General features: G+C 41.2%; 1 protein-coding gene across 1 annotated transcript; it reads right to left on the reverse strand.

Annotated features, from left to right (window-relative positions):
* Positions 1–510: 510 nt before the first annotated feature.
* On the reverse strand, positions 511–60,349 carry IPO5 (importin 5). Its single transcript, XM_086709247.1, has 28 exons — positions 60,270–60,349; positions 51,058–51,168; positions 45,450–45,543; positions 39,250–39,330; positions 36,162–36,354; positions 33,936–34,038; positions 32,722–32,818; positions 32,400–32,504; positions 30,081–30,203; positions 29,875–29,995; positions 27,998–28,085; positions 26,102–26,208; positions 20,954–21,078; positions 20,772–20,861; positions 20,506–20,679; positions 17,939–18,157; positions 16,349–16,432; positions 14,862–14,994; positions 14,653–14,774; positions 12,132–12,228; positions 10,311–10,483; positions 9,263–9,374; positions 9,120–9,175; positions 7,842–7,964; positions 6,753–6,972; positions 5,910–6,138; positions 3,620–3,761; positions 511–3,021 (listed from the first exon to the last, which is right to left on the reverse strand). The coding sequence occupies exons 3-28, from the start codon at positions 45,537–45,539 to the stop codon at positions 2,935–2,937; spliced, it is 3,294 nt and encodes a 1,097-aa protein (XP_086565373.1). The 5' UTR covers positions 45,540–45,543; positions 51,058–51,168; positions 60,270–60,349; the 3' UTR covers positions 511–2,934.
* Positions 60,350–144,179: the final 83,830 nt, after the last annotated feature.

Here is a 144,179-nt window from a genome sequence, read left to right on the forward strand (position 1 = left end):
CTTCTAAGTGTTAGTATTTATCCATTCATATAAACAATATAATCTGTATAGTCTAGGCAATGACTGTCTGGACTAAAGGTCTGTGTAAGAAAAAAAAAGGGAGGGGGTAAGGAGGGGGGTAAGCAAGTCTAGTCCAGAATGGTTTGTTACCCCTGCCCCTCTGCTTCAGAAGTTCAAGTGTTGGAAATGAAAATCCCAGCCTCCTTGTTGCAGTTGGTTCACACTCTTCTGAAACAGTGGTACTCCCACGTTTGGAGCTAAGGAAATCAAAGACGGCAGCTTCTGGCCATCACTCCTTTGAGGCAAAGAGGAATAGGAGCAGTGATTTCTATGCAACAAGATGAAAGCCAAAAAACTGTTTTATCCAATACCTGTAGGCAGAATGAAGCCATACTAAATAAAACATTACCTTGCTGTGAGGGGCTTCCAAATTGCTTAAAATGCCTTAATAAAAATATAATGCTCACACCACTATTAATATGCACCCCCCTTATTTACTAGGAGACCAGGTGCATCAAGAATGTTTATTTGCGTATTATTTAGTGATGGTTCGGTTAGTCAAACTACAACTCCAGAGTTATGATAAAGTTGCCTCCCATTACAGAAGTGTCAAATTAGCTTTAAGACAATTTTACTTTTCTTTAAATTTACAGCATTAAAAAAATACTCCAAATAAGTTTTGCTACAAATTTCTAATACTTGTGCAGGTAACTTAATCCTTTGTTACAAAATACCCAGAAAACGTAAGAGCCACACACATGATTTTCCTCCAGAAATAGCTTGGATTCATAAATATACCATTGTTGGCTGACACGCAAGGCCACCAGGCAACTAAATTTGGTACAAAAGGAAAAAACATGAATTTTCATCTTGTGTAGATAAAATGAGGTATTAAAAATGTGTCCCCAGATAATTCCAAAGAACCGTTAGTTCATGAACATATTACAATTAGTTACAAGCCCTGGATTTCCGGATCATGGCACAGTAACAGCCTTTAATACCAACCTTTCCCTGATGAATGCGATTCAGTTTCAGTTGTTTCTCTATTTCTAGCCCGAGGATGGATCTGCACCCATTTACTTCTTTCAGGGATCTTACTGACTCTTCACTGGTCCATCTTCTGACTTTCCCATTAGTGTTTAAACCAGAAGCTACGAATCTTACCCGTAAGTACTTAGTACAGAGCTTTGCAGACACTAGATTCTCCAAAAACATGCAGCCATCTTCTGATCACACTTCCATTTCAACTTAGGCAGGCGCGCCACATTTTTAACATGTTTTAAGTGTTGTAATAATTTAAATTAAAAACAACAGCGAAACTGCTATTGCAATCAGTACACGATTCGGCCTTCCAAACTCTATTCTACATAAGAAAGCACAAAGGAGTTGTCTTGACACATTTTACTCCAACAGGAATACAGGGTATAAAGTAGTTCCGAGTGTTACCCACACACGTTACAAAACAGTCGAGTAGGTGCCCACTGAAAGCAATGATTGTGCTGGTGAAGTCATTCAATGCTGTTCTGCAGGATACTGAAGCTTCTGGGCTAACAATGTGCTGAAAACTGAAAATATATTTGAAGGATATTTGCTACCAAGTGAACCATCTTAATTTTAGCTCATTCTTTCTATTCCATTTCAGATTTAACTTTAATAAAGTAATGCAAATCACTTAAAGAAAAAATCTTTAATTTTAAATTCTGATCTATTCATAAAATTCATTTTTGTATCACGGTTAAATTTAGTACAAACTATAAAAGTGTTAACACTGAAGTTTCAACAGAAATCTATTAAGATCCCTTAGAAAAATCATGTAAAGAAACAACAGCAAGTCATTCACTGCTATGAGGTTAACACACAAGGAAAAAAATTTCATACATTTTACTGAATTTATCAGCAAATAATTTTAGGCATAATACTTATCATAAAATTAAAAGTCTGAAAGTTGTACGTGGCTCCCTATCAATTACAATTTGCAGTGAAAATACTAAGCCAGATCTTTTTTATCTACCAGAACAACACTAGTTTAAAAAAACTATTGGTTGAAATTTGCAAACTTTAAAGGGATACCAGTTGTGAAGGAATAGGTATATAACTTAGCTTAAATTAAAGTGGAAGATGGTAAAAACTAAATGCACAAGGAAAATATTAGGGGAAAAAGAAAACCTTCGAAGACATAGTTGCTACTCTAAAAAAATATTAGCTTATTCTTATATTAAAAACATTAAATGAATCAAAGCCAGACAGTACTGAATTTCTACACAGATCTCTTTGTACTTCAATGTTGTTTATTGAGTGAATGAGACACTACTGCCAGACATGCCAACGACACTTCACATTCAAGGGCTGGAAGCTGGAGAGCTTTCCAGATTGAGTCACTGCATAAGCCTTTTGGGAAAAAACTGAAAGTGACATCAAATATGACATCTTCATGCTTGTTTTTGTCTTCAGCTTTTTTTTTTTCTTCCAATTTTTAGATCTACTGGTTTGTTGGGTAGAAGGCTTCTTTCTACCCTACAAAAAGACTCACATCCAATTAATAGAACACTAGGTGTATAGCAAATTGTTTTAGTACACATCTACACCGAATAACTGATCTTAAAGCTGTTTTTTCTTAAATTTCCTTAAGTCTAATGAGAAAAATTAGTTTTCCTTCCCTTTCACCTTCACGTGGGTGGCTTATACCAATAGAAAAATACTCTTCAGTGCTGCTGTAGGGCTTACAGGGAACCTCTTCAGTGGTACCATAGAAATCCTTTCACACCCCACTCTGAAACCCAGTGCTTCTCTTCCTGCTGTTGTGGCTTTGCAGAAGAATGGCCTACACAACACAACTCTACCGTTCTCTTTTGCTCAAAAACAAAACAAAGAAACCTAAACAAAAGGGTAAACGTTTATTTGGAGTTAGTTTTCTGGTGGTGATATTAAGGCCCTTCAAGCAGAGTTCAGGAGCTCCTGTATGGCTGCCTGCTGCTCGGGACTGAGCTGTGCTATGCACTCAGTCCACAATCCTCCAGAAGTCTAGGAAAAAACAATTTCATACATTTAGATTCAGTGAAATGGTCATTTAGAAGTATTTTACTAATCATCATTAGGTAGACTATAATAATGCCAAATACTTTCTGTCGATGTAGTTTGAGGAGTGCCATCATAAAAGCAAGAAATCTATGCATTTCTTTAAAGTTCATTTCACTCACACTGTTTTCTTCATCCAATCTAACCTGAAAAAGCTATATTAGGTAGAGGACACAGTCAAGTAAACAACACAAAGGAATAAGGAGCATAAATCACTTAAAAAACTTTGGTAGCTGACAGCTCATTTACTATTAAAATCTCATCTTTTTTTCTTCACAGACAATGCAAAAAAAACCTTCTACAGGAATATGCACTAAGCACCAAGTGGAAGGTTCGAAGAATCTCAAGTTTAAGACAAACATTTTAGTACTGATAAAAGATGAGAACATATAGACGCAGTATACATTAAGTAATCTGAAGGTTGGAGACAAGAGAATATAAAAATGAAACTTCCTTTGCTCATTGGGTACCTATTTTTTTCCTTGCAGAACAGAAAACAAAACACCTCCCCAAGAAACTGTTTTATTTCCGCAAAACATCTTACCTGTACTTGGCGGACTACATTAGCCAGACGTTTGGCACAAGGATCTTCATGTTTAATTGCCTCATGCATTTCTCCTTCTGCAATTATACTGAATATTTTGGGCAGATTGGTATTGTTGGGGCCAAGAACGATTGGGTGATTACTGGCCAAAGAGAAGAAAGCCATTATAAATGAAAATTAAGGAAAAATTACGCAAGCACTCATATTTTCCTATATCCTTCCCCCAATATGGAATTCTGCTATAGGATCTTTATAAAATGATTACGCATTCATTAATATCAAATTCAGTGGCAGGAAAACCAGCTAATTTTATTTATTAGCTCTTCAGTGTTTTCCCATGTAAATTAAGAAAAATACTCGGCTCATCTCAGGTTAGTTTCAAGGGCCAAACAATAAATAGGACGTTCTAAGTGCCTTATAAATAACTTGTGACTTATTTAAAAAAAAAACAAAACAACAGAGCTATTACTAAGAATAGCAGTTTCTTATATGGCAAAATGATTTCCAAATAAATGTGAAGTTCAAAAGGATTTATGGGCATTTTAAGAGTAAGCCAGGGGGCGTCTGGGTGGCTCAGTCGGTTGAGTGTCCAACTTTGGCTCAGGTCATGATCTCGTGGTTTGTGAGTTCGAGCCCCATATTGGGCTCTGTGCTGACAGCTGGGAGCCTGGAGCCTGCTTCCGATTCTGTGTCTCCCTCTCTCTCTGCCCCTCCCCGACTCATTCTCTCTTTCTCCCTCTCTAATAAAAAAAGAAAACAAAACAAAACAAAGAGTAAGCCAGGAAGTAAACATCAGGCAAGTTTAATGGAAAGAAACATAACAGTGTATTTAACTGGGATTCCAGTCTTTGTCATTAAGAGAATTTCACAACAGTCCTTTCCAAGGGAGATGATCAAACAGCATGATGGAGAAGTGGTCACTTCAAAGGCAGTAGTAGATAATGAGTGTGCAGTCTCCACCAGGGTTAGCACATCCCTTAATGACAGTTCTCAGTGGGAACACACAAATACACTTGTGTGAACCTGAACTTAAACAGATATGAAGGAATATGCTCACTGGCCTATTTCTACGAATTCCAGATGAGTGGTTGTAGCCCTTGGAGTTATTCATGAATAAAAGCAGTAATTAGTAGTGACAGAGCCTCGATCTGATTAACATTTAGGAGTACTTGGACTTAGAAAAACACACCACAGAACATGCCTTTGATTTGATAGCTTCTGTAGCCTCCAGGTTGTTGCAATTCCTAGGTATACTCATGGACACAAAAGAGCATTAATAATGCCAGAGCCCAGGGCCAGATCTTGATTACCCAACTGGAATACTTTCCTTATACCACTGATTCTTGAATCCAAAAACCATGGTGCTAATGACATACTTTGATCTCATTATACTAACACATGATACATGTCAATTCTACTTCTGTAAAGCGGAGATTAAAAAAAAAAACTAAAGCCAAATAAATAAACAATAGATAAATGGGGTGACATTTTGGTGACATAAACGGGCAACAACATTAAAAGGGAAACTTTTTTTTTTTTTTTAAGTAGACTCCAATGCCAAGTGTGGAGCCCAGTGTGGAGCTCAAACTCATGACCCTGAGAGGGGACCCAAGCTGAGAGCAAGAGTCAGATGCCTGGGGCACCTGGCCAGCTCAGTCAGTTGAGCATCTGACTTGGCTCGGGTCATAACCTCATGGTTCGTGAATTCGAGCTCCATATCGGGCTTTGTGCCGACAGCACGGAGCCTGCTTTGGATTCTCTCTTTGCCCCTCCCCTGCTTGCATGTGCACGCACTCTCTCTCACAAACAAACAAACATTAAAATTTTGAGAAAGAGTGACAGAGCGTGAATGGGGGAGGGAAGACAGAAGGAGACACAGCATCCAAAGCAGGCTCCAGGCTCTGAGCTGTCAGCACAGAACTGACATGGGGCTCGAGCTCCCGAACTTTGAGATCATGACCTAAGTGGAAGTTGAACACTTAATCAACTGAGCCATCCAGGCACCGCTATGAATGGTTAAAAAAAAAAAAAAAAAAAGAAGAGTTGGATGTTTAACCCGAGCCACGCAGACACCCTTGAAAGAGAATCTTCTTAAAACATTATGTTCTATAATGCCTCATCTGTTGAATTCCATAAAGAACAAGTCAAACTAGATCTAACTGTAAGGCAGCGTTAACTGTGATACGGTTTTAAAGACAACATTATTAGAAACCTATACATCTGAGGGGCTGTGCACAGGAAACACTGTTTAGAGAGGAAGAAAGTGAGGTCTATTTGTCCTTTTTCTTACCTTTCGATCAAGTCACACAGATAATTGAAAGTCTGAACAGCTTCTTCTTTATCCTCATGTAGTGGAAGCCAAGACAACCAGTGAGGCAGGACTTCTTCCACGTTCACACAGTCAGGCTTGAACTTCATAATCTTCCCCACTGCTGAGATGCAGTTCTCTGTGGCATTGACGTTTTCTTTGGTCTTAGAATCAGCAGACTGAATAACTCTTACCAGCATTGGAAGTGCTTCTAAAATAAGCAATTGCAAAAAGGTCAGTTTTTAAAAACCTCACATTTTCATGCAAAGCCAGTATTTTTTATATAAATATTTCTTTTTATCTTCGGTCCAGTTATCGATGGTAGTGAAGAATTATTGAAGTGTCCAGCCCGTTTTGTTTTCTTGGCTGCAGAGCCAGACCTAAGAAGGAAAGGAGGATTGCCCCGGCATGGGCCGGAGCACCAATGCTCCACTAACTGGGAGCCCAAGAGGTCGGCAGACTCAACATTCAATTCCCGATCATCTCAGGGTACTTCAAGCTTTTAAAAGCCTCCAGCTGTATTCCTGCGCTGGCTTTACAGGGACCCCCATATGTTTTAAAAGTCCTATGCCGCAGCTGGGGTGTACCTCCCAAGCCCAAAATGAACTCTACTCTGGGGGATGGGGGTGGGGAGGCTCTGATTCCACTCAGATTTCATTTCCATATCTCCAAGAATAAAGACGGTCAATTTGTATATGTTATAGGTGAGACGTTTGAAAAAGGGAAGAAGAACACAGCAGAAATAGCTATATAATGTTTGGGGATGTGGAAAAGAGAACGAGAGAGCGATAAAAGGGATGCCTGGGACTGAGCAAAAGAAAGTACCTGTACAGAAAGGCCGGTAGTTCTCTCCACCGTACTGTGCCATGACACCCAGGCCATACGCAGCTGCTTGCCTCACTTCGGGGCTGCTGTCGCACACATATTGGAGCATCGGCCTTAAAAAATATTCTGCGTATTTAAAAGAGGCTGGACTACAGTGTTCTATGACATCATCAAAGATGCACAATCCCCATTGTCTGTCTGGCCATGGTCTATGTGGACACTATAAAAGAGATAATCTTTTAAGCTCTGAATACTGGAGTACACGAAGAACGTTAAAAAAAAATTCACTATAGGCTATCATGTAAGTGATAAGCTTACATGGATATTCCAGATACAGGCAACGAAAAACACAGTAATAATCACTTCTTGTGAATCCTCAAATTACAACACAGACTTAAGGAAGTACAGGTTTAAAAGACTTTGTATGATTTTTTTATAAAATCCCACAATTTGATATCAGCATATACCGGAAGAACCAACAGCAGCAACAACGTAGGTACATTTAATTCACAAAAAAGACAATGATAATGCTGTATTTAAAGAACAACAAAAGTTATGAAGATGTTAACTTTATATATCCACTCAACAGGCTAAGTCCTATGTGCCTAAGTTTTTAAAAAAACGTGCTGCACTACTAAATACAAGATTAAAAGCCAAAGTGAGACAAATTTCTATTGATTGCTTTTCATGTGTATTTTAAAGACTGAATACATAAGGCCATCATCCAGAATCTATGATTGCTGGCTGTATGTAACAAGGATTTTAAGGGAGTCCTCTAGGGTCCACTGTAAAAAACTAATTATGTTGATAACTGAGCAGGGCACGGATAACCTGAAATAATGAAAAGTCATTTGTATGTCTTTGGAATGCATTCTGATTTAACTGAACTATGGAAAACCTAATTAGCAAACTTCTAGCATGTATCAAATGAGAAAATATCAAGGGCAATGCAATAAACCTGATAAAATCATGGAAACTCTTTAGGATTTCTAAGGTCCATTTTAACCTAAAAGTGTGTTTTCAAGTGCTGCACTGAAACAATCCCAGGTCAACTATCTAAAATAACGGTCAAAGAGAGGTAACACTTACAATTAGGTTGACAATTAACGGGAGCAGCTGTTCAAACCATGGTAACACCTTTTCCTTGTAGCTACTGAATATTGAGTGTAAAATGTCTGACACTTTGGTCAGAATATAAACATCGTTATCATCCTAAAAACAAAAACACACACAACACCCATATGTATCAAAAGGCATCTCCACTACTACTGCTAACAGTAACATTCATTTACAAAAATCTAGGAAATGCAGAAATTAAACTACTCATCACTGTAAGGGCACCTCTACGGCTGGGTGTCACGCCTCCCACCTGCCGACAGAAAGAGAAGTGCGGCCAGTACTGCACTTCCTCCAAAGACTTTCCTTGGAACACACTTACATTTCAAATTCTGAAACAGAAGTGTTTTTACTTCAGTAGTATTTTTTGCTTTCTGCAAGAATGTTTCTAATTTTGGAGATGGGTGGAGAGATGTGGGGTCAGTTAACTGACAACACCTCATCCCTGGGAGCAATTTGTGTGTGTCAGCATGGGAGCACCCTGCACAGAAAGGGATGGACCACCCCACACAGAAAGGGGATGAGCCGTGTGCGGGAGCACCCCGCACAGAAAAGGGACGAGCCACGCGTGGGAGCACCCTGCACAGAAAGGGGATGAGCTGCGCACAGGAGCACCTGCACAGAAAGGGGATGAGCCGAGCACGGGAGCACTGGTCCACCAGGATGGCTACGTGCCACATCCTGGAACCTAAATATGCAGCTGAAATACATCTGATGGCATCAAATGGTTTGATGAGGAGAGAACTGAACAAAGCAACATAGAAGACTTATTTCAACCACTGCATGTGTATTATTTATAAGGAAATTCTCACTATCCTGTGATCTGGTAGAAAGACAGCTGTTGTTACAAAAAGATCTGGCCTTAAGCCCTAGACTTGCGGCAGTGTGTGGCTTTAGACAGTCATTTAACACCTGACTTTGAGTCCACTAATCTTTAAAACAGTGAATACGCCAGCCAATAAAAATTTGCTGAGAGGCATATATAAAAGAAACACTAGGTGAACTTAGAAGTGCTGTCATGTGGGAGGTATTGCAGCAAAAACACTCACACAGCATCCAAAACACAAATCAGCTAACTGCAATTACTTATTCTCTAGATTAGTAAATGAAATACATGTCAGATTCTTCTGCTAAAAATTACCGATAATTACATCAGAATGACAAGTCAGAAATGAATTAGAAACTTAAGCATTTAAAAATGTTCCAGATGCAAATGATCATATAAATTAAGTTCTGAAGGGAATAATTTACCTCATCTTGTAGTGACTCTTCCACCTGTTCATCATAGTCTTCATCTTGTCTTTTAACTAAAACACACCCAAATAAATGTCTTTTTAAACGGTCGCCAAAACGGTCAAGGATTACATTCAGAAATAAAAGTGTGGAGAACTTACCTTGCCGCAATTCTTGATTTTTAAAATGTTCTTCAAGTTTAGCTTTCAATATGCCTCCCAATTCTTCAAAATGTTCATTATTAAGGCATCCATCTCCCATTACTTCAATGCACTAATGATGAAATTGAGGAAAGAAAGCAACCCATGAGATTTAAGTGTTTTAAGAGTCAAAAGTTAAGAATAACACGGAAGCATGAGAAAAATTAACATAACTCAGTACAGTCGAAGACTAACGATTAAATGAGTAGATTACACTTGCTTGGTGTATGTTCATATGACAGTACTTCAAAGAAAATAATTTAAAAAATATTTTTATTTTGAACATGTCCTGAGCAGATCTTCAAAGCCAGGCATTACTGCTAGGAGCTGACATCTCAAAGATGGAGCAGACTATCCAGCTTCTTAGGAGCTCAATTACCACACACACGGTCTACACAAACACAGTGGGGAGAAAGGACAAGGGGGTGCTGGGAGGGCACTACAGGCCGAGGAAATCACATGCACAAAGGCCCAGGGGGGCCTCCTTTGTTAAAATAGAAGAAATGTGAACTGTAAGAGTGTAAATGGGGACAAATGAAAGGTAATGAAGAACTTTTAAACCAAACTGTGGAGCAGACCATGGAGCCATGAACAATGAGGGTGACCAGGAATATTGGGAAGAGGAGTGCAAGTATTGAGCAAGTTCATGCCTGAGAAAAGGAGAATGAACTGGGAGGGAAAGAAAGGAGAGAGACATCGGGAGCAGACCAAAGGAGGCGATCTCAGCACAGAGAAGACATAAGGGAAAATGAAGAGCAGAGGCATCTAGGAGAGAATAGGACAGAAAGTAGGTGTGAGCTGGAGATGAGCCAAGATTCTGCAGTTGGATTATTAGGTAAATGACGGTGGCAACTTATCAAGACTGGACTAAAACGTTAAAATAAGAAAGAAACATTTTCAGTAAATAAAAAAAAAATCACTTGTTATAGGATCGAATTTTATTTATTTTTAGCAAGACTAATATATGAACATACAACCTTATACATACTTTTAAGAGAAGAATATTTACCTTTGCAAAAGAATGCATTATTTCTGAGAGGACATCTGAGTCTGGTTCTGTGCCAATGGCCTTGATTAGAGCATCACACATAAAATGCCACATCTGTGTGAGATACTCAGGACCACGAACTCTCGCACATTCCAGGAGAAGAGGCATGGATTCTGCTGCTGCCACTCGAACACGTTTTATTGTTAAGGAAACGTAATCAATACTTTCAGACACACTTAGTGTAATTCCTCTCCTTGAAAGATTGTTCTCTCATTCTGCTTACGTAAATGTTAAAGTGTTCACCGAGTGCCAGTCATATGGCCAGATTATCTGAGACTGCTATCCAGGAGCTTGTGTTAAATATATCGTGTGTATAAAAACAGACATCTCCCTGGCCATATGACTTATCCCTGTCTTTTCTGTCACCTACAATACAGCAGTGAGTCTCAAATGTGACCTGCAAACACAGAAATGATTATAAAAGGTTCTGGGACCCTTAGAGCATATCTTAGTATGTTCTCATCCCCAAACTTATGCAATATATATTTCTAATGGGAAGCCTGGTGGGGGGGTGGCACTCAGTTGGTAAGTGTCTGACTCTTGGTTTTGGCTCAGGTCATGATCTCACAGTTTTGAGTGTGAGCCCCATGTCAGGCTCCACACTGACAGCGTGGAGCCTGCTTGGCATTTTCTCTCTCCCTCTTCCTACACCCGCCCCCCCCTTCTGCCCCCACCGCTCATTCTCTTAAAACAAACAAACTTTAAAAAAGAAAATTTAAAAAAATGTTACTAATAAATGCAACCAAAGCTATATTTCTCCTGGGAACACTAATTAAGTTCTCCTGTCAGAGCCTTTTCAGTTTCAATGAAGACCAAGCTGCCCCTCCCTATCTAGTGTCAGTTGTGACATCAGGTCGTGAGACTTCCCTTTGTCCTCTCTCATCATGGTAAGTTTCTCTTGGGCAAAAGCCATCTTCTGTAAAGGATACCACTACAGGATACTGCATGAGGAACTAAAACAAAGGGGCTCTGGAGTCAGGAAGATCTGAGTTTGGGTCTGGCCTCAACCACTCTGTTGGGCTGTCCCCTTTTTTTAAACCCATCTACGAAATTGTGTGTGTGTGTTAAGGCCTAAAAATGTTTCCATGTATTAATTACGACAATCATGTTAGGAAGGAAAACATTTAACATGCAGATTTATCAAGAAAGGTTTCTCCAAGGTGATACCCACATTTGAAATGTAGGACTAGGCCACAGAAAGTTATCAGCGGGTCTCTTAACCTATTAAGAAAACTCTTAGTTTCGGGGCACCCGGGCTGCTCAGTCGGTTAAGTGTCCGACTTCGTCTCAGGTCATGATCTCACTGTTCGTGAGTTCGAGCCCTGTGTTGGGCCTGTGCTGACAGCTCAGAGCCTAGAGCCTGCTTCAGATTCTGTGCTTCCCTCTCTCTCTGCCCCTCCCCCTCTCGTGCTCTGTCTCTCAAAAAAGGAACGTTGAAAAAAAAATTATAAAAAAGTCTTAGCTTAACACCACCAACAGATATTTGAGAAAAGTTCTTATATACAACTACAAACATTTGCTAAAAATATCAATCCTTAAAATCTTTCCAGTGGTTCACAGAAAAAGCTGTCAACTAGAAAATAGGTAACATTTTCTTCTTGTTTTTGGCACAAACAAAAACCATGACACTAAAGCACCTGCAAAAAATGTAGTTTACAATCTTAAATTACAGTTAGTGCAAACAATCATAGTGAACCACACATCAGTTAACACAAAGTCAAACACTCAAGCTACAATTTAACTAATTCTAGAAATGTTTTGCATTCAAAAATTATAGGATATCATCATGGAAATAAAATTTCAGTAGAGGGACCATCAGTTTGACAACTTGTTCAGTGTATTCCACAAAGCCTTCCTTTAACTCTTTAGCATAGCAAACCTGAAACCAAAGTATCAGAAATCAAGATCCATGTTAGTTTTTAGGTACTAACATTTATTAAATAGCAGAATCCTAAGGACCACAGAATGCTGTACCCTGACTGGAAGTACACTTAGAGCTGCATGCAGGACTGTGAAAAGTATCTGGGAAATACAAATATAAATGTAGAAAAAGCTGTACAAAGGGAAAGGGCCTTGGCGTGACTGCAGTATATGCTGTCATTCAAAGACCGGAACACCCCACGTTTTTAGTGTTGTGTGTGGGAGAATGGTGCAAAAGTTTCAGCACTCTGAGGTACTTCAAACAAAATAGATCATTGAAGAAAAATACTTTAAAAAGATATAAAAACCCAAACACTTAATTGTAGCGTATCACTCTGTAAATCTGCAAATAGGCTTATGTTATTTTGTAATAAAAAAATCATTTCATCAGTGAAACAGAAAAATAATGCTGCTTTAAAAATAATTGTTTCTCAGAGTGGCCAAAATGAACAAATCAGGAGACTATAGATGCTGGAGAGGATGTGGAGAAACGGGAACCCTCTTGCACTGTTGGTGGGAATGCAAATTGGTGCAGCCGCTCTGGAAAGCAGTGTGGAGGTTCCTCAGAAAATTAAAAATAGACCTACCCTATGACCCAGCAATAGCACTGCTAGGAATTTATCCAAGGGACACAGGAGTACTGATGCATAGGGGCACTTGTACCCCAATGTTCATAGCAGCACTCTCAACAATAGCCAAATTATGGAAAGAGCCTAAATGTCCATCAACTGATGAATGGATAAAGAAATTGTGGTTTATATACACAATGGAGTACTACGTGGCAATGAGAAAAAATGAAATATGGCCTTTTGTAGCAACGTGGATGGAACTGGAGAGTGTGATGCTAAGTGAAATAAGCCATACAGAGAAAGACAGATACCATATGGTTTCACTCTTATGTGGATCCTGAGAAACTTAAGAGAAACCCATGGGGGAGGGGAACAAAAAAAAAAAAAAAGAGGTTAGAGTGGGAGAGAGCCAAAGCATAAGAGACTGTTGAGAACTGAGAACAAACTAAGGGTTGATGGGGGGTGGGAGGGAGGAGAGGGTGGGTGATGGGTACTGAGGAGGGCACCTTTTGGGATGAGCACTGGGTGTTGTATGGAAACCAATTTGACAATAAATTTCATATATAAAAAAAAAAAATAAATAAATAAATAAAATCATTCACTTTAAAAATATTTATGTATTAAGATATATGTACATAAGAATAATAAATCTTTTGTTATATATCCAAAAACAAAAAAAAAAAAAAAAATAATAATTGTTTCTCGGGGTGCTTGAGTGGCTCAGTCAGTTAAGTAGCTGACTCTTGGTTTTGGCTCAGGTCACCATCTCATGGTTCATGGGACTAAGGGAGCCCTGTGTCATGCTGTCAGCATGGAGCCTGCTTGGGATTCTCTCTCTCTGTTCTTCCCCTGCTCGCGTGCTCTCTCTCAAACTAAACAAACTTAAAAAAAAAAAAAAAAGTTTCTTTACTTTCTTCCACATTAAAAGATTTGATAATTTTGTTTAGAGATGTTACATTTACATTTACTCTCTAGTTGAAAGATACCACAAAAATCCAAAATGTCTATGAATTATATTATAGGCATAAATGTTTACAATATATAGTAAGTACTGATGATAAAAATAAGTTCAAGAAATATAAGTTTAAATGAACTGGTAAGTACAACAATGCTTTATTAATGCAAGATAAAATTTAAGTTATTAACTTTTATTTGGGCTTACTCATCTGCTAAGTTTGTAATATACCATAATTTCTTAATTCTACCTTTAAGAAAAATATAGATTATTGTCCCTGTCTGTAACACATGCTCATAAAGGGGAAGGGGAGGGAAAAAACCAAACAAAACAACAACCTCAAAGAGAACTTGCACACAAGACCTCCTAACACTGCAAGAGGTAATTACTGTCAACATTTTGATGTCCCTACCATGTTTATATTTTTTATATGACTGACATCATACCAGTTATATTTTCAGTAGCATGAGCACATTTCTGTTCATTCATTCATTCAAAAAATATTCCTTGGTCATCTTATCTACTATACACTAAGCACAGAACAGACAAAAATCCTTGCCCCAACATAGCTTTGTATCAGCTGGGTATTATTATCTTCCTGATAACAGGCATTCAGGCTTTTCATTTTTGTTGTTGTTATTAGAAACAGCAGTGATCATGAAGTTTACCTACGTGATTTCTTTATCCAGAAGTGGAAATGTTGGGTCAAAATGTCTCTACATTTTATTTTTTAAAGAATATATTCCTGCTCTTCAAATAATTTCTTTAACATCTATGGGAGGCACTCCTCTGAAATGTGTGTATGAATGTGTTCTAAGAACTCGTTAACTGAAGTCTGATAAACACTATACGCACTCACCAGCATCTGACAAGCAGTGGACTTTTCTTCCAGTCCTGCAGTTTTAATACCAAAACTTTGCTGATCTCCAAGGTTCACAAACTCCCAACCATCATCATCACTCATGTTTTCCATGTCTTGGGCTATTAACAAGGAAGAAAACAAATTCACGTTAAAAATAATCACAGGGAGGAATTTTACAACTGTTATGTCTTCATGAAGACACCTACTATCTAAAAGGGCTACTTCAGGCTTAATTGAAGCGGTCTTCATTAAAGGCCCCATAACCACTGGAAGGTACTGCTGAAATTCTTTTCCAAGAATTTTGCACATTCTGGCCCATGCTGAGATCATGTAAGAGATCTGGGGAAAAAAATTAAAATTGATTTCAAAACAATGGTAAATAGACAATCACAAAGAAGCCATTTCCCTATTTCATACAAACAATGTTTTATTTCACATTCATAGCCCTTCAAGCAGAAAGTACATTTCCTAGGGTCATATACTTAAAACATTCAGAAATAAAATCACTGTGAACCTTTACCCTGGGATAGAGAGAGCAGGTGAGGGAAAAGAGGAAGACCAGGACTGTGTCTTATTTTTTTCTTACTTTCAAGAAGCAATATATAATTTTCTCTAATAGCATCTGAGTCACATATATAAAATCTACTTAACCATTTTAACTCCTAGGCCCTGTTTTTTGAAGACAAGAACATATTTTATCTGACTGTATCTTTACTGCCTAGCATTCCATTCATTAAACATGTATTAACACCCGAGAAAACATCCCTTTCTCCTAGCTGTTTCAATTTTCTGTGTAAGTGGCTGGGTGTTTTTAAGACACCTCTTCTACTACTGTGTTTACATAGTCTGAATCACCTGCAAACCACCAACAGAGGATCTAGTTCTAATTCATCATCCCTGTAACCCAGAAAGTGAGTTGATTTTTACTAATATATCTCACGTGCGTATACACACATATTCTCCACACCTACTCTAAAACAAACAAAAAAACCACACACACACACACAAAAGAAAAAACAATCTAAGTTCATAGGAAATAATGATAGCATGGCCGTGTAAAGTCCAAATGTAACCCAGCAATTATTTATGGAGTCGCTGTTATTCATTAGGCATTGTGAATACTATTAGGACCATGACACACACTTACAATTTACAACACTGTGTCATAAGGATCCACTATCAAGACTTATACTGGCCTTGAAATATGAGCTGGGATTTGTCAGGCTGCATGGGGCTGGGGTGACATGAATGTGTGCTCATGGGCAGAAAGAAAAAAGCGGAGCAGGTTTGTGGGAAGTCATGTGGCAATGACAGGGCTGAGAGACGTCCAAATGGAGATGTCTAGTAAGCGGGGGGATCAGTGAACCCTGAATTGAGAGAAAGATCTGGCAGTTACAGCACATGGAGGAAAACTGAAGCCATGGTGTGGAGGGAAGGAGGGAAGAGGGCCTAAGACAGAACCCTAAGAGCATAAAAATACCCAAAAAACCAAAAGCCAAAAGCCAGAGTCAGGGGAGAGGGCAGCCAGAGCAGACTGAGAAAAAGATGGCATGAGAAGTAGAAGGAAAGCCAGTGAAGAACGTCTCTGCAGCCAGGGATTATCTCAAGAAAACTATCACTCAATTTCTTTTTTTGAGTACATTTAACTTTATACTAGATGTACATCTAGGCGAACATGTGAAAGCTGCTTTACCTGGGGATCATCATCTTCCATATCGCTAAAGTCCGTCTGGGTCTTCAACAAGAGCTGCATCACATCTGATGCATCTTGCATGAACTGGAAGAAAATATTTGGGAGAATCAACACCGGTGTTTCTCGTGGCTATCAGAACAGAGAGGTGCTCACCGCTACCCAATTTTGGTTCTTGTATAATAACACAACTTTCCAAAAGAAAATCCATTACATTTCCCACATGGGTCATAACCCCTTAGACAAAAGTATCACACTGAAAAATTTTCATCTATGTTGCACACACCTAGTGCTCTTTCTAGAAAAATAGATTCTCCAGTGAAGGTCAGAGTGAACTGCAGTATAAAGGAATTTCTTTTTTTTTTTTTTCCCAATATATGAAATTTATTGTCAAATTGGTTTCCATACAACACCCAGTGCTCATCCCAAAAGGTGCCCTCCTCAATATACCCATCACCCACCCTCCCCTCCCTCCCACCCCCCATCAACCCTCAGTTTGTTCTCAGTTTTTAAGAGTCTCTTATGCTTTGGCTCTCTCCCACTCTAACCTCTTTTTTTTTTTTCCCTTCCCCTCCTCCATGGGTTTCTGTTAAGTTTCTCAGGATCCACATTAAGAGTGAAAACATATGGTATCTGTCTTTCTCTGTATGGCTTATTTCACTTAGCATCACACTCTCCAGTTCCATCCATGTTGCTACAAAGGGCCATATTTCGTTCTTTTTCATTGCCATGTAGTACTCCATTGTGTATATAAACCACAATTTAAGGAATTTCTAAACCACAAGTTTTGGTCTATAGTTTATGTATTTCCAGCAGTAAAAAGATAATCCAAATCCAGAAAGAAAACTTTGGATTGCTCCCTAGAAGTATAGGATTTTCAGGTAACTCTGTGTAGTTCTGCCAATCCCCACTGTATAAACAGGCAGTGTTTCAGAGACAGTTTGAAAATCAGACAGAGTAGGAACATGAAAATGTTGTATTGATTAGGTTCTCAGTATCTCACAGAAAATAATTTCTAAGGTAAAGTTAACACTGGTGCTGGTTTTGGAGGAGACCAACTGGAGAGGTTCTACTGTTGATAGTTCTGAGAATTAGAGTGCGAGAGGTCAATGACAGGGGGGACTTCATTTGGATCAGCTTTGACACTCTGATATGCTGGCTGGAAGACAAATACATCTGCCAATGGTCCTTGCTAATTATTTTCTGCAGAGCTATATGTATAGAGATTTCTCTTAGGACACCTGATGGTTTTTGGATTAACAAGAAAGCAAACGGAATGTTACCAAGTACGTGTTTAAATGAGTGAAGCTAAACATATGGATCTTGAACTCCACACGCCTCCCAGTAGACTGTACGTGTGGTAGGAAGAGGAGGAGATTTCAAGAGCATAAATGAATTAAGAAAAAAACCTTAATATTAATGCTGAAAAAATGAATTTCTATATAAAGCTAGAATTACAGGAGAGTAAGATAATGGAAAAAAACAAGCATCTGGAAAACGATTTAGCAGAAGGAAAAGGCCTCTAAGTACCTCCCTCAATGCCTCCACAGCCAAACTACAGACAGTAAACTCAGCCTTCTACAAATCACTTACTTTTTCCTTCCCAACGGCTAGACCAATGAGGCTGATGCACTCAATAGTTTTTCCTCTGAGAAGTCGGAGTTCCTTCTGAACTGCGTTCTCGACGATGTGCTTTAGTGATGGCATAAATAAGTCATAGTAGGGGACAAATTTTTCCTCTGCGGTATCTGCAACTGATGCGATAGATGTCACAACTTGTTCCAGAACTAACTTGGTGCCTTTCTGAATCAACTAGGAGAAGGAAGACACACAAAATAAATCATGCAAACGAGAAACTGGAAGAAATACCTGCTCCGAGTTCTCACAGGCTTCTCTGAGACAGCCAGCGGAGACCACCCTCCAGCAGCCCGAGTGGAGACCGTAGGTTCCGGAGCAAATTAAAGAATCCCTGCGGAACTACTGATGTGGGATCTCCTCTCTCTTCTGTTAATGGAATGCTCCTTACTCAGGTCTGCCTTAACTCCAAGCAACCAATTCTCAAGCACAAATCTGATTCCTTTTCCAATTTTTGTATCCTAGCTTGACACCCGTATTTCTCGGTCCTTTTACCTCACTGACTCCCACTACTTACCGTACACTCTGCGCCATCCTACCATGCATGAGAGAATCCCCTTCATGGTCCATTCCTTTATCTTCTCATGTGACTCTCCCCAGAAGGTAGCACTAATGACCCCATCAGAGCCAGAGCTTTTTAGCCAACTATTTCACTGTCTTGGTGAAACACATGAGCTCCCCTTTCTCCTGCATTCAAGACCTACAGGTTCTCTGACCTGGCTAGTAACAAATACTGGGTACTTGCAGCGGGGCTCATGCTGTCACCTGGTAACATTTTCTAACCCTTGAGGATTCACAGGAGTACCTGACCCAGGGACTATTCCAGATTTCATTTCCCCCCAATCAACTCCAGCCACTCTGAGCAGAGTTCTTCCCCCTGCATGACCACTTCCACTGCCCTGTAAGAGGGTAACTTACTCCCTTCTTCTGCATCTGCTCCACGTTTCAGGTCTTGACTGCTTCTGATCTCCGAGGAACGTTGTTCCTCATCAGCTACCTTCTCTTTGCACAACTTTTGCTCACATACTTTAACTTCTTCCCCAGGCCGTCTTAACAATTCCTTCTTTTAGTCTTTAAAAAATCTGACCTGTTGCCTCTTTGGAGTAAGGGGATGCAATTGAAACTCTATTTACACTTCAGCCCTCTACCCAAACACACTTGTAAAGTCACGTTTGATCCTTCCGTTCCTGATTTAACCAACAAACTCATCTGCCTTCAACTGGGGTCTACCCGTCTTCAGATTCACTCCTGTTCCTTCCTGGTCTGCCGTCACCGGACACTGAACACCTGTCATATTTCAAAAGCCGCTTTCTTCGCCTTCGGAGACACTGTATCTCGTCTCCACCCCGTTCTCCTTTAGAAAATGACTACGTGAAGTGTGGTTTACTAATTCTTCCTGGTTCATAACGAATTGATATATGAGAATTGAGTTAGTAACGTTAGAAACTTTACTTTTATAGCAATTTGACAGTAACTTTGTGTCTGGTAAACACAGGAGTTTTCTTAAGAGGCTTTTATTTGTCCTTTTTATTCATTTCATGACAAACTGAGCCTGAATCTTTGCCTTTCTCGCTTGCATCCTCTCCTCACACACTGCTGTACTAACACCACTGAGTCTCTTAGGTTCTATTTCTTATTTAAGCTATCACTGCAAACCTTCTTCTATTTGGACAGCCAGGCCTGATTTTAAAATTCAACTTATTTAACGTAAAAATGATATTCTTTCTCATCTGTCTACTTCTGTCATCCAGGTGAGAAGAACGGTCAACTTTTTTTACTTATCTTTCGTCTTTTTTTTTTTTTTAAGTTTATTTATTTTTGACGGGGGGTGGGGGGGTGGTTGGGGAGGGGAGAGAACAAGCAGGGGAGGGGCAGAAGGAGATCGAGAATCCTAAGCAGGCTCAGCACTGTCAGCACAGAGCCCAAAGTGGGACTCAAACCCACAAACCATGAGATCATGACCTGAGCCAATACGAAGAATCAGACACTTAACCGACTGAGCCACCCAGGCACCCCCTCTCTATCATCTTTTAAAATTCAAACTGGTAGAAACTGTTACTGCTTCCCGAAAAATGACTTTTAGAATCATCTTTCCCCACTAATTTCCACTATTACCACCCAAGCTCTGTGAACAATAATCTTGACAGTCTTAAATTTTTTCCCGTTTTGTTTACGCCTCACAATGCCTACACAGCTAATTTCTTACAATCACATTATCAGGATTTCCTGCAGCAGTTAAGAACAAAATCGTTCTTCCAAATTTACACAAATCAGAATTCAAAATAACTGCCTTGTTTTCAAGGCAATTCACATACTGATTTTACCTAACGTTTAGGCTATAACTTCTTTCCCAATTCCAATGTTGGCCTATTCTCTGGTCAAGACTGAATTATTCTACTTCAAACAGCCTAACCTGACTTTCTATTCTTTATGGCCAGGCTGAACCTGGTCTTTCTCCAGGTCTTACCCACTAAAATAACCTACATTAATCTCTAAATAGGAGCTTAAAGACCTTGAAAACCTACCTCTTGAAGTTTAAGTACCATGATGGAATGTAGATGTTTCACCAAATTGTCTAAATATGGAATAAGCAGTGACTTGGGACAGTCCTCAGTGAAGTTGATCAGAGCGGCAGCAGCATGGGCCTGCACTCGCTGATTGCCCTGGTCCTCCATGGTCTGCAGCAGGGCCGCAATCACCTGGAAAACGGAATCAGATAAACACACATTTTGAAACACCACATTTCCAAGCACACCTCCTCTGTTTGAGTGTTTGAGGCATTGTTACTTACCTTCTCATGAAATTTCTTTTGGAAGCCAGGTGCAAAATCTGTAGCCATCTGTCCCACGGCATTACAGGCTGCGTACCTTACTCTTGGATGCTGCAATAGGGGACTTTGTGTAAGTAAAGGTAAGGGGTTCCCACATGGGAACTATGGTAATAAGTATGAATCAGGTATTTACTGGTACTTACAGGATCCTGAAGAAAAAGCAAAACAAAATTTACTATCTCATTTAAAATTCCTTCCATTTGCTGGTGGCATCCTTCACCAATGGCAGATAAGGCCATTAATCCTGCATGACGGTATTTCCAGTCAGCTACAAAAAAGAATTACAGGTGAAAGAACAGTTAGCGAGTACAAACATGTCATTCTGGTAGTCAGAAGCATAAAAAAAGCTCTCCTTATTTAGAAAAGACCACCAAAATATTTTTATACATTAATTAGAAAAATGGACAGAAAAAAGTGCCCGACTGGACTATTTCACTATGGTAATGGTTATGTCAGACGAGCATTTCTATTCCAAAAGTAGTGCAAAGGCAATATGAGAGAAAAGAGTTTATTAGTATTTATAACAACTACTGAAAATAAGCCTTTTCCCCCTAAGATTTACCATTAGCAACAAATACCTGGATTTTGTGCCACACACTGCTATTTATTGAACACAGAGATTCACTATTGTCCAACCACGGAAATTTATATTTCTTTAAAAAGAACAAAAGCCACGGAGAAGATACTGCTTTTAAAGAATTTTTATGTAACAACATGGTAAATGAATATACATGAACATTACATATATTCTAATATTGCTAATGGCTACTTGGTTTTATACTAGAATATTAGCTAAGCAGTATTTATTATACTGATCTTCATATCATATTCTAATATATAATTTCCCTCTCATTTCGAAATGTTTATGCTCATTACATTATCGTTCCCTTTAAGCGGTTTCACACAACTTGTGGAACAAAGCAAGACATACGTAAACACAGAAAGCTAATATCTGTGTAAAGCAGTGGCTCTCAAGGTGAGGCCCAAGAACCCTGGGATTACTGTCCTGATAATACTCTTTCACTCTCACTCTGAGGGTCCAGTGGAGTATTCCAGGGATTACAACACATTATGATCCACTGACACTGAATGAAGAAGCAGAAACAAGAACTCAGCTAAGACACTTAAAGATATTTACAAAACTGCATAAGACGACATTCTTCTCGCTAACATATTTTTGTTTTGAAGTCATTCTTCACGAAAAATGTTATTTCTGTTCATGTGTAATGGGTTTATTATTGCTATCTTTAAGTGAACATTTTAAATGTTTTTCATCTTTAATAATACAAACACTGATATAACCCATAAACAAAAGCATTCTAGGATCTTCAGTTGATTTTTAAGAGTGTAGGGGCGCCTGGGTGGCTCAGTCGGATAAGCATCCGACTTCGGCTGGGGTCATGATCTCACAGTCCATGAGTTCGAGCCCTGTGTCAGGCTCTGTGCTGACAGCTCAGAGCCTGGAGCCAGCTTCAGATTCTGTGTCTTCCTCTCTCTCTCTGCCCCTCTCATGCTGGCTCTCTGTCTCTAACATTAAAAAAAAAATTTTTTTTTTTAATTTTTTAAGAGTGTAAAGGGATCTTAAAAACAAAGTTTGTGAACCACTGGCATAAGAGTTAACAAAGGTTGTAGAGAAGCATAAAATTATATCAGAATTAATAATTTTTCACTTTGGGGAGCCCAAGATGAACTCCGTTGTAACATACTACTATAAAGAATTTTTTTGAGAGGGTACCTGCACTCCTGGCACACCCTGCATGAGCAGGAGACAGAGAGAGAGGGAGAGAGAATCTTAAACAGCTGCATGCTCAGTGCAAAGCCCAACATGGGGCTCAATCTAATGACCACAACCTTGAGATCATGACCTGAGCTGAAACCAAGAGTTGATGCTTAACAGACTGACCCACCCAGGCACCCCTCTAACATAAAGAATTTCTGAAAGTTTCCTAATTCTGCTGTTAAGTATTAAAACTTTATTATTAACATTAAATATTTTTAATGCATTTCAATTACTTAATATACCAATAAGCCAACATTTTTCAACTAAGGAATAATCATCCTAGGAAATCAGTAAATCAGATGCTAACCTTTGCATATTGGATTTACTAAGTTTTTTTTTTTTTAATGTTTATTTTGGGGGGAGAGAGAGACACACACACACGCACACGAGAGAGAGGGAGGGAGGGAGGGAGGGAGGGAGGGAGGGAGGGAGAGGGAGAGGGAGAGGGAGAGGGAGAGAGAGAGAGAGAGAGAGAGAGAGAGAGAGAGAGGGAGAGGGAGAGAGGAAGGGAGACACTGAATCTGAAATGGGTTCCAGGCTCTGAGCTGTCAGAATAGAGCCTGTCGTGGGGCTCGAACCCACGAACCACGAAGACTGTGACCCGAGCTAAACTCGGACGCTTAACCAACTGAGCCACCCAGACGCCCTGGATTTACTAATTTAAAGAAGAGATGCAATAAATACTTACTGATACAGAAAGGTGTCCTTATTTGGATCAGAGAAATAAAAATAAAAAGATATGTCTGTATATCTCTAATAGGCAGAGTTCCTGAAAGTATGTTCGGCAGAATGTGACGGTATGCTATGGGGATTTAGAAGTGGTTTTTCTCCTTTAAATTTTGCTGTTTATTATTTAAAGCAAAACCAGTAAAACTATCTTTAAAAATAAAGTGTTAAGTTACTAGGAGATACATATCGTTGGCCACTGTTTAAAGCACTTTTCACACACATTAGATACATCTTTGGATCTAATCTCAAGCCTGGGCATAAAGCAAGCATAATTTTTGCCTCTTTTACAAACAAGGAGATTAAGGTGCAGAAAATTTGCTCAAAGCCATACAATTAACAATAACAGATCTTTACTAAGAGTTCATTGCCATATATAATAAAGCCTCTTGCATCCAGCTGGTAGGTGTAGCAAGAAAAACTGAAAAGCCAAATTCTTTAATTACAAATCACAACCACATCCACAACTGATCTATCTGAAGATCACCATCAACCAATAGTGAAACAGTGACTACAATCTTTTATGTCTGTAGGCTACCTTCTTCATCTTAAAAATGGAAAAGCTAGATTCTTTCTCTTAAGCAATCTGTGAAGCTGTCTCTATTCCTTTGGGGAAAAAAAAAACCCTCAAAAAATTGAGGAGCTAAAAAAAGGAAAACTGGGGCGCCTGCCTGGGTGGCTGACTCGGTTAAGCGTCTGACTCTGGACTTTGGCTCAGGTCCATGATCTCATCGTTTGTGGGATCAAGTCCCCCAATGGGCTGCGTACTGTCAGAGCAGAGCCTCCTTGGGATTCTCTCTCCCCCTCTCCGCCCCTCCCCTGCTCATGTTCTCTCAAAATAAACAGTTAAAAAAGAGGGGGGAAACAACTATTCAAGACCTATGTATACAATCACATCATCAAAAAGAGTTAATTGTTTTGGGCCATGCCTTTTCAGAAGAATTTTATAAGAATTAAGTAAATTGTATAAAGGGCTACAGTTCTCAACAGTTCCTTTCATTTGAAGCTGGTATTATGTTATTACCCTGCTTTACTACTTTAAGACCTTGAATCAACTGTCTGACCCTCAAGTGTGTCTCTTGCCATGTACCCTATAGATAGGACTATCCATACAAGTAAGTCAGGATATCTGTGGAAGAGTATATGCATTAGCATTATTTGTATTAACAAAAACTATTAACATTTAATGGGGTATTACAGAATGCTATGAGGGGGCTATTCTGTGGTGATATGATATACCCTGGGGTAAAAGCTTAAGTATGGTGTATCTATATGGTATGTTCACATTGTTTTAAAAACTGCATATATGCATGATGGAGGCCAAAGAAAAGTCTCAGAAAACAATTAACAGTGGCCACCTCAAAATCTAATAAGTTAAGAGACTTTTAGTCTATATATCTCTGTTTCTGAATTTTTAAAAAAAGTCAAGCATAGGGTGCCTGGCTCGCTCAGTTGGTGGAATGTGCAACTTTTGATCTCAGGGTTGTTGAGTTTAAGCCCCACACTGGGTATAGAGATTACTTAAAAATAAAATCTTAAAAAAACATAAAAATATAACATGTATACAACAATTTATTATTATTTTTTTTTTTTTAAATTTTTTTTTTTTTTCAACGTTTATTTATTTTTGGGACAGAGAGAGACAGAGCATGAACGGGGGAGGGGCAGAGAGAGAGGGAGACACAGAATCGGAAACAGGCTCCAGGCTCCGAGCCATCAGCCCAGAGCCTGACGCGGGGCTCGAACTCACGGACCGTGAGATCGTGACCTGGCTGAAGTCGGACGCTTAACCGACTGTGCCACCCAGGCGCCCCAACAATTTTTGATATAGATATAAATTACAGGTACAGAGGCTGACTGACAAATGACCAGATATTTGTTATGAAAACAATAAAAGAAATAGAAGTGGCTTCTCTTTTTTTATTCAAAGTTTATTTATTTTTGGGAGAGACAGAGGTAGCATGAGTGGGGGAGGAGCAGAGAGAGGGGGAAAGAGAGAATCCCAAGTAGGCTCCACACCACCAGCACAGAGCCTGATGCAGGGCTTGAACCCACGAAACCATGAGATCATGGAGCCAAAACGGAGTCGGATGCCCAACCGAATGAGCCACCCAGGGGCCCCAGAAGTGGCTTCTCTTCTGATTATATATATATTATACATGTATTTTTTAATGTTTCTTTATTTTTTGAGACAAAGAGAGACAGAGTGCAAGCAGGGGAGGGGCAGAGAGAGAGGGAGAGACAGAATCGGAAGCAGGCTCCAGGCTCTGAGCTGTCAGCACAGAGGCGAATGTGGGGCTTGAGCTCACAGACCGTGAGATAATAACCTGAGCCAAAGTTGGGGCACTTAACCAACTGGGCCACCTACGCGCCCCCTGATTATATATTTTTAAAAATAAAAGACAGTGGCTAAGGAAGATCATATGAATCAAATGTGCTAATATTTGTAAACATCAAATGACGATGTCTTATTTAAATTAAAACCTAGATACTTCTGGCTAGGGAGAAAATCTATAGGTTTTCCTTGGTATTGTAATTATTTCCTGTGCATTGAAGCCAGTTCTACAGACGAAATGGAGTATCTGCAGTCGCGAGAAAAAACATTCTTTAGCATAAGATTGGATGGTTCCAAAGAGGACTAAATAGAATTTTATCAGTATAACGCAAAAATAAGGCTAAACATTGGATATAAAAAGGCAAAGAAAGATGAAGTCTAAGCATTTGTCAGTTTGAGACTTAGAAAGCCACATGCACTATGCTAGCATCCGAGGGAGACACAGCTTACGATTTTGGAGCATCTGCATAATGTGTTCCTTGATCATCGGCAGCACCAGCTTCCCACCAAGTCCACAGGCCATTCGGTCCAGAGCGCTCTCACCAGCAACCGCATTGCTGCACACAAACCAGAACGTAGCCAACATGTTCAACACACAGAAGAACAGTGCACTGTGCACATGTATTTCTAAATATGCTATGAAACTAAGGCTGAGAAAGACCAATTTAAGCAGTCTTTCAAATGCATGAAGTTGTGGGTTCAAAATCCTCAAGAAAAGTAGAACACATAACATTTTCATGATTCATTCGCCATGATGTAAAAAGTCCTGTCTCAATCTTAACTTTCAAGACTTTGCTCTTTCTGCACACACCCCTCACTGGCTAACACTCAGCTTTGGTGCTTTCAAGACTCAAAGGTATGAGCAGCGTGTTCAAGAGAGCCTGTTACCTCATTTCCCAGACATACATCCTTCAAACTCCATCAACAGAACACAGAACACTGAAAGCGGTGCTCAGACTCAGGGATGCCTTCTCTGCAGTGAACTTACCTACTTTTAAAGGAGTACTAGCTGCATAGCTAACATTTATGCACCGGTGAGACTCAATTCCAGTGTTTTCACTGAAAATGGAAGAAACTTGGGTATAAGAGCCTTTTGCACTGGCTTTGAACTCTAAGATTGGTAGTGAGTTTGTCATGGGATCATCTCCAACTGTCCAGTGAAGAGGAGACTATAAAGATGAAACTATAAATGATTTTTAGAATATATCTAAACTCACCTTGAATATATTCCTGGCCTATTTACCCACAGATAAGAAAATCTTACTCATCTAGCCCAGAAAAAGTAGCTTCATAAGCCATATAATTGTAAGCGCCTTTTACAGGGCAAACTAAAGGCCAGGGAGCAGCAGCACATTACAGTAACTGAACCAGGGAAAGGAAACCCAATCTGAGCCTGGTCTTCTCTTTAGTCCTATGAGGTAATTTCCAGTGAAGGATTATTTTCACATACTTCAAAACGGCATTTAAGCCAGAGTAGTCATTTTTAATCATGGGACTAAGCCGCGAGATGCACTGTACATTCTGTAAGTCAAATGTCTTTCATTTTACCTAATTCCTGTTATAGTAGCTTATACCAACTACCAGTCTTTCAGGGCAATACTTTCAGCTCTTTGAGAAAGAGAATATGACACACTGGCATTAAACCTTCGTCTACAGATGGGCTATACAAACCCTGGACAAATCACTCAAATGCCCTCTCCATTTCTGACTCTACCTGAGAATGTATCTGTAGGAACACTGAAAGAATCAGTTAAAATAACAGAGTTCTAAAGTGCTACTTCTCACATGCGTGTAAGAAGAGGCCATCATCACCACTGGACAGTGAATAAATAGATTCTGGTGGACTTTTCCAGGAATTCCAGAGGAATCTCTGAAGTCTAAACAAAACAGTAGCTCCAGTGTCACAGTAATCTAGTGTGCAAATCTTGCCACTATCTCGTCTCTAGCCTATGGTTAAATTGAATGAAATTGGGAAAACGTCATTTTGCAGGGAACAGTGTGGAAACAACTATTCTAAGTGAGGTCTATGCATATAAAGGCATTTTTCACAATAAAGCTTCTTTATACAGACTTTAAGATACTCTTACACTAAAAAAAAATCTTGAAGAAAATTCAGAGTAAAATGGGGAGGAAAGATGGCTACTTAATTAAAAGTAAATAAAATATAATTTATAAAATTTGACACAGAAAGCCTCAGTGTCCCATGTTCCAAACTGACAAGTTTAACTTTAGATTACAGAATACAGTGGGAAGACATGGACCCTGGAACCCCAAACTCTTGTCACTACCGGAGCTCTCTCTGTTCTGTCGAGGAGCCTCCACACAGTCTCTGGCGCATGTGATTACCTGTCAAAGTCATCATCTTCTAGCTCATCTGCATTCGCCCAGTCCTCGTCCTCTTCAAGATCAACCATCATTGCTAACATCTGAGGAACTAAAGTAAATCATCACTTCACACCTGAAGACTAGCTTTTTTATTTTATCAGTATCACCATTTATGAACAAGAATTTTAAGAAGTAAAAAATGAAGGATTTACTTTGCCTCTAAGAGACAGAACAATTATTTGCCTGTGACCCCCAAAATTTGCTATATTTTAACCTTTTTGCCACATTTGCTTTAGACCTTGTTCTTTTTAAGAAGTGCCACTAAGGATAAAAGTCAAACTTCCTAGTTCCTATCACACTCTCTTTTACTCACCAGAGGTGAGCAATGAATAAAACCGACGCTTCTCATTCCCAAACTGTTTTTACACTTGAACTACAGATTTCCCTATATACAAAAAACAGCACCATTTCAAGATTTTAGTTTTTACACAATAAATGGTACCATACTACATGTAACCTTTGGCAATTTGCTTTCTTTTCAACACATATGGATTTTATTTTAATTACTTCACAGTATTCCACTACGTAAACACACTATTCCATCTATGGACATTCTGGTTGTTTCCAATTTTCTTCCTATTAAAAAATTTCCTTTGATGAGTTTTCTATACACATATCCTTGAAATGTGTGAGTTCAGGGCATGAAACTGTTACAGGTTATCTTCAATATTATAAGAAAGACTAACTGCTCTGCATAGTGGTTGCATAAATTTGCATTCCTAGAGGAAGTTTAAAAGGATAACTGTCTTATTTCACAACAACGTGTGAAGTGCCCTGAAGCTGTATGAGTCCTGCCTGCTCAACACCTTTCATCAACACTCAGTATTGTCAAACTTTCTGACAACTTGGGACTCCACAACTACTCTGGTATTTGAGACTGACCAGCACTCATTAGCTAGTTCAGATTCCTCCTCTGTGAATTTCCAGTTCCCTACCTTTCATCTATTTTCTAGGTACTTAAACTTTGTTGACTCTGTCCACTGCAGCTACTTTTCCCCAGCCTGCAGCTTATCTTTTAATTTTACTTACGGAGTATTTGGTCAAAAAATTATTTTAGTATTTGCAAATTTAGCAATATTTGCATCTGTGGTTTGTGATTCAGTCTTAAAAAAATCTTTTTCAATCATCAAGATTTACTTGTAAAAATGAACTATTATTTAGGTGTCTAATCCACCCCAAATTAGTGTTTATAGGATATCTGAGGTTGGGATATATTTTTGCCACAGAAATGACCTTTGATCAATTATCTTTTTTTTTTTTCCCCCCAATTATCTATCTTTTCAAGTCAGCTTTGTTTCCATGTGAGTGGATCTGCTTATAGGTCTTTTTGTTTCAGATGATTCACTTGTCTACACCTGTGCCACGAACAAATTCTAAATCTTCATAGTTGAGAGGGCAAGATCTCCACTATGCTCATCAAAATGGTCTTGGCTACTTCAGGCCCTGTGTTATTCTACATGAATTTTAGGATCAATCTTATCATGTCCAACTCTATTGGGATTCTGACTGAAATTGTATTAATTTATAGATTAATTTCAGAAGAACTGGTATTTAGCTCCTCTATTAGTCTAGTCTTTCAACATGTTATCTAATTTCCCCATAAAGGTCTTCTGTGTCTTTGGATTTGTTTCCAGGTATCACATGTCTTGCCTATTATGGGATTTCAAGATGTGTGCAGCATAGCCACATAAATATGTATAGGGATGTATGTCTCCAGATTCATCTGTTTTGAAAGGACATCATATTCTCAACAAATCTATGAGCTTACACAATTCTCAGCAAATTCACTGAAGAGTTTTTCCACATGAACACAAATTATTTAAAGATCTTTGACTTACTAGTCTGTGCAACAATATTGGTATGTTTTCTTAACATAGCAGCTGCAGTCTCAGATAGGGTCACGATTACTTCAAGGGCGAGCTGGCGTTGCATATTATTGAGGCTGGTGTCTCCACACAACTACAAAGAAGATGTATTTGTACACATTTCGTAGTTTATTCATTGAAAATAATAAACAGAACATTTACTGAAGTATTTAATTTACCTTTAGACTTAGCTGTAAAGTAGCTTCTAAATGAGGACGCAAATACTTTGGAACGGTATCTGCAATCTCAACAAGGGACTTTAAGACAGAATCGTCATTCTGGTAGCATGAGTCATTCACAGCCTGGAAAAAATAAAATAGAAAAGGAAAAAAGGTCTGGGTTCAAGAGTCACTTTATAGATGCCTCACTGCCAAAACAGTAAAAGGCAGACAACAAAGTGGCATTATCAGAGAGTATTTTTCACTAAATAATAACTTAGCAATCTATATGATGAAATTTTACCTACAGTCACATGTACACCTTCCTTTTGACTGTCAACTAGAAACATACAAAGATTTAAATCTAGTTCAGAATTATAGCATCCAGCACAACAAACTTGAGGCTGTCAAAGAATTCTTTTCATAACTAGAAGGAATCCCTTTCCTCTGTCCTTCCAACATCCACATCCTAGTCTTTTTCAGACATACAATAAATACTAGGCCCTAGGATACATTTCAAGTGTCCAATATTACTCAACTTATTTCTCTATGACATCGAGTTAGCTCACTGTGGTATTTAAATATACATTCTGTATCAACCACTGACTATTTAAGAGTGACAACTCCTAGAAGTTTTGGCTAACATTTTAACTTACTCTAAATTCAAGGGAAGAAAAATCTGAGATTAGACTTCAACAATGAGTAACTCAAAATTTTTAGGTAATAAACGACTGAAACGATAGAATGGAAAAGTTAATGTTTTTTGTCATTGACCTATCTTTTCAATTTGATAGCACTGAGAGAAAAGTTTCTACTAAATCCTACAAAATTACTCTGAATCATGTACAATTCACCCAGGATTTTTCAATTTTAGCTCTTCTGAATCCTCTCTAACCTGGTGGTTTTCAACAGTACACTATTTCTCCCAGGAGTTTTCTTGGTTGTCACAATGACTCAGGAAGGGCCAAAACCAGGGTTGCTAGACGTCTGCATCTGTGACACAAATACTTACGAGGAACTCACAGGACCTTCTTACCATGCATCTCACATGATAATGTCAGATACTTCTAAAAATGAAAAACTCATTTATAATGATCTGAACCTAAAACCTAAGTCACAATTAGATTTTGTCCGGTTTTAATGTACCATGATTCCCCCCACCCCCAAAAGTAAACATTGTATAAATCTAGAATAAATACATAGTTTTGTCCAGAACTTTACCATTTCTGGAAATCAAATCATCAATAATAACAGCATTTGTGGTGTTGGCCTTGCCAATGATATCTATCAGTCCACATGTTTAGCTACTGAGTTTGTATAGATCACTTAAGAATCACCTAGTCTGGGGATGCCTGGGAGACTCAGTCGGTTCAGCATCCAACTCTTGATTTAGGCTCAGGTCATTATCCCAGGGTGGTGGGATCAAGCCCTGCACTGGGTTCTATGCTGAGTGTGGAACCTGCTTGAGATTCTCACCCTGCTCCCCTGCTGCCCCTCTTCCCCAAGCGCACATGCTCTAAACAAATAAATAAATAAAATAAAAAACACCTAGTTTACTATGTCTTTCATTGTAGTCATGCCCTACCATTTATATATCGAAAAGCATGCCATTTTATTGCATATTACTTTCTTCTTATTTCTTCTTTGTATTTTAACTTAGGGCAATATAATTTTATTTTTAAACTTTGTGCATATACATATGTACATTACCTGTGCATTTCAATATTTCAAAGTGGAATATGCAAAGTTAGAAAATCTGGGTCTAACAAGGTTGACAATAATTATTCTAACTTACCCAATCATATTTTATGCTCTGATTGAGGCAGATGGTATCCCTAAAATAATAACACCCTTAGGACAATTAACCACAAACTATTTATAGTACAAACTATCTTAAGCCCTGGGGTTAAGAGTAAGGACTTCGGTCTGATTTGGGTTTAAATCATGGTTCCATCACTTACTGACACTGTGACCTTGGGCAAGTTTCTTATCCTCCCCTCTTTAGTTTCTCCTTATGTAAAATAGGCATTAAATTTCATAGGTTTTTTTGGTTGATTCAGTGGCAATAACCTATGTGATTACTTAACAAATTACTTGTATCATGCATCATAGAAAACTTTAGAAACCCTAACCTAGGTATTTTAAGAGATTAAGAGTCTACGAAAGGCAAGAGATCTAGTTCAATGGGGACAGAGATCCCCTCTAGTGCCTAGTGCTAGCACACAGTAGCCAATGACTTGATTGAATAAATGAAAGCATTTGAGAATTCTGGTAAGAATTTGAAACCACAGAAAACCAAAAAAGGACATAATTTTCACTTATTTCATATCGTTTTCTTACCTGTAAGAATCCGGGTAACAAGTCTGCAAAATGTTTGAATAGAGCAACATTATGCTCATTTGCAAGTATAAATGCAGCTGTAGCTCTAGCAGATAATGTCCTGATCTAATACGAAAACAGTAAAAAACGTCAAGCATGAGAAATGACTGATGGATGCAAGGTCAAGATTTCTTACTCAAGATGAAATTTTTCATCAGTAAAACCAGTACTTCTATTTTGCAGTATTAAAACTAAAGATAATCTCCAAATACATAAATCCCGTTCACAAGTTAAATGTTATATTAAATTAGGTGTTAATACTAGTGGAATTGAAATTATTTACCGATGGATGTTCCTGATCTTGCATACACTGAACTAACATCCGTTTGATAACGTCTAAATAGTGCTGCTGTTGGTTCCCAAAAATTCCAGGAAAGTTCCTAAAAAAGATCCAAAGTACTCTTTCAAAATGACATATTTCAGTAAGGTGTCAGCTAGAACATCTCATGTTCTAATCTAACCTTAAACATCAGCCTGACTTAAGTGTGCATTAACCCTGATGGCTGAACACCATCCATCCATCTTCCAAGTAATCCTCTTTGGGGGTTGGGCAAATGGCAACAAACATTAGCAGAGAGGATTATGCTGGATGCAGAGGTGACCCAGGTGCGCACACACTACTCAGCAGCCCATCCAGCCCTGTACTTGATCCTTATCTATCACTCTTGTCCCTGTAGGAAGCTGACCTGGAGTGCAGGACAAAAGCAAACACGAGGCTGCAGACGGTAGCTGCAGTCACAGAGCTACCTGACAATCTGTGCCTGGGCTCAGTCAGTGACCCAGGGAGTCCCGATTCTGCTCTACTTTAAATGTAGCTAACAAGTATATTCAATACTTGCAATTAATTCTCTACTCCGGGTTACCGATACAAATGAGATCCATTTGACAAATTAAGTAGAAGATGGTATAATGTCTACCCTTATCCGCTTCTGATATTCAAGGTGTATCTCATTTCTTAACAAGTATATAATCTTGAAACGTTATAAATCCAACTATATTTTTAATGTAGAACTGTATAATAACACCAAAGTTTTCTTAGTGCAAATCATCTTTTAATTCTAAACTGAGACCATTTGCTTGTAAATATATAGGACTTTATTAAAATAATGTATTTTTATGAAGTTTGGTCATAGAAGACCCAGAAAACAATGGGGGTTCACCAGCCTTTTCTTTCTTCTTCAAGATTTCATCATTAAAGTAGCTTTCTAAAAGATATATTTAATACTGTGTCGATCTCCAAAAAAGGGAAAAGAAACCATCTTGTTTGGAATCATAAAAGCCAAAGAATAGAAAATAAATTGCAGACAACCGCTGTGCACAAAAAGGAATATAATATGAAATTAAAAGCTTTGTGTTTTTTCAATTTATTTCCAACACAAATAGCTCATCTAAAGGCATTATTTAAGTCTAAAAAGTCAGACTAAAACATCCATTAAAATGTGCTTTGTACATTCATGACACTTAAGTTTTTCAGGAAAATAAGATCAATGTATATACCAGAAAATGTGAAGGGCAGCTTCCCGCAGACCCATATTTTGAGAGCTGACTGAATCAAAAAGGAACTTCAAACCTTCGGGCCACTGGTTGTTGCCGTCCTCATCTAAAAGTAAAGAAATCCAGGCATAAAGTATGTAAGTCAAAACTTCAAAGAATGAAGGGTGAATCCTTTCATTTCACAAGCCTCAAAGTATGTTAGTAGTAGAAAATGTCACATTTTTAAAACGTCCTAATAAAATTAGGTCCTTTAACCATAAACATGGCATTCTAATCTTGTAAACAGCAACTGTGCATCTGGGTTGCATAAGCACAGATGCTGGCAGTGGTTATTTTCTAAAGAGCTGGCATTAAAAGAAACACCCTTAAATCAGTCCTTTTAACATAAAGATCATGCTTATGGGTGGAAGGGAATGAAATCATGGTTTAAAAAAAATCATTGTGGACAGCACTTTGAAACATTTCCATTATTAAGTGATTTTGAATTAGAAATGATGTCATTTATAAAGTTTGGTCACAGAAGACCCAGAAAACAATGGGGTTTCACCAGCCTTTTCTTTTTTTTCAAAATTAAGGGGCACCTGGTGGCTCAGTGGGTTAAGTGTCCCAACTCTTGATTTCAGCTCAGGTCATGATCTCACAGTTGGTGAGATCAAGCCCAATGTTGGGCTCTGCCTGACAATGTGGAGCCTGCTTGGGATTTTCTCTCTCCTTCTTTCTCTCTCTCTCTGCCTCTCCCCAGGTCATGTTCTTTCTCTCTCAAAATAAATAAATATTTAAAAAAAATTCAAAATTAAGAGTTTCAGTGGGGTTTGAACTTATTTAAAATAAAAAATTTAGCACATTTCCTACTTTTTAAAAATATTTACTTTTTTGACAGAGAGAGAGGGAGAGCAAGCAGGGGAGGGGCAGAGAGAGGGAGATAGAGGATCCAAATCAGGCTCTGTATTGACAGCAGACAGCCTGATGCAGGGCTTGAACTCATGAACTGTGAGATTATGACCTGAACCGAAGTCAGACGCTTAACCGACTGAGCTGCCCAGGCGCCCCAACACATTTCCTGTTTTAAGGAATCAGTTGATATCTGTAAGCTGACTTGAACAAGAATTTCTACATTCCTGGTAGGGGAGATTAAAAAATCTTATCTTAGTGAGGTATCCTTTTCAACCTTTAAAAATGCTGCCTAAATGAAGTTTACAATCACATCTATGAACCTCCCAAAAAAAACAAAGCATATTCAATTACATTATTGTTTTTAGTGTGACCAAAAAAGGTTTGACTGTTGGCAAAGTGCATTTTTAGAGATTTTCTTTTTATTTCATCGTTTAAAAATATTTTGGGGTATTTTAGAAGGTATACAGTATAGTGGTATAATAGCCTATTGCAAAATTTATTATCATACAGATGTAACACCCAATCTCCTGGAGTCCACTGATTTTTACTTCTGTTGGCAAGTTTAATCTACAAAACGGGTTATAAGTTAGACTGTGCTTTCAAAAATTAACAGATTAGGGGGGAATAAAACTGATTAATTTTCAAGCAAACTACAAAATTATTTCTTCACACAGATGCTCTGAAAACCAACAGGTAAGTATTATGACTGCACTTCAAAACATCGGTAAATGCAGAATCCATAATCACTCTCATTTTGAACAGAATAAATGGTACTCAGGTACTTATAAATCTTCCTTTAAAAAGACTCCACCAGGGGCGCCTAGGTGGCTCAGTCAGTTAAGTGTCTGATTCTTGATTTCAGCTTAGGTCATAATCTCACAGTTTGTGGTGTGTTCAGGCCCTACGCTGGCAGAGTGGAACCTGCTTGGGATTCTGTCTCCTTCTCTCTCTGCTCCTCCCCAACTCTCTCAAAAATAAATACATAAACATTTTTTATTTTAAAAATTTTTTTTTTCAACGTTTTTTATTTATTTTTGGGACAGAGAGAGACAGAGCATGAACGGGGGAGGGGCAGAGAGAGAGGGAGACACAGAATCGGAAAAAGGCTCCAGGCTCCGAGCCATCAGCCCAGAGCCTGACGCAGGGCTCGAACTCACGGACCGCGAGATAGTGACCCGGCTGAAGTCGGACGCTTAACCGACTGCGCCACCCAGGCGCCCCCATAAACATTTTTTAAAAAATTTTAAAAAGACTCCACTTTAGAAAAAAAAAAAAAAAGGAAGAATATACTCATTTTCTTCCAAAACGTAATAATGAATGTATTTGCATACACACCTATTAAATTCCTGGCCAGTTCTGCAGCAATATCACAGATTTTTTTCCTCATGCTAGACTGGGTTTCCATTTGAATAATCATCAGTAGCTCACTCTTGATGGCAGTCTGAACATCAGAAGGAAGAGTTGGATAGACTTCATCAAATGCAGAGGACAAAAGACGTCTTAGGAGAACGGCAGCCATTTGTCTAGCCTATAAATGAAGAGCATGGTTAAGAACTTGGTATCTTTCAAGAGAAACAATTTTTAACAAACTACATTCACTCCACCATGGGTGTATTTTACAATTCATTTCTAAAGCACTTTGCTAGATTCTTTTTAAAAAAGATAAAATACATAAAACTCTCTCTAATCACATTAGTCTACTGTACTGACATGCTACCCAAAAGCTCTTTTTGTTAATAAGTAAGGAAAAGCCCTGAACACATCAGATCACAAATAAAAAATATACCTTAGCAATGGTAAACTTATCTTTAATTGCTATTTTTAATAGATTTTTTGAAGAAAAATAAGTATTAATATAAACTGCAAACTCTAGAATGCTCTTGTCCTACTTCTCATTCCAGTATACCTAATCTTACTCCTAGCCTGGCCTTATCTCACTGTATCACAGCCCTTTCATTAACCTTTGATAACATGCTATCAAATCCATTTATCTTTATGCTTCATTCAAGCAGACAAACATTACAAGTTCCTAATGCCTACAAGTGCTAATCAATATCAATGTGTACATTCTTATCCCAATTAAAAATCTGTAGACTATATTTAAGTTTGGCGTTTTTTGTATGATATTCCTTTAGATTATAATGAGTCAAGAAAAAAATCATTCTAAAATTTTATCATACTAAATAAATAAGCCATTAAAACTATTAAACCCAATTTTTCATGGGCTACTCATTATCATAATTACTTTGGGACTATGACCAACAAAAAAAAGTTAAGCTTTACAAATAAAATGTGCCAATTTTTTCCCGAAGTTATTTTTCACTGAATCTTTTTTTACTTAAAAAAATTTTTTTTAATGTTTGTTTATTTTTGAGAGAGAGAGAGACAGAGACAGAGAGTGAGCAAGGGAGGGGCAGAGACAGAGAGGAAGACACAGAATCTGAAGCAGGCTCTTGAACCCACAAACTGTGAGATTATGACCTGAGCCCAAGTTGGATGCTTAAAGGACTGAGCCACCCAGGTGGCCCTGAATCTTATTTCAATTTTGGCAAACAGCAAACTTTTAAAGAAATTTCAATGCTCTAGAAAGGGTTCAAAATGGTTAAAATCCCTGTAAAAGTGCCTAAAATTTGTGCAGTTCTCACACACTGAAAACAATGAAGCCATAATGAAGACACTGAGGCTAGTTCATAATCATCATCTAATTCAAGATTTAACACAGGTTCAATGTAGGTTTTTAAAAGTAAAATTCGACAGTTTTAGTATTATTTACTCTTGGCTTTAAAATGTGTTTCATAATTAACTTGATTCAATTTTCAAGAATTAAAATAGCCAATTGTTTCTAGAGATTTGTTACTTTATGTTTATTCTTCATATTTTAACATTCATTTGGAATAAAAGGATATATTACAAAGGTGAAGAAGCACCTTTTGTCATCTATTTTAATTAATTAATTATTTATTTATTTATTTTAACGTATATTTACTTTTGAGACAGAGAGAGACAGAGCATGAACGGGGGAGGGTCAGAGAGACAGAGGGAGACACAGAATCCGAAACAGGCTCCAGGCTCTGAGCTGTCAGCACAGAGCCTGACGCAGGGCTCAAACTCACGAACTGTGAGATCATGACCCGAGCCCAAGTCAGACGCTCAACCGACTGAGCCACCCAGGCGCCCCAGTCATCTATTTTTAAAAACTGGGGCACTTTCGGGGCACCCAGGTGGCTCAGTTGATTAAGCGACCGACTTCAGCTCAGGTCACAATCTCACAGTTTGTGAGTTCGAGCCCCATGTCGGGCTCTGCGCTGACAGTTCAGAGCCTGGAGCCCGTTTCAGATTCTGTGTCTCCCTCTCTCTGCCCCTCCCCCACTCACACTCTGTCTCTTTCCTTCAAAAATAAATAAACATTGAAAAGAAAAATTAAAAAAAAAAACAAACTGGGGTACTTTCATACTGTTTTTAAGTAATACCACAGAACATTAAATTGCCAATTTAAACCGACTGACTACAAGAAGTCACGTGTAACAGTATGTAGAAATTTAGTGTGGCTTTGTTTCCATCATGTTTTAATATTAGCAAAAGTCTCACTTTACAAATTCTGTCACTTTTTTATTTTTTGAAAGTAACCTCTATTCCCAATGTGGGGTTCAAACTCATGATCCTGAGATCAGGAGTCGCATGCTCTATCAACAAGCCAGCTAGAACACCCTCACTTTACACATTCTAAATTCCATGTTTCATAGGTGGGATTAGTTTTCTAGACTTGGATATTTTCACACCTTTTCTGAAATAAATAAAATATTCACTTAACGTTCAATATATGTAAGGATATTACTTTGGGCAAGAAAAAAAAATCAGCTGCTTATGCATATAAAACCAGTAAGAAAAACACATTTGAATTTGGTACAGTCATCAGGTCATTTGCTAAAAACCAGTTTATAAAGGATTCAACAAAGTGTCTCTTTGTTCCTAAACATCTTTAACACATCTTATTCACCACCTAGGGATGATTATAATAAGCATAAGAATTTTAAAGACAGACAAAACATATTTTTTCAGAAACATCTGGCAACATATTAAAACAACGAATGAATTAAATTTCCTCCTTTAGGATGGTTTCAAGGAAGAAATATTTTTTATAACCACAGAAATCACTTAAATTTAATAAATTTTTATGTAAAATAAAAAGTATTAACTCAAATATCCTGAACACATCATCTGACATGGAAAAGAGAAATTATTTAATAGAATACTTAAAAAAAAATGTAACTGCAAAGTAGCTTTTCGCAAATATAAGTTCAAAGTTCTGGTATCATCTATGCAGTAATCACCAGTTCTCATTACCCACATGGACCACCATCTAATACCCAACTTTGTATTTTGTTTTGTAAGAATGTCATATCCTCAAATATTAAAATAGTACCTCCTCAGCAGCTGTTGTATTTCTGATGGCTTGTAAGAGGAATGTGATCTTTGACTGGCCTGGGATATTCTCGTAGGTTTCCTTCAGGGAAAAGAAAAACATTAAAGGTTAGAAGATGTTCAAAAACTTCACGAGCACACCAGTGGAAAAAAATGAAATAAGACTGGGAAAGGTCTGTGCATACGAAGTCATGTAATCTAGGTCTGGTGTTAAAATTTTCTCCTGGTAAGGAAAGAGAGGATGTCCAGGGAGTGACTTTCAAGCTCCTTTCTACATTTAGCTCTTAGATTTTTCTAATGTAAGTGCATATTTTCCCAACTTTTGCTTCTGTAAATAATAAAACTCAAGGCCTATGAGGGCCAAAAAATTCTTAAATGTGACCTGAGCCACCATGCTGTAAAGCAAGTGCTTACCCAGTATCCCTTTACATCATGGAAAACTACTTATCTTGTCAACATTTTCTAGATCAGATGACGTAGAAATGGTTTATGTTACCACTACTTACAAACTACCAGAAACATACCTTAGATGAAGTAAATCCAAGAAAGGGAAGAAAGCATTCAAATTCTTCTTTCGAGAGGGATTATACTAAAACCTTATTATATACACAAATAAATGAATATGGCCAGGAGAAATTTGGCCAGGAGATTTTAACATAATTTCTTTAATACTGTTTTAATATTCTAGAAATCTAGTTTTGTGACTCGGGGCACTGCTTCCCTTCTCCATGAATAATGTAAAATGAGCAAACTGGTTAACAATAAAAAGTTGACACCAATTAAAAGACAGATTGTCAGAGTAGATCAAAATATAAGATCTAAGTATACATTGTCTACAAAAGCTAAAGAGAAGTATAGATTCATGTGCATGTATTCTAAGAATTCTATAACAGGGGCGTCTGGGTGGCTCTGTCGGTTAAGTGTCCGACTGTGGCTCAGGTCATAATCTCGCGGTCCATGAGTTCGAGCCCCACATCAGGCTGTGTGCTGACAGCTCAGAGCCTGGATCCTGCTTTGGATTCTGTGTCTCCCTCTCTCAAAAATAAACATTAAAACACGCTCTGTCTCTCTCTCTCTCAAAAACAAACATTAAAAAAATAAAATAAAATAAAATAAAATAAAGAATTCTGTAATAGTAGTCTATTACTGTGGAAAAAAATCATTATTTGAAGTATAGAATTGTTCTCCCAAAGACAACTCTTCACTTGTCTACTCTCTAATAGCCACTACCCCTATAACCTACCTAGTTCCTCTGGACAGAAGTGACAAGGAAAAGGGTGGGAAAACAGGGTCTCCCCAAATGCACATCTACCTCATAACTTCTATTAAGCGCTCTGTGGCATCCCTGAGATATTGACAGATACTGAAATAAAGGCTCAGAAGTTAAATGACCTGCCCAAGGTCAAATACAATAAATGCTGGAGAGAACTCTGGTTTCCTGAGGCCAACCGTATTCACAATCTCCCCAGCACCGAATGTTCTTTCTGGGTTTTGCTCCTGGGGCCTGACTCCACCAACCAGTCAGTTCTGTTTATGCAGTGCTGCACAGTTTTCAAACTTCTCAAACATATCTCAATGAAAGAACACATCTGGGGGGAAGAGGAGAATTCAAAATCCTCTGATAAACTCAAGTTCCTCTCAAGCGCGTAAGCACAGAGGAATACAACAATGCCGAAAACTGTGACAAGCATTCACAGCTGAGGAGAGAAGATGGTCTGAATTTATGTATACAGAAATGAGATAATTTATGTAGAGATATTCATAAGATGATTGCAAAAATGGAAATGTACCTTGAGGTTTCTCACTTAATCTTTATGAATGCAACTGAACGACCGGTGTAGCCTTTCCATTTAAACACAGTCTCTCAGTATATAATAAAAATGCCTTTTTATTTTTGTATCTAGCCTAGCTCCTGATGCACTGTATCTGCCATAAATGTTAAACAGTTAAATTTCCAGTGGTCTAAATCAAGTTTCAGAAAAAAATTCTTTATTAGGATATCACTCTCGGAAAACCATGCCCAGCTGGGACTATTAGTGTGACAGTTATACTGTGCTAATTCTAGTAGAGACTTAGAAATATTAAGTCCAATACTGAACTCTATTCCATAAGGAATTAGAATTAGAAGTCAATGGAGAGAGAGTTTGGTATGAGTGACATCTGACTCCTGAGAGAGGGTTCTCCCATTTGTTATGTTCCACTGTAGCAATCCAGATATAGTATTACATTTACACCATAATACTGGTCAAGGATAATAGTTTGGCAAAAAGAGCACAACCTTAAAACCCTGAACAGACAGAGTGCCACCAAGACAGGGCTGGTATCTCCTTGTATTCCAGCACTTAGCACATCAGAGTGCAGCAAATGTAAAGAATACCTATATAAAGAATATATAAGCAATCTTTCGAAGAATATTCCTAGCCCTAGGCCAGGCAGGTTCAATGAATGTTGCCAGTTTCCTGGCAAACAGAATTTCAACTCCATTTGATTTCACCATGCACATTCACACAATGCAAAGTATTTCACCTCCCCCTTTTCTGTCCATACAAAGGAGAAATGCTAAGAAATACTCATTTCACTCATTCCATAAATATTTATGGTGAGCCAACCTTGCATATGAAAAGAGGGGGCAAGTTTTACCTGGTACAATTTTTACCTAGTAAATAAACAACCTGGTTCCTCAAAAATCAGGTATATTTTTCAATACATTACCCTCCTCCAATTCAAATCTCATTGATGTAGTTCTATACTACAATCAATGAAGAACAAAGTCAATGGAAAAACTAAGAATATAAAATCCAAGCATATGTTTCATAAAATACTTAAGCTTGTGTCACATAAAAATGTCCAGTCATGAATGCCATGGACATTCAACTTTGTACTACCTGTCGACTATTTATTCAAATTGCTTATTCATGTTAATCATTGTATTTTTAGACTTAGAAGCATTTAAATCATTTCTTCAAGCATCAGAAACATTTTTTGTAAAGTTAAAGAGAAAAATTCTTGAAGATTTAACAGAAATATAACATAAAGCCTACCAGATAGTTTATATAATGGAAATTTTAAAAACTTTTAAAACTTTTCAAGACTTTCAATGATTTCAACAATATATTACAATGAGTCCTTTACTGTACTTCATTTCATGTTTGAATGCAAGTTACCTTAGTCAACAGTTCAGTATTTGTGTCAACTAAGTATTTTTATTTTGACTGAGTAAATTACAAAAATACTTACTGGGCTTTTGCCAATTTTTAGTTAAAAAAATTTCTTTATTTGCCATATCAGACTGTAATACTCAATTTAATTTGGCTTCATTACTTATAAACAGCTCATTTCATAAGGCAAAAAAAAGGGGCATTAAAGTATTATTATGCACAGCTATTTACTTTTCCAACTAATATTTTGCTTTCTTAAGCTCTATTTACAGTCAAACTTTGTGTTATGTGACATCAGGAAACTTCCCCTCTAACATTTACGTTTTTTGGTGTCAAATTAAGAATATTCTGTTTTATAAGACTTACTTCACACATTAATATATTCCTGGGATATACAAAGAAAGTAAAAATGTACTACCTGAATGTTTTCACTAGGAATAAAAAGACTGACAGTACAGCTGAACCTTGAACATGGGTTTGAACTGTGCAGGTCTACTTATATGTGGATTTCTTTCTGAGGGGGATAAATACAGTACAGTACTGGAATGTATCTTTTCACCTTATGATTTCCTTAATAACGTTTTTTTCCTCTTTCTTTGTTGTAAAAATACTGTATATAACACACATACAAAATATGTATAAACTGGCTCTTTATGTTATTGGTAAGGCTTCCAGTCAACAGGAGGCTATCAGTAGTTAAATTTTGGGAGTGTTAGGGGGGTGGGAGCTGGTGTCCCTAACCTCTGTGTTGTTCAAGGGTCAACTATACTTTCCAATTGTTCTTTATGAGAAAATGTGCTGAATGCTGCTAATTATCCCCAAAGTGATGCAAGTGATAAAAGATTTACAACAGGCACCAATCGGAATTCAAGCTGAACCAGACACTGGTATTTAGTTCAATAGAAGAGAGATTCCCCACTAGGCTTGACAATAGAGACTTAAGCAACTGGAGGGAAGAGGGAGAATTAAACTAGCTTACTAATTACAATGCTGTTCTGCTTTGTAACACATGGCAATTTCTATTATGGTTTGGGATTAGGAACTTATTTTGGTGAAAAATTACCCCCAGAGTTAGCAGAATGCATTAAAATGTTTTCATAGGCATCATCACATCCCACTAATACAGGAGTGCAAATTGATGCAACTAATAAATGCACTTTACTTCCAAGGACAAATACTACTTTTAAGTATTTCAAGTAAACCTGGCAAAGTCTGAAAAGATAAGTATGCATGTACTCTTATTTTTAGCATGTACTCTTATTTTTAAAAGGACACTAGAAACCTTAATGTCCTTTCATAGGTGGGTTGGTTGAATAAATAATACATCCATATTATGGACTACTACATAGCTGCTTTAACAAAATCTTGTATGTGGCAACGTGAAATATATGGAGTGAAAAATCCAGGTTCACAGCATATGAATTATATGTGTATGTGTATTAAGGTCCATTCACATAAAAATGAATGTATACATTTACACTTGTGAAGGTATTTTCAGGGATAACTCACAAGACACTTAAAAGTGGTTACCTTTGGGGAAAGGGATAAAAAACTATTTGCACTGTTTAAAATTTTACCCTGAACACATATCACATGTATAATACATGAAGCAAAAATCATTAAATAGTTGTTTAAAGCGCGTTCTCATACAGAACTGAACTTCCAGTGTATTTACTTCAAATATTATAAAACCACTAAGTATAACCAGCATATCCTAATCTATTCAAAGTAAGTACTAACAACATTGTGATTCTAAAGTTTATCTATAAAACCCAGGAGTACAGAAGAGGACTCGTCCCCCAATTTTGTTAGCTACACGTAAAATGAATTTTGCTCCCTAAAAACATCTGGTTGAACATCTTTTGCTGAATCTTCTAAAAATCTTCGATCACATGGTGGCAGAGAACTCCACATATAACCAAGTTTGAAGACAGGTTCTTATAATGCACTTAAAAGAAACTGGAAAGTTTCTGCCCTTCCCTTACACTGTCTCACGTATGTACTGTGGTCTCAACACTGACAGCCTTAACATCAGTCTTCTACTAAACCAAGTGTTTCTCACTGCTACTTGGTAAAAGAACTTGAAGATACATCTGAAATACTGTCTCTTGAAAATATCCACAGCTCCACATTTTGGAGGCCAGCAGTCAGAGGAGGTAAAAAAAAAAGAGAGAGAGAGAGAGAGAGAGAGATTGATTGACTGATTGATTCATGTTGGATTTCATGAAATTAATGACTTAAACATATGGTGGCACTGGCCCACTTAAACAACGGAAGTCCCAGGACATCGCACTAATGAGACCACAAATCTCTACAGATCAAAGAAAATGTGTCTAAAGGAAGAATAAAGTAAGGTGCAAGCGGCTTAGAAAGAAACCCTAAAGGCAACTTTACAGAATTGTGGCGAGGGCCGGGGGCGGGGGGCGGGGGGAGGAGGGAAATCCAGCTTCCGATGGATTGTCAGGAAACTAGACAAGAGAAAGAGGACTAAATGGAGTGAATGGAAAGGCAAGAGAGCAAGACACACATTTCGAAAGGAGGGGATGGGGGAGGGAGGGAAAGACGGTAGCGAAGAAAGAGGGGACAGGAGAGAGGGCGGGGTGAAGGGTCAGGTAGCGGGCAGGGTTTGGGGACCCAGGAGGGCGAGGCCGGCTGGAGACCAGGGCTGGAAGGGCGGGGAAGGCTCCCACGGGGAGAAAGCGGGAAAGGGGCGAGGGGAGCCCCGCGGCCCGCCCCACACCCCACATCCCTCCCCGCCGCCCGGCTTCCCCATCTGGGGGGGGGCAGCGTGTCAGGAGTGGCCGCACGTGTGTGCGAGGGGTGGCGGGGAGGTAACTGGCTCCGGGCGCCGCGGCGACAAGGGCCGGAAGGGCCCGGGGGCACGGCCGGGAGCCGCGGGCCGCCTCACACGTGGGCTACGCGGCCGCCGCCCGGCCCCGGCCTGCGCGGCCGCGGCTGAGCGACCGAGGCCCGGAGGGGCGGCGTCGGGGGCAGGCCGGCGCGCCGGCCGGGGCACGGAGTCAGGGGCGACGAGCTCGGTTACCTCTGCCTGTTTCCGGACCACATTGTCGGGGCTGAGCAGGTTTCCCAGGAGCAGGTAGAACTGTTGCTGCTCCGCCGCGGCCGCCGCCATTGCGCTAGGCGTGTGAGAGAGAAGGAGGGAGGGGAGACAGGAGCCGTGAGGCGCGCTGGCGGGCCGGCGGGAGGGGTGGGGGCGGGCCCAGCGCGGGGACCTGCACCAGCCGCGGCGCGGGGCTGGTGGGGGGGGCGGGAAAGGGCGGGAAAGGGCGGGGCAAAGGGGAAAGGGGAGGATGGGGCGGGGACTCGTGACCCCTCACCCAGTCGCGGCCCCCAGCTCCGGCGTCTCATTGGCTTTGGGCGCGGGAGGCGGGGCGGAGGCCGCCTCCTCCGGGGCCGCGCCGATTGGCCACGCACCCTGCAGTGCCGTCACTGGCGACTCGCGGCGGGCTGCCCGGCTGGTCGCGGGCGATGTGGGGCGGGGACTCTGCCGGCCAGCTGGGGCCTGGGGTGACGTCGGGAGGGTGGCGGGAGGGAGGGGCTGGCTGGCGCGCCGCGCCGCGCGGAAGGGCGTGAGGTTCGGCTGGGGAGGTGGGGCCAGCTCCAGAGCGCGGGAGATTTCGGCGCCGCGGGCTGGCCGGCTTCCTCGGCTGCCGCCCGCCACCCTCTCCCTGCGGCCCGCGGAGCTTCCCCCAACTCCAGCCCCCGCAGTCTCTAGGACCGTAAACCCCCACCCCCCAGGGAGGAGCTCCTTTGAAACCCACTTCCCACTCAATTCCACCCCCGGGTTTACAGACTTCTCTATCTGTCAGACCCTCCGACCTCCCCCAGGGCTGTGACTCAGGCCACCCCTTGCTCCAGCCGCGCTCACCAGTGACTCACACCTTCGGCTTGTCCGGGAGAGGTGTTACTCAGCCCTGGGCTCTCCCGCCAGGCCTCCCTCCCCTGCCCTCCTCTGCCCTCCCCAGCCCAGGGTCGTCCTGAGTTGTACACGTAGCACACAGGCCTCCATCCCCTCCCCACCCAGGATCCCAGACTTTTCCCTTGAATTCCTTGTTTTGGGGTCCCGTTCTTTCAATGATTGGGAGAAGCTAAGACAGATCACCCCTCCCTAACGGAATCCTGGTTTGTAGGGCTCATCTAAATGCTTAAATGATTCCTGCCGGTACTGCGGGACCCAGAGACCTGATTTCAATTGCATAGACAATACACCCAATCTTTCTTCGCTACTGGAGCTGCCAAATGGGAGAGGGCAGTGTTCAAATCAAAGGGCACTTCTGTTGAGCCCCTACTGTGTCCAATGGTTTGGGCTAAGGGTGACAGTGGAGAAAATAATTCATCATCTTTGCTTCAAAAGGACACTGGTAGGGAGGAGATTCCACGTTGGGTGAGATGGACCACACTTCTGGCAGCCCGAAGGGAATTTAATTTCCTGTTGACTACTCGGAAGTTGTGTTCTCTGGAAGTCTACTTAAAACATTTGCTTTAAAGGGAATGATTTTAAACCTTGGCTGTATATTAGAATCCCAGCCACTGCGTCCAGAATCTCTGCGCTGAGGCCCCGGGATCGCTATGCAATTGTGATTGCCAGCTAAGATCTTTTAAAGGATTCTGATTCGTGGAGAAAAAAACTCCCTTAGAAAGTTTTAGCTGTGATAGTGATAAGAGTTCTCTACAAGAGGTCTGCAGACCTATCTTTGAAGAATTGATGCTCCTTAGATGTGACAATTTGTTGTTCTTATGACACATTATTTCTTTAAAGATAGAACATCACGTACATTAATTTGGGACAGGTTTTTGTTTTTGTTTTTGCTTGTTTTGTATGTATGTATGTCAGCAGTGGTCATGTCTGGATTCTGGGAGGCTTTTTCCTCACCCAAGGTTATTAAGATTTGGGGAATTACTTATCCAGCCTATTTTATGACTATGTTACCAGTGAAATAAGATGAATTGCCTGGAGGCTTGCTTAGGGTAAGTCCTGATCTCCAGTTACTTTATAACACTTGCTGTGGTATGTGTTTTATTGGCAATGACTCTGTAGATTACATACATTTGTTTAATAATTACTAAATAATAGAAATTACAACGTATGTGTCAAGATAGGGAGCTTGTTTTAATTTTTAAAATTACTTATTTTTTTAGAGAGATTAAGTATGAGAGCTATCAGAGGAGAGGGGCAGAGAGAGAAAGAGAGAGAGAGAGAGAATGTGTGTGTGTGTGTGTGTGTGGGTGTGTGTGTGTGTATGAGCCGAGAAGGGGCAAAGAGACAGAGGGAGAGAGAATCCCAAGCAGGCTCCGCACTGTTAGTGCAGAGCCGAGCTCTATCCCACCAACTGTGAGATCATGACCAGAGCGGAAAACAAGAGTTGGATGCTCAACCAACTGAGCTTCCCAGGTGCCCGAGAGAGCTTGATTTTTTGGTGAGGCAAAGCACATACTTATTCAGACTACAAATAAAACAAGTCAGTGTTAGTTGTGACATCAACTGCTACAATATGAAATGTCAGCCCAGCTTTATTTTAATATTCTAAGTAAGAAGGAAGGAGATTTTTATGGGCAATGAAAAAAGAGATCCCCAAATGGGAGAAATTCCTGTAAACTTGGGGTGGATATCAGCCGTTCTGACAACGGAGACCAGTTCTTGTGTCCAGGAAACCTCCTAAGTGGGGACTGCATTTTCAACAGCAGGCCTGCCAGTTTAGAGAGTTTGTAATGCTCAGCCTTCAGGGAATGTATTGCACTTAGAAACCTATTTCCCATGGAGAGAGTCCTATTTGTTTTATGAACATAATCTCCCCCTGGGAAAATAGCTCAGATATTGTATTATGGCAGTCCATAAGAATATAGGTTTATTTCCCAAGGAGATCAGATGGTAGAAGGTAAAGAACCTTGAACTTGAGTGGATGTGGGTCTTTAGTATCTTACTAATGTGAACTTGAGTGAGCACTTAATGTCTTTAAGCCTCAATCTCTCATTATAAAATGGAATAATAATGGCTGTTAAAGTATGCTATTATTAATCAGAAAAGTTCTGACATTAAATTATAATTGGAAATGAAATGGAGGGGTAGAACGAAGTCTTGCTCACTCCCAATTAGCCGCCATTGCTTTGGGCCAGTCAACTGTGAACAGCCAGCTCCTGATGCCTTTCACTTCAGCTTATTAGACCTGACCCTACCTCCATTAAGTTCTGGAGGCATATTTGCTCAGAGCATTTATAACCCCTTGTGTAAAAGGGTGAGGTTGGGAAAATGGAAGGCTGGAAGTTTCTCTCAACTGAGACTTGAAATCTAGGCAATTTAGGATTCTTGATGTTTGTCAGAAGGTACTGCACAGCCTGGCCATGCCCTCTTTATAATAATACAGGAGGCCAGACTCCTTAACAAGAGAGCAGCAGAATCTTCCTTGGGTACTGCTCTTTATTTTATAGGTTTTGTGTTGATGGGAGTGGCTGGAGAAGTTAGGCTTATAAAACCCCTGCGAAAGCTTCTTTCAGCTGGGGTAGAATTTGGTCTTGTCTGTCATTTCTGGTTTATTGGGTTCTGAATGTAAATAAGATTCTCCCGAGTGAACAATCTGTAAATTTTTAAAAGTTGCCCCAGGACTCCCAACATAACTTCCACTACCTGTCCTGGTAGTGGTAAGCACAGGTGCTCTCTACAGCACAACTTATTTTGAGGGGCAGTTTAAATAATAGAAGTGAAAGTATTATAATCTATAACTACACAGATATACGCAGATGGTATTATTTACAGGTGTTTGTATTAATAGTTAACATGGTATGACATAACAAGTTGTCTTTGTTTCCTCATCTGTAAAAGGGGAATAATACTTCTTCATAGGGGTGTTGTAGAAAGTAGGATAATATTTGTAAATGCACATAGCATGGGGTCTGCAGACACCGTAGCACTCAATAGTTATCAGCTATTATTGGTTAGATGGATTCTAGGGTTAAATAAGAAATAGGCCTCAGACAGGTGACTACTCTTAAAGCTACATGTGATATAGATGTATGCATCGCGTTTGTGTGTGTAATAAAGTGTATTTGTATATTTTCTATTAGTCTCCCTCCCAATTATGCAGAGCAAAATGGTATGTTGATGGATTAAGGATGGTTAACAAGCATTTGGCTGATAAATAAAATTTCTAATGCTTTCTAATATCGATGCTCTTTGTTGCTTAGGTAAGAGCCAGCAGAAAAGATGAGACCTGTTGAGGAAAGTTGTCTGCTGAAAAGAAAATGCTAAGCTGTTTCCATTTCTCCAGCTGCCTTTTATCAAGATTTTTAAGCCCCTGTCTGAAGCAGTCTGTTACAGTCAGAGCATGCAGGCCAGGGGCAAGTGAAACCTTGTATTCCCAAAGGGCACTAAACACACTAGTCAGCAAACTGTGGAATTGAACACAGGCAGGGGAAATTTGGATTCGGTTAGTTTCTTTTGCCCTCTTTCTCTCATAGTTTTATATATGAAATTCACTGAATGTCAGCTGGTGGTTGGATACATTTGAAGGACGTATAGAGTTTGGAGGCTTAGGAGCAGAGGCTCCAAGAGCCAGCCAGAATGAGACTTCAAATTATGACTTCACAACTTACATGCTGTGATCTTGCCCAAGTTATTTAACCTTTCTCAGCCCCAGTTTCCTCTTCTGTGAAATGGAAATAACAGTAGTACCTTCCACCATGCATCAAAATACCTGGCATAGTGCTGGCACAGAGTAAATGCTTAATAAAGTTAGCTGTACTTATTGATGCAGATCAAAACCTCCAAGATTTGTTAGTTTGGATTGCACACCTACTTGTTAGGTTATTACATTTTTATACTCCTATTATATAAGCAGTCATGTTATAGCAATGTATAATGTTAAGGAAAAAAAATTTACGGGGCGCTCAGGTGGCTCAGTCGGTTAAGCATCTGACTTCGGCTCAGGTCATGATGATCATAGAGCATTTTAAGGTCATTTTCACTTTTAAATGCTACAGTTCTCTGTCCGAGTGGTAGCCACTAGCCATTGTGGCTATCAGTCACTTGAAATGTGGCTAGTTTGAAATTAGGTGTGCTTTAAGTGTAAGGTGCAAACTAAACTTCAGAGCCTTGGAAGAAAATGACGAGTAACAATTTTATATTGGTCACATGTAGAAATGACAACATATTGGGTTAAATAAAATATGTTAATTATACTTATTAATAAATGATAATTATTAATTATATTAATTTTCCTGTTTTTACTTTTTAAAATATGGTTGCTAGAAACCTTAAAATTACATATATGGGGGCGGGCGTCTGACTGGCTCAGTCGGTTATGTGTCTAAGTCTTGATTTTGGCTCAGGTCACGATCTCAGGGTTCATGAGTTTGAGCCCTACTCGGGCTCTGTGCTGACAGCGTGGAGCCTGTTTGGGATTTTGTCTCTCCCTCTCTCTGCCCCTCCTCCACTTGCATGTGTGCTCTCTCTCTCTCTCTCAAATAAACATTTAACAAATTTACAAATATGACTGGCATTTGTGGTTCACATGATATTTCTATTGAACACTGCTTTGCTTGGGAGCAAAATAACCAACTAGTTACACACAAGTGTGCTACGTAGTTTGTTGATTTATATTCAGGAAATGACTTGTCACAAAGTGAGGATCAGTTACCTTATAGTGCTTTCTGTTGCTCCCAGTTTTCTGACTTGATTCTCAGGGATCTGGAGACATGGTGCAGTACTTCCTGAGCAGTGTTTCTTGCTTAGGAATGTCCTTTCCCTGCTGGTTTGACATTGAACACATTTGTGAGCCTTTAGAAGGTAAGGAAGTCTCAAGATTTGATCCCCTAGAATAAATCCTTATAAGTTAAGTCAAGAACTGATGAAGAGCTGGAGGAACGAAGAATATCTTTTATTTTTTTAATGTTGATTATTTTCATTTAAATGTGAATGGGTTTTAAAAACCATCATTTGCTGCCTTTTAACACCTGAAATAAAAATATACTTAGCAGAAGAATTTAGTGTTAAGTGTATTTTTTTCCTTAGAACACAAATAGGTTGAAAATGAAAGGATGGAAAAAGATATGCCATCCAAAAGAGAGCCAAAATGGCTATACTGCTATCAGACAAAATAGATTTTAAAATAAAATTATCAGAGACGAAGAAGGATATTTTATTAGGATAAAAGGGTCAATCAGGTAGACACAAAAATCATAAACGCATGTATCCATCAACAGAGCCCCAAAATACATGAAGCAAAACTTGACAGAATTGAAGGGAAAAGTTCAACAAAATAGTTGAAGACTTCTATCTGCGCTCTTAATAATGAATAGAACCACTAGGCAGAAGACAAACAACAAATAGAAGATGTGAAGAACACTATACACCATCTAAACCTAACAGACATCCATAGGACACTCCATCCAACAACAGCAGAATACACATTTTTCTCAAGCGCACAGGGAACATTCTCCAGAAGAGATCACATGTTGGGCCATAGAACAAGTCTCAATAGGTTTAAAAAGACTCAAATCATATAAAATATCTTCTCTGTCCTCAGCAAAATGAAATGAGAAATCAAGAACAAAAGGAAATTTGAGAAATTCACAAATAAGTGGGAATTAGCTGCATCCTTCTAAATAACAAATGGGTTGAAGAAGAAATCACAAGAAAAATTAGGAAACACTCTGAGATGAATGAAAACAGAAACACAAGAGACCAAAACTTATGGGATGCAATGAAAGCAGTGCTCTTGGGAAACTTTAGAGTTGTAAACATCTTTGGTAAAAAAGAAGAGAGCTCAAATCAATAGTCTCGCCTAGTTTCTTAGAAACTAGAGGAAGCAAACTAAACCCAAAGCAAGCAGAAGAGACAATAAAAACAAGAAAGGAAATAAGTGAAATTGAGAATTAAAAAATCAACAGAGGGGGGAAGAAAGTTGTTTCTTTGAAAAGATCAACAAAATTGACAAATCTCTGGCTAGACCCAGAAAAAAAGAAGACTCAAATTATTAAAATTAAAAATAAAAGACAGACCATCACTACCAAACTTTCAGGAATAAGAAGAATTAAAAGGAAAAACTGAACAATTGTATGCTAACAAATTAGATAACCTGGATTCAACAGAAAATCCTAGAAAGTCACAACTGCTGAATTGAATCCAAAAAGAAAATAGAAAATCTGGATAGGCCTATATATAGCAATGAAAGGGATTGAATTAGTAATAAAAAAATTTCCCACAAAATTCTAAGAAAAGATATGGCCTTACTGGTGAATTCTACCAAACATTTAAAGAAGAATTAACACCTGTCCTTTCTAAGCTCTTCCAAAAAATAGAAGCAGAGTGAACACTCACTCTATGAGGCCAGTTTTAACTTGATACCAAAACCAAAGATATCACAAGGAAAATGCCTACCAATATAAATATGGATGCAAAAATTATCAACAGAATCCTAGCAAACTGAATTCAGCAACGTGTAAAAAGGATTATATATCATGACTAGGTGGGACTTTTCCTAGGAATGCAAAGTTGGTATAACATAAGAAAATCGATCAATGTGATACACCATATTAACGGAATAAAGTATAAAGACCACATAATTATCTCAATTGATGCAGAATAAGCCTTTGACAAAATCCAACACCCTTTCATGATAAAAACACTCAACAAACTGAACAAATTGATTGCCACTTATGAAAAACCCACAGCTAATATCATACTTACTGGGGGAAAACTGAATGCCTTCTTCCTGAGATCAAGAACAAGACAAGAATGCCCATTCTCACCATTTCTATTCAATATTGTACTGGAGAGTCACAGATGGCATGAACTTGTATAGAGAAAATCCTGATGAATCCACAAAAATGTTGTTAGAAAAATAAATGCATTCCGCAAGGTTACAGGATATAAGGCCAATACACAAACATCATGCACTTATACGCTAGCCATGAACAATCAAAAAATGAAATTAAGAAAATCTCATTTATGATGGCATCAAAAAAATAAAATAGAACAAATTTAACAAACATATAAGACTTCTACACCGAAAATTATAAAACATGGCTAAAGAAATTTAGAAAGATCTAAATAAATGGAAAGACATTTTACGTGCATGGATTGGAAGACTTAAAATTAAGATGGCAATACTCCCCAGATTGATCTACAGATTTAAGCAATACCTATTAACATTTTAACCACTTTTTTCTTCAGAAAAAGCTGATCCTAAAATGGATATGAATTGCAAGAGACTACCAATAGCCAAAATAATTTCAAACCCAGCAAAAATTGAAAGATTCACACCTTGATTTTAATTTTTTTTTTAACATTTATTTATTTTTGAGACAGAGACAGAGCATGAACGGGGGAGGGTCAGAGAGAGGGGGAGACACAGAATCGGAAGCAGGCTGCAGGCTCTGAGCTGTCAGCACAGAGCCCGACGCGGGGCTGGAACCCACGGACCGTGAGATCATGACCTGAGCCGAAGTCGGCGCTCAACCGACTGAGCCACCCAGGCGCCCCCACACCTTGATTTTAAAGCTTACTTTAAAGCTACACTGTGATGCTGGCCTAAGGATAGACCTTTATAAAGATCAGTGAAATTGAATGGGGAATTCAGAAATAAACCTTATATTTGTGGTCAGTTGATTTTTGACAAGGGTGCTATGATGGTTAATTTTATTTTTCAACGCGGCTTGGCTATGGTGCCCAGTTGTTTGGTCAAACACTAGTCTAGACGTTTCCGTGAAGGCGTTTGTAGATGTGATTAACATGTATAGTCTGTTGACTCTAAGTAAAGTAGATTACCCTCCATACTGTGGGTAGGTCTCATCTAACCAATGGAAGGCCTTCATAGCAAAGACAGGTTTCCAAAGGAAGAAGCAATTCGGATCTGGCTTAAGACAGATGGCAACACAGAAACACATATTGGCTTCCTCTGCAAATTTCAGACTCCATACTGCAAAATCAACTCATGCCTAAATTTCCACTTGTTGCCCTGCCCTAAGGATTTCAGACATGCCAGCCCCCACAATCACATGAGCTAATTCCTTAAAATAGATCTCTTTTTGGGGATCCTATTGATTCTATTTCTTTGGAGAATCCTGACAAATATAGGTGCTAAGGCCATTCATGTGAAAGAATAATCTTTTCAACAAATGTTGTGGTACAACTGGATATCCACATGCAAAAGAATGAAGCTAATCTGCTACCTCATACCATGTGCAAACCTCAACATCGGGCGTAGACCTAAATGTAGGAGCAAAACTATAAAATCCTTAGAAGAAAACGTAAGATAAGACTTCATGGCCTTTGATTAGACAATGGTTTCTTAGTTATGGCACTGAAATTACAAAAGACAAAAATAAGAAAAGTTAAATTGGACTTCATCAAAATTAAAAATTTTTGTGCTTCAAAGGAAACCATCAAGAATGTGAAAAGACACCCCATAGAATGGAAGAAAATATTTGCAGATCATACATCTGATAAGGGACTTGTATCCAGATTACATAAAGAACCATTGCACTCAATAACAACAACAACAAAAAAACCCACCCAATTAAAAAAATAGGCAAAACAGACATTCAAATAGACCTTCCCCCACAGAAGATACATGAATGCAAATGACTAATAAGTACATTGAAAGATGTTCGATGTCATTAGTCATTAGGGAGATATAAATTAAACCCCCACCCCCCAAAAAAAGGGGGTATACTGCTAGTATGGCTACAATAAAAAAGACAATAGCAAGTGTTGATGAGGGTGTGGAAAAACTGGGCCCCTCATATGGGAACCCTCCTGCATTGCTGATGGAAATTTAAAATGGTGAGGTCAATTCGACAGTTTGGAAGTTCTTCAGAAGTAACACATAAAGTTACTATATGAGTCAGCATTTGTGCTCGAGAGAAATGGAAACATATGTCTACACAAAAACTTGTACATGAATGTTCATAGCAGCATTATTCATAATAGCCAAAATGTGGAAACAATCCAAAATATCCATAAACTGATGAATAGATAGACAAAATGTGGTATATCACCTTGGCAATAAAAAGAAACAAGACTGGTACATATTGCAACATGGATGAACCTTAAAAATATGATGCTAAGCGAGAGAAGCCAGACACAAAAAGTCACGTATTTTTTGGTTCCGTTTATGTGAAATGTCCAGGAGCAGCAAATCCAGAGACACAGAAAGTAGATTCGTAGTTGTCAGGGGCCTGGAGGGGAGGGGAAGGAAGGTGGAATGACTGCTAATGGGTATGGAGTTCCTTTTTGGAGTGATGAAATGTTCTGGAATGTGATAGCAGTGATGGATGACTAACTCTGTGAATATACTAAAGAATTGTACATTTAAAAAGTGTGAGCTTTATGGTATGTGAATTATATCTCAATAAAGGTGTGATTTTAAAAAGTGCTTTTCCTTAGCTATCTGAAGGAAGTTGATCCGGACCTCAATTACTATTTTTTTCTATTTTTACACTATTTTTAACTCAATTCAGAGTACATAGATGATAGCATTCATAACCTTGAAACCTTCTGAGCATTCCTAAACCATTATTTTGGAGGAAAAGGACTGGGGAGATACAGATATGATTCAGTCTATATATTTTCCTCTCCATATATTTGCTATTTATAGTAATTATCTCATAGTTTGGATACTATGACACGCAAATTTTACCTCATGCATTATGATGACGTTCATAGTGGAATATCAATTGTGACATCAATGTACAGCTCAAATTTGCAACTACTTGCAACAGATTTTTAGCTATAATTAATGAGGTAGAAACAAAAAGGGCCTCGTAATACAGTTCATACTCTTCAATTCCACCCATGCTATGTGTTTATCACTTTATGCCTCACTTTACTGTATTAGCATTTGTTTTTAACATTTACTTATTCACTTATTTAGCAAATATTTATTGGGCACCTTCTCTGCAGTGGGCACTGATTGTGAGATTCAGTGGTGAGTAGGGCTGGGTTCCCACCTCCATGGAGCTTATCTTTTGGGAGAAGTCAGACAATCAACAAATCAACTGAGTAGATTAGAACATTCTATAGTGACCAGTGAAAGGAAGATAATGGGATCAAGAAGGTGTGGAGTTGGGTGCTACTTCGGTGAAACAGTCTTTTGAGGGAGATATCTGAGCTGAGACTTGAAAGTTGACCCAAGGTGAAGAAAGAAATGGAGGAAATTCCTATTTCCACCAGAGGAAACAGCAAGTGCAAAAGCCCCCAGGCGAAACTGGTCTGGTGTATTCCAGTGAGGAAAGAAGGGTACAGCCAGAGAGGAGTAAACCTGGAAGGGAGGGCTGAGAAGCAAGTTGGGTCGGGGGGGGGGGGGGGCACATCACCTGGGGCATTGTGATCGTTCAGTAGTATAACTTATTCTAAGCAAAACAGGTTAAGTAAAGGGTATGACCGTTTTTCAAAGATCATTGAACATTTAAACAGTTATAAAAGGTCATTTTGCTGCAATATAGGAAATAGTAGGAGGGAGTGAGGAAGCTGGGGGAGCATGAGGAGGTCACGATAGTACTCCAGGCAGGAGAATAATGTGGCCTGGAGTATGGCGATCAACGGTGTCCAAAGTGGTCTGGTTTAGATGTTTTTCTTTTGGAAATGGAGCAGGACGTAGGGTGCAGAGGCAGATCCAAGTTAAAAACAACTGAAACTTGACACAATCTGAGGGCCCTCTGTAAGATAAATAAAAAAATTGAACATAAAGTGAGGTTTCCTGGAGGGGCTCTGTGCGAGTGAATGGGCTGTAAGCTCAAGCTTCATGAGCTCCATGGTGAATCCTCCTCTGGTCAATTGGAGTAAATTGGAGACGTCGAGAATGCTTAGGATTTGGGTCTGAGCAATGGTAATGCCACTAAAAGGAGGATGGGTTTGGGAGAAGGTGTGGCAAGAAGAAATCAAGAGGGGAATTTCAGTCATAGTCAGTTTGAGATGCCTAGTAGACATCCAAGTGGTGATGTCCAGTGAGCAGTCGGACAGGGGAGGCTGGAGCTCAGAAAGAGCAGGGCTGGAAATACCAACTGAGTCATCACATTCATGGCATTCAAGACTGCCGAAGTGGATAATGTTGCCTGGAGAAGAGAGAAGAGGGTCAAGGACTCAGCCGTGAGACATCCCAGCACTTGGGGCCAGGCGGAGGAGGTTTATAATTCATACATAATATAAAGATAATCCTAAGAGGGAACTGATGGTACTACCTACACTGAGCATTATTAGTCACCTTAAGTTCAAATTCCCTGTTGATCTCCGCTGGGCAAGGGGTTAACACCTAGGCATCCACTCATGAATGTAAAACTAGTTGGAAGAAAAAGTGGGCACAGATGTTAAAGAAAAACTCAATCCCATAGCATTTTATTTGAAAGGGTTACTTTTTATTTGTATTTTTTTTTTCTACTCAGGAGTAGTAGTATTTATTTGGTGCTAAGGAAATACTACTTTCTCTAAATTTGCTTCAACTACTCAGCTCTGCCTCTCACTTAGAAACTAGCTGTACTAATGTGGAATGAAAATAATTACTTAAAGACATTAGTTCAAACTAATACTCAGATGTCAGATGCTGTCTTCCACCTCAATAGATGCACGTATCTAGTTAACTTTCTTTATGCAGAGAGATAATAGTTACTGCCCTTTTAAAGGGAATGGGAGAAAAGCAGGAATGTGTTTTAAGTTCTCACTGCCATGTAAAATAAGAGTGATATTGGAACTGTGTTTTAAAACGGCTTGTTTGCCTGGATTCAGCTGTAAGTCATGTATTTTAAAACATAACTTCATATAGAAAATCTTGATAGAGCACAGCTTAAAACTGGAATATTGCTTGGTAGAAGGGAAAGAGACAGAAAGTGAAAGTGGTCCTATTTTCAAAAGGGTAGTCAGGGGAGACCTTTCAGGAGACGTAATACTGTAACATCTGAGACTGGATTGCTTCATGGAAATTAATTTTCCAAAAGAGCAAAGTTATTTCAAAGATTCATATTAAAAATGCTCAACCGGGGCACCTGGGTGGCTCAGTCAGTTGAGCGTCCGACTTCAGCTCAAGTCATGATCTCACAGCACGTGAGTTCGAGCCCCGCGTCGGGCTCTGGTGCTGACAGCTCGGAGCCTGGAGCCTGCTTCGGATTCTGTGTCTCCCTCTCTCTCTGCCCCTAACCCACTTGCGTTCTGTCTCTGTCTCTCTCAAAAATAAATAAACATTAAAAAAAAGTTACAAAAATGCTCAACCATTCTTTATATCAGATTTTTTATTCACAATCACTGACGAAACTTGGCTCTCTGTGTCTGAGTGCTAACCTTCTGTACATTATCTCATTCAATCGTTGGGTTTAAGCAATGATGCTTCAACCGTTTTTTTTTTTTTTTTTTTTTCAAGAAAAAATGCATTGGGGTCAGGGGATCCTGGTTCCAATGGGAGCTCCACCACTAGCCAGCTATGATCCTGAACTGGGCCCTCAAGGCTTCTCTAGCCTCCACTTCCTCATCTGTAAATTGGGAGTGTTGGACTTGATCCCTAGGGTATCTTCTCAGCCCCAGCATTTGAGGGTCATTAAGTCAGTTATCATACGGCGCTGAAATAGGGTGATGACTGCAGAAGCCACTTAGGGTTGCTCCTCCTGAAATGAAATTGCTCTGGGTCTCTGAGATTTGAGGTCTTACGTCACTGCCTGCTTTTCTCAAAGTTTTTTTTTTTTTCATTTTTCCTTTCAGGCATCTGCCACTTAATGTATCTGCCAACATAAAATGATGGCAGTCTCTGCTGGTCAGCTCCTCTTATCATCTGGTTTGCTGTGTGCTTTGGAAATCAGATAACCACATGCATTAAAAAGGATATGAAATAGACACAGAGAAGAGAGTAGAGCATATTTCCTGTAGAGTAACCTGCATGAGCCTTAGGACAATTACTATTTGGCTGCCCAGGTATTTTTAATTTGGTGGTTCATAACTCTGTTCCAATGGTTTAGCTCTACTCAGATGCTAACACAATGCTGTCTCCCCCTACTAGAGTTATGGATGTTCTAACATATATACACATAAACAAGTGACAGAACAATAGAGCAAAACTGGTTAGAAAGGTCTAAATTAAACCTTACGTAATAAGGACATTGCCAGTGACAAGTCCCCTGCATCTAATCATTTCCTTTGTTAATTTTGGCTTTTTATACCTATTTAGGGGATTAAGTTCTAGGAGAAACAGTTAAGTAATGTAATCCATTAGGTTAGTAGTCTTTTTACTACACAGTGGTTGATTTAGTTTTCCCACAATGAAAATAAATTATGTTTTCCCTCACTTACTTGACTAGTGATCTCTGCAAATTAAGATAAAATGTGATCAGCCCCTGAGAGGACACCACCATAATATGTAGGGGCCTAAGGTGGGACCTCGAAAGATTTTAAACAGAACTTATTTTGAGACACTTGAGAAATTAAGAGTCAGCCCTTAGGAGCGCCTGGGTGGCTCAGTTGGTTGGGCGTCTGACTTCGGCTCAGGTCATGATCTCACAGACCATGGGATCAAGCCCGCATCGGGCTGTGTGCTGACAGCTTGGAGCCTGGAGCCTGCTTCGGATTCTGTGTCTCCCTCTCTCTGACCCTCTCCCGTTCATGCTCCATCTTTCTTTGTCTCAAAAATAAATAAACATTAGAAAAAAAAAAAAAGAGCCCTTAAAAGTCAGACTTTTAAGACTTCTTCTATAGGAAAGTAGGATAGAAAATCCTGGTGGATTGGAGTTTGGTTAGTTGGTGAACAAAAGGCGAAATGATCATGGATATTGCAATTGTAGGAAAAAGGGGGACTTTTTAGCTATAAAGGAAATAACGCAATTAGCAGTAGCCAGAGACAGAACAAGATCTATCTGATAAGTATAGTCTTACTTGGGTGCTGCAAAGATCCTGATCAGGGAAAACAGCTGTGCCCATACGTGGGTCCTGGCAAAGTTTCTCCCTGGAACCACCTAAATAAAATAAAAACTCATTTTTTTTTTATTGTTTCAGGATGGCTATACACATAGTTAGGACAATGGTCTACATTCTTTTGGTCACCTCTGCTCAAGGGGTGCTTTCTTAAGTACATGGAAGCAGTCACCAGCTAGTTTAAGACACAGTGTCAAGGAACAATGAATGGCCAGCTGTGGTATTCTCATTCTTTCATTCTTGGTTTCTGTCTAGTAAGTTCTCTCTCCTTTCCCTTCCCCATAGATACTACTGTGGGGACTCCAGAAGGTACGAGGGCTAACAGCTCCTCCTGGATCTCACACAGAAAGACTTTCCCTCTAGAATCACCCAAATTGGTCCCTCGGTATGGATTAAGTTCTTAAAGTTTTTCATCTAAATTTGAGGTTTAGGGATTACTTACAGTAGTCAAAGCTGTTCTCAGTACTGTGGTTGCTCCAGTCGTGGGATGTTAATCCCACAGTTCCGGCCTCATGGCTCAGAGAGGTCACCATGGAGACATCTGACTGCAATTGTGACCCGCAGCAGGTAAGCAGTGTCATGCAGCTGGCCTGTTTCAATTTGCCCACCATGCCAGCTTTAGAGGCCATGTAGGCATTTAGATATTATAGGCTAACTCGTCTATTCCCAAAGCCATAGAAGGAAAGGGAGCTCAGACCTTTGAGAACTCAAAGCTCATGCTGTTGAGGGCTACTCAGCTTGGGTATACATGTGTCATCAACTTAAGCCTTGAAACTGTATGATTAGTTTCCTTACCTACGGATTTCGCTTCTATTCTAGTAATTAATACCGAAAAGAGAAACTGATCTCTACAATAGACAAAGATAAATTTCTAGGAAACAAAAGAAATTCCTTATTAAATATGTTTTTTGGCATTTTTGGTTTGTACTTTAAGTTCTGACATGATATATTAACTTACCAAGTTTGGCCTAGATTGTCCTGGTTCTCCGTGACCTAGTTTTGCCACATCTCATATTCCATTATTAATTTTCATGGATAATTAATTAAAACTAAACTTTTTCATTTTTAAAATTGTTTCATAATACATGCTCAAACCCTTTAGGATGGGTCATAGTTTTATTGGTGAAATGTGAGGTCTGCGCACTCTCAAGGTCTCTGTAAATCCTGAACGTTCCTCAGCTCCACTCCTTGCTTCATTGTTTTCATTTCCACCATTCAAGTTGTTTGTTCTGATATTTTGGCTCATGGGCAGGGGTGATGGCAGTGAGATATCTTCATGACTTTTTATTCAAGGGTCCTACCAAGAGTCCCACACCTGAACCTTTGCAGCTTAAGAGTCAGTGATTGAATGATAATAAAGTGATTATAAGGTGTATGAAGAACACGTTGAAAGAATGAATTCCAGCGGCGCCTGGGTGGCTCGGTCGGTTGAGCATCCGACTTTCGATTTTGGCTCAGGTCATCGTCCCAGGGTCCGTTCATTTTATGGAAGGTGCTGGCTGACCTAGCCTGCCCTGGCTGGCCTTTGGGCATTATGAACCTACACCAAAGCCTGGATTCAGGGGAATATCTATTGGTTTGTTCATTAGCAGGAACAAGAGGAAGAAAGTTGAGTAGGAAGCATCACGGTGGAGAAAGGAAGGCTAGAGAGTCAGGTGTGGAGAGGACTGTGGGGGATGTTGTGCCTTATGGCTCCGTTCGCCTTTTATTCCACTCAAGATCCAGCCAGAGATGAGCTGTGAAAGTCTTGGGTAATCAGAAAGCTCGGTGACTTGTTTTTCCTCTCCTTTTTAAAATGTAAACTTCCTAGTGATCACTTAGATATGTTGCCCTTGTTCAGTTAACAAATTCTGATCCTCCGAACTGTTCACGTGGCCTTCACAACATTATTTGGGATGGATGATGTTAGTGAGCGATAATAGAAATGGCCTTGTGTCTTAAAAAAAGAGAAACTCCCATCCTCAGTTCTTAAAAAAATTTTTTTTTTTCAACGTTTATTTATTTTTGGGACAGAGAGAGACAGAGCATGAACGGGGGAGGGTCAGAGAGAGGGAGACACAGAATCGGAAACAGGCTCCAGGCTCTGAGCCATCAGCCCAGAGCCCGACGCGGGGCTCGAACTCACGGACCGCGAGATCGTGACCTGGCTGAAGTCGGACGCTTAACCCACTGCGCCACCCAGGCGCCCCATCATCCTCAGTTCTTAAATATTCAATGAACTCCTACTGTGCTCAAGTGATCAACTGTGGTGACTTCAGCTGCCCCAGAACTGGTCATAATTTTTTACTCTTAACTCTCAAATCTTACGTCAACCCAACTCACAAGTGGGTACATACTTATTTCCTTCCTACCATCGTGAGACTTATTTTGGGGACTGTTGAGCCCACAGACTTAAAAAAAAAAACCTTAAAAATATTTTTGAAATGTTCATATTTAAATGAAGCAACATGATAAATTATTATAGAGATGAAGGGAAAGGTCCGGAAGCAAAGTGCTGGCTTTTTCCATCCGTGGCTGTACCCTTCAGGAACACGTTCACACTGAGACCCTGCTGAATTGCCTATCTTGAGATGCACGGTTTCATGTAACGTCATTTTTTTACTGAAACAGCTCAGCTCTATTCTCAGCTGGGGTGGAAGACGGATCATCTCATAATGTAATTCAGACAAAAACTGGGTTTGTTTTTTCAGGCAATAATTTCAAAGTGTCACAGAAAATGAAGCACATTTGCCCACTGGCCCGTTTCTGTGTCAGTTTTTGCACCAATGTAGAGAGTCTGCTTTGCAGAACTCGTCACTCCAAGGGCCCTCCTGAAATGCATCTCCATGAGGCTGCACTCAGATTTCATCTCTGCAGGAAGTGGGGACCCTTTGTAGCATTTTATCTTCAGCTTCCATTCTGTAAAAATCCACCTTAAGATATGAAAATTCTTTCAAACCATAGATTCATAGAACTAGAAAGAATTAGAATAAATCAAATTCATTTGGATGCAGGTGCCAGGGTGGCTGAATTGGTTGAGTGTTTGACCCTTGATTTCAGCTCAGGTCACGATCTCAGGGTTGTGGGATTGAGCCCCACATGGGGCTCTGTGCTGAGCGTGGAGCCTGCGTGGGATTCTCCGCCCCTCTCTCCTGCTCGTGCTCTCTCTCTTTCTAATTAAAAAAAAAAATTGAAGGGGCGCCTGGGTGGCGCAGTCGGTTAAGCGTCCGACTTCAGCCAGGTCACGATCTCGCGGTCCGTGAGTTCGAGCCCCGCGTCGGGCTCTGGGCTGATGGCTCAGAGCCTGGAGCCTGTTTCTGATTCTGTGTCTCCCTCTCTCTCTGCCCCTCCCCCGTTCATGCTCTGTCTCTCTCTGTCCCAAAAAAATAAATAAACGTTAAAAAAAAAAAATTAAAAAAAAAAATTGAAAAAATCAAATTCATTTGATTAGGACTCATATAATTTATATAATGGAGGCTTAGGTCTGAAGCAATCCAGAGATTAAGAATATACACCTAAACTTTCAAAAAGAAATTTTTCACGGGCAAAGGATCTGAACAGACATTTCTCTAAAGAAGATATATAAGTATTAGCTAATATTCCATTAGCACATGGAAGGATGTTAGTCGCCATTAGTCATCAAAGAAATGCAAAGCAAAACCACAATGAGATACCACTTCGCTCACTAAAATGGCTATCATAAAAAAAGTCATAATAGCAACGTTGGTAAGGATATGGAGAAATTGGAGCCCTCGTTCACTGCTGGTAGGAATACAAAACGGTGCGGCCGATTTGGAAAACAGTCTGTTTTCCTCGAAAAGCTAAGTAAAGAGTTGCTATTTGACCCAGCAATAGCAATACCTACTTCTAGGTATATACCCTAGGAAAATAAAAGCATATGTCCCCATAAGAACTTGCCCATGAATATTCATAGCAGCATTATTTATAAAAGCCCAAAAAGGTGGAAACAACTCAAATGTCTAACAACCGGTGAATGGATGAACAGAATGTGGTATACCCATACAATGGAGTATTATTTGGCAATAGAAAGAAATAAAGTACTGATACATGCCACAATAAGAATGAATTTTGAAAATGTTTTGCTATGGAAAGAAGACAGAGAACACCATATATTATATGATTCTATTTACATGTAATATTCAGAATAGGGCAATTCATAGAGACAAAGTAGATGAGTGGTTACCTAAGGCTGGGGGGAGATGGGGGTATGGGGAATGATGGCTAAAGTGTATGGGGATTTTTGAATTGATTAAACGTTCTAAAATGGGTTCTGTTTATGGTTGCACATACGGTTGTATATTCATTTAGTATATGAATACGCTAAAACCGTTGAAATGTGCACTTTATTTTTTTTTAAACAAATGATTTCTTCTAAAAAATTCTTTTTGAGAGAGGGAGAAGAGAAGACAAGTGGGGGAGGGGCAGAGAGAGAGAGGGGGAAAGAGAGAATCCATCCACACCCAGCATGGAGCTCCATGCAGGGCTTGATCCCACGATTCTGAGATCATGATCTGAGCTGAAATCAAGAGTTGGACACTTAACTGACTGAGCCACTCAGGTGCCCCACAAATTGTGCACGTTAGGTGGGTGAATTGTAGATCACGTAAATTATATGTCTAGATTTCCTATCTCAGTTTTTGATTATCCTGACTGCCAGAAATTCTTTTTTACATTCAGCCTCATTGTTTTTGCTCACCGTAATCAAAACTGATTCCTTCTTGTTTTGGTTTTGGTAATGAAAAAGAGAAGTAAAAAAACAAAAAAAAAAAAGTCAAAAAACAACTTCCTTATCTCGAATCATAATTCGAATACTCAAAGGTCATTATTGTCTGTTTGGAGGAAACAACTTCAGTGTCTTTAACCTTTTCTCGTGGAATCCATTTTTATCTTGTTGGTCTTGCTGCTTCACCTCTGGGCATCAGTGTCTTCATCTATAAAACGAGAATGTTGGACTAGATCTCAAAGGTCCCTCACAGTTCTGAAGTTGTGTGAATGTCTATATCCTTTGAGAAAGCATGGGTATGTAAGATAAAGATGTTTTCCTGAGCCATTGTAAGCATAATTAATAAGCTATGAGAAGAATCTGGAAATGCATTGAAGTAGCTGTGATTTGAAATAAGTGAACCTAGTGTGAAGTGGACACAGCAACAGACTAAGAGGACACTTGATTTCTTTTTTTAAAATTTTTTTAACGTTTATTTATTATTGAGAGACAGAGCGTGAGCAGGGGAGGGGCAGAGAGAGAGGGAGACACAGAATCCGAAGCAGGCTCCAGGCTGGGAGCTGTCAGCACAGAGCCCGATGCGGGGCTCAAATTCACGAACTGCGAGATCACGACCTGAGCCGAAGTTGGACACTTAACTGACTGAGCCACCCAGGCGCCCCATAGGACACTTGATTTCTGCTTTTATGACTCATGGTGAGAGTTCGGAGAAGTCACATGACCTTTCATGTGCATTTTCTTTCAAAAAAATTTTTAACTTTTAATGTTTATTTATTTTTGAGAGAGAGAGAGAGACAGAAAATGAGCAGGAGAGGGGCAAAGAGAGGGAGATACAGAATCCAAAGCAGGCTCCAGGCTCTGAGCTGTCAGCACAGAGCCCGATGCGGGGCTCGAACCCACGAACCACAAGATCATGACCTGAGCCAAAGTCGACTGAGACACCCAGGCACCCTTACATTTTCTTTTACATAGAGGGGGCATCATAAAACTTGCACAGCTCACTCTAAGAAATGTTTCCATTGAATGATTACATGAGTGGATATTGTCAGGCAAAGATTTTAACGATGGTTTATATTTTGTTCAAAACAAAAATGCTGTCATTGACAGATTTCTTTCCTTCAAAAAAACTATGCCATCTAATTTTTTTTGACCCATTTCACTTTGGTCTTATCATCTCTTCTTAAACTTAATGAATATGGCATAGTAAAATTTAAAGCAAACATGAAAATGAAAGCTTAATGAAGTCATGATAAATGTGAATAAAGCTAAGAATATAAAAAATTAACAAAATATTTTCCTTTCAAATTTGGCCTCGTCAAAGCCTATGTGAATTATAAAAAGTGTTAAGGACATTTCTAGTTGACCCTTCCCCCACATCTCTATAGATCTCATCTTTAAGCTGTCTTATCTTTTTGGTCAGATCGCAGACACCAGAAGTCGAGGGACCATGTCTGATTTCTTTTTTGTAACACCTCAGTGCCTGTAACAATACATGTACCTCGTATTTACTCAGCAAGCACTGATGTTATGTGTTGCCTGCCTGTTAAACTGCTAACTATAAATACAAAAATGAAAGTTTTCTAGTCCAGATAGATTATTATTATTTTTTTTGCGGGCCTAATGATTTCTGAGGACCTTGAAAGCTAACTAAAAGCATCTTAGGCAACAACAAGTAGGATAGTCACGAGGCCAAGTACATAACGACAAGACTTAGAAAGCTGAACAACAGACATGAGAGTTTATACACCTACATGAAGGCTGATCTTCAAAGCTGCTTCAAAGCAGACTGTGTGCTTTGTCCAGCGGTGGTACCGTTGCTCAAACCTGTATGGAAATTTCCGTGTTAGGAATTTTGTTCAGTGAGATTGCCATGTTTGGGAGAATCAACCTCATCACTTACACTCACACAATGTGGTTAATTGTGGTTCTTTTTCTTTATTGTAAACTTCTGAGTCATCGGCCAATGGGATGCTTTGTACAGGTGACGTTGGCATTCTGCCAATTACCGTATAACTGGAGTTATAAGAGGAAGGAAGACGGACAGCCATAGAGCTGAGCTTGACATTGTTCCGGATGCCTTCATTGTACCCTTAAAAGAACCGTTGGAGATGGGTGGCACTTTGCTTAAGATCTGGGGTGCAGTCAGGAACATACACACGTGTCCTGGGCCCTGGACAAGTCCAGATGGGCTGTGCAAATTCTGAAGCTGCTGACGGATGTCCCTGCTGCTAGGGGTCACCTGGCGCATCGTTCACTGTTGCTGGGAGGCCCTCTTGGGGACACAGCAAAACCACGGCAGCTTCTTAGCATAGCAACAAGAACCGCTCACGAATGACAGTGGTGGTTGCTAGCTTTGGCTGAGGTCCCAGCTCACTTTCAATGCAGGGACTAAAGGTGTTCACCTGGATAGCGCCAGGAGCTGGGGACCCACCCTCTCCCCTTCTGAACCCTCACTGGTTTTCTCGTGCCCACCTAGGTGATCTCATATGAGCTCTTGTTTAAGGATAAACTTCATGGATGGCCTCTTCAGAGCTTTGCCTTCTGACTTAAAAAAAGGGGGGGGGGGAAGGAAAAAGAAGAAATAAAAAGAAAAAATAGGTTGTAGTTGTTTTATTTTTTTATTTTTATTTTTTTCAACGTTTATTTATTTTTGGGACAGAGAGAGACAGAGCATGAACAGGGGAGGGGCAGAGAGAGGGAGACACAGAATCGGAAACAGGCTCCAGGCTCTGAGCCATCAGCCCAGAGCCCGACGTGGGGCTCGAACTCACGGACCGCGAGATCGTGACCTGGCTGAAGTCGGACGCTTAACCGACTGCGCCACCCAGGCGCCCCGGTTGTAGTTGTTTTAAACTATTATTTTAAAACAATTGCTACACGTTTAGGTCAACTGGAAAAAATTTAATGTAGAAATGTAGAGATCATGTACTCATTAAAACAGATATTAAAACAGATTACAAAACATGGGTACAGTATAAGGCCATTTTCAGATCTGCAAGACCACTCTGAGGGGCTCTGGATGCTGGAAATGTAAAAATTGTAGTTATTCTTACATGTCTATTTTTTTCAATGCACACATATTCTTTCTATATGAATAAAAGATCATTTTAAAAATGATTCCATAGGTATTTTTTTTATTGTGATAAAATACACATAATATTTACAGTTCTCATCATTTTTAAGTATCTAGTTCTGTGGCACCAAGCACATTCACACTGTTGTGTAACCATCATCGCGGTCCATCTCCAGAACTATTTTCATCTTTCCCAACTGAAAGTCTGTACCCGTGAAACAGTAACTCCTCATTTGCCCCTCTCTCCAGCTCCTGGCAACCACCGCTCTATTTCTTGTCTCTATATACCTCATCTAAACGGAATCATAGAGTATTTGTTCTTTTTTTTTTTTTTAATGTTTATTTCTTTTTGAGAGAGAGAAAGAGACAAAGAGCAAGTGGGGAAGGGGCAGAGAGAGGGAGAGACACAGAAACCGAAGCAGGCTCCAGGCTCCGTCCGAGCTGTCAGCACAGAGCCCGATGCGGGGCTCGAACTCACAGACCGCGAGATCATGACCTGAGCATAAGTCGGACGCTTGACTGGCTGAGTCACCCAGGTGCCCCATAGTGTTTGTCCTTTTGTAACTAGTGTATTTCACTGAGCATAATGTCTTCAAGGTTTACCCATGTGGTAGCACGTGTCAGAATGCCCTTCTTTTTTTATGGCTGAATTATATTCCAGGGTGTGTATATGCCATGTTTTATTTATCTACTCATCCATCAGCGGACACTTGGGTTGCTTCCACCTTTGGGCTATTGTGAACAACACTGCTATGAACATAGGTGTAACTAATATGGGTTCAACAATCAATTTAAGAGACCAAAAGCTGTATTTTTCTCAATAATTCTATTATTGATTATCTTTCTACCTGTGGTAATGGATGCGTTAGACTGAAAAGGTTGGCGTCATCCATGCTGAGTCGGGGAAAGGAAAATAGGAAAAAGACAAAAGAAAAGCCACAAACAAAATGTTAGTATTGAGAATTTGTAAACATTCCTACCAATGTGTAAGGAAAAGACACACAGTAGAAAAGAGGCAAAAACTTGAGCAGACACTTCACAACAGAGAAAATCCCAGCAGCCAATAAATGAAATAAGGCCCAACTGAAGAGTGTCAGGGAGATTCGAGTTATAGCTGCAATGAGACACAGTTATGCACCCACCAGAATGGCTAAAATCTGTCTTTTAGACTCAGAAAGAGCAATAACAACTCATCCCATGGCTGATGGAATGAAGAGTGGTACCCACTCTTTGGAAAATAGTTTACCGTTCTCTCGTCAAGTCAAAAATAAACATACCCCAGGACCCAGCCGTTGCTTTTCTGGGTATATTCTCAAGAAAAACGCATTCATATGTGCACCAGGGTATAAGAATGTTATGACAGCATTGCTCCTAAGAGCCCCAAACTAGAAACAACCCCAGAAGCCAACTGTGATAAAATGGACAAATAAATTGTGGCCTATCTGTTTGATGGAATACAGGGCTTATGGCCACCAATGTTATGGATGAGACCCACAAACATGATGTTAGGTAAAGAAAGCCAAATTGAGAAGACTCCATGTGATGGCTTCCATTTGTGTAAAGCTTAAATTAGGCAAAAAAAAATACACTATGTTTTTAGGGAAGCATGTAGAGGTGGTGAATAGATAATAACACAAAGCCAAAATTCCCATTAGCAATGTGTGGGAATCCAGTGTCTCTGCATTCTTGCTGGCATTTGGTATTGCCAATATTTTTATTTTTTTGTATTTATTTACTTACTTGTTTATTCATTTTAAGGTTTATTTTTTAAATTTATTTTGAGAGAGAGAGAAAGTGGGGGTGGGGGAGGAGCAGAGAGAGAGAGAATCCCAAGCAGGCTCCACACTCAGCACAGAGCCCAATGTGGGGCTCAATCTCACGAAGGCGAGACCACGACCTGAGCCGAAATCAAGAGTCAGTTGCTTAACCAACTAAGCCACCCAGGCGCCCTTGCTGTTATTTTCAAATTTGAGCTGTTTTGATAGAGTGTGCAGTGATAGATCGTCACAGTCCTAGTCTGCATCCTCTTAATGGTTGGTGATATTGAGTATCACTGGAGCAGGGCAATGTTTGTTCTTCTGACTTGGGTAGTGGTTACTTTAGAATCACACGTATCCTGGACACATAGCTCTGTGCTTGCTTTGCATCTCATAATGCAATCATTAAGATAAGAAGAGAGGAAGAGCATTGAATTTAGTGTTTTGAGATATTAGTCCCCTACATCCATTGTGAAATTAATAACCATGAGTAAGGCATTGAAATAGCCCGGCTAAGTGGCAGATAGAGTAGGGGGTCAAGTGGCCTGAGCATGAAGCCTCTGCCATTTGCACTTGGCCGCGGCAACTCTGGGTGAAATAGGTTTACAAGCTTCCAAAAAACAAAAACAACAACAAACCTCTTTCCAAAGGAGACTGACTTGGAGTAGTTCAAACACAGAAAAAAAAAAAAAAAAACCCCATCTATTATGACAGGCGTGGCATAAGAGTTTCCTGTGCTGCAAAGGGAAGCGTTCATATCAGAGTAATTTGAGTAAAATGAGAAACCCAACAGCTCATTTCCAGGAAGATGGGAGGGGCTTTGAAGAGGGGACCATATAAGAATCTTTTAAAAGGCTCTTTCTGGGGATGCCTGCATGGCTCAGTCGGTTGAGTGTCCGACTCTTGGTTTCAGCTCAGGTCATGATCTCAAGGTTGACGAGTTCGAGCCCCACATCAAGCCCCGGATCGGGCTCCCTATCAGTGCAGAGCCTGCTTGGGCTTCTCTTTCTCCCTCTCTTCCTCCTCCGTTTGCCTGCGCATGCACACATGCTCTCTCTCTCAAAATAAATAAGTAAACTTAAAAGAAAAAGCCTCTTCTGGGTGCAACAGAGAGGAGGGATGGGGCGAGAAGGTGTTCCTTGTCATTATAAGCACTTTGCTACTATGTCTTACTTTGATTAGAAAAGAAAAAGCTAGGAAAGAAAAAAAACCGTCCGACATAGTATCTTGTACTTGTTTCCTGTGGCTGCCATCACCACGGGACCAGACTGGGTGGCTTAAACAGCACACATGTATCGTCCCATAGTTCTGGAGGCTAGAAATCCAAGAGCAAGGAATTAAATTCCTCTATTTTAGAAAGATGTTGAAGCAAAAGAAAAGTTTTTGGAGTTGGTTTCTTAGTTATCAAGAAATTCAGGCATTCAGGGACTTTAGTTCTTCATCCCAGTTTCTTGGAATTTGCAGAGTGTGCAGCAAATGGTCATTCTTGCTCCCATGCATTATAACATTTTCCCCTCATCCTCTTCAGCTACCAACTATCTTTGACGTAGATACTATTTATTGTAACAAAACAGCACTGTTACAAGCACTTTACAGTGCTTGTTAACCCTTTGAACTCAAATAAAGCAAAAACCCAAATGAAGTAGGAGCCAATATTCCCATTTTGCAGATGAAGAAACAAAGGCATAGAGAATATTCCTGCAAAAAAGGGCCTCGTTTCAGAGCTCATTACCTGCAAAGGTGGTCTCTTTCCAGAGCCTGCGTTCCTAGGCCCTGAGCTGTAGCATTTCTTGGGAAATTGATATGACAACAGTTATAAGAAGGTTTCATCTAAATGTCAGCAAGGTACTTTCTGCAGTTCCTTGGCATATGGCATGAATTGTTTTTCCAGCTTTATCGAGATATAATTGGAATGTAACGTGGTAGAAGTTGAAGGCGTGCAGCGTGGTGATTCCATATACGTATACATTGTGAAGTGATTACCACAGTAAGGTTAGTTAACACATCCATCAGGTCACATAGTTAACATTTTATTCTTGTGGTAAAGACATTTAAGATCCTCTCTTGGCAACCTTCAAGTATACAATACGGTATTGTTAACCGCAGTCACCATGCTGTACATTACATCCCTGGAACTTATTCATCTTGTAACTGGAAGTTCATGCCCATTGACCAACATCTCCCCATTCCCTCTGTCCCCCAGCCCCTGGCACCCACCTCTGTACTTTCTGCTTCCGTGAATTCAACTCTTTAAAAATTTCACACGTAAGTGAGATCACACAGTATTTGTCTTTCTTATATGAGTGTTACTTATCCTTTCTCCACCTTCTAATATCCCTGTACTCCCTTTGACTTATTAGTTTGTGAGACAGACACATTTGGGAACCAGAGAGTTAAAAATTACAGTGTTTGTAGGGGCATCCAGGTGGCTTGGTCAGTTGAGCCCTGCACTGGGGCTGTCAGTGCAAAGCTGCTTCAGAGCCTCTCTCCCCTTCTCTCTCTGCCTCCCCCCACTCGTTTTCTCTCTCTCTTTCTATTGCAAAAATAAATGAATATAAAGAAAATTACAACATGGGGCGCCTGAGGCTTAGTCGGTTAAGTGTCTGACTTCAGCTCAGGTCATGATCTCACAGTTCATGGGTTCAAGCCCTGCATTGGGCTCTGTGCTGATGGCTCAGAGTTTGGAGCCTTCTTTAGATTCTGTGTCTCCCTCTCTCTCTGACCCTCCCATGCTCTAACTCTGGGTCTCTCTCTCTCAAAAATAAATAAACATACACAAAATTACAATGTTTATCTAGAAATTGCCTAGACCATTGACGTTGGACAGTTGTTGGCATTTTTCTGTTGCTAGATTGATAAGTGGCCCAACAGATAAAATTTTCTTTAAGAGAATACACAATTTTCAACAATACTGCAACATTTCTCTGGATCTGAGGCTAGGCCAGCTCTGGAGACATGCAATAACGTGGGTGCAGAGTCGTTAATATGATTTGTTTCAATCTCTGAATTCTGATGTAGTCTTGAATTTTAAAAAAGTTTGCTGCCTCCAATCTTATCTTTGGAAAGCCAGATTTTGGTAGTGTTAAGTCAAGATTGATTTATTTATTTACTTGCTTATTTTAAGTTTATTTCTTTATTTTGAGAGAGAGAGAGAGAGAGAGAGAGAGAGAGAGAGAGAAAGAACTGGGGAGGGGCAGAGAGAGAGAAGAGGGAGAGAATCCCAAGCAGACTTTGCACTGAAGCACAGAGCCCAACGTGGGGCTCTAACTCATGAACCGTGAGATCACGACCTGAACTGAAATCAAGAGTCAGATGCTTAAGCAACTGAGCCACCCACACACCCCAAGTCAAGATTTATTGAAAGCTAAATGGAGAATGCCTTCTGCCGATGGAGACTGTAAGGTCTGGGACTTGATGCTCCCTACTTACAGGCCACAGGAGATGAGCCTGTTGCTGTTTCGGGAGTGCTGGCAATAGAGACAGATTGCTGGGGCTGAGATAGAACACTTTATTATTCCTGACAGAACAAGCAGCATGAGTATCCACACATTTGCTTTGGTCCTCCTTGCCCGTAAGTCCTGGGGTCAATGTGGTATGGCCCAGATGAATGTGATCCATGCAGTGGGTTTCAGATGCAGCTGAGAAACACAGAGCTTGGAGAACCCGCCTCTTTTCAAGCAAGCAGCAACCAAGCCTGCTTCTTGTCTCCAGGGAGATCTTACATCTCTCAAGGTTACCAGCTAAACAGACAATCCTGCCCCAGAGAAAGATTAGACAGTGATGAGAAAACTTCTGGTAAAGGCTGGATGTGTGCAAAGCTAGTGTTAACAGAGACTGGAAAAGCCGTGAGGAAACTCCTCCGAGAATCTGTGTAAATGGCAAAGGGCATTAGGTAGTGGTACCAAAATTTGCAAAACTGTTGTCTGTAATAATTTGGAAGATGGGAAATGCTTCTAATAAGCTTTTGGATTTGGCTAAAGAAATCACCAGGCAGAATGTGGAAAGTGTCAGTCTGTTGGATCTGGATGCATATAAGGTATAAGAAGAGACAGACGAGGTCAAAATGCAACTATTGAATTTGCAAGCAAAATTCAGAGAAAATATAAAGGGTCCAAGATTTGCTGGGCTGGAAAATAAAATAGCTTATTTCCCCCAGTGTCCACAGACAATAAAAGATTCTCAAAATGAAATGAGGCCTGGGGCCAAGGTCCAGATTATGCTCAAGATCACTGAAAAATTGAAGGCAGTGCCAGCTAGACTCTCTCAGGAGACAAAAGAGCATTGTCCCACTATTGCCTGACTTATGACCCAAAATAGAAAGAGACTTGTCTCAAAAAGAATCGGAAATGTGACTTTGGCCCCATTGAGTAGACCTGTATCAGAGTCATAGGAAATCCACACAATTTTAAAGGGAATGTTACTAGCAGAAGAATTGCTAGCTTAGACTAAAAGGGACAGAAGCTGTCAAAATGGGCTCCCAACTCTCTATAGGTAGAAGGCAGACTGAGAAAGCTACTCAGCTGCAAAATGGGCCATTTCTGATGGAGAAGAGAAGTTGTGTCAGACGGTGAAGCCACTATCCCAGAGCATAGAGCTAAGAGTCTCCAAGACAAATGGACTGGATGCTTCTATACCCAAAGAGCGGCAATGGCTCCAATCAAGAAACATTCCCTACTTCTGGTGCCTGTACTTCAGAACTGCCATGGAACAGTGACTTCTACACCTCTCCCAGTTTCCCTCTTGATTAGGAGTGACTTCTGTATATTTGGGGGGAGGGGCATAAAGTTTGCAGTTTTATTTATGTAGTCACCCAGATTGAGAGAAACTGCACTTGAGGATATACCCAGGGAGCCTCACTGGACCAGATGCTGATGATGCAATCCTATACTTTGAGGATGATGTCATAATTGGATGAGACACATGGGGATCCTGGGGTGGGGTGAGTATATTTTGCATGGGAGAGGAAAATAAATATTGCATTCAGGTAGAAGATGTTAGTAACTTGAAAAAAAAAAAGGGCATAATATTTTACTGGCCTTTCCATCAAGAAGTGGACTTTATTGTTCTGCTCTTGAAGGTGGGTTGGCCTTCTCACTAGCTTTGACTTGTGGAAGGCAGCAGAAGTGATGTTGTACGTCATCCTAGCCTTGGACCTGGGAGATATTACAGCTTCAGCTCTTGTCTTTTTGAAATGCTGCTCTATATGAAAAGCCCAAGTTTGCTGCTGAAGATTTGAGGCTCAGCCGAGACCTAAGTGAGGACATTTTATCCTATCTGACCCGAGGAGAGTTGTTGAATAACTGTAGCCACATGAATGGCCCTAGCAGAAAACCCAATTGGTTTAGCCATTGAATTACTGGCCTACAGAATCATGAATAACAGCAACATTGTTGTTATACGCCATTGCGTTTTGGTGTGTGGTTTGTTATGGCCCCAGAAGTAACTGATATATAAGCTCTTTTTTTTTTAATTTTTTTTTCAACGTTTATTTATTTTTGGGACAGAGAGAGACAGAGCAGGAACGGGGGAGGGGCAGAGAGAGAGGGAGACACAGAATCGGAAACAGGCTCCAGGCTCTGAGCCATCAGCCCAGAGCCTGACGCGGGGCTCGAACTCCCAGACCGCGAGATCGTGACCTGGCTGAAGTCGGACGCTTAACCGACTGCGCCACCCAGGCGCCCCGATATATAAGCTCTTGATGCAAATTCACCATAGGCATAAAGTCCTTGCAGAAGGGCCCCCCCAAGAACAACTATTTTGGCAAACTGAAGTCATGTCTACTAAAAGCTGGTCACAGAGAGTTCATTATTCAGCAGCTCTGTCCCCAGGTATACACAACAGAAATGTGTATGCATAGTCACTAAAAGACCTGTAAAATAATGTGTTTCAGCAGCTTCTTTGTACTACTCCCAAACTGGTAACATCCAAGTTTACATCAATGGTAGAATGGATAAATCAGTTGTGATATGTTCATACAACAGAAGATATAGAAAAGAAAATGAAAAAACTATTTCTTTACACAACTACATGGATAATTCTGAACCATTATTCTAAGTAAAAAAGCCCAGCCCAAACAAAAGCACATTGATTATCAGTGTAGGATATTGGAGACCTCTGTGGTGAAGAAGATAGGACAGCCTGGAAAGTGGCCCATGTAAGGCTTCTTGGGGGTAGGGGAGAGTAGTCATGCTCTGTTTCTTGATATGGGTGGGGAATACCAACGTGTGTTCATTTTGCAAAAACTAGTTGAGCTGTGAACTTATCGTTTATACACTTATCTGTATGCATGACATAATTCAATAAAAGCATTTTCTTCTTTTAAAGAAAGGATCTTGTAGATACAAAGAACAAACCATAAGTGACTCTTAAATACAAAGAATCAACTGAGGGTTGCTGAAGGGAAGTTGGGTGGGGGGATGGGCTAGATGGGTGATGGGTATTAAGGAGGGCACTTGGTGGGATGAGCACTGGGTATTATATGGAAGTGCTGAATCACTAAATTCTATTCCTGAAACCATTATTACACTATATATTAACTAACTTGGATTTAAATAAAAATAAAAAATAAAATTAATTAAAAAAATAAAGGGAAAAAACAAAAACAAAAAAAGAATTTTTTCAGAATTATGTTTTTAATTTTTAAATGAGACATCGAAACATTTTTTTTTTCAACGTTTTTATTTATTTTTGGGACAGAGAGAGACACAGCATGAACAGGGGAGGGGCAGAGAGAGAGGGAGACACAGAATGGGAAACAGGCTCCAGGCTCCGAGCCATCAGCCCAGAGCCCGACGCGGGGCTCGAACTCACGGACCGCGAGATCGTGACCTGAGCTGAAGTCGGACGGTTAACCGACTGCGCCACCCAGGCGCCCCTCGAAACATTTTTTAATGTTTGTTTAGTTTTGAGAGAGAGAGAGAGAGAGAGAGAGAGTGAGCAGGGGAGGGACAGAGAGAGGGAGATGTAGAATCCAAAGCAGGCTCCAGGCTCTGAGCTGTCAGCACAGAGCCTGACGTGGGGCTCGAACTTGTGAGATGTGAGATCATGATCATGATCTGAGCCAAAGTTGGTTGCCCAACAGACTGAGCCACCCAGGCGCCCCATTAATTTTTAAATATGTGGGGTCTTATTAAATTAAATTATCTTTTTGTTTTCTATTTCCAATTTAATTAGATTGTGTTTAATAAATGTAGTCTTTATGACATTACTCCTTTGAAATTTGTTGCATCGTGCCATATCACCAAATCAATGTATAGTCAATATTTGTAAAACAACAACAACAACAACAACAACAACACCCAAACCACAGTATAATACCACTTCATACCTACTGGCATGACTATCATCAAAAAAGTGGAAAATAACAAGTGATGGCAAAGATGTGCAAAAATTAGAACCCTTACGGGGTGCCTGGGTGGCTCAGTCGGTTGAGCCTCCTACTTTGGCTCGGGTCATGATTTCGCGGTCCGTGAGTTTGAGCCCCGCATCGGGTTCTGTGCTGATAGCTCAGAGCCTGGAGTCTTTTTCAGATTCTGTGTCTCCCTCTCTCTGACTCTCCCCCGTTCATGCTCTGTCTCTGTCTGTCTCAAAACGTTAAAAAGAAAAATTTAGAACCCTTGCACACGACTGGTGGAATGTAAAATGGCTCAGCCACTGTGGAAAACAGTGGCAGTTCCTTAAGAAGGTAAACACAGAATTACCCAACAATTCTACTCCTAGGTATCTCTACCTAAAAGAATTGAAAACAGGGACTCAGACACTTGTATGTGACTGTTCATTGCGACATTATGCACACTAACAGAAAAGTGGAAACAACCCAAGTGCCCAGCAGCAGATGAATACGTGAGTTAAATGTGTAGCTATGCAATGGAGTATTATTCAGCTTGAAAAAGAAATGATGTGCCAGGTCATCTGGTGGCGCAGTCGGTTAAGTATCCAACTTTGGCTCAGGTTCTCACAATTTGTGGGTCCAAGCCCCACGTTGGGCTCTGTGCTGACAGCTCAGAGCTTGGAGTCTGCTTGGGGTTCTGCGTCTCCCTCTCTCTGCCCCCCCCCCCCATACTCTGTCTCTCTCTCTGTGTGTCTCTCTCTTAAAAATAAATAAAAATTAAAAAATAAAAAGAAATGATGTACCGACACATGCTACAACATGGATAAACCTTGAAAGCATTATGCTAAGTGAATTGAGCCAAATACAAAAGGACAGTTGTTGTATGATTCCATTTATATGAACTAGAATAGGCAAATTTAAAAGACAGAGAGTGGAGATTACATGTTACCAGGAGAAATACAGAGTTATTGTTTAATGAGTATAGGGTTTCTATTTGGGGGTGATGAAAAATTTTAGAAATAGTGGTGATGGTTGTACCATGCTGTGAATATAACTAATGCCTCTGAACTATACACTTAAAAATGGCTAAAACATATATTTGAAAGTTACTAAAAGAGTAGATCTTAAAAGTTCTCACTGTGGTGCACCTGAGTGGCTCAGTCGGTTAAGCATCCTATGTCAGCTCAGGGCATGATCTCTGGCTCATGAGTTTGAGCCCCGCATCAGGCTCTGTGCTAACAGCTCAGAGCCTGGAGCCTGCTTCAGATTCTGTCTCCTTCTCTCTGCCCCTCCCCCTGCCCCCCCACACACACACACACACACATACACACTCTCTCTCTCTCTCTCTCTCTCTCTCTCTCTCTCTCAAATATAAATAAACATTTAGAAAATTGAAAAAAAAAGTTCTCATTGCAAGAGAGGGCACCTGGGTGGTGGTTGAGTGTCAGACTCTTGATTTTGACTCAGGTCGTGATCCCAGGGTCATGAGATCGAGCCCCATGTCAGGCTCCGGGCTCTGTGCTCCGTACTCTGTCCTGAATGTGGAGCCTGCTTAAAATTCTCTTCCTCTCTCTTTCCCTCTGCCCCTTCCCCACTCATGCTCCCCCCCCACATCCCCCCAGTCTCAAAACAAAAAAAACACAAAAAGTTCTCATTGCAAGAAAAAGTTGTAACAATGTGAGGTGATGAATGTTAACTAGACTTATTGTGGTGAAATTTTGCAACATATACAATATCAAATCATTATGTTGTACGTCTAAAATGAATACAGTGTTATATGGGAAGTATATCTGAATAAAACTGGGAAAAAAGGCTCTCAGATTGACATAGGAATTGGAGAAAGGGATAAATTGGTTTGTTTTGTTTTTTTAATGCCCAAATCTAGGTCCTCTCAATGTAAACGTCCCAGTGTCTTCAGGGGAGAACTTGGTTTTGTCAGATATTCTCTCTGTGACAGTTCTGATTACCCTTTAATAAATATTTTCTCTCTTATATCTAAATCCTGTTTTTATCTTGATAATGTTTACCAAGATGACTAACATCTTTTATGTAAAATTTGACATCGAGTAATCAACAGCAATGCACATCGCGTGAAGTTATTGGTCTACAAATATGAAGCAAGAATCTTTGGCATTTTTTTTTTTTTTTGGATGAAGAAGGGGAAGACTTAGGCCACCTGTTGGGGGGGAAGATCAGGCTGGCCTCTGATTACTCTGAGATATATATATATTTATATATTATTTATAAATAAATAATGGATTTCAGGAGAAGAAAACATGGTTTCCATGGACGATGTCTAAAACTGTCTTGTGGCCAGTACAGAAGTACCCAAGGAAGGAGCGAAGATAAGGTCTAGAAACAGGCTGGGGCCTGATTATGAAACACTGAGGATATGCAAGGTTTTGCACTTTATTTTTATACAATAATAAAAAAAAATCAACAATCATTCTGTGTTTTATAAAGAAAATGAGATAACTGTTTAAAATGGCACAGTAAGAGAGTTTTCTTCCAGTCTCCTCTCTAAAAATATCTGAAAATAAAAATAAACAGGAAAGAAAACTCCATATCTGAATAGACTAGGAGACAGCTGTACTGCTGAAACACAAGATGTGAGAGGTAGGGTGGCCACATTTGGGGAAGGTGAAACACAGGTTCAGATGTCAACAGATGGGGCACTGGGGGCGAAGCTCCCAGGAGCTTCGTGGCAAATCTGGAACAAAGGGAAAAACACAGACCTGTCGCATCTGCCAGAAGTAGTTTACCCATAAAGAGGAGTGGAGTAGACTCCTTATGAGTAGCACAGAAGTTACCAGTCCGGATGGCCTGCGGAAAAGTAGACACCAAAACACCCCAAGCCAAAACAGAAAGTGCACAACAACAAAAACATCAAGGCGATCAAAATGCCTCACTCACACAAAATCCTGTGTCGAAGGAACCTAAGCGTAAGCCAGATACTCTGGGCATTTCACTTCTCTGTTATGAAAATTCTATTATCCATTGATGTAAACAGAAATGATTATTGAACAATCACCGATATGAGGTATTAGTGATTTGTAATTTGCAACCTACGACAAATCGCAGCACATAAGAATTGTAATTACACAAGGGTCCTGGAAGAAGGGCGAGGAGAGGGCGACAACAGATGGCGGACAAAAATGACTCACCAGAGAAGTATTACCTCAGGACAACTGAAACTTGTGAGCGCCATTATGCAATGAAACATCACAAGGAACTAATGCTCTTTCTGATGGTATCTATGAAACAAGAGCTCAGAGAAGAAATATACAAAATTCAGGAAAAATATCACAGGGCAACAGAAGGAGATGGCACGTAAACTGACAGACTTCAGACGAGACGAGGAAAATATATGTTTACTGTTAGAGAGAGAAAAGCCTCATTAAAGTAGCTCAAAGGAGCATGTGGATAACATTGAGAAAAGTGGACAAAATGTAATAGAAATGAGCCAGCTTAAGAAGGCTTAGAAAGAAATGGAGAGCAACGGAAGGCAGAAGTTAGCTAACATAATGCATAGTGGTTTATGTGAGAAAGAGAATTGAGGTCAGGGGACTGGAAAAATGTTTATTTATTTATTTAAATTTTATTTATTTATTTTTGAGAGAGAAAGAGAGAGAGAGAGAGAGAGAGAGAGAGAGAGAGAGAGAGAGAGAGAATCCCAAGCAGCCCCCACAATGTCAGTGTGGAGCCTGACACAGGCCTTGAACTCATGAACCGTCAGATCATGACCCAAGGGAAATCAAGAGTCAGATGCTTAACTGAGCCATCCAGGCACCCCTGCTTATTTATTTAAAAAATTTTTTTAAATATTTATTTATTTTTGACAGAGGGAGACAGAGCATGAGTGGGAGAGGGGCAGAGAGAGAGGGAGACACAGACTCCAAAGCAGGCTCCAGGCTCCAAGCTGTCAGCACAGAGCCCAATGCAGGACTCAAACCCACGAACTGCCAGATCATGACCTGAGCCAAAGCAGGATGCCTAACCGACTGAGCCACCCAGGCGCCCCTATTTATTTATTTTTTTCAGTAGGCTTCACACCCAGCACAGAGCCTGACATGGGGCTTGCACTCATAACCCTGAGATCAAGACCTGAGCTGAGATCAAGAGTTAGACACTCAATGGACTGGGGCACCCAGGCTCTCCCTGGAAAAATGTTTAAAGATATATTTAAGGAACATTTCCAGGAGTGAACTAAGATTTGACTGTTCAGTTGTCCCAGAAAAGAAACAAAACATTCCAGACATTTATTTGTTTACTAGCAGTAGAAGACTTGAATCTGCACTTGAAAGGACCCATTTATCTAAGAAAAATTTGGCATGGACGAATCAATAGTCATCTACACCCTGGTAAGGTTACTGGTCTCCAAAGATGAAACAAGAATCTTTGGCATGTTTTGGGTGAGGGAGAGAAGGAGTAAGCCACCTGTCAGAAAGAAAAGATCAGGCTGGTCTCTGAATGTTCTACAGAACTTTCAGTGTTTGAAGACAATGGACCTTTGTTCACAAAGCCCTAGAGAAAGAAAGTGTGACTCAAACTTTTTTTTTTTAACTTAGCTACAACTTAAAAAAAAAAAAAAGTTTATTTATTTTTGAGAGGGAGAGAGAGAGACAGAGCACCAGCAGGGGAGGGGCACACAGAGAGAGGGAGACACAGAAACCAAAGCAGGCTCCAGGCTCTGAGCTGTCAGCACAGAACCCAACGCAGGGCTCAAACCCACCAACTGCGAGATCATGACCTGAGCCAAAGTCGGATGCTTATCCGACTGAGCCCCCAGACGCCCCTACCTAGCTACAACTTTTAAATATAAAGGCAACATATAAATCCGTTGAATAATCAAGAATGTAGGAACTCTAACTTCAATGAGTTTTTCTTGAAGAAACTACTACAGACCAAACTTCAGCCCTAATGAAACTCAGGGGAAAAGCAGCAGTAGGAACATGAATCCTACTCGTCGGATTAAGGCTGAAACATATCTCATTTAATGATTGAGAGGTACAAAATATAAACTATAAACTCCGACGCTCTAGAAATGATGTCAACTATCGAAGTTTGGGAGGGTGAGGTAGTGAGAACGTAGGAGGTGATCTAAGTTCTGTATTTTCTTTTTTTAAAAAAATGTTTTTAATGTTTATCTTTGAGAAAGCTAGAGAGACAGAGCATGAGCAGGGGAGGGGCAGAGAGAGAGAGGGAGACACAGAATCCGAGGCAGGCTCCAGGCTCTGAGCTGTCAGCACAGAGCCCAAGGTGGGGCTCGAACTCACGAACTGCGAGATCACGACCTGAGCCAAAGTCGGCGCTCAACTGACTGAGCCCCCCAGGCTCCCTTAAGTACTGTATTTTCAATGCTTGATGTTAGAGATACAAGAAATCATTGGAATCTGGCATGTCAACATGTGTAAAATATATTTAAGGAACAAGGGGAAACACTAAGAAATTTTCAGTTAACAAAAATAAGGCAATGGTGGGGATGTGGAAGAAAAAAGAGGTATATTAATTTTACTATTGCTCATAATGGCAGTAGCTGACACTGTCTAAAAACAAACGATTGAGTGAACTGTATGGAATTATGGCTATAAAGGATTCTTTATATAATTGCCTCTAGGATTAAGAAATGGGTACGGGGGGAAAAAAGAAATGAGTGCTGGGAAGATCGCAGAAGGAGACATTTTTTACCATGTACTCTTGTATCTTTTGAATTTTGTACTAGCTGCGAAAAAAAGAAAGAATAGGAAAATACAAAATAATGAAAAAAGCAAAATTATAGTTATGAATGTGTCCATTCGAACAAAAACATCAAGTTTCCAACTATTAAAAAAACCCCACGTACACTACATAAAGAAATCGCAGCCCATAGAATAAGAGTGTTTTTATTTAGAAAAATTTTCTACATTTTAATTTATTTTTGAGAGTGAGTGAGAGAGAGAGTGTGAATGGGGGCAGGGGCAGAGGGAGAGGGAGACACAGAATCGGAAGCAGGCTCCGGGCTCTGAGCTGTCGGCACAGAGCCCGACGTGGGGCCTGAACTTGTGAACGGTGAGATCGTGACCGAGCCAAAATCGGACGCTTAACCGCTTGAGCCACCCAGGCGCCCCTAAATGAGAGCATTTTTAAAGGCAACGGAGACATGAGTACTATAACATAAAACGGGCTGGCAGACCCAGGACCACACAATCCGCTCACATACATAAATGTAGGCGGGTTAGTCTCACCTGCTGACAATAGTAAAAACACTCTTGTTGAATTACTACGCAAAACCCAACTACCTGCTGTCTGTAGAAAACATCTCTAAAACAAAGTGAAGCAGAAAATTGGGAATATAAAGACGGACAATTGCCTCAACCTCCTATCAGTCAACGAAAGACTACATCCTTGTAATGAAAAGCATGCACGACTATTTGTACCCAAAGAAAAGAAAACGATCTATACATGTCTATTTTATATGCATAGCTACTTCCTTTACATTTTGGGTTTTTGCACCAGGTGCATATATTACCCATTGTAAAGAACGGGCAAATATTTTATTTATTTATTTTTTAAAGTTTATTTATTTATTTTGAGACAGAGAGAGAGAGAGAGAGAGAGAGAGAGAGAGAGAAAGAGTGTGCCTGTGTGAGCGCAAGCAGGGGGAGGGGCAGAGAGAGAGGGAGAGAGAGAATCCCAAGCGGGTTCTATGCCGTCAGTTCAGAGCCTGATGTGGGGCTCGATCCCATGAGCTGTGAGATTATGACCTGAGCCAAAATCAAGAGCTGGACACTTAACTGACTGAGCCACCCAGGAGCCCCACGAGTAACTTATTTTTAAAATAGACCAGCTTAAATTTGAAAGGACTGAGCTAGAGGACAGGGGTAGTAGTAAGAATTGGACCTTACCCTAATATACTGTAAGATGTAACTTAGTAATATGGTGTTGTCTTACTTTAAACTTTATTTATTTTGTACTTTTGGATGAAGGCAAAGGGGAATTTGACAAAGTTCTTAAGAATCACAAGATTCTTTTAAAAACCTTTTCCCCCTGCATTTCCATTATTAGGAAATAAATGTTCATAGCAGAAAACCTGAAAAACATGCAAAAGAAAGTGAAGGAAGAAAAATTCCTTTGATTATGATACTGTAGGAATGGCTAATATTAACAACTCAGGCAACAACAGATGTGGTGGAGGATGCGGACAAAGGGAACTCTTTTGCACTGCTGGTGGGAATGCAAACTGGTGCAGCCACTCTGGAAAACAGTATGGAGGTTGCTCAAAAAGGTAAGAATAGAACTACCCTATGACCCAGCAACTGCACTACTAGGTATTTATCCAGAGGGTACAGGTGTGCTGTTTCAAAGGGGCACATGAACCCCAGTGTTTATAGCAGCGCTATCGACAACAGCCAAAGTATGGAAAGAGCCCAAATGTCCCTCAAGGGATGAATGGATAAAAAAGACGTGGTATATGCACACACAATGGAATATTACTAGGTGATCAAAAAGAATGAGATTTTGCCATTTGCAATAATGTGGATGGAACTAGAGGGTATTATGCTAAGTGAAATAAGTCAGAGAAAGACAAATATCATATGACTTCACTCATATGTGGAACTTAAGATACAAAACAGATGAACACAAGGGAAGCAAAAAAATAATATAAAAACAGAGAGGGTGACAAACCATAAGAGACTCTTAGATACAGAGACGGTTGCTAGATGGGTGTTGGGTGGGGGGATGGGCTAAATGGGAAGGGAGGGTTAAGGAGGACACTTTTTGAGATGAATACTGGGTGTTATATTTAAGTGATGAATCACTAAGTTCTATTCTTGAAATCATTATTACACCATATGTTAACTAACTTGGATTTAAATTTTAAAAAGTAAAATAAATAAATTCTAACAAATTAAAAAAAAAAATTCTAATCCTGCAGGATAGAAAGGGCTGCTATTTTGTATACCTACCACCATTATTCTCATCCCTTGACACACACATACATGATTTTTAGAAGAATCATACTATACATAATTATGTGGCTTAAAAAAAAAACTTATTATATTGTCTATATTTCCCAATGTTATTATAAAATACTTTCACAACATGATTTTTAATGGTTACATATTATTAAAATTCTTTATAGTTGGATATTTAGATTGTGTTTTTTTTCACTTATAAATAACATTACAATGAATAACTCTGTACAAGTAAATATATTCACATCTCTGGTTATTTCCTTATTATATAGTTCTAGGTATGAATTGCTGGGACAAAGGGTATCATGTATTTTAAATTTTGATACTTACTGCCAAATTCCCTTCCAAAAAGTTCATCCCAATGTTATAGTTCTAGCAAAAAAGCTGTAGTTATGAAAGTAGAAAAAATGCAAAGACCTACTTCCTCTATTTGAAAATTCCCTCATGCAGCATTACCGTTCTTTTTCAACTTTGTAAATTTACTTGGTGCAAAAAGATGCTTCATTATCGTCTTAGTTTGGATTTCCTCACTCACGAGAGACCTGGAAATTTTTGTGCATTTATTGGTCATTTGCAACTCTTGCTTTATTAGCTATTCATTCTCTTCAGCTAATTTTTTTCCATCTGTTATCTTGTAAAGAAATGTTTCGAGGTACTGAATATCAATGAACTTTGCAAGCATCAAAAATAAATAGCTAGGTTCTATTTAATTATCATCTCAACTTTGGAAGGGTATAGTATAGTGTCCTCAGGAAAACTGCAGAAGCTTGCCATTCAAAAAATTTTTTTTCCTAAAGAGATTCTGAAAATAGCCAAGAACAGATGTGATTCCTTTCCGTTTCCATGGGCCTAATGGAGACATTCTAAGTAATCTAGGAAAAGGATGAGAGACTGAGCAGGGTGCTGGTCCGCAGCTCTGCACGCCGTTTGTGTTATGAGCGTGGGGGTCAGGTTGTCTGGATAACTAAATCCAGGGCCACTGTGAAAGCAAGAAGCAGGATTGAATAATGACAGAACAGCCCGTTTGTTCGTACTTCTCTATAATGCATTTATCGAGTGAATAAAGGCATGAGCGCATCCCCTGCCCAAGGATGCAGAAAAGTTAGATTGCTGGCTTTCAGTTTAGTAAAAGTAGAGTTGCACAGCCAGAAATGACTTGCAGAGAATAATGTCAAAAGCAAGGAGCTGAGCAGGGGCTTACCGAACGGGCTCATGTTCTTAGCATCATTTATTCTTATATTTTTTATTACATTTTATTGCAGGTGTTTAACAAATTCTCGATAAATACAGATTGAATGAATGATAAAGAATATATTTTCACTACAATTCTCGTAACAATAGATTTGAAATTGCTCATTCTCATTCTCACGTTACTGCTAAGGTATGGTGGTCCTGAGCTGCTAAGAGATCTAAGAGTCAAAGCTTATACAGTTAACAAGCCGCAGAACCAGGCTTAGACCCGACAACTTCAAATCCAATGCCCCTTTTCAATACTACGATCGTCAATTTCCCCTAGGTCACTTTCTTGCTCCCTATTAATTATGTTAGACTCAAGTTCCTCAGTCTGTTATTAAAGGTTCTCCACAATCTGGGTTTTTCGCCCCAGTCTTATCCCCTCCCGTTACCCTAAGTGGATATTACAGTTTCCTTTCCAAAAGCTGCTCTTCTCCTTTAGAAGCAGTGCATTTGGGGAGATTATTCTTAGTTCAGGGGGGCGCCTGACTGCCTCAAAAACAGTGAACTGGTTCATGAAGGGTGAGCGACCCAACTCTGGCCAAAGAGATACAGAGAGTGTTTCTGGGCAAGTTCTCTGTTCCTGAGAGAACAATCAGCAAGCCCCTCCCTTTCTCCTGTTGGATGGGAGCAATGAGGTGCACTTTCTGTCTTTTTTCACTAAGTATAATATTTCTGAGATCCATCCATGTTGTTATGTGTGTCAGCACTTCATTTCTTTTTTTTTTTAATTTTTTAAATGTTTTTTTAAATTTATTTTTGAGACAGAGAGAGACAGAGCATGAGCAGGGGAGGAGCAGGGAGAGAGGGAGACCCAGAATCCGAAGCAGGCTCCAGGCTCCGAGCTGTCAGCACAGAGCCCGACGCGGGGCTCGAACCCACGAACCATGAGATCATGACCTGAGCCGAAGTCAGATGCCCAACCGACTGAAGCCCCCAGGCGCCCCAGCACTTCATTTCTTTTTATTGCTCAGTAGTATTCCATTGCATGGATGTGTTGTCATTCATTTTCCCATTTTTGTGTTGATGGGCATTTGGGAAGTTTCTAGTTTTAGGTTATTAAGGATAAAGCTACTCTGAGCATTCTTGTATACATCGTTTTGTGGATATATTTTGGAGGGGGGAAATTTGTAGGAGTGAGACACTAAGCATTATACTCATTTAAGTTCCAGATAGAAAAAACCTTGGATTCCAGACTACTGGGGTAAGAAGCAAGTGGTATAATTACTTAGCTTATTCTGAACTCATTCCCTCCCCAACTTGGAGAAGAAAATTAATCATTATCAAAATAGCAGAGGATATCATTAATATGTGCCTAATATGATCTCTAGACAACTTACATCATATATTATTGCCTAATGCTGTTATTTGCTAGCTCGTGTTTGGCCTCAGACAAATTCCTTAACTTCCCTGGGGATTAAAAATAGCACCTACCTCCTAGGGTTTTTGTGAGAATTAAATGGGATATATCAAATGCTTATCACATTGCCTGACTTATAAAGGTGACATATATTTAAAATTTATTTTTATTTTTTGAGAGAGAGACAGAAAGCATGAGTGGGGGAGAGGGGCAGAGAGAGAGAGAGAGAGAGAGAAAGAGAGAGAGAGAGAGAGAGAGAGAGAGAGAGAGAGAGAGACTCTCAAGCAGGCTCCATGCTCATGGCAGAGCCTGACTTGGGGTTTGATCCCACAACCCTGGGATCATGACCCGAGTCAAAATCAAGAGTAGGGTGCTCAGCCAACTGAGCCACCCCAGTGCCCCTAAAATATTAACTATTATAATTATCATGATATAGCATCTTGCAAAAACCCATGAGGTAAGAATTCATACCCCATGTTTATTTTTATTTTTATTTTGTTTTTATTTTTGAGAGAGAGAGGCAGAGGGAGAGGGAGAGAATCTCGCGTAGGCTCCACACTGATGAGGGGCTCAATCTCATGACCATGTGATCACGACCTGAACCGAAATCAAGTCAGACGCTTAAACAACTGAGCCACCCAAGCGCCCCTTACCCCATTTTTAGAGACAATAAGCAACTTGTCTTAGTTACAGAATGAGGAGTGGGTTTCAAATTTAAGTCTACTTTGGCACCAGAGCCTGAGATCATTCCAACGCACTACTTCCCCAAGGTACATTTTTCTGGAGCACCTCCCTTAAATCTTGACTGCGATCTTGTTAGATGATTTGGGCCAAAATGAAAAGAATAAGAAAAGAAGCCTGTAAAGGAAAGAGAATAATGAACTAGGAAAAGTCTCAGAGAAACTTAGAACACAATCTGTTTATTTATTTATTTAATTTATCATATAGTAAACTATAGATACTCAGAGTACTTTTCAAGCTTTTTAGCTGCCTTAAGGGAATTTGGCAAGGAAACATAGGATTTAGGAGGGTTTTATTTTGTTTTGTTTTTGTTTATACTCTTCTAAAATTTAACCATATATTCCACTTCTTTTTCTGTTTTTTTTTTTTCTCCCTCTTTAGTGCAATTTTTTCCCTATTATAATCAGTAGGATTACAAAATGGCACACTCAAATGGGTTTATGGGAAATTTTAATAGAGGGATTATTTAAAAATTTTTTTTTTTATTTAAAAAAATTTTTTTTTTCAACATTTTTATTTATTTTTGGGACAGAGAGAGACAGAGCAAGAACGGGGGAGGGGCAGAGAGAGGGAGACACAGAAGCGGAAACAGACTCCAGGCTCTGAGCCATCAGCCCAGAGCCCGACGCGGGGCTCGAACTCACGGACCGCGAGATCGTGACCTGGCTGAAGTCGGACGCTTAACCGACTGCGCCACCCAGGCGCCCCTATTTAAAATTTTTTTAATGTTTATTTATTTTTGAAAGAGAGAAAGAGAGAGAGAGAGAGAGAGAGACCACAAACAGAGGAGGGGAAGAAAGATGAAGACACAGAATCCAAAGCAGGCTCCAGGCTCTGAGCTGTCAGCACAGAGCCTGATGTGGGGGCTCGAACTCATGAACCACGAGATCATGACCCGAGCTGAAGTCGTACACTTAACTGACTGAGCCACCCAGGTGCCCCATAGTAAAGGAATTATTTTAAAAAGTGTGGGCAGAGTCTAAGAGAACGAACAAAGTAGACTGGAGGGCTCTGAGGGTGGAAGGAGTAGGAGGCCATCGTGGCTCCTGCCCCAGAAGAGGCCAGGGAAGGTCATGGTTACTAGAATAGGGAGAAAATGGTTCTATCTGCAGGAGAGGAGTGCCCAACTCAGAGTTTCAGGCTTTGATGGAGGGACCCAAGACATTTCTGATAACTTGCCAGGGTAGTCGGCAGGAAAATAAATACCCTGACCTCTCTGTGGGAGCATCTGCTTTGTGAAGGGGATGGGGGTGGTGGGGACATACTCTGAGTGTCGCTATTGCAGTTAGACATGTCTTATCCACATCTTACAGACGAGGTCATAGACTCTGGGAGCTTTAGTAACTCAGCCAAGCTCCTAGAGCTAGGAAGTGGAAGAGTTGAGATTTAAACCTGGGTTTAGGGGCGCCTGGATGGCTTAGTCGGTTAAGCATCCGACTTTGGCTCAGGTCATGATGTCAAGGTTGTGAGTTCAAGCTCTGTATGGGGCTCTCTGCTCTCAGTGCAGAACCTGCTTCAGATCCTGTCTCCCTCTCTCTCAAAAATAAACATTAAAAGAAAAAAAAAAAAAACAACTTGGGTTTAACTTAGTGGTTCTTCATGACCTAGGGAAGGTTTTAAAAAATACTGAAGTCTGTGCCCCATCCTCTGAGATCCTGATATCATTGGTCTGGCTTGGGGCCCAGGCAGCGTATTAAAAGCTCCCCAGATGATTCTAATGCACAGCGGGTGTTGGAAAAACGTGGTTTGGTTGAGCTCCAATGTGTTTTTGCTGTAATATGAGCTGCTATGGGCACAGGGCTCATGACAAAGAAATCACTGATCTGAGGGAAACCACTGTCTGATGCTGAGCAGACCATCACAAGACAGTGAGGCGACATGCTGGAGGCAGTCTGGAGGGGTGAGGGGGATGCCTCAGAAAAGAACGCCATTGCCCAAGCACTTACTGGTATTAGCAAATTTAATCCTTACCACTATCTTATTGATAGGTGCTGCTATTATGATTTACACTCAAGGGGTGCCTGGGTGGTCCAGTCGGTTAAGCGTCTGACTTTGGCTCAGGTCATGATCTCACGGTTTGTGGGTTCGAGCCCCATGTCGGGCTCTGTGCTGACAGCTCGGAGCCTGGAGTCTACTTCAGATTCCGCGTCTCCCTCTCTCTCTGTTCCTCCCCTGCTCGTGCTCTCTGTCTCTCAAAAATAAACATTAAAAAAAATTTACAATCAACTAATGAAATTAACCTTTTATTAACATACTATGATCCCGATTTTACAGATAAGGACACTAAGACAAAGAGAGATTAAGTGTCTTGCTCAAGGCCTGACAGAGATGTAGGCGGGCTTGAACCCAGGCAGTTTGAAATGGAAGCCCCCCAGCATCAACACTATATGGGATTAGCAGCAGAGAGGGGGTATCAGGGAGAGAAGAGGGAGGAAGACAGAAGGTAGAAGAAGCAGTATTCCAGGCAGAATCAATAGCGTGGGAAAACGGAGGCTGTTAGACAGTAGAAGGCATTTAGGGGAACCTGTGCTTGTTGGGGCTTGGGGTGCGTGCGGTGGCGTGGACCCCGTTCCACGTGCCCAGGATGGGGCTGCATCATGTTCTTTACTCGAAAGGCAGTCGGCAGCCACGAGAGAGTGACTCGGTCACACTGGCATTTTAGAGAGAGCCAGAGAAAGGATGCGACTCTAGCCCGGCAGGGAGTGGAGGCAGGTGGGTGTGGTGGGGAAGATGGAGGGAGGAGAAACAGGTTCAGGGCTGGGTGTAGAGGGTGAGGAAAGGTTGAAATAACATTGCAGCAGAGATGAGGTTGAATGGCGTACTCTGTGGTGTCCATCAGACTCGCCACAAATTATTTGTTTGTAATAAAGCACTGACATTTGATAACGAATTCCTTAAATAATGAATACAACCAGCATACCCCGGAATATAAGAAGACTATATAAGAATGGTCTTATAACTCTGGCACTCCGATTTGCTTGGGGGAGACAGACGTGGGATGATGGGCACAGTTGAGGGTTGTCATAAAAAGGACGAAGGCAAGGATAGATACGAACATGTTAAAATCTGCAAAATATACGTCCTCTTAGTAAAAAATTAGACTTATTGGGGGCGCCTGGGTGGCTCAGTCGGTTAAGCATCCTGGTGGCAGCCTGGGCCTTTAGAAACACATCTCAGGATCCTTTCCTGGAGGAATGTACCTGTTGGCACATTTAAAAATGGTCATCGCTGCAGAAGTCTGTGGATGGCCAAGGCTAGCAGCAGCGAGAGGCTTAGGAGAGGATTCTGCACTCCACAGGGTGGGATGCTGAGAGACCCCGGCATCTAGAAGGCCAGAGTGTTCGCAACAATGAAGCAAAAGCTGTGGACCAGCCCCTCACCTGGTTTTCTGTCAACAGGATTCTTACATAATTCTGTGAGAAGCGGGAGAGGTCCTCCCCTGGCCGAGATCACCAGACTCATTTAGGGAGCAGACTGGGTGAGATTCAAAGTGATCCACCTGACTGAGAAGAGAGAGATGTCAAGTTTCTCATATTTGAGGGTTGAGGAGTAAGTGTCTCATTTGCCATCTAGAAGAGGAGGAAAGCCTTTCTTTTTTCCTGAGACTGAAAGATGGGGCTTAAGGGTGGGGGTGATGGAAATGTAGGCTCAGAGGTTGAAATCTTAGCGTAAAGAAACTTCAGGGGCGCCTGGGGGGCTCTGTCGGTTAAGCGTCCGCCTTCGGCTCAGGACACGATCTCACGCTTCGTGGGTTCAAGCCCCGCGCCCAGCTCTGTGCTGACAGCTGGGAGCCTGGAGCCTACTTTTGGATTCTGCTTTTGGTCTCCCTCTCTCTGCCTCTCCCCTGCTCGCACTGTCTCTCTCTGTCAACAATAAGTAAACACACAAAAAAAATTAAAAAAAACCTTCAGATCCGGTAGAAGTGTGTCTGAGGGAAGCTAACGGGACGTGAGGGCCCATTTGTAACATCAGCAGGAGGTGAACTTGTGTCAGCCTTCAGGAGGCTCTGCAAAAATGCCTGTTGGGAGGAAGAAATGGATCCCGCTCCTCCCCACACCCTTCCCTCGGCTCCCAGAGGATGCACCTGATGACTGCTTTGTGGTGAAAACATAATTACATTTGTTTATTTATTTCTAGTCTTCACAACCAGTGAGACTGGTTTTGATCTCCGGCCCCCTTGCTGAATGAAATCGATGGATTAAAAGCTTAAATCTTTATTTTGGTTTAAACTTCCTCTCAGCCCACAGGATATCTCAGTCCTTGGACCTCACCCCAGGGACAGGGAGGAGATTTTTTTTTCTTTTAAATTAATTGATTGGATGTAGGTTTAAGGACTGTGTGAACAGCCTTCTTCACATAAAATGATGAAAGCACCATTGACCCGGGCTCTGAGGCTGCTGGAGAGCGTTTAGCAGGAAGACATTGCAAAGACCCGAAGTCCCCGAGGGGTTATAAAAGGCCTGCTTTACCCACCCAAAGGCTGGAAAACGTTTTATCTTCTCGAGTCCAAAAAAGACATCTGATTTTGTGTGCCCAAGGCGAAATAATCTCATATGGCCATAAGTGTGCAAAATGACTTTTCCTTTTGTTCCAACTACTTGCTGTGGAATAGCTGAGCTTTTTCTCACATAGATAGGAAGGTAGAAAACATAGTATAAAAAGCTCGCGTTTCTTACCACCTGGAATTAACACAGAACATTTCTGTTACGTTCAGTCTTTTTGTTTTTGCAACAAAATGAAACATTACAGATTAACCTTCGGTGACATGTGACTTCATGTCCCAACGTTGTCCCCATCACCACATGAGTTTGTAGGTAACCATTCAATTAAGTCTTCATTTTCTTTGCGCATATTTATGTATCTACAACCAATATAGAATACTGGTTTGGGACGGGGTTATTGCTTTCAGTTTGTATGAGTGATTTTTTTTTTTAATGTTTATTTATTTTTGAGAGAGAGAGAAAGACGGAGCACGTGCAGGGGAGGGGCAGAGAGAGACAGAGACCCAGAATCCGAAGCAGGCTCCAGGCTCTGAGCTGTTAGCACAGAGCCCGATGTGGGGCTCGAACTCAGGAACCGTGAGATCATGACCTGAGCTGAAGTCAGACGCTCAACCGACTGAGCCCCCCGGGCGCCCCTGTGTGAATGATATTATACATATTGATCTACATGTTCATTTTTCCAGTTCACATTATTTCTCAAACATATCCATGTTCCTATAGATAGATCTAGTGCCTTCTTTTTGATAACTCAAGAGTGAACGTGCCTTATTTTATTGGTCAGTTTCCCTATTACTTCGTCTTGCCATTACAAGCAATATTGCAATGAACGTCCTTATAGGTGTTTCCTTGTGCAAATGTGTGATGGCTTCTCCCTGTTACGTACCAGAAATAGAATTGCCAGTTTGTACAATACACACATTCTCAGCTTTTTAAGAGCCTACCAAAGGCTTTCTATTGATTTGCCCTCCTACCAGAGGTATCTTAGACTGTTAGGAAGCCATTTCTCTCCGTATACAAAAGTTAGGTCATCCGGAATCATCTAAACTCAAACTCCCTACAGCCTTTCATCATGCTCCAAGCCCAAACCCTTAACGATGGCCAACCAAGCTCTACGATCAACCCTTCCCCATCTCCTACCTCACTCTCATGCCTAACTGCTCATTCTGCTCTAGCCATACTGGTTTTTTTGCTATTTCTTGACATTCTAAGTTTGCTCCTGCCTCGGAGTTTTTGCACTTGCTTTTTCATCAGACTAACGGTCTTCAGTCAGAGTTTTTCAGGGTTGGCGTTGTGATTTCTCTCAGACCTCTGCTAAAATATGCCACTAGTGAAGATGCCTTGGACCACCCACCCCTCCTCCCAATGCCATTCTGCTGTTCACTACCTTCTTACTTCATTTTATTTTTATTTCTAGTACTTCTCACTATCTGACATTATATTATTTTCGTTTTATTTATTGCCCTATCAGTAAAATGTGACCTTTGTGAGGCTTTGTTTCTTTTGTTTCCTGCTGTAACTCCATAATCAGAATAATGCCAGAATAATAAATGCGTACTAAAGGTTGAGTGAATAAGCATAATTCTGGAAAGTCAGGGATGGAGGGATGGTTTGTGGGTAGGTAGAGGGACGTTAAGCAGCTTTTGCTCTCCCTCTTGCCTCACACTCTTGTATTGAAATACGTTTTGCATGTGACAGTGAAGACAATATTCAGAAAAGACTAGAGAGAAGATATGGGAATATTGGAATCTGATACCAGCATGAACTTTTTTTTTTTTTTTTTGAGCTAGGTTTAAAGCAGGACATTGCCTGCCTAGCATGGTGGGGTAGATGCTATGTTTCCATAAACTATCCTTAATTTGTATGAGTCAGACCGGTCTCTGTTTTTATTTAAATTACCGACAAAAGGCTTTGACCAATGGTGAATGGCCGAGGAAGATATATTAGTTAACAATCGCTGTGTAACAAATTATTCCACAATGTAGTTGTTTGACACACATTTATTAGCTCGCAAATTCTGTGGCTCGGGAAGCTGGGAAGGCTTAGCCAGCTCCTCTGCTTCAGGATCTCTACAGGCTGCAAGCAAAGTATCGGTCAGGGCTGCAATTATCTCAGGGCTCAAGTAGAGAAAGAGCCCCTTTCAAGCTGACTCATGTCGTTGTTGGTAGGACTCAGTTCCTAGCGGACTGTTGGCAGGAAGCATCAGTTTTATGCTAACTGTTGGCCAGAGGCTAACCTCAGCTCCTTACCACTTGGGCCTCTCCGACATAGCAGCTTGCTTCATTGAGACAAGCAAGCCAAGAAAGCAAGAAAGAATATAAGCAAGATGGTGGTCATAGGTTTTTATAATCTCATCTGGGAATTGATATCCTGTCACTTTTTGCCATATTCTCCTCCCTAGAAGCAACTCACTAGTTATAGTAAAGGAGTGGGGGTTGTACAAGGGAGTGATACCATGAGGTGGGAAACTAGGGGGCCATTTTGGAAGCTGCTTACCACAGAAGGATAACAAGAGGAGGGAATATACGGAAAGAGTGAATAAAAGTGGCTGAGTCAGTAATGTTCATTCCTTCTCCTAAACTCATCCATCAGATACTCTGCTCCGATAACCTAGTACCTAAGGGAATAGTATGTAAGAAAGACAAAAGAGGCCAGAGGTATTCCTCCCATATGTTTGCCTCCAGGAGAATGAAAAGGTGGGGAATGCGTGTCCCCTTCTAGGCTGGAGCCTGCAGTAGTTCTAGGGACTCAGCAATGCCAAGACCCAAGGATTCCCTGCACACTCAGACCAACCTAGAGTCCAATGGTATTTGAGTGTGCTAAGTAGGTACTGAGGAACAAGTGGTTTAGGAAGTTCAAAGTGAAATGTGAGGCAGGTCATATCCTATAGTCTCTTGCCCTTTGAATTGGACTCCATCATTAGTTTGCCATGTTCAGTGTCCTACTAAACAATAGACTTTAAAAACGATGCACACACAGCCCTAAATTTGCTGAGCTATTCTCATACTCAGCCGAAGCTCATTTCAGAGCATTCAGACTGTACCACAATTAGCTGCTGACACTATCCTAAAATAATATAAAGCCAGGCCAGTAATTATACACTGGAAGAAACTATGTATAGAAAAGCTCATTAACTTGTGGGGTGGTGCGACTTTCTGAAGTGGGAACATTTCGAACAGGATATAGTGCTCATGTTGGTACGGGTGAAAATCCAATTGCAAATCCTTAGCTTAGTATTTAACAACATCCTGTTCAGAAAGCATCAATCAGGTCTTCAGGATTTATGGGTGGATTAAAAGGGTCACGTCTTTCTCAAGTTTCCCTGTAGGTGGCACTGTCAGAGTACTCAAGGGAATTCCTACACTAACCTTGCCGCCTTAAAAGCTGACCAGTCACTCATCAGAGTCACTATCCGGGTCACCACCACCACCACCACCACCATCATCATCGTCATGTTTACAGTCATTATTAGCATCGCTCATTTATGAACGAATTGCATGTAGGGTCGTTCTAGATCACATCTTCCTCTGTTCTGTAACCGCAGGCTTCTACGCCAAGGGAGGCTAATCTCACAGGTGTGTGCATTTAGCTTTGGGTTTCCCTCTTCTGCGCCTTAGCTCCTGTGGTGTCCCTTGGCCGGGATGTCCTGCCATGCTCCTCCCTGCCTTGGTGGAGGGGGTGTCCTGCATGAGTCAACACTTCTCCACTCAGCTTCCTGAGATACAGTTCAGGGACGGCTTCTGTCCACCACACAATCTTTGTCTAAAGGAGCTTTATCCTGCTTCCTTGCCACTTTCTCACCCTCGTGAGATCTTTGCCTCTCCCTTCTTATGTTGGAGTCTAAAATAAGACTTAAGCAACTGTCCTCTAGGGGCTTCCTTTTGCTGACAGCCAATGCCCACCCAGCTCTCCAGAGTGGCAGGTAGCTCCTGACCACCTTTGTTTATTGTCTGACTGTAAACACCTGCCTCTCCTCTGTACGCTGACACTTTTTTGGGTCACTCTCTTGACATCGCTTGTGAGCTCCTAGAATTCGGGGACTTTGTCTTACTTTCTGTTATGTTCCTGAAGTTGAACACAAGTTCCCAACAAATGCTCGTTGAATGCGTGAGTGAAAGAAGGAGAAGATTAAGTAAAAAGCCCCATAAGGCACTTTATGAAAGGTAGGGATGCACAGAGGAAGAGAAATTTCTAATCTTATGGTCACTGAAAAGCTTTACCTTGACTTTGGGGACCTATCTTGGGGCAAGAAGGGAGAAGCTAGGAGGAAGCCTGTCTTTTTAAAAAAAAAAAAAATTTTTTTTAAATGATTATTTATTTTTGAGAGAGACAGAGAGAGACAGAGCACGAGCAGGGAAGGAGCAGAGAGAGAGGGAGACACAGAATCCGAAACAGGCTCCAGGCTCTGAGCTGTCAGCACAGAGCCCGATGAGGGGCTCAAACTCACAAACCGTGAGATCATGACCTGAGCCAAAGTCGGTCGTTCAACCGACTGAGCCACCCAGGCGCCCCAGGAAGCCCATCTTTTGAGAAAAGAGTGTTATGTTATCCTCTCTTGAGCATGTTGGATATCACCCCTCAGAAATTTTCACCTTTTGGTTTTTGCTTTTTTTCGGACAGAGCCCTGAATTTATGGCTCCTTCCTAATCCTAGAGGCCAATCATGATGAACTGAAGTGACAGTCTCACTTACATTGCTAGGGAAGAGTTTAGGCCTGAATTCTGGCTGATGAGATCTGAGGGGTATTCTTTTTAGAGAGTTTAGTCTTCACTAAAACAAAGCAAATCTTGGGAGCAAACCGCTCTTATTCTTGACTACATGTTGTTGGGTGGATGTGTCACACCCGGAATATCTGCAGCCATCTTGTGGTCCAGAAAGGAGACTTTGTTTTCACGCCAGTGAGATGGAAAGCCCCGTGCTTTTAGGGACATGGGGGAGTCATGGATTTACCTGGCTTTGAAACCGCCTTTCTTCTGGACTTACTGTGAAATAATAAATCTCTTCTTTAAAAATTTTTTTTTTCAACGTTTATTTATTTTTGGGACAGAGAGAGACAGAGCATGAATGGGGGAGGGGCAGAGAGAGAGGGAGACACAGAATCGGAAACAGGCTCCAGGCTCTGAGCCATCAGCCCAGAGCCCGACGCAGGGCTCGAACTCACGGACCGCGAGATCGTGACCTGGCTGAAGTCGGATGCTTAACCGACTGCGCCACCCAGGCGCCCCTAAATCTCTTCTTTAAATGTCTATTAATGGGGTCTACTCTTTCTTACAGTCACGAGTATCCTAAGTGACACAGCTCAGTCTTCTGTAGTGTTGTTCTTGTAGAATGTACCGGATAGCTTCCCTTCGCCCTTCTGGATCCACTTCCTCCCTTTCCCGTCCTGCTCTCCGCTCTGAATGGCTGACCTATATTGACTATCTCTGTCTTCTCGTCCTACCAAGAAGGGTAATAACCAGCACCTTTTGGAGCTTGCAAATTGTATGTCAACATATTTTTTCCAGGTCTGCCCACCAAGTATCATGTGATCTGTAATGGCCTTTTTAATTTTGCCCAAGGCTGACTCCAAATCTGGTGGCTTGTCATTTGATTCCATGTGTCAGTCAGGGTCGCAACAGGACACAGGTGGCTCATTCAAAGGTGGGTAATTCAGGGAAGTTTACTTACAAAGGTGTGGGCAGGGTGGTGGGCCACTGCAAGGTTCATCGGAGTTAGTGAACCAGCTCTCCGCTAGTATCCAACACCAGCAGATTCAAATCCAAAATCAGTTAGAAACCTAGTTCCTCCTGGAATGGTGTTGGATCAAATGTCGCCCACACTTCCTCTCAGCCAGATTCTCCTTTTTCTTTTAGAAGGATTTCAAGTTATACTTCTTCTGGAAAGTTTCCCTAGTCTTGACTACTTCCTGAGCCTTTACTTAGAGTTACACTATATTGTTATTAATACCCAATACATATTAGAGTTTCTGGAGAAGAGAGAACACGTCTGATACTTAGAAGACCTATCATTACCGAGAAATGTCATCACTGTAACATATACCATACTTCACTATGATTACTTTTATGATGGTCAAATATACATAAAATTTACCATTTTAACCATCTTAAGAGTGCAGGTCTGTGGCATTACGTACATTTATATTGTTGTGTAACCGTCACTACCCTCTGTCTCCAGAACCCTTTCATTCTCCCAGACTGAAACTCTGTACCATTAAACACTAACTTCTCATTTCCACTCTTCTGCTGAGCCCTCAGGCTAGTAGAACACTACTACTGTCTATTTGACTTTCTGTCTCTATGAATTTGACTATTCTAGGTACCTCATGTAAACAGAATCATACAATATCTGTCCTTTTGTGTCTGTTTTATTTCACAGAGCATAATGTCTTCAAGGTTCGTAATGTGTCAGAATTTCTTTCCTTTTTAAGGCTGAACGATATCCCATTATATGTATATACCATGTTTTGCTTATCCATCCATCCACTGCTGGGCATTTTATTATGATTATTTTTAAAACAACCTTCCTTACTGAGGTACAACACACATACAGAAAAAGTGCACCAAAGTATACAATTTGGTACATTTTCATAAAGTGAGCAAATGCGTGCGATTGCTACTCAGATTGAGAAACAGAACATCATCACAGCCTAGAAGCCCCCTTTGAGCCCCTCTCAGTCAGCCACTACTGAAATGTAGCCACGGCCCTGACTTCTGTCACCTTGGATTACTTTTGCCTGTTTTCAATGATTGGAATTACATATTTCCAATAATATATAATTATTCTTTTGGGCCTGATTTCTGTTACTCAACATGACATTTACGAGATTTTTCCATCTTGTATGTGTAGCAGTAGTTTGTTCATTTTTATCGCTGCGTCGTGCTTCATTGCTCGATGCTGTGATTTGCATACAATAGTTTTATTCATCTATTCTACCATTGATGGACTTTTGGGTAATTTCTTTTTTAGGTTGAATATGTTTACAGACACTTTGTATCTACCTTTTGGTGCGCACGTGTATTTTGCTGGATACATACATACAAAGACATGCGCACACACACAGGAGTGGAATTTCAGGGTCCTAGGGGATATGTAGGTTCAGTCTTAATGAATACTGACAAAGAGTTTTCCAAAGTGGTCGCACCACTTCATGGTCTCATCGGCAGGGGTGTATAGAGTTCTAATTTCTCTATATCTTCATTGACACTTGAAATTGACAGTCTTAAATTTCTATATTTGGGTGGTTGATATTTCATATATATATATATATATATGAGAGAGAGAGAGAGACAAAACAAGTTGGGGAGAAGGACAGATGGAGATGGAGAGAGAGAGAGAGAGAGAGAGAGAGGGAATACTAAGCAGGCTCCCCACTCAGTACAGAGGCTGACATGGGCCTCGATCATATGATGCTGAGATCATGACCTGAGCTGAAATCAAGAGTCAGACACTCAACCAACTGAGCCATCCAAGCACCCCACATTTTAATATTTCAATGGCTACTTTAGATATACTCTTTTGCGATATGCCTTTTAAGGTTATTGGTTTTTTTTAGTCATTTATTGAGTAGCAAGAACTTAAAAAAAATTAAAAGACTTTACTTTTTAGAGTGGTTTTAGATTTACAGAAAATTTGGACAGATAAGAGTTCCCATCTCCCCCTGCCCTATTATTAACACCTTACATTTGTATGGTGCCTCTATTATAGTTGATGCACCAATGTTGATAAATTATTAACTAAAGTCCATACTGTATTCAGATTTCCTCAGTTTTTATCTGATGATTTTTTTCCCTGGTCCAGAATCACATTCAGGATACCACATTACATTTATTTGTCTTATCTCCTTAGGGGCCTCTTGGTTGTGACCATACTTTACTTATTTTTCACGACCTTGATAGTTTTGAAGAGTACCGATATTTTGTAGGATGCCCCTTTACTGGAATTTGTCTAACATTTTTCTCACGATTAGAGAAGATTTAGGGAAGGAGGTCACCACAATAAAGCACCATTTTCATCACATCATATTAAGGTTACCCACTAATTAACATTATTTATGACTGTTGATGTTGACCTTGATCATCTGGCTGAGGAGTGTTTGTTAGGTTTTTCTTTTCTAAAGTTACTCTCTTTTCCCCTCCTTTTCCATATTGTACTTTTTGGAAGGAAGTTAAGAAATGGGGAGTTACGGAGTTAGTTTATAAATTATTGCAGGAGACACTTTTTTTAAGTTTATTTATTTTGAGACAGAGAGTGCAAGTTGGGGAGGGGCAGTGAGAGAGAGGGGGGGGGTGAGAATCCCAAGCAGGCTCTGTGCTATGAGCACAGAACCTGATGCTGGCTTGAACTCACGAACTGTGAGATTATGACCTGAGCTGAAATCAAGAGCCAGACGCTTTACCAAAGCTTTACCACCCAGGAACCCCAGGAGACACTTTCTGTGACATTGCCCAGGTCACATGATTCCCAATTCCTTTGGAACTTCCCTCCCCCAAATCCTGAAAGGCAACCTTTTCCCCCCCACACCATTCCTTCAAACACCTTCTCTCTTAAGCAGTCAGATTTTTTTTTTCTATGAAACCCTATCTTTTGGCCAGAGATGTTTGGAGAAAGTTGAGTCAACAGGGTCCCTTCCCCAGGTGATTGGAATTTTAGGGTAAGTCAATCTCTCTGCTTGCCCAAGCTCAATGCATAGCTACTAAATTAATGACTATTTAATAATATCCTTCACTTGACTATCACTTATGCAAATAGCCTAGCTTAAATGTTTCCAACATTGTTGATTGCCTATCAAACATCCATTCCTCCTTATCACTTTTACCACATAAACCTAATTTTATTTCTCATAGACTATTTCTCCTGTGCAACCCATGTACCCCAAGAATGGAACCCCATCCCCAGCTCCAGGAGTGGGCTGAATTCCTGCAAGAGTAATCTCTTCTTACTTGCCTGTGACAGATTCAGGAACAGGAACGTGAGTGCACTAAGGACAACGAAATGTGTGGAAAATTTTGCCAGGGCCTCCTGGGAGAGTTCTTTGATTTCTTGTGTATACCTTGGAAGGGACCCTGTCTCCCTTCTGTATATTGTCATACATAGACTAGAACCACGGCATACATCTCTATGCCAGCCCCCAAAGGCAGCTGGAGCACAGAGGAGGGCAGCCTAGAGAGTGTTGGGAAGATGGAATGAGAATCACTGCTGCCTACCTGTGTCCAGACCAGTGCTACTCAAGCCGAAGGGTGAACTGTTGTTACCTTTTTGTGATGATATAAGCACAGAAACTGAGACCGGTGTTTAGAAGCTTTTGTAGTGATTGGCATGGCCAAGACATCTAAGTGTGTGACCAGTAGACCTGTGTAGTTGAACAGGCTGTAGGGCAGTTTGAATGCTGTTCAACAAAGGCATGAGTTGTTAAGTAGTGCAATTGTGTACAGGTCTTATGCACTAGAACCATGGGGGCAATCTGCATTGAATTGAAACAATCAATGACTATCCTTCTCCATACATAGTGTGTGAAGTACGGCTCTAGACTTACAATTACATGAGTCAGTTCATTTCTCTGGTTAGGACAATATGGATTCTGTTTTCTTCAAATCCCATGCAGAAGCATCTGAACTGATACAGTGAGTAGATCCAGTAAAAAGACAAGAGATCACATTTTCTGTACGGTATACATGTTGTTAAACAAGTGTGTGTGTGTGTGTGTGTGTGTGTGTGTGTGTGTGTGTGTGTGCATACACATGTGTATGCGGACACACACATATGTGTGCCTGTGTTTATCTTGCTCTGATTCCAGGTAACCATTTCCCAACGTGAGTGATTGTAAAATGCAAGAAGAGAGTAACTTCTTTTTGGTGCCTTTGCCAGCTGCTGGCATTTCTCAACCCTCATTCTTTGATTTGAATGTGATGCCATCACAAAACACATGGAAGAGATTCTAGAAGAAAAGTTCCATTTGTATCCCGAAGGGGAACTACTGAGAGAAACCAGAGTTGACTGCATGCCATTCTCTGACTATGTTTTTACCTTTGTATTTCAAAATTTTCTGATACTGGGAGAACATCAGTGTAATTTTTAGAACATTACATCCTTTAAGGTGTTGGAATTATAAGTTATGAAAACATTACTTATCCGTTACAAAAATAGAGCTTTGCCTTTCTTTTTTGTTTTCTATGAAGTGAACTAAGAAAAAGGTTATAAGGAAACAACTATTGTGTGCATATGAATAGAATAAAGGTATTTGTTAATAGATATACAACTTATTCTTGTGACTCTTCTCGTTTGGTATTATTTTGATGCCAAACGGGTGTTTTTAGAGAATGAGAATTTTCACATGGGAAACAACAATTTTCACTTAAGCATCCTAAAGATGATCTTGAAGCTAGCGATCTGAGAAAAAAATTGCTGCGTGAAATTAAAAAGTTTAAGTATTCTTGCAACGGTAATGAAGAGGGCACATCTTTTCAGCCGTGATGGAATGAAGCCACATGACCATGGATTTATAGTATACACTGCCACAGCCCTTAAGAGCTCTGGAAGTGCTCCTGGTGTTGAAGGGTGAGGCAGATGGGGTGTTCTGGAGAACAACTAGAGGGTTTATTTTGGCTTCAAAGCTGGTTACTATTATAAGAGGTAGAAAACTGGGCAATAGCAAGCTGCAGCAGAAGGGACGGCCTCAACAGATGAGCCTGATATATTATTTTAGGAACTTTTTTCCCAAGCCAAGTCATCATACCTCATTGCTTTGCATGAAGTAGAAAACATATTTTCCTCTTCGGACTTGCTTTCCTTGAAAATGGGTAAAATCAGTGACATAAGTATGGATCTTATTGTAATGTAACAGTAGTGGAGCTCTTGACTCGATACAATAGAATACGACACCATTGCCATGTACCTTGTTGGTACAGCCATCTCTCTACACAAGTGGCGTTCCTTGACTGGTCCTCTGGTTCCACTTTTTAAAAATTCAGTTGCATGGCAGAGATAGCAATACTCACCAAATATTCCACGGACTCCTCTAGTCTTCAGCCTTCTTGTGGTTGATTTGGGGCCATGTGTCTACATTAGGCCGATGGACCTGGAGTGGAAGGGATTTTTGTCACTTTTGCTCTAAAGCGGTTAAAAACAAGTATAGGTTGCATAATCTTCTTCCCTTTGGTGGCCACCATTTTGACATGGAGGAGCCACAGATGGAAGCAGCCATTATTAAGTCACCATGTCAAGAATACCTGTATGAGACATTTTATAAATAAGAAAGAAACTCTTGCTTTGATAGGCCATTGGAATTTTGGCATTTAGTTGTTACTGTAGCATAGGCCAGTGTTACAGGGACTCTTATAAGTAGTCTGTAAACCATTGTAGAATTGGAACTACTAACTCATTCACTGCTTGTAGTGTTGAGGTAATCCCAGAAGCAGGGAGATTGATATCTGCTCTACATATGGGCACATGGTCGAGTTCCTGGGGACTATATTTTGGCATTGCTTGTTGTCTCCAAACTATTACTGTGTGAACAGAATTGTCCTAGGAACTTGGATGCTATGAACGACACAAAATTGATCTTAGCCTTAAATGCATTCAGTCCAAGGATGAGTAACGTACACTTCCTCCCCTCCATAAACTTGCGGTCTGTTTGGAGAGATAGGACAGTCATACTAAAATACAAGATAGAGTGAGAAAAGACATTACATAAACTTGGAAAGATTACAAGTTATAGATTGTACCTTGGCTGGAGAATACAGACCACCCACATTAATCCAATTAATAAAACAACATGCAGCCACAAGTATTCATGCATGAGTTTGCATATTCTAGGTATAATACTATGTGAATTTGGAGAGCATAGAGATCGTTATGAGATTGAATTTTTTTGAAGGATAATTTTTATTTTTCTGTACAGAACAGTTAACATTGTATTTGTATCCCAGTTTGGTGGGCAAGATCTCTGGCCTTTGCATTTCCAGCTTGGCAATAGCTGCCTCGGATTTTTTGCTACTGCCTCCCAATGATAGTGGATCTTGTCATATCTGTCATTGTAATTGGCCCTGGGAGCTTCTACCAGCTTAGCCAGAGCTCTGTCATTTTCCAACTTGACCTGGGGGAAGGTGACAATGGTGCAGGTCTTTCCATGGACAAGATACATCCTAGTTGGTCCTTCCCCTCTGTAAATGAACTAGGGAACTCCCACGTTACAGTACAAGATGGGCAGGTAGACAGCTAGCTCAATGGAATGGACACGTGTGCAGTCACCTTTTTGTGAGCCTTTTTGTTCTTCACACGGTGGTGATGGTATTGGTACCTGCTCAAAGGAGAGGTAGTCTCAGTGGGGACATTCTTTTTTGGCAGCTCTTTGTGGCCCGGGACAACAGCTTCTGCTCTTCTCGCTTTGTCTCTGGGCTGCACTGTGGACCAGCTGAAGCAGGTGAACAGCTGTTTGATGCCCCCCAAGACCTAGGTGAACTGGCCAAGGGAAGTGGGATGCTTTCAGAGGTTTACAGAGGAGAGCCTTTGCCACAGACAAAGCAGATGACAGAGGTGGTTATGAATCGCATTTTGCAGGCCTCCCTGGAAATGACAGTTTACTTTTGATTTGAACATTTGAAAACATGTTAATAACATTTAAAATTTTGGTCAAAATAATACATGTACATGTATAAAATTAATGGGCCTTGGTTCAGGCCTGTTGTCACCCTGAATCCCATGATGATTGACATTTGTATCGGGTTTATTCTAAAAATCTGTATAGGGATTATTCCAGATTGTACAGGGTTTTCCAGATTATTATAAATCTGACCACTCAAGGGCAGTCTAAATCTGTACATTTAGAATTCAACATATATAAATATGACTACTATTTTGAGTTCTTTCCCCATTGTAGAGATTTTTTTTAATTAAAAGGATTGCACCGTATCAATTTTTATCACTTTTATGGTAAGAAAAAATGAATTTTTTACATAAAGATTATATCACCAGATCTTTTTGTCCCCTCTCGAATAAAGATATGAATATCAATGATATTATGAAATTTATCCTCAGGGTTCTGCAAATAATTTTACTAAAAGACGTGTGGTTTTTGTCTCTCTGTGTTAGCTGTGTTATCCTCTCTTACCTGACAGTCTATTAATCTACTAGTAAAGAGATGAGGGAGAATAAAAATTGAGGTACTAGATTAACATTTATATACATATTTTAAAATATATATATATTTGATGTTTATTTATTTATTTTGGGACAGTGAGTGCAAGCAGGGGAGGGGCAGAGAGAGGGAGGGAGAGAGAGAATCCCAAGCAGGCTCCACACTGCCAGCACAGAGCCGGATGTGGGGCTTGAACTCATGAACCGCGAGATCATGACCTGAGCTGAAATCAAGAGTCAGACACTTAACCGACTGAGCCACCCAGCTGCACCCCATATATATATATATATATATATATATACACACACACACACACATATATATACATACATATATACACACACATATATATACATACATATATATATATATATACACACACACGTGTGTGTGTATGTATGTGTGTGTATATGTGTATATATATATATATACACATATACACACTCACACACACATCCTTAGGCCTGATACAATTTTCATAAGAAACTATTATTCCAGGATCATTTTAACTGTCCATTATATATCCTCTGAACCAAGTACTCTAGTTTTTATTTTCTCCTGAGGAAGATAAACGAGGCACTCCAGAGTGGAATAAAAAACAGATTTGGCTTTTGGGAGTTGGGAAAGTTCTGGTCACATGCCAAGTGCTGAGCTGCAGGCTTTCAAAATTGTTTATTTTCAAGCCTACAGATGTTGAAAAAATATCGCATCTGAGCTCATGTCCTTGTTTCCGACAGTGAAATAGGTCAGCTGCCCAGGTGGTGTCTAAGGAAAAGCCCACAGAAAGAGGTGATGTATATATCTCTTTTTCAGCCCAGACTCTTTTAGCTGTGTAAAAGGCTCTGCGGTGTTGGAACCTTATCAATCCCATTCTTTGATTACAGGCCTTTGTCTGGTGATCTGACTTTTATGATTATGGTCATAGCTATTGAAAGGTTCCATTTTTTTTTTTTTAACTTTGGAAATTCTAAATGAACGCAGTATGGATACATTCACGGCAGCCTATAAAAGCAATTCTTGTTCCCAACAGGCATAGGCCTAGGTCCTTTTTAACAGCAAGTCGGTCTGGAATTCTAAATACCATCATTCTGACTCTAGTTCATATGGTGAAGTTACAGGATACATGTACTGTGGGAAGCAGCAGCAGTGAGGCCAGAGGGAGGGGCAGGGAGATTTCCAGACCTGACAGATGTGGGAGGAAAGCTGGGGAGTATGAGCCCCCCAGAGGTCGAGGAAAAAGCTTCCCTGGTCTTCTTGTCCCAAATGGGGGAAACGTATTCCATTAGGAGAACTGGTAGTAACTATTCTTTGTTGGATGATGTGACGGAAGTTGAATTTACCAAAGAAATGGGAAGGACACCATCTGGAACTACTCCAATTTGTCAGAAAGGATAATGGGAGTCACCGCAGTTAGGAGGTGCCCCACCCCCCGCCCCCATCAGACACCTGCAGAGGACAGCTTCCCTAGCCTTCCTCTCCCTGGAGTGCAGGGGATCAGGGGATCGGTGGGAGCAGATTCCAAAGCGGATTCTGGGACCCACGAATACCTGTGGTTGATTGTGAAAAGGCGAGTCCTGAGCACACAGAGAAGGGAGTTCTGCAGAGCAGCCTCTTGTCGCATCTACAAAGCCACCTAAACTTCCCAGAGAAGTGACAATTTGCAGTTCAATGGGTCTCTTTGGAACTTCATTCTACATCAGTTTTAGTCTTGGAGAGACAAAGTTCATAAGACTACTGAAGGCGTATCAGTGACTCAAACTAAATTGTCTGAAACTTTAATTTAGTAATTTATGTTTTACGGGAACCTGGGTGGCTCAGTCCAACTCTCGGTTTAGGCTCGGGTCGTGATCTCGCAGTTTTGTGAGTCTGAGTGCCACATCTGTGCTACCTGCACAGAGCCTGCTTGGGATTCTCTCTCTCTCCCTCTCCCTCTGCACCCTTTCCCCCTTAAGCTGTCTCTGTCTCTCTCAAAATAAAATAAACTTAAAGAATTTATGTTTTAGAATATAGTATATACTCAAAAGAAAGAAGTTAAATAAGAGAAAATGTTTACAAGAAAAGAGATCGCATTAACCATAAAAGAATCTATAAACTCATCTTAGTGCATAGGGTAACATAGGCTGGAATACCACGTCAAGCATTTAAAATATTCCTCAAAATACCCAAATGTTTTTGAATGCTGGCAGGATCTTGTTCATAATTTCTTATGGCCCAAATGAAGCACAGAAAATTCTCAACCTACAAACCACAGCTCAGAAGTATGTGAAGAAAAGATTGTCCAATGTTACAAAGTAAAATGAAAAAAAAAAAAAAGGATCAAAAATAGATTTAACTGCCTTATGCTTTGCATAATAGTTTAAAAAGGGCCAACTGTTTTGTTTCAGAAATGTTTTCCCACTGAGTACATCAGGTAATTCTCCAAACTGAAAAAGAGAGAGAGAGAGAGAGAGAGAGAGAGAGAGAGAGAGAAGAGATAGGAAAAAAAGTCAAACAGATTTTATCTTAAAATTTTGTCTGATTGAAATTTTTAAATAGTTTAATATTAATAATCTGTTTCTCTAAATTGAGGTGTAACTTATGTACACCGAGGTTTCTAGGTGTCCTGGTGGGTATATAATGGCATGTCATTGTACTTTTAATTTGCATTTCCCTAATAACTAACGATGTCGAGCACCATAATGAATACTTACCAAAGAAGTCCATAATTTTAGTACCCTATTTTTATTTTTTCCATATGTCTTTTCTGTGCAGCCCATATATTTACATAATTATAATCAGAGTACATCTAGAATTTTGTGTCTTTTTAAATAAATCATTTTTAAGCTTTTTTATGGCCTTCACACTTATCTTTTAAAACAGCTTCTTAATATCCCACCGAGCTTGTGTAATAGGATTTATTAGCCATTTTCTCTTGTTGAACATTAGGTTCCTTCCCATTTTCCCTCGGGCTCACTGTTGTCCAGAGAGGAGGAATACAGATGTATTGTCCTGAGTAATGTTTCAGTAGAACAGAAACTATCATTTGTGGAGCAGGATGTGCTGGCTCTGTGTGCTCGGTCCTTCAGACGTGGTTTTTATTTTGTTCCCAGTACAACCTGCACAAGTAAGTGTTATCTGTATTCTACAGATGAGGTAGCTAATGCTAGGCTACAGAACTTGCTCACGGTCACATGACCAGTAGGTGATAGAGCAGGATTTCCATCCCAGGTAATGGCTCCCATTGATGTATAGAAGGTTCCCAGTCCTGCCTCCTGGTTCTTCTCCGAGTCTCTCCTTGCCAGCCCCTGACCTCCCTTGAGATCTCACTGTTTCAGATCATGCGTGGTTCCAGTGCGCCATGCTAAATATGTTTGGCCCACCTGTTGCTTTGCCTTCATTTTTTTGACCAGAGCCATATATCCTCAGAGTTGTGTAGTCGGGAAGAGTTGGCAAAGTGAGTTTACATCACAGAGTTCATTGAGGTAATGACGTACGCCATCATAGCATCTTTCATTTGAAAGACTTGGAGTCTAGAGAGTTGTGCGTCTTTTTTCTAGCAAAGCGAAGAGTCCTGTCAGTAAGATTTATTTTTATTGTGATGGTGGGGGAGTGAAGAAGTTTTATCTATATTCCATTTCTACTTATTTAGATATATCATTCCCCTTTTTTTGAGAGAGAGAGAGGGAGAGAGAGAGAGAGAGAGCAGTAGAGAATCTTAAGTTCCACGCCCAGCACAGAGCCCATTGTGGGGTTTGGTCTCACAGCCTTGAGATCATGACCTGAGCCAAAATCAAGAGTCAGATGCTTAACTGACTGAGCCACCCACGTGCCCCTCATTTCCCCTCTTTAACAGTGCCAGGGGTACTGGTCGGAGGTATAATAAAAATATACTCTGGTTTCCAATATTGTGTTTGTGGTCCATGTTGATAGATCATGTCTCATTCAAGTCTTTTTTTTTTTTTTTTGTATTAGTCGGCTATAGCAGCGTAACAACATGAAAATCTCAGTGTCAAACAGCAATAAACATTTCTTGCTTATGAGTGCATGAGTCGGCTGAGACAACTTTGTTCCATATCACAGGTCGACTGGGGTGGCTCTGTCCCATGCAGTTGTCTTCCTTCTGGTATCAGCAGGCTGGCAAGAGCTGGTTGTCTCCTGATGATGGAAGAATCGACAACCAGCTTCAGTATAGCCATGTGGCAAGTCCCTACTAACATCTTTTTGGTTTAAGCCACTTCACACGGCCAAAGAGAATGGTGGGAGTGGGGAAGTTTACACAATCTTTTGTGTGGAAATAACAGTGAAGGCAGGTGGCGAAAGGCGCGGATACAGCGAAGAGTGAAGAGTTGGGACCAATAATTTAATCCTTTCCAGTCTTGTACCTTAAACCTTTCGGACGAAATAGATATTCGGTATATACCAAAATCCATCATAGCTTGTGCCAGGTTCCAGCGAAAACTGTGGTGTAGTCTTTTTCAGGTGTCTTCAAAATACACAGAAGTACGTACAGCGGGTCACAGATTTTGCTCACGCTGTCCTCAGACATCAGAGCAAGTGCAGTCTTTAGATTTTCTTCTTTAGTTATCTTCCTCTTCCTTCCAAACATCACCCAATGAAAAGTGGGGAAGAATAGTGTCTTATCTAGTAAACATAAGAAGCTTCTTCAGCAAGCGAGTCTTTGCAAAGAATTGCTTGGTTTCGCTTGTATTTATTCTCACCTGTCTCACCTGCCTAAGGTGGTTTCTGCACGCGTGGAGTGGGGGTGACTTCCAGAACTGTGTTAGGCACGGGTTTCCCTGCTGGCATTCACCTCTGTAATCTGGTAGTTAATAACATGTTATCTGTTCTCATAGCTACATAGAGCCTGGTAGTTCTCCCAGGTGACCTGGTCCTTGCTGGTGTTCTGGGAATGCTTAGCTTCTACATTCGTCTCTGCCTGGCTCCCTGGTCAGGGAGTCTACCCCTGGTCTCTTGCTTTCCCCCCTCACAAGGGCAGGACCAAAGTTTCTTTTGGCCCAGCTGCCTTCTGAGTCCCCCCCTTAGGGACTACGGTAACTTTTCACTTCCATTTATGCCTTGCTCATGCATATGCATAAGCAGCCTCAGAACACAGAATACTGGGTCGAAGCACTGTGTTAGAGTTTTGCAGAGAAGGAGAGCCAATAGGAGGATGACAAGGAATTGGTTCATGTGCTCATGGAGGATGAGGAGTCCCAAGATCTGGCACCTACAAGCTGGAGACCCAGGAAAGCCAATGGTATAATTTAGTCTGAGTCCAAAGGCCTGAGAACCAGGGGAACCAATGGTGTAAATCCAAGTCCAAGGGTGGAAGAAGATGAGAGGAGAGGTCCCGACTCAAGCAGTAAGGTGGAGAAAAAAAAGGGGGGGGGTCATGCAAATTCCTATCTCCTCCAACATTTGTTGTGTTTGTGCTTTTAGTGGATTGGATGATGCTCACCTACACTGGGAGGGCAATTTACCTTACTGAGTCCACTGATTCAAATGCTAACCTCCTCTGGAAACACAGACACATGGGCAATAATGCTTAATCTGGGTGCCCCATGGTGCAATCAAGTTGACATAAAATTAGCCATCACGACCATGTTGTGCTTTCAGATTTACTTTGATGTGTTCATCTCCCGGGCTAACACGGGGCAACCTGAGGGATGGCCTCAATCTAGGGCTTAAAATGAGGAAAAGGGACAACCCTCTCACTTTCTGTCGCTTCTGTGGGAGTCCCCTAGGCCACCAGCACACCTTGGTGAATGGTCCCCCCGGTTGGGGGAGGACCCCCTTCTCCTTATACTCTGGATGGATTTGCCACACAGCTCTGGCCATCATTTCTCGGCAAAGGCAACTGGAAACTCCACTTAGGCCTCAGTTATACATTTCTTCTGGTCCAGCTTTTCCCAGAGAGCCTTGCCTTTGGGATACTGTTGGGCATTTTCCCCAGCCATTCATAAAACTGATGCCTTGACGATTGTTTCTATGATTTAGATTGAATTACACAAATGCCAACGTTTGGCCATTTTTAACCTAAGAGTGATAGCAATTTCATACAGTTCAATTCATATATTAGTTGGTGGAACTCTGTGGGGAGAGGGAGGGTAAGTCTAAGACCCCCCCCCCCCCCCCGCCAAGTCACACCTCACATTTAGAAGGTCTGGGAAACTTCTAGCAAGACTGTTTTGCCCAGGCCTGGAGGAATATGGGCCCAGCCAGGGGCTGTCAGGATTGCTGATGCAAGCTGGGCAGTAGCTGTAGGATTTACGCACGGAGCAGGACATCCATGGACCGCACAGCCTCTCCCCACACTGGGACTCCTAGTTCTGTGAGTCTGTGCTCGCTGGCCTGGGGGCATTCAGGTGGCGTGCAACATTCAGGCTGCTTGCCGCTCTAGCTTCACCCCAGAAGTCTGGCCTCCCCGGGTGGGGTGACGCACTAGGCTTTCCTTGTCTGGAGGTCACTGCTGACTGCACTGTGGAAAACTGCGACATGTGGCCAAGTGCGCATGTGTGTGCACGCCTGAATGTGCATGCGGTGTGTGCACGCGTGGGGCGGATCGTGGAGGCAGGCAGGCCTGAAAAGCAAAAGCCACACGCCTTGGTCCTTTGGCCTGGTGGTTTGCTGCAGGCTTTTGAGGACACGCGGGCACCAGTGCGGACCCAGTTTCAGAGAGAGCTCAGGGGAGGTCAGCCAGGGAAGGTAGGTAGGTCAGGGCACATCTGTACTCACAAACGGAGCTGAAATAGTTCTTGTCCCTGCAAAGGGATGACGCAGACAGGGAAGCAGAGCGGATATCGGAGCCACTTTTTAAGTATTTTCTCAAATTGTTTTCAGCGCTGGGAATGACAATTTCTAAAAGAAACCGTGCAGTGGCTCACGGCCATCTGATGGAGCCACTGAGGGGTTTTTGTTTAGTCTTAAAATGGGCTTGATCTGCAGCTCACCATGTGACAGAGCAGGAGCCAACCTCAGTGCAGACCAGCTGGGGAGAGGCCAGTCAGATTTTGTGGAAATTCTGAACAATAGACTGTCTTAAAAGATGTGGTGTTGTGTTATAGTTTATTCTCCGGGGATATGTAGAGGTTGGAGCTGTTTACAGAGCAGTTGAGCCTAACTCCCCACCTCCTTCTGCCCACCCACCCCCACCCCCACCCACCCCCACCCACCTCCCTGCTACTGAACTGCCAGGCACCTGCTCTTTCCCCTTCCCTCGCGCCCATGTCCCCAGCAGGCTGAACTTGGAGAGGAGTCCCTGGATTTCTGGCTCCTAGTGGAAGGTGGGGGAGGGGAGGAGAGAGGAGACTGTAGGGAGATAGAGGGGAGGGGAAGGAGAGGGGAGGGCGAGTGAGGGAGCTGGAAGATGGGGAGAGGGGAGAGGAGGAAATAGGTAAGGGCAAAGGGAAGATGGGGAGGGAGAGGGGAGGGAAGGATGGAAAAGAACAGAGTCGGCAACAACACGGGTTCCCCCCGCCTGTCTCTGAAGGGCTGGGCTGGGCAGTCCCTGCCTCCTCTTGTGAGACCCCAGCTCCTGTTGGAGGGCTCCTCCTGCAGTTACAGTTCCCTTGGGTCCTGGAGGACCTGCCCCCCTCTCTCCTTTAAGCCGAGGGATGGTAGTGGTTTCCTGCCAGTTGCAGCCCCCGGCAATTTACCTGAGCCACTTTCCCATAAGTCTGCCCCGCAGTCTTGGAAATAGTGTCTTATTAAACCCTCTCTGGGGGGCTGTCTGGGTGGCTCAGTCGGTTAATCACCTCACTTCCGCTCAGGTCATGATTTCACAGTTTGTGAGTTTGAGCCCCACATCGGGCTCTCTGCTGTCAAGCACAGAGTCTGCTTTGTCTCCCTCTCTCTCCTACCCCGCTCTCTCATGCTCTCTGTCAAAAATAAACATGAAAAAAACAAAAACAAAACCAAAAACCCCTCTTTGGAACGACCATCTGCTTTTTGCTGGAATCCTGACCACGTTTTCTAAGGACCTCCTGATACTCTAATCACCCGGGGAAATTTCAGTTCTCATCTTCAGCGCCTGACTATGGACCTGAGGGCATTTGTAGCTCTCTCCTCCCTGGGCTTTCCTTCTCCTCCTCAAGGGGCCTGGGTAGGGGGGCGTGGGGGCAGCCACCTCCCTGTAGCTCCTCCTGGGTCGGTCATTGTCATGACCTTGTCTGGTCTGTCTCAAGCTGTCCAGTTCTAGACCCTTCTCCTATGATTTCCCTTAATGATCTTAGTCACACGTAAGGCTTGAACTTAGAGAACTAACCCTTACGGAGTACTTCTGAGCGCATATCAGGTGCTGTGTCCTGTTATTCATTTAAATATTGAAAGTTTATTCAATGTGGCAGGATTAGTCTGAGGCTGGGCATTTATTACCTCTTTGGCTCTTCATGCAAAGTTGGTACTGTTGTCTCTATTATATGGATGAGATTCTGAGCCTTGGAGAAGTTAAGTAATATGCCCAAGGCAGCAGTGGGATTGCAGTCCTTTTCCTGCCTCCAAAGCCCGAGCTCCTTCTCCGTACTGCAACGACAATGGAGTGTGCGTCTTCTTTTACACCACTGAACTTGAGCTGAACCTAGCAGAACCTCTGCATATTCTAAAAACGGCGTAGTCTGACTTCAGGGGTTTGAACTGAAGTGGAACAAGTTTTTTTGCTAACTCATTCATCAGAGACATTTGCCTTACTCTGACTTTGAGCCTCTGTTTGCTCTGTAATTCACTGTGATTCTAAAATTACCCCTGGCTCCCTAAGTGCTCTATTTTAGAGTCTGGTATCCTGACAATAACGAGATTAATTTAAAGTCAGAGCACTAGGATTTATTCGAGAGATTTCTGCTCACGATAGAAATTAGAAGTAGGAGTAATTGTTTGCATTTTCTTTTGCCCTAGAAGCAGAAGAGGCAGATAAGCCTTTTTCCTGGGTGTCGGGCCAGGGCCACCCCATAGTGCAGCCTCGGAGGCTCAATCGTCACTGTTACTCAATTATTGCAGCCAAGCTGAAGGGACAAAGGAGAGGTGCCTAGAGTATGGAACCTCCTTGTGGCCCAGACTTGAGTTTTGGAACTCAGCTGACCTCACTGGGTGATCTTGGGCAGGCCCACCCCTTCCCTGGGCTTCTGCTTCCTCAGCTGTAGCACGGGGATGATAGCGATGAGTCAACAGGATGTGTATAGTTGGCAATGCTTAGTGATTCAGGCCCTAAACCCTTGGCCAGCAAACATCACTTTGGAGGAGACTTGACCTACTACCGAGAGTGGGGGGCAGGGTTGGGATCATTCCACTGGCTTCCCCCCACCCCCTACCCCTTTGGAAAGCAGAGAGCTGGATGCACCTTTAACAACTTGCATAAAGAGCACTGGACTTTAGGGACCAAAACCCTAAACCCTTGTCCCCAAGGACTGAAATTCAGAACACTCTCCCAGAAAGTTACCAACAGGGTAGAAAGGAGTGTGGCCCAGGTAGGTGGCTGGTGGGCCTTGCCTGAAGCCTTGAGTTAGTGAAGAGCATAGGGTCCACGTGTCCCTTGGTCTCTGAGGGGGCTGTCCTGCATTCTAAGTGTCTTCACCCAGCCCTCCTGAGGGCAGAGTTGGACCTTAGAGGAAGGAGCTCAGAGGAATAGCCTGAGAGAGGGCCCTGTCTAGCTTGGGGTGAAGTACCTTTGACTGAGTTTCAGCAGGAGGACATGGGAGCAGGCAGGACTGGCGGGAAGCCCCTCCCCCCACTAGTGAGCACCCAGAGATTCCTGGAGGACGTGTTGGGGGGGGGCTCTGGTAGGGGTGGTGCTTTGGTGGAGGGAGGGGTAGGGATTGGACTTTCCTGCTGGATAAGGTAATTGGGTCGCCAGCAAGTATGAAGGTCTAAGTACAGAGCCTGACACATAGTAGGTTAAGAAATGTTAGGTGGCTATGAGTAGGTGCTCTGTTATTACTAGGAGATCTTGATGAGCAAAGGAATGGACTGCTTCCGTGGAGGGAATGAGGGGCATCCTATTGCACTTATTGGATTCTCTCAGCTTTGCAGGGTGTCGGGCCTCCAGTGGCCGTCAGCCGGGGCAGGGATGGAAACAGTCTGTCAAGTTCACTCTACACTTTTGCCTCTAGTGACTGTCGCCTTGGTTCATTGCCCAGAAGCTTGGTCTTGCTCAACTCCTCCAAGTGTGATATTCGTAGTCTTAGAATCTTGGAAGGCACCTAGAAGCCATCTACCAGTGGTTCTCAAACATTTTAGAGCAGTAGAGCCTCTTTTCTTCTTGAATAAAATTTTATAGGACACGGACATATAAAGCAAATAAAGTAGAATTTTGCTAATAAGATACCCATTGAAGTTGAAATGTCTTCTGTCGACCTGTGTTAGCATCAATCAATGAGAACAGCCAAGGTGTTTTGAAAAATCCAAAGCCTCATAACTGGGGCTCCGGAAGCTGGTTTCATTCTTCTCTCGGGTTTAGTTGGCATCCGTAAAATTCAGGTCAAAACGCAAATCAAACCTCAGAAAGGTTCCGTGATATTCAGATGCCTCTGATCTAGCTCACTGGTGTTAGTCATGGCCCCGGCAGGAAACAGTTCGCACTCTCCAATTCGGCTGCTTGCAGGGGGGTTAAACTTAACGAAGGCATTTACAAAAGCATAGGCAGTGCTAACAAGCCTGTGCTTGCTAGGATGGTGGGATCCCCCAGGGTTAGTGACCGTGGCATGGTTACCCCAGCAGACCGGCGGGCCAGCTGAGGAAGAAGTTACCAGCAGCTGGGAGAAGAAGACTGGACAGAAGGCTGCCCCAAGAAAGAAGGGACCTTCGGGAGACCCTGCAGGAAAGAGAAGGGGGTAGATACCCAATATCACTCTCCTTCCTTCTAATCACCTCCTGTGACTGCAGGGCCCCAAACAGAAGGTAGAGGGCAAAAGAGACTCATGGAATTCCTACAAGCCAGCCTCCCAGGACAGAAGGCGGGATGGAGAAAGATGGAGAGGGAGGTTAGAGGAGACAGCGGACACCATTCGGGACAGCCCTACTTCCGTGTTTAAAGATTGTAAGAACGAAGGCTCAGGGTGTTTACATGACCTGCCAAGGTCACGGAGTTAGGGGCAACAATAGGAAATCAAGTCCTTCGATTCCAGTTTAACACTCTTTCCAACCACACTATTTCATCCCACTAGCCCAAGGACGATTCTAGGTTTAGAAATGCTAATGTCATCCACTGGATTTCTGGAACTGGAGTTAAGGGGCCAGGCTTAGCCTAGTCCAGTAATTTCCTTTCCTGGGGTCAACTGTGATCCACTGTTGCTGTGTAGTTCTGTGCATGTCTGAAGACAAACCACAAGTATCTAGGGAGATAGCATGGCACGGAGCTCTTTGGAACTTCTGCCCCACACTCTCAGGTCAGTCACTTTCTCAGAAAGGGCAGGAAGAACGTCAGCCCGATGACATAAGGGAACACACGGAACGTGGGTACTAATGCTGGCCCAGAAATATCCAAGGGGACTCGTGTCTATGGAAGCTGAACAGCTGCACCGAGCTCTTGGATCCCTGGTGACATCTGTGCTATATTCAGCATGCCTCCCAAAGGTTCTACCCTTGGCCTGCTTCTCATAGAACGTTTGGCTTTAGAAGAATCTCTTCTAAAAAAACATTCTCAGCAACATGGCAGACAGCAACTATTGCCTAGTACCCTTCCCTATGGTGCGGGGCAATCAGTGGCGTGGATCCCTTGACCTTGAACTCCAAGTCATTCGCGGTTTGAAGTAGGTTATGTGTGGTTGGGGTCTTATAATTCCTTTGACTTAGCTGGACACTGGACAAACAAGCTTTGTGGTGAACGCTGTTTACTTATTGATGGTTTAGGGCATAGCAGTCAACTCACAAAGAAACCACAGGAGCCAGAATCTTTGTGAACCCTAAGCGTCTAGGGTATTCCCTCACCATGGGTAGCCACTATGTGGCGGTTACTCCCAGCCAACTCCACCCAACGTTTCCTGGATGCATTCCCATCTCGAGTGCCAAATGCACTCCTTCTCCTTGGTTGATGCTCCTCCCCATGTTGTGAGTTGCCTACAGTTTACTGATAAGCAGTTTACTCAGGCATGGTTGATCGAGGCATAGATATAAACTGCATTTTTCTTTCATGGAATGTTCAGGCACTTGGGGAACTTTGGTATTCCAGGCAACTGAGGGGGACATTCTGACCTTCTTTCTTTTCATCTCTTCTGGGAAAGTAGCTTAGCTTCCTTTCTATAGTTTTTCAGATTATACAGCACCAATTTATGACTTCTTACCTGTGCAGTTAACTCCATTTATCTGCAGCTGTACATGGTTTTAATAAAATGGTGCCATCCAGGGGCCTTGCTTTAACTTAGGAGCCTATGTAACTTCCCTCATTGTCTAGGGTTATAATGCAGTAAGCCATTTAAATTTAAATGGACTTGACCACCAGACTATTCTCTGTAGAGAACAATTTGGCACTGTGTAAGTAGGTCTCTGTGGGATATAATCCGAGAGAGTTCTGAAAGATCTCCTTACACAAGGCATTCCCATAAACTATTCCACAGGGTGAAGCTCCAAGGACAGCATCGGTCTGGTGCCGCGATCCTATCCACCGTGTAGCCTGTAATAAAGTCAAACAGAGCGATGGCAAAACAAAAGGGCAGGCACTCTGTCACGGTCACAGCTGGAATATCAGCACAATCAGAGTCTCCTGCGTATTGCCGTGGCTGAGAGATGCTATTTGACCTTGCACATATGCCAGGGAAGGAAAAGGGTGACTAAATTTGGGTCCCTGCTGTAAAGTACACGTGCATTCCCTCACTTGATTTAAAAACAAACCGCTAACACAATTAACACGGGGTTCTTCTTGCCGATTCATTAGTTGCTCTTCATTGCTATCTAGGACACTTAAAATCTTCTGTGATTCTGATGGATGAATGTAAACGAGCCACTCTATACTATAATTACATCTATATTTTAAATCTTTTATTTATTTTCTCCTGCTAATACTCCTGAGTCAGGCATACACTTTCCTTCTCATCTTTTCCAGATGAGCAAATGTTACATGGCACATTGTTACCAGAGGTCTGGCCTGTCTATTCAGCCAAGTTGTAATTTTATCAGTAGGATTAAGATTTAGGAGATGTTTAATTGGCATATATCAATATACTTCAGTAATATTTTTTCTTAAAAGGGAAGATTTCCTGGCTAGTAAGTGGCTTCTCTAGCCCAGCTGACTTAGAAAAACTTAAAAAAAAAAAAAAAAAAAAAAGACTAGGGGTGCCTGGGTGCCTCAGTCGGTTAAGAGACCGACTCCCGATTTTGAGCTCATGATCTCACAGGTTCATGGGATTGAACCCCAAGTCCAGCTCTGTGTTCACAGCTTGGAGCCTGCTTGGGATTCTCTCTCTCCCCCTCTCTCTGTCCCTCCTCTGCTCATGCTCTCCCTCAAAATAAATAAAGTTAAAAAAAATTTTTTTTAGCATTTATTTATTTTTGAGAGACAGAGCAGGAGTGGGGCAGGGTCAGAGAGAGAAGACACAGAATGTGAGGCAGGCTCCAGGCTCTGAGCTGTCAGCACAGAGCCCTACATGAGGCTGGAACTCAGGAACCGTGAGATCATGACCTGAGCTGAAGTTGGACCCTGCACGGACTGAACAAGCCAGGTGCCCCAATAAATAAACTTTTAAAAAATAAGCCTATTTTATTTTTTTGAGAGAGAGAGAGCTAGAGGGAGAGCATGTGTATAAGGGGGGGGGGGCAGAGAGAGAGAGGGAGAGAGAGAAATTTAAGCAGGCTCTGTGCCTTACTCAGAGCCCACCTCTGGGGTTGATCTCACCATCCTGGGATCATGACCTGAGTAGAAATCAAGAGTCGGTCACCCAACCGACTGAACCACCCAGGCACCCCCCAAATAAGCCTATTTTAGATTCATTCTAGATTTACAGAAACATTATCAAGATGGCACATAGAGTTCCCATATATTCCACCCTCAATTTCCCCTACTATTAACACCTTATGTTGGTAGGATACATTTGTTACAATTGGCAAGCTGATATTGACACATTATGAGCTAAAGTCCATATTTTTTCAGATGTTTAGTTTTTAACTAATGTTGCTTTTTTTTTTTTTTTTTTTTTTTATTTTGTAGGTCCCATCCAGCATACCACATTATATTTAGTTAGGTCTCCTTAGGCGTCTCTTAGCTGTGACAGGTTTTCCTCGTTTTTGATGACCTTGATGGTTCTGAGGAATACTGGTCAGATATTTGTCAAATTGAGATTCTGATCTTGTCCTCACAATTAGCCTGGGGTTATAGGTTTTGGGGACCTAACAGATGCAACAGAGGTCAAGTTGCATTCTCACCTCATTTGGGGGATGCAACAGAGGTCAAGTTGCATTCTCATCACATCAAGGATACATATTATTAACACGATTTAGGATTGTTGATGTTGACCTTGACCACCTGGCTGGGGTAGTGCTTATTGGGGGTCTCTTCCATAAAATTGCTCTTTCCCCCCTCACCATACTGAGTTCTGTGGGAGAAAATCGCTGTTCACAGCCCACACTGAAACTGGGAATATAACCCTTACTCCTTATCTCCAAATTTATTTGGAATTCTTCTGCATGGGAGATTTGTCCCTTGTCATTCATTCATTATTTATACCAGTATGGATTCCTAAATATTTATTTTATATTTTGGGTTATACTCAAAAAGTACTTGTTTATATTGTTGATCAAATTATTTCAGGTTTGGCTCCCACGTCCGTTTGACATACTCCCATCATTTTGTTTGTTTGTTTGTTTTTAACACACTTTCTTACTCTCTGGCACTACAATGATGCTCCAGAATCATGTGTATAACCCTTGCCCTGGCTGCCTTAGTCCTAGAACCAGTCATTTCCATAAGGAGTCCTGGTTCCTTCTATTGGGGAATAGTAGTAGAAACCAAGAGCTGGGCACTGGGTGTGCTCATTGCCACTGAGGTGTCATTGCTTCTAGGTCCTCTCAGTTGGCAGGCAGAGAAAATATATGTTTGTTTGCATACTAACCTGTGAATATGCACATTCCTATAAATATTGCTGTATGTGGCCACCTGTGTCCATATTAAGCTAAACATGACTTCATACTGACCTCTCCATCTCTAAGCCATTACCACATCAATCAGTCTGGTCTCCTCTCCCAGCTCATCTTTCTGTGACCTGTGCCGTAACTCCAGCAGCAAGAAACCTGGCTCCTGCCACCTGCCATTCACTCACTTACTTGTTCTATTCCTGTGTCCCATGCACAGTGGTTTCAGAGCTGTTAACCCATATCCCTCTGTAAAGTAAGTTTTTCAATGAAAGCACGGTATTTGTATACAGTTCCTTTTGCCTTAGACCTCATTTCCAAATTTATTTAGGTAAAAGATCTTTCCCTTTCACCCCCCTTCAGTGAGGTTATTTGATACAGTTATAAACACAGAGTCTTTTGTCATATTTCCTATTCCTTCCTGGAACATGCTGACCACCTAACTAATGTTTAAAACTTGTATATGCTGGGCACCTGGGTGGCTCACTTGGTTAAGCATCTGACTTCAGCTCAGGTCATGATCTCATATAGTTTGTGAGTTCGAGTCCCCTGTTGAGCTCTGTGCTAACAGCTCAGAGCCTGGAGCCTGCCTCAGATTCTGTGTCTCCCTCTCTCTCCGCCCCTCCCCGTCCTCTCAAAAATAAATAAACATCAAAAAAGTTGAAAACAAAAACCTCGTGTCTGTTAAGGTTTAGTCTTTGTGTTGTACGGTTCTATGGATTTTTGGTGAATGCCAAAATATTTTTAGTCAAGATTCATGTATCTACCATTGCAGTGTCATATAGAATAGTTGTACTGCCCCCCAAGAAATTCCCTGTACTTTGCCTCTTTAATTCTCCTTACTCCCCTCAAACGCTCAGAAACCATAATTCTGTTTATGATCTTTATAGTTTTGCCTTTTCCAGGATTTCATATAAATGCGATTATATATCCTATTCAGACTGGCATTTTTCACTTAGAACTAAGCATTTAAGATGCATTCATGTCAATGTGGCTCGATAGCTCATTCCTTTTTAGTGCCGTGTAGTATAAATACATTGAAAAGACCAACTGTAGTACATCTACATATTCATTTATTGAAGGATGGCTTGGCTGCCTCCAGTTTTCAGCAATTATAAACAAGGCTGCTTATAAACATCCCAGTTCAGGTTTTTGTATGGACATAAACTTTCAAGTCAGTTGGGTAAATACATAGAAGCGTCACGGTGGATCCATGGTAAGACTATATTTGGCTTTTAAGAAATTGGCAAAGTGTATTCCAAAGTGGCTTTACCATTTTGCGTTCCCAGCAGCAATGAACGTGAGCTTCTGTTGCTCTACAAACCTCGCCAGAAGTTGCTGTTGCCAGTGTTCTGGATTTTAGCCATTCTGATAGATGTGTAATGCCTTATTATTATTATTATTTTATTATTTGTGTATATAATGGAAGCTCTCTTAACTGGTCTCCACTTTACGCTCTTGACTTCCACTTACAAGACTCTCAAATTAACAGGCTTTCTCTCCTTTTTGTTTAAAACATCTGGCTGCCCAGAGTCTGTTCCCTCATGAGACACTCTCTTGCTCACCTGTGCACTTAAGGCCCCACCTGTGGAGATTCCCTAGCTTGCTCACCTAGAATCAGTTTTGTTTCTGCACCTGTTTATGCCAGACATATTTGTTATTATAATTACATAATTTGCTGAAATATGTACATTGATAAAATGGGAGGGTGCAATGAAAGCATGGTCTTTCTTATGGTGAAAACGTAACGGACTGCTTTGGGAAAGGCTTAAAAGCAAGTGACTAAAAAATGCTGTTGAATTGGGTGTGGGTGAGGCAGCTAATAAGGAAAACGGGGGGAAGATTGCAAACATCTGCACTCAGATTTTCTACCCAGATTTCTTCTGGTGGTTTTGAAGTTACTCAGACTAGAAAACAGAGGATCATCAGAGATTTGGTTTAAAAACAAGAAAGAGGAGAGAAAAATCAAGTCACAGGCCCTAAACCCAAAGAAAAGGACTTTGACCTGAACCACAGGATTTGTAGCACTGGTTTTGCACTAAGTGATGAATGGCTTGTGTGTTGCAGAAAACGAGATGGCATCCAAGTTTTGTGTGTTACTCATGTGGAGAAACTACCTACGAATCAGATTCCTGCTCAGAAATGATCTTTTATTTATTTCTTAAATGTTTATTTTTGAGAGAGACAGAGCACGAGTAGGGGAGGTGCAGAGAGAAACAGAGACACAGGATCCGATTCAAGCTCCAGGCTGTCAGCACAGAGCCGGGGCTCAAACTCACGAACTGCAAGATGGTGACCTGAGCTGAAGTCGGACACTCAACCAACTGAGCCCCCCAGGCGCCCCAGAAATTATATTTTAAAAGTTAAGATCTGTACATATTTTAGAGAATTATTTCCACTTAAATTCTCCAAGCAACTACTAGTCTCCATTGTGTTGGAAAATAGGATTTTTATACTAAATGAATTTTTTAAATCTGTAAGAGGGGTTCTGAGGCGGGCATGGGAATATAATGTAAAATTTAAGATGTCAGCACTTAAAGACCAGAGCTACAGATGAAATCTGCCCAACTGAAAACTCTAATGTGTCTAGAGACCTAGAGGCATTTTTCTCATTACTTATAGGCATGACTCTATAATAGAAATTAATGTTGTCTTTGTCATCATAAGCTTGCCTTGCTCGAATAGTGAGTTTGCCTCCTGAGCCTGAATGCAGCCTGACAGAGAGGGTTTTCCGGCTTTGGGCTCCTTGAATCTGATTTTTGGCTTTCCAGATACCAGGATCACGTTGGTACATCAGCTAGTGGTCGTTTGACTAGAAGTCTGCCACAATGGACCGTAATAATCTAACTTGAGTTCTGTCATGTTTGTTTGATTTTTTAAAATCTTTCTGTATGTTCAAAAATTTCTAAAAGGGGGATTTTGATTTTAGCAACCAGAAAATAAGTTTTTAAAACAATAAATAACCTCTACAGACTTGGAAGCGCTCTGCTGTTTGCAGTGCTTTTAGAACCGCCATCTCCGGTGACGGCCACAACTACCTGTCCGCTCCGTGTACTTTCTCTCTCTGTCCGCCTTCTAATACTTTGGTCTCCAGCTTACGGTCTTTTTCTTAGTGACCCTCTTACTCGACTATAGACCCGAACAGTTAAAACCAGAAATACAGAAGACTGCTTACATCGTGCTCTGAGACCCATTGCATTTATTCTTTACTACGCTTTGAGTCACTGAAGGTGGTTTGCAACAACCCAGAACATACCGAACAGCCGACCAGAAAAGCCCGGACAGCCACGGAATGCCTAGAAGACCACACCCCACACGTCACCTTCTCTGACCTTGATCACGGGCTGCATGCACTGACCCCCACCCTTGATCATGTGCTCCCTGCCTCCTCTCCTGCACGAACCTGCCTGAACCTTTCTGTAAAACTCTGGGTGTCTATCTTGCGGAATCAGAGGTGGGTTATTAAGGCTTGGGCCTGCCACCTCCCTCGCTGCCGGCACCTGGAATACTTTTCTTCCTTTCTCTTGTCCAAACCCTCCTCTCTTGAGTTTTTGGCTTCTCTTGCGAGGAGTTTACCAGAGTTTGTTTGGCCACAGTGTTGGCAGAGTCAGGAGCTGTGCTTTTGATCAGTCCGGCCCTCTGGGGTTCCCTCGGATGGAGCTCACCTGTTCTTTTCCTGAGTCAGCGGTGGTGATAGATGGTTGGGTAACATTTTTTTCCGTGTGTCCTGCTCCATGGTTCTCTGACCTTCTCAAACCCAGACACCTTCACCTCTGCTCCAGTTCTATCAGTCTCTTCTGCCGTGGACTCTTAATCAGTTACGGGTCGCAAGCTCTTTTGGAATTTAGATGAAAGTTGTGAATGGTCTCTCAGGGAAATATGCTCTTTTGGAGAGCACATGATATTTTGCATTCAGGGTCAAGGGGTTCTGGGAACCCGTGGAGCCCATCCATTCGCTCCTGCCCTAGCCTGGAATTTCTCTAACTCTGAGATCTCATTGGTTAATCGATCACTCTGAAGCCACGACTTATGGTTACAAGCCTCCCTTACTAGCTTACTACACATTTACTCATGGTCTTCGACTTCATCACGATTTCCAGGCTCTTGCTTCTGCATTTGCTATCCGTGTATCGAAACACACTGGTCTTAATTTCCTTCCCCAAGTAGTTTAGACACCCCTTAAAGGGTGTTCTGCACGTCCAATTCCGATGTGTGGGGTGTTGGTGGTGTGGGTTTCCCCCGCACCAACAAGCGATTCTCTGATACCAGCCGGGTGTCTGACAATTCACCTCAATTCTTGACGCTATCCAGACAGATCGTCAGATCCCACAGGTGAAGGGTTCAGCCCTACCAGACTGCCTTTCCTTCACATGCCAATTGCAAGCCTGGGTTATCACCTGTGGATCTGAGCAATGGGTTACAGAGTGGAGATTCCCATGAATGCCCTTTGGGTTCGATTAACTTGCTAGAGTAGCTCGCAGAACTCAGGAAACCCGTTTACTCACTGGATTACTAGTCTGTATTACAAGATATTTAAAAACTATGAATCAACAGCCAGATCAAGAGATACGGAGGGTGAGGTCCTGAGGAAAGGAGCTTCTGCTCTGGGTCTTGGAAGCTCTGGTTCCCCAAACGGGAAGCTCTCAGACACCCCTCATTTTGGGTTTTTATAAAGGCTTTATTACATAGGCACGATGGATTAACTCATTGGGTATTGATGATGGATTCAACCTCCAACCTGTCTCCTCATCAGGAAATCAGAGGGTGGGACTGAAAGTTCCAATTCTCTATCCAGGGTTGGTTGTTTTTTAATTAATTAATTGATTGATTATTTTAAGTGCGTTCTGTGCCCAGCGTGGGGCTTGAACTCATGACCCCGAGATCAAGATTGCACACTCCACTAACTGAGCCAGCCAGGTGCCCCCGGGGTTGATTCTTCCACCAGCCCCCCTGCTTAAAAGCTTTCCAAAAGTCACTTCATTAACATAAACCCAGTTGTAGTGGAAAGGCACGTGTTACCAGTAACACGATACACATTTCACCTTTAAGGCTCTGGAGCTTCTCAGGAACTGAGGAAAAGAGACCGAGATTGTAAGGAAAGATGTTCCCATTACTCTTCTTGCTCAAGATAGTCCAAGGATGTTGGGAGCTGTGAGCCAGGAATCACGACAAAGACCAAATATATATGAGAAATATACTTTGGTCATCTGAGTGACCAAATACGGATTTCTTGTAATCCAAAATAGCACACCACTGTCCCACATTTCACCTCCTTTTGCCCTCCTTTTTATTCAACGATTAGGAAAAGTCTAATCCTTGACCTAAACCACTGTTCCCATTCTCTGTTATGCCCGCACTTCCTCGTCCTGCTAAGGGAGAATCAGACAACTGAAAACATTTTGCCACCACAAAGGTATCATCTCCAATCTCATCCACATTCTTAAAATAACCAGCCATGCGCCCATGAACCCCTAGTCTGGGTTTCCTCTTCTTTTCTACCACAACTATTTCATGGTTTTGTTTGTTTGTTTGTTTGAGACAGAGAGAGTGTGCGAGTCGGGGAGGGGCAGAGAGAGAGGGACACACAGAATCCGAAGCAGGCTCCAGGCTCCAAGCTGTCAGCACAGAGCCCAGAGTGGGGCTCAAACCCATGAACCGTGAGATCATGACCTGAGCCGAAGTTAGACGCTTGACCGACCGAGCCACCCAGGGCTCCACAAGTATTCCCCCTACCAAAAGTATTTCAAAATGTCTTCACTCTCAAGGCCTCACATGCCCTCCTGACCCTCAGTCACAGCCTTAGCTCTCTACAGACACCACGTGCTTCTCACTGCATCCACAGCTTACCTCCAGAAGCCTTCCATTTCTTTCCATTATTCAAGGCATTGAGGACGACGTAGAAAGATCTGAGAACAGTGATTTTCAAAGTCCGGGGAACCAACAGCATCAGCATCTCCTGGAACCTTGTAGCCTAATGCTCATGCCCCACCCGAGATGCATTAAATCAGAAACCCTGGGGGTTGGCCCCAGGGCTCTGGGTTTCAAGAAGCCCTCCAGGTGATGCAGGTGCATGCTAAATTACTTCGACAATGATTGTCTTAAGATGCAGCTTCTGCTGACTTCTTCGGCCTTCTGTCTTGTCAACCTTGGCAGCTCCATTTTGTTGTACCTTTGTGGTGTTAATCATTGCCTAATCTGACCAAGCTTTCTCTTCGTTCAGGGATTTGCAAAAGCTGCCACCTCAGCTTGGAAGAGCCTGCTGCTCTGTAGTCTCCATTACCCCTCGTCTCTTAACATTAGGAACTTTAGGGACTTCCCACATCTTAGAGCTAATCTAGATGTGTGTGTCTTTTCCTTATTGTTTTGTAATAAAGGAAAGCTAAGTTACAACCCAGTCCGCGTTTCAAGTGTCATTCTGTGGAATTCTTGCGTATTTCTTTGGCTCTTGTTACACGGATGGGTCATCAGCCTGGTGGGACACGGGAGAGCTTCGAGTCAGCGGGAGGGAAGGCAAGGCAAGCTTTGTGTTCAGGTGACGTGGTAGCCCCTGTGTTTCCAGCTTAGGATTTCACAAAGTAGCTGTCACAAATGCATTGGGCCTTCCTGGGCTGGATGGCCTACTTGTGTCATTCAAATCAATTCTAGGAGGAAGAGGTCTGAAGGAAGAAATTAATTTGAGAAAAATGACTCACCTCTTTCGGGTAAAATTGCTCCTATTATGAAGCCAAGCAATCAGCTAGAGCTAAGAAAATTACTTCCATGTGAGTACTTCACTTTGGAATAATGTGTTTTCTTCTGTAGGGAATGCGTTTCACCTGGTTGCACTGGAAAACCAGGTTCATCCATTTTCAATGGTCATTCACCAGGAATTTTTAACTTGATTAATTTCCTTATGGTTTCTACCCAATAAGCTAGCCCATTTTTGTTGTTGTTGTTGTTTGTCTCGAACATATTTTGGTTCCCTGTAAATAGGAGACATACCTATGTTAGCACCTGATGGAATTCTTCAGTATTTTCTGTGCAATTTTCAAGGCTGGTGGTGAAATTGCCTGAGACCTGGATACAAAATGAACACACATGCATCATATAGCCACCACAACCCATCAATTTGAGTTGAACTCACGATTTTCCAGTTGTTCCAAGCTACAATCACATGATCTTTCCACTCTGGTATTATCCTATAAGGATATTTCAGAATTTTCACAATAATGTTATCTATAAACTACAGACATAGAAGAAGAACCCATGGGATTTCGTATTTCGAAGCTTCCTGAATACTTAGTATGTAGCCTTTTCCAATTCTTCTTAAAAATGTTGCTTTTGTATCAAGATATACTCCTGGATTTCTTTAAGCATAATCTCATAATTTCCTTTTGTTTAAGATTAAAGCTTACTTGAATAAATCAAGTTCAATCGTTTCTAGTACTGTTAACATTGTAATTGCATGTTCAGATTTTCTACATCCTACTTTTTGTCTGCTTAATCTATCAGTTATTGAGAAGTTTCTTAAATTTTCCTCTCAGTGATTCCTTAAAAATTTTTTAGATGTTTGTTTTTTCTTGAGAGAGAAAGAGAGAGAGAGGGAGAGAGAGAGAGAGAGAGAGAGAGAGAGCATGAGCAGGGGCGGGGCAGAGCAAGAGAGGGACACAGAATCTGAAGCAGGCTCCAGGCTCTGAGCTGTCAGCACAGAGCCTGACTCAGGGCTCGAACTCACAGACCGTGAGATCATCACCTAAGCCCAAGTCAGATGCTTAACCAACTAAACCACCCAGGTGCCCCACTCAGTGATTCTTTTATGCTTGCTTTACGTATATTAAGGCAATGTTATTCAAGGACACACAGGTGCAGAATTTTGATAACATTGGAGTTACTGTTAGGTGTTAGCCAGTTTATCCTTACTAATTTAGTTGGATACAAAGGATATTTAACTTTATATTGATGTAGTTGTATTAGTTTTGTTTTGGTGTTGCAACAAATCACTATAAATTTAGTGGCTTAAAACAACATAACTTATTATCTGACAAATCTGACCTGGTTATCTAGAGGCTACGATTGAAGTGTTGACAGGGCTGTATCCCTTTTAGGAGGCCCCAGCAGTGAATCTATTTTCTTGCCCTTTTGGGCTCCTGAAGGCCACTTACGTCCTTCAGCTCACACCTCCCTTCTTCCACCTTTGAAACTAGCAATGTTACATTTCTTTGTGCAGGTATGTTCACAGTCACATGTTTCTCTGACAGCCCCTCTTCCACTTTTCAGGTCCCTTGTGATTACACTGCGCCCACTTGAATAATCCAGGATAATCTCCCTATTTAAGGGGTGGGAGATTAGCAACCTTAATTCCATTTGCAACCTAATTTGTGTTTGCCATGCAACCTAACATATTCACAGGTCCTGGCGATTAGGACATGGCTATTTTCGGGGGGCCATCATTTCTTTCCAAAACAGTTGTGACGGTTTCTTTTTAGTATGTGTATAGTAAATATCTTCAGTTGTAATCATCGTGAGTCCTCATGTTGTAGGTGTGTCTCTTGAAAAAGCATATAACTGGATTGAGTCCCTCCTCCTCTGCTTAAATAACAGATTTATTGTCTCACAGCTGTGGACCCTGAAAGTCCAAGATCAAGGCAGGATTGTTCCTTCTAGTGGCTGTGAGAGAAACTTTTCCATGCTTCTCGCCAGCTTCTGGTGGCTTTCTGCCAAGCTTTGGTGTTCCTTGGTTTGCAAAGGCATCATCCTGGTCTCTGCCTTTACCTTCACATGGTCTTCTCCCTGCGTGCCTGTCACTGTGTCCAAATTTCCCCCTCTTACGAGGACATCAGTCATTTTGAGTTAGGGTGTGCTGTAATGACCTCATTTTAATCTAACAAATTCCATCTGCAATGACTCTGTCCAAATAAGGTCACATTCTGAGGTGCTGAGGGTTAGGGACTCCAACATATGAAATTTGGGGAGACACAATTCACTCCGTAACAGCTCACTTTCTTATTTTGCACACTTGAAGTCAGTCCTTATGTTAGCTTTATTTATTTGCTTCCTCAGTATCGTGTTCTCCTTTACTTCTTGAAGCTTACTCTCTACTTCTGCCTTCAATTTTCTTCTTCCTCAACTACACCCAGTCTTGACTTGTTTGAAAGTGTCTTTGTTATGTCCTCACTCTTGGACGGCCTTTTAGCTGGGTCTAGAATCCCAGGTTGACAGTTAGTTTCGTGTAGTAATTTGAAGGTATCATTTCAGTGTCTTATAGTTTCTTTCGTTCCCATTGGGATGTCTCCATCTCATTGGTTCCCATTGGGAAATAATCCATCTCAGTGTGGTTTCTTTGTAGATGATGTTTCTTTTTTTCTTGCCGGGGGCTTCAAAGATCCCTCTGTTGTTTGCTGCAGGTTTACTACACTGGGTCCACGTGTGGATTTTTTATTACTCTGCTGGGGATCCACTGTCCTGAGTCTGTAGCATCATGCCTTCCGTCATTTCCTGAGAAATGTCAGCCTTTACATCCAAGAATATTGCTTTTTCCCATTTTTGCTATTCTATCTCAAGGTTTTTTCCCCCCTCCCTACACACGTAAATTTTATGAAAGTACCAAATACATGCAAAATGCATGTGTCATAAGTGTGCAGTTTGATGAGTATTCACTAGTTGAACACGTGTTTCACCAGCACCTTGATCAAGAAACAGAACAGTCCCAGGATTTCAAGTGCCCCCTCAGGCTCCTTTCAGTCACTGTGTACCTCTGTGATCAAGAATAAACCCTATCTTCACATCTATCTGTGTAGATTAGTTTTTCCCAGTTTTGACCTTTAGAAAAATGGAACTATATGATATATACGCTTCTGTTTCTCTTTCACTCAACATTATGTTTATGAAATTCATCTATATTGTTGTATGGAGTTGCCATTTTTTGTTTAAATATATCTATCTATATAGATATAGATATAGATATAGATATAGATATAGATATAGATAAGTGGGGAAGAGGGGCAGAGGGAGAGAGAGAGAGAATCAACCTTAAGCAGGTTCCACACTCAGTGCTGAGCCTGATTTGGGGTTAGATCCCATGACCCTGGGATCACGACCTGAGCCAAAATCAAGAGTCAGATGCTTAACCGACTGAGCCACCGAGGCCCCCTGAGGTTGTCATTTTATACATTCTTGTCACAGGATGGTACTCCATTGTGTGAGTTCCATTTAGAATTTTTATTAGAAACATGTTGGACCATCTTTCCTGTCCTTCATGTCTTTTAACCTCTCTCTTCCATTTTCCATCTTTTTAATTCTTTGTGTTTCATGCTATGTAAATTTCTCAGGTTTCTCTTCCTGTTCTCTAAGTCTCTACTCAGCCACATTGAATTTGCTGCTTAGCCCTTCAACTGAATTTTGTATTTCAATGACAGTCTTTTTCCTAACTTTAAAAGCTCTATTTGGCCCTTTTAAAAATATGCCTGTTCTTTTTTTTTTTTTTTCAGAGTGTTTATGTGTTTAATTTTTCTTCTGTGTTTTATTCATCTTAAGCATACTTATTTAAATTCAGGCGACTCTTAAATAAAGCTTCAGAGTATCTAATGTTGGTATTTGTTGCATATGCTTACTTTTGTTTTTGGTGCATTTTTTCCCTTATCAATAATTTTGGATTGAGAACTGATCGTTCAGGGGGGTCTTATGTGTGGGACTGTAGTGCACTCTTGGAGGATTTGTTCTTCAGAATGATTTCGTGTATGCTTCTGCTGGGAGTCTCAGAGGAATCATAAGGTCGGGGCTAGCTTTCATATTAATTTCTGGGCTTGGAGGTTTCTGGATTATAAAGGCAATATACATATATATATATATATATATATATATATATTGGGCTTGAGTAAGGTCCAAACTGTGGTTCTGAATTCTCGGGAGAGGTTCTTTTCCTGCCCAGAGTCCAATGCTGAGACAGATGACAACCTTTGCCCAATAAACTATGTGTGATCGAGGGAAGTTTACACAACGAGGCAGCCTTACAGCTGGGTCAGCGACTCCATGACAGAAGAGGTAGACTTGGAGTCTAAGGCTGAGTTCCAAGACTGGGATTTCAGTGAATCCTCCTGGAGAAATGGGGGTAGGTGGGAGAGAAACTGGAAATTGAGCAAGGATTGGTAATGGGATATCAGAGAGGCAGAACAACATATGAGTAGGTGAAATCATCAGGAAGGGGTGGTCCTGGGGCTAATTTTCAGTAATCTGACCTTAGTCCTGGTGTTACATAAAAACCATCTTTTTGCTTAGCTTGAACCCTTCTCTGGACTGAGGCAGGTTCTTAATGGCACACTGGCTGACCAGTCTCATTTTCAAAATGCTGAATTATGGCAAGTTATCTTTAGTACTATCCTGTCGTCCCGACTCTCCCCATCCTACCTGCTGGAGCCACTCTCCTTCCTCTCCCAGTTCAAGGCCTCTAGGACCAGGTTCTTAACCACAAATGTCTATGGGGAGTGGGAGATGAGGCAGCTCGCTCACGCTAATAAAATGAGATGGAACGGTGGCTGCAGAGAAGACGCGGGGTGGGGGGGGGGGGCATGGCTTCTCAGCTCCAGCTTATTGTTGTTAAGTGGAAATGCACAGGCTGGGCCAGAAATTTGGATTTTTTCAAAAAGAAAACATTAAAAAATGTGAGCAACTCATTCGATTATAAAAATACTCTGTGCTAACCAAAAACACATCCGTGGGCCATCGGTTTGCAACTGCTACCCTGAGCTGCCTTCCAGAATCTTCCAATTGCCTGAATTCCCCCATCCCATGGCAATCCCTATTCTCCCTCCAGGCTTACTTGTCAAATACTCTGTCTTTCCAAATTATCTGCATTCTCAATTCTCCACCGAATACCACATTCCTTGAACGACCATATTTGAACAAATTCTCACTAGTGCGTGAAAGATGGATGGTTCCTCCCAAAGTATGTTGGACGAAATCAGGGCCTGTACCCCTGGCAGTGGAGCCCAAGGAGCAGTGTCTTTGTGCATGACTGATACAGGAATATGGGGTATCAACGAGTGTGGGCTCTGCAGCCAGATGTTCCTGCCTCCTGGCTCTCCACTTGCAAGTGGAGTGATCCTGTCAAAGAGGATTCATCCCTCTGGACCTTGGTTTTCTTATCTGTACAATCGGAATAATAATACCTGGCAGCGTTGTTGTGAGGCTGTTTTAATTTCTGGTTTATACTCAATGCTTATTTTTGTTCGGATTATGGGAATCCTGCAGTTGTGGGAGCCTCAAGTGAAGCCCCTCACTGTGCCGATTTTGTAGACATGGAAGATTTGGGTTCAAGGGATCTGCCCAAGGTCTCAGCTAGCCAAACTGGGAATTCATTTGCAATATTTATTTTTAATTACTGTTTTTATAATGGAGTTGACTGTAATATCCCATAGTTCATCTGTGAGGCAATATGAATTAATTATTAAAGCAAGACTATGGCTCCAAAACATATCAGGTTAGAGTATTGGGAAAAGGACCCGGGTGCTTCTAGTCCTTTCATTTATTGTCTGTGTAACAGTTACTTAATCTCTTTAAGCCTCAGTGTGTCACAAGGAAAAAGGCATAGCAGTATATGCTTTGCCCAACGGAGTATTATTCTGAGTGTTAATGGTACGACTTACTTCCCAAACTGGGGGTGCAAACACGGTCGCATCTTTTTAAAGAATTAAAACTAACCCAAGATCATATGTTCCTGACTCACAGAAAGGTCAGTATTTACTTCTCGACCCCTCTCCAAATTGTTTAAGAACCCGAGAGTTATAGAGTCCTAAGGTTGGGGGTGGGGGTAGGTGGTTGGGGGCAAAACCGAAGTTTAATCAGTTTGCTGTGGCCGCTGCTCCTTTTTGCTGCACGTTATCACCATCAGAGCCACGTCCAAGCCCCCCAGAGACTTTCTGCCATCTAGGAAAGGATGCCTCTTTTGGGAAGACACAGCCCTGTGGACGCTTCAGCCCTCACCTGCATTCCCGTGGTGGCCCTGGTCAGTGAGGACACCGGGTCCTGCACCTCCTGAGAGAGGGATGCTGGAATGATGCTACCTGAGATCCGCGACCATCACCGTGGATCGCTGAGGGAGGCTGTCCCCCACCTTCCTTGGGTTTGCCGGGACACGACTACTTGCTGCTCAGCTAATTCAACTCTCGTGGCTGCCTTTCGAGGAGGCACCTGGGGAGCACTTGGGTGATCTCCTCCTTCTCTCTGGACAGCCACACACTTCACTCTCAGAATGCAGAAAGTCAGAGATCTGCCCTTTTTGTGAACTCCAGGACAATCTGCCCTCCTCACTCCTCCCCTTATTTTAGAGCCCTGCTGGTGACTTAGCCAGCCATTCTTGAATCAAGAATTTCAAGAACGTGCTATGATTGAATGACACAAAAATGCAAGTTAATGGGAAAAAGACAGTCTCTTGAACAAATGGCACTGGGAAAATCGGGCAGCTATATGCAGAAGAATGAAACTAGACCACACACAAAAATAAACTCAAAATGCATTAAAGACCTAAATATGAGACAGGAAACCATACAATTCCAAGAGGAGAATGTAGGCATCTCTATGACATTAGCCATAGAAACATTTTTTAAAGATATGCCCCTTTGCAAAGTTAAGCTATTGGGAATATTTCAAAATAAAAAGCTTTTGCACAGCATAGAAAATCATCAATAAAACAAAAAGATAACCCACTGAATGAAGAAGATATTTGCAAATGATACATCCAATAAGGGGTTAACACCCCAAGTATATAAAGAACTTGTACAACTCATCACCAAAAAATCAAATAATCCAATTAAAAAATGGGCAGAAGACATGAACATTTTCTCAAAGAAGACATATGGAAGGTCAACAGACACCTGAAAAGATGTTCAACATCACTCATCATCAGGGATGCAAATCAAAACCACAAGAAGGTATCACCTCACACTTGTCAGAATGGCTAAAGTCAAGAGCATAAGAAAAAAAAACAAGTGTTGGTGAGGATGTGGAGAAAAAGGAACCCTTGTACACTGTTGATGGAAGTGCAAACTGGAACAGCCACTATGGAAGACTGTATGGGGGTTCCTCAAAGAATTAAAAATAGAATTACCATATGATCCAGTAATTCCTCTAGTGGGTATTTACCCAAAGAAAATGAAAACACTAATTTAAAAAGATATATGCACCTCTCTGCGTATTGCAGCATTATTTACAATAGCTATGATCTAGAAGCAGCCCAGGTGTCCACTGATAGATTAATGGATAAAGAAGATTTGGTGTATACATACAATAGGATGTTAGCCATAAAAAAAGTGAAATCTTGCCATTTGCAACAACCTGGATGGATCCAGAGAGTGTATTGCTAAACGAAGTAAGTCAGTCAGAGAAAGATAAATGCCATATGATTTCACTCATATGTGGAATTTAAGAAACAAAACAAATGAGCAAAGAAGAAAAGGGACAAACCAGAAAACAAACTCTGTAACTATGGAGAACAAACAGATGGTTACCAGAGGGGAGGTGGGTGGGGGGATGGGTGAAATACATAAAGAGGATTAAAAGTGCACTTATTGTGATGAGCAGTGGGGAATGTACAGAATTGTTCAATGACTACATTGTACACCTGAAACTAACATCACACTGTATGTTAATTATACTGGAGTAATAAAAAAAGAACAAGTTAGAGTTCCCTAGAGACGTCTTGAGACATGTGTGCATCGTATTGTATTATGATCTATTTAACTTGCAGTTATGCTATAAATCAGATTGATTGTGAAATAAGCTGATGGCTGCATAATCTTTAGCAGAAGCCTCCAAAGATCCGGACCTTTCAGGAAACTCAGCCGGGCGGATTAGCCTCGGCTGTCATTTGCATATGAACTTGAGGCGCTGACTCACTCTCCCAGTCTCCGGTAGCAGGAACCGGTTGCCGCAACTCTCAGCTGGCCTCCCTTGTGACATATGACTTAGGCAATCAGATGCTGAGACTTAGGGCCCAACCTGGGGTCACGGACTGGAATTGCTACACCGCCCACCTGCCGGTCTTTCCTTCCTCCGCATTAGCTGCTTTCTACTCGTCTGAGCTAAGCAGCCCCCACGAGCCAGTGCCCCTGTCTGAATCCACAGAGCCACTGGCACCACCGCGGATGATGATAAACAAGCAGGCTTATTTTTCTTTGTTTAGAATTCTAGCAAGACCGACCAGTTTTGTTTTGTTTGTTTTTTTTTTTTTAAATTACCAAAGCTCAGTTAAATCAAACCGAGGATTAAGTGAAAATATCAGCCAACAAGATCAATAAATCATTAACTCGAGTGGCCCTTAGAGACCCGTTGCCTGGTTTGCTTTGCCACATGACAGGGCTTTCAGCGACTTCTGACGTGGAAGGAAGGTTGGTAATGGTTTAGCTGAGCGTGAATGCATGTGTTTTCCGCGTGCTCGGGTGGGGAAGGGCCGAGAGCGATACTGTACCACCACCTAGTGCTAAATACACGCACATCACCCACAATGCACACATGTGCTTCCGGAAGGTCGGGACAGCCTCCAAATAACATAGCGCTGGGTGATGAAACCTAAGGGCAACAGATCTCGTTATTCCTCACGCATGCCTTTTGCTTATTACTTCTGGGGTTTCCCTGTCGTGGCTGAGGCACAAAAAGCTTCAGGACTTTGCGGGCATTTTGGCGTGTCCTTGGCTTACCCCGCCTGGCCTGAGATATCACTGGCAACAGGTAACTTTTAGGAAGTGCCCCTGGCTCATGCTGCCAGGGGTCATGCTGCCATGACCACGGTGGGAGCTGGCTTCTTAGTGGCTCCCCGGCGGTGACGTGAGCCACGGTGTAAAGGTCTACTGTCCCATGGGATGAAATTTGGCTGGTGAGAAACAGGAGATCGGAGGGAGCTGGTGGTGAGTTATCACCCCGCCTCCTCCCTGATGGACTGTTATGACGCACAGTGTCCACACCGTGTCTCCGAAGATGTCCTTCATGACAATCAGAGTTTTGGTGGCGCTGTGGCCAGCTCGGTACCGGACCACCTTCTTTTTGCTTTTCTTCCTTTTGAGTCCTAGTCTCTTTTTCCCCCTCCTCTTGGGCTTTGGGATTGCATTCCTTATCAGTGTGTTCACATCTGTGTTTTGCCTCAGGCTCTTTTTCCTCAGGGCCTTGAGCTAAGACATGCCCATCTCCGAACCAATTACTGTGTCCAGGGTTTCTAGGTGTCTATTCGTTTGCCAGTGGGGAGTGAGGTGCTGTGATTGAGGTTCCCACCGAGATCAGATGTAAAGGGGGTGGAGGTCCCCAGAGGAACGAGCAGAAGGATGGGAAAGAATGCTGGGTGGATGGAAATACACATGCTGTGGTCTGCTTCTCCATTCCTCTTACCACCTGGATGGTGTTCATGAAGCGGCCAAACAATTTTTAGGTCGTTAAAGACACATTGTCCTACCTTAACCATGAGATCCAACTTAGTACCACCACGGAGGGACCACCTGACATCATGTGCCTTTGACGTGATACGGTATGAGGCACACAGAAGTATCCATGAAAGTGTCTCAGCAAAAATCTTTGGTTTAATTTCACTTGAGCCTTTAGGGGCACCTGGGTGGCTCAGTCGGTTGAGCGTCCGACTTCAGGTCAGGTCACGATCTCGCGGTCCGTGAGTTCAAGCCCCGCGTCGGGCTCTGGGCTGATGGCTCAGAGCCTGGAGCCTGCTTCCATTCTGTGTCTCCCTCTCTCTCTGCCCCTCCCCCGTTCATGCTCTGTCTCAAAAATAAATAATTTCACTTGAGCCTTTAGATGTAACTTGAAAGTTATAGGAAATATAGGAGAAAGAGGGGCAAGTTAAACAACATCACAAAGAAAACACTTTCAAATCTACACTGTGGAATATTCTAAAAGACAACTGGCCTACTGTATTCATTTTCTAGGGCAGTAGTAACAAAGCATCACAAACTTGGTGGCTAAAATGACAGAAATGTGTTGTTCACAGTAAGTACTAGTTGGATTTCAGAATTTTGTTATTTTTAAACAATTTATAACAGAACCAATTTCAGTTATGCATTTTGATACAATATGTCGTAGGAAGAATATTCAACTTATGACACAGAGGAGGTGTGAAATGTGTTCTATGAATAAATTGGAAACTTGTCTGCTTGATCTGAAGACAGATTGGGACATCCATCAATAACACTAGAGAAAAATTTCTCCCTGGCCTTATAAGCAAGTAAAGTTTTCTAATTTATCTCTCCAGGATGTGGAGGCTGTCAATTCTGACAGATTCGTGAAAATCAATATTTCATACAGAGTTTGAGTTGAGGTCCTGAATGATTACATTTTTGAATTTTTGAGAGCCATTAGGATTTTGACTGTGTTAAAAATAGGTTGAGGCATAACTTAAACATGTGTTGAAGGGAGATTAAATTTACATGTAAAATATTCTCAAAGACCAAAGCATCTTTGGATCCTATGCATAAATCGCTTAGATCTCACTTCAACAGCCTTTTATATTTTCCAACAACTGAAAAGTAACTCAGTACTTTCTTTAATATCATGCAATTACTGTGGAGTGGAACATAGTGAAACTAATAGCCCCTCAAAAACTTTGACGGCAGGTACGCATAAAGTTTATGAGCCCAGAAGTCACATTTCAAGTAATGTTAATCACAGTGTTTGAATAAAAACACCCAGACAATTAAAACACCATTTGGTCTGCCTTTGCTTTGGAGTGCCCTTAAAAGAAGACTTCTGTCACGGCTTTATCTCCCTAATCATACTTGGATTGGGTGGACGCGAAACACATCAGTCATTTTCCTTCTGCAGATTCTTATAAGATGGATGCTAAACGCGACATTGTCTTGGTGTATTTCAGACACATTAATTGCATTTCTCCAACTCTTGGGAAAGTTAGGTAGGTTTCCTGTGGGCCACGTTTCTATTACTCCTTGTAACCTCACACAGTACTAGGTATCATTTCACTCACTTATGGAATAAACATTTATTGGGCACCCATGGAGCAGAACACTGAAATCTCAAGGAGCTGAGGGTTTGATGGAAAGACAGACAAAGGAACTTCCAATGACAGGCAGTTGCAAGAGTGTTCTGTTGTGTAAAAAAGCCATATTGAGAAACAGCTAGTGCCTGGCTTCAAGGCTTAAAAACCTCTCCAAGCCTCAGTTTTGCCACCTGTAACATGGGAATAATTGCCCTCTCATAGAACTGTGGCACAGATGAACTTATAGATTGTGATCATCCACTGTTTCTGAATTTATCTTACAGTTTGGTTACATGGAAAGACAGAATCAATCAATCATCTATCAACCAATTAATATCTATCACTGTCTTTCTGCTAAGTTTTAATTCTTGGTGAAGTAATTTGATTCACTCAGTTTGAGCCAGGTGGCCACTCCTGGGTCCATGATTTGTGGCTACTTCTGTACAATGTGGCTGTCAGAAGCCCACCCCTATGACTTGGGGGATTAAAAGGAGTCAGCACGGGAGCAAATCCAAACCTTGTCTACTGAACTTACGGGAAGATTTTGTTGTGATTACCGAAATGCATGTCGCTCTAAGTGTTGTATTGAATTAACAGTTTATTTTTGCATGTGTCAAGGGCATGGCTATTATCCTGTGGGGTTCTGTGAACTTTTTTCATATTAAGAAAATGTTTTTGAATTTGAAAAATCTAGACACTCCTATTCTAGGGAAGAGGCATTTACACAAGTGTTTCTAGTGCTGCAGGATTACTACAAAAATGAGAAGACACAAGAGTTTTGGGGATTAGTTGCGTAGCGATGTAAATGTTCTTTTTTTTTAAATTAAAAAAAATGTTTATTTATTTTTGGAAGAGAGAGAGAGACAGAGTGCGAGTGGGGGAGGGGCAGAGAGAGAGGGAGACACAGAATCCGAAACAGGCTCCAGGCTCCGAGCTGTCAGCACAGAGCCTGATGCGGGGCTGGAACTCATGAACTGTGAGATCATGACCTGAGCCGAAGTTGGACGCTTAACCAACTGAGCCACCCAAGCGCCCCTAAATGTTCTTAACATTTACTGAACTATACACTTAAAATATGATTAAAATGGTAAATTTTGTTACGTGTATTTTACCACCCTAAAAAATAAAAAAAAAAAAAAGAGAGAGAGAGAACACACAGACACCAGATAGACTCACTGAAACATTTCAAATTTCATAGTTTCTTGTTTAATATCCATAGTTGTTGATAAAAAGGCATTAATTAATGCCATCAGTCCAAAGTGTGGTTCCATCAGGCTAGATAATGTAGATATTCAACTGACGTCTGCAGATTGAAGAAAACAAGAACAGACACATACCCTCGTACATAGTTTTAAACCCATAAAGAAGGAAACTACCCGAGACATTTAAAGTGTAGAGTACAAGAGATTATTCGTTATCACTGGCGGAGCAACTCCATGAGGGACGATTTTTAGAATATTCATTCATTTTATTAGCATTAGAGACCTAAGAGTTGCCAGGTCCTGGGCTAGGCGTGGGGTACAGCAGTAAGCAAGAAACCCAGGATCCCTGTCCCCATTGACTTTATACTATAGCAAAGGAGACCATTAGACCAGAAATTACCGGTCAGTGTAATATGTGTTCTGGTAGCTGTGGGAACACATAGGAGAGATTCTAGGGCTTCCTGGAGGACGTGACTCGTAAGCCCAGATATGAAGAAGAAGTAAGAGTTAGCTGGACAAAGAGGTGGAGGAAGGAGTGATTCAGGTGGAAATGATATGGTGCTCAGAGATCCAGACGTGAGACGGAAGATGGTGAATTCAGGAAATCCAAAATGTTTGGGGAGTGGGGTTTGACATTAGTCTGGCTGTTTTCAGGGTTGAGATCTGCTGAGTGGTTGACGTGCAATGAAAGCAAAGGATTTAGGAGGTTGGTAAGAGATTGTCTGAAGTGAAGAACCATGACGTGGTAGTTGAATTGGAGAGGAAGAGAAGATTCCAGGAGCTGAGGAACTCAAGAACTGACCAATAACAAAGGATCCATTGAAAAATGGGAAATTACGGGCCGTTTCCTAAGACATAAAGCTGCAAAATGGGAAGCGGTGTAGTATATATAACGGTTAAAGAATGAGATCTGAAAGCCAACAGACCTGGTTTGGGCCCTGCTCTTTTTTTCTTATTTATATAAAAGGGTTATTATAATACCTATTTATAGGGCTGTTACAAAGTAAACATTAAAATTTTTGTTTCAATGTTCATTTTTTGAGAGAGACAGACACAAGTGCGGGAGGGGCAGAGAGAGAGAGGGAGACACAGAATCCGAAGCAGGCTCCAGGCTCCGTCCGAGCTGTCAGCACAGAGCCCCACGCGGGGCTCGAACTCACAGACTGCGAGATCATGACCTGAGCCAAAGTTGGACGCTTAACCAACTGAGCCTCCCAGGAGCCTCACAAAGTAAACATTTTTGAATGCATATGACCAACTCTATAAACACACTTACCTATAGGAGCCATCAATGCATATTAAGCACCTACTGCCATCAACTCGGCTCGGTAAGGGCTGGCTCAGTCCTGGGTGCAGTGGGAAAATGTTCTTGAGGGTGGCTGGAAGTAAAGGAAAATTCAAGTCTGCCTTTTTAACTGTTATTCCCAGACTCTAGATAGTGCCTGCATATAGTAGATGCGGAATAAAACTTTGTTAAATGAATTAATGGAATTTCAGGATGGTTTTTTGGAGAACGTTTTGGAAACACGTAGCTTAGAAATGTTGATACTCTTTGACAGATTTAATTTATGGGATCCCAAATAAATACGTCTAAATATGTCAAAGGCTGAAAGCACAAAGGTGTACATTGCAGTGCTAAAGATAATAGTGAAAAACTGGAAATAAGAGAAATGCTCAGTAATAGGGAACAGATAAAGTAAGCTTTGGCATATGCATTGTAAGGGATGTCAAATGTTTACGACAAATTTATTTGTGATGCATATATACTATCACGGAAAATGCTTAAGAAATAAGGCTAAGTAAAAAAGATTTAAACTGTGGTATCATAACACAGTGGAAATATATGATATTCCCTGGGAATATAAAAATCTATACATAGGAAAATGTTAGAAAATACGCCAAAATATTGGTGGTAGGACGATAGATAAGTTTTTCTTTTTTCCCTTTACCCTCCCCTCTTTCTTTTTTCTTTTTTTTAAGTTCAAAATTAGACGACTTCTCTGTAGGAAATTGAGCAAATAGCTTTATGTAAATAAGACATCTGCCCATCAAGTGAGAAAGAGGGTCTGGGTGGGAAGGTGTTATCTACTTTAGTGGCTCTAGCATTTTGCCCTAGATGTCAGCAGCAGTGGGAAGTGTTGCTGAAGACAGGGTGGGAGAAGAAAGGGAAAGGAAATGAGGGTGGGAAGGGAAGAGGAAAAGTGGAGAAAAGGGGTCCATAGGATGGGGAGAAGGGGTGCCTTTGCTTTCTGACTCTAATGATGCACTCTGTAATACAGTTAGTAAAAGGACTGTACAAGGTGACAGAATGTTTGCAGCGGATCTGGGTTGATTCTCTTTGCATAATCTTGACAAGCTGGTCTTTGCTGTGCTCTGTTCTTGGAGACTTGCTGGCTGGCTTCTTAAGGCTACTCAGCGATCTCTTCTGGGGGATCTCAAATTTGAACTTAACACCTGGAAGTGGTCAGACCAGAAGCTGAGTGCAAGAGGAATGCAGAAAAGGTGAAAGTCTTCTCCCTTTCCACTCTTCCAGGAGAGTAAATGTTTCTCACTTAGATGATGATGATCATGATGATGATGATGATGGCTAATTCTTATGGAGAACTTACTAAGTGCCAGGGCTTATTTTAAATGTTTTTATATATTAACTCACTTAATTCTCTTAACGTTCTAGTGCAGATGAGGAAACTGAGGCACAGAGAAGTGGAGAAATTAAGTGGCTGAGGTCACTTTACTAAAAAGTAACTAAGTGAGAACTGGAACCAGAGTCAGATCAAGAATCCACGCTCCTATTATTTAAAACATGGAGGGAGAAAGAGAAAAACAGAGAGAGAGTGAGAGAGGAATAAGTGACAGAGAAAGGAGAGGGGACAGAAGGGTGATAGGGAGAGGGAATTGAAGAAAAGAGAGATTGAAGCTTACTAGAGATGTGCCCGCTGGAAAATACATGTCTCCTTGAAGAAATTAGTTGGTCTAGAGAAAACTGTTCTTTGGCCAAATTTCTTCTTGGCAAGCACATGTTTGCAGAAAAATGATCCCAAGGCTTTCTACTTACAATGGTTCCTTCATGCCCCCAACTCTCCATAATATGTTACTATGTCATCACGATTTAGGAACATTAATTCTTAAGCCTGGAACCTTTGGCTGATGGAAGTCTTGCCAAGACCATGGAATTGGTGGGTTTCCAATCTCTTCCTGTGCTGTGTGTTGGAGTCCAGGCAGATGGAAGAGTGGGAGTGGGTAAAAGGCATGGTAAGAGAGAAGGAGGCTTTGTATTTATTGACTTTCTTTGCAAATTTCTATGACTTGTAGCAAGAAGAGTTTATTTTAAAACTTCCTGATGAATAAACAATACTGTTTATGGGAAGATGTTTGGTAAAATTTCCTTTAGTTTTAACTTTGTTATATTTCTATTACAAATTTGATCTGGTCCCTGAAAAAGTAAGAGGCCTACATGATACTAAAAATAATAGCTGAAAAAATGAAAAGAGAATACACATTCAAATAACCATTTGTTTAGCCAATGTAGTAACAGCAGTGGCTTGACGGCTTTTTGGAATTAGCTGATTTTTGAACTAACTAGTTATATCCATAAGAAAGCTATGGTCTGACATTCTCTTCACCTTATTTGATTCTTGGGTCTTTTAAGTGCAAAGATGAATGCTCAGAATGTACAGTTTAGCATGTTCAATCTGGACAATCTGGTGGGAAAACTGATGGGAATTCTCAAACCATTAGCCTTTGGGTAGGATTGCCTTGTCAAAAGTTCAAAATAGGTAATGTCTTTTTCATTTCGTTTATCCCTTGATGCTGTGTTTGCTCACCTAGAACTGTCAAGTTTTCTTCCACATTTTTCATCAAAATTTGTTCAGGTGCTTCA

The sequence above is a fragment of the Puma concolor genome, chromosome A1 (genome assembly GCF_028749965.1).
Source record: "Puma concolor isolate L17-30 chromosome A1, mPumCon1.1.hap2, whole genome shotgun sequence".
In the NCBI taxonomy this organism is placed as follows: domain Eukaryota; kingdom Metazoa; phylum Chordata; class Mammalia; order Carnivora; family Felidae; genus Puma; species Puma concolor.

What these genes read in the sequence shown, in the direction of transcription:
- IPO5 (XM_086709247.1), bottom strand. Translation starts at nt 45,539, where the DNA reads ATGGCGGCGGCCGCGGCGGAGCAGCAACAGTTCTACCTGCTCCTGGGA. An exon ending in AAGATCAGGAACATCCATCG is followed by an intron (nt 32,505 to 32,721) that starts GTAAATAATTTC and finishes TTTTCGTATTAG; the next exon opens with ATCAGGACATTATCTGCTAG. An exon ending in GAAATTTTATTTCCATGATG is followed by an intron (nt 10,484 to 12,131) that starts ATATCCTATAAT and finishes TAACAATAAAAC; the next exon opens with GTGTTCGAGTGGCAGCAGCA.